The sequence below is a fragment of the Pristiophorus japonicus genome, chromosome 17, assembly GCF_044704955.1.
Source record: "Pristiophorus japonicus isolate sPriJap1 chromosome 17, sPriJap1.hap1, whole genome shotgun sequence".
Classification (NCBI taxonomy): domain Eukaryota; kingdom Metazoa; phylum Chordata; class Chondrichthyes; family Pristiophoridae; genus Pristiophorus; species Pristiophorus japonicus.
In genome coordinates this window covers 34,940,586-35,083,733 of record NC_091993.1, presented here as the reverse complement: position 1 = coordinate 35,083,733, position 143,148 = coordinate 34,940,586, and the positions used below count along the sequence as shown (strand labels likewise).

Sequence of the window (143,148 nt, the reverse complement as noted above, 5' to 3'; positions counted from 1 at the left end):
CCTTTGATCCACCCAAAAATCTATATCTCAGCCTTGAATATACTCCAAGACTCAGCATCCACAGCCCTCTGAATAAATTTCTCCTAAATTACCCCTTATTCTAAGACTGTGACCTTGAGTTCTAGACTCTCCAGCCAGGGGAACATCCTCCCATCTATCCTGTGAAGCCCCTAAGAATTTAATATGTTTCAATGAGATCACACCTCATTCTTCTCAACTCCAGAGATCACCGGCCCATTCTACACAATCTCTCCTCATAGGACAACCCTCTCATCCCAGGAATCAATCTAGTGAACCTTCGTTGCACCCCTTGTAAGGCATGAATGCCCTTCCTCAGATAAGGAGACCAAAACTGTGCACAGTACTCCAGGTGTGGTCTCACCAACTCCCTGTACAACTGCAGTAAGACTTCCTTACTCTTGTACTCCAACCCCCCTTGCAATAAAGACCAACATAGCATTTGTCTTCCTAATTGCTTGCTCTACCAGCATGCTAACTTTTAGAGAAACATGAAAGAATGAACTTGCATTTTACGTCCCAAAGTGGTTTATAACCAATGAATGACTTTTGAAATGTACTAACACTTGTCGGCAAATCTGGCAGCTAATTTTCATACAGCAAGATCCCACAAACACCAAATGAATGAATGACCAAGTATCTGTGTTTGGTGGTATTGGTGGAAGGGAGGAATGTTGGGCAGGACACCGGGAGAACTCCCTGTCTATCTTCAAATTGTAACTTGAATCTTTTACACCAACCCTAAGAGGCAGATGGAAATCCAGTTTAACATGTCATCTGAAAGCTCTCCCTCAGTACTGCCCCTCCGACAGTGCGCCGCTCTCTCAGTATTGCCCCTCCGACAGTGCGCCGCTCCCTCAGCACTGCCCCTCCGATGTGCAGCGCTCCCTCAGCACTGCCCCTCCGATGTGCAGCGCTCCCTCAGCACTGCCCCTCCGATGTGCAGCGCTCCCTCAGCACTGCCCCTCCGATGTGCAGCGTTCCCTCAGCACTGCCCCTCCGATGTGCAGCGCTCCCTCAGCACTGCCCCTCCGATGTGCAGCGCTCCCTCAGCACTGCCCCTCCGATGTGCAGCGCTCCCTCAGCACTGCCCCTCCGATGTGCAGCGCTCCCTCAGCACTGCCCCTCCGATGTGCAGCGCTCCCTCAGCACTGCCCCTCCGATGTGCAGCGCTCCCTCAGCACTGCCCCTCCGATGTGCAGCGCTCCCTCAGCACTGCCCCTCCGACAGTGCAGCGCTCCCTCAGCACTGCCCCTCCGACAGTGCAGCGCTCCCTCAGCACTGCCCCTCCGACAGTGCAGCGCTCCCTCAGCACTGCCCCTCCGACAGTGCAGCGCTCCCTCAGCACTGCCCCTCCGACAGTGCAGCGCTCCCTCAGCACTGCCCCTCCGACAGTGCGCCGCTCCCTCAGCACTGCCCCTCCGACAGTGCGCCGCTCCCTCAGCACTGCCCCTCCGACAGTGCGCCGCTCCCTCAGCACTGCCCCTCCGACAGTGCGGCGCTCCCTCAGCACTGCCCTTCCGACAGTGCGGCGCTCCCTCAGTACTCTGTGTTGACAGGGTCACTCCATTGTGAAACGCCCTGTGACCAACAGGGAAGTAAAGTCGCTGTCCAGCGGAATGAAGCACTTCAAGTTGCCAATGGATGTCGATGCCCATGGAACCGAAAGTCACCTTCAGGGATACTCCCTCTGGGCCCATTTAAAAAGCCCTTAAAGTAACCCCCACACTGAGGATAACGCAGACCTCGGACCCTGCCACGGCGGGTGGTGGAGTATAAAAATGAAAATTGAGCAGTACATTTTCAGAGTCCGGAGGTCAGGGTTGCCGGTTTGAAGTGTGTTTCGGAAAGAGGGGTTAAGGAATCAATTACACCGCTATTCGCAAGCATAAAATGTAATTCACTTTCTAAAAGCTCAGTCATTTTTGTTATTTATGTAAAAGCGGGGCTGGGTTTATTCGGCCTGTGGGCTTTATATTCAGTCCCAGGTCACACTGTTGTGGCTGTTTGTCCCGGGGCTGGGCTGCAATTTACAAACACTTTCCACCCTGCCTTCCATGTGGGGACCGTGACAGAAATGTTTGGCTGGGGGATGTTGACTGGGGTGTGGAGCCTGTTTTTGGGGGTATTTGTCGAACATTGTGACATCTCTTCACTGTTGGACTTTGATCATGACGGAGGCACCACTAGGGTGACGGTGAGATGCTTGACCTTCGGTGTGCTCTTGCAGTTGAGGCTGCAATTGTTTGGCCCATCCATTTCTCCCCTCGCCTCCTGAGTGTCGCTGAACTATTCCATCATGGGAGGCATCACTGAGTCCAGTTCTGTGACTCAATGTTGCTGAATACTGGTGAGAAACCCAGGGTACTGAGGCAAATTATCCTGCACCTACCGCAGCTCCCCCCCCCCCCCCCCCCCCCCCCATGAAATTGACTAATGTGGCTCAGGTCAGGGATCAACCCTGGGACCCTCCTGGTCTGTCGTTCAACCAGTCGCTGCCTGAACCACCCATCCATTGGGGCCACAATGGGTTAATCACCTGGCCCATTGCTGTTTGATCAAAGCAGATAATGGAGAGAGCAAAGGCAGAACTTCAGCTGCACAAATCATCAGAAAGCAAAATGGCAGCTTTGCAGGTAATGATGACTGGTGTGAGCCACGGCTCAGTGTGTCGCACTCTCACCTCTGAGTCAGAACGTTGTGGGTCCCGCTCCAGATCCCATGATCCGGGCTGACACTCCAATGAGGGAGCGCCGCACTGTCGGAGGGACAGTACTGAGGGAGCGCCGCACTGTCGGAGGGGCAGTAGTGAGGGAGGACCGCACTGTCGGAGGGACAGTACTGAGGGAGCGCCGCACTGTCGGAGGGTCAGTACTGAGGGAGCGCCGCACTGTCGGAGGGGCAGTAGTGAGGGAGGGCCGCACTGTCGGAGGGTCAGTACTGAGGGAGCGCCACACTGTCGGAGGGGCAGTAGTGAGGGAGCGCTGCACTGTCGGAAGTGCTGTCTTTTGGATGAGACCTTAAACCGAGGTCCGATCTACCCTCTCAGGTTAAAGATCCCGCGGTACTCTTTGGAAGAAGACCAGAGGAGTGCTCCTGGTGTCCTGGGGCCAATATTTATCCCTCGACCAACATCACAAACAGATAATCTGATCATTGTCACATTACTGTTTGGGAGCTTGATGTGCGTGTTTCCTACATTGCAACAGTGACTACACTTCAAATAGTACTCCATTAGCTGTAAACACTTTGGGAGGTCCTGAGGTTGTGAAAGTCTCTTTCTGTGGCTCTCTCTAACTGTTTCACTCTGGGTTCGTTTGCAGTACGATGGCTACACTTCCTGTCCACTGGTTACTGGCTACAACCGATGCGTGTTGGCCGAGTTTGATTACGATGCTGCGCCGCTGGAGACTTTCCCGTTTGACCAGGGCAAGGAGCGATTATCCATGTTCTACATGAAGGCTGATCTCATGCCCCCTCTGTACTGGTACGCTCTCCTCAAGTAAGTGTCGTTACGTTTGTTAATCCTTCCTACTTTCCCCCCCCCCCCCCCCTCGTAAAATAAACAGGATATAATGAATGCTGGCAAGACACATGGATACTCTGGGCCTGAACTTCACTGGTAGGTGGGGGGGATCAGAGAGCAATTCCTGTCAAAGACCAAAGTAGGTGGTGGTCGTGTGGGTCATTGGCCTCGGGATTAGGGAGCTCTAATCCTGACCCATGTGACCCTGTGCGGAGAATCACAACTCCCCTGGGGTCTGGGGTGCATTCCTGCCACGCCTGACTCCACAAGAACATATAACGTGTTCATATCAGGAAAGGATGAACAGACTCGGTGTCCTCTTGGAAAAACGGCGGCTATGGGGTGATCTAATAGAGAGAGGTCTTTAAAATTATGGGCTAGACATTCCTCTCTTCTGGCGGTTTTCTCGGCGGTACAGCTCTTCGGCGGAAAATCACCCAGCGAAAGTAAAGAGTTCCACGACATTTACCGCTTGGGAGAAAACCACCCATGTGCACCGCTGAGAAAACCACCACCGTCCCAAGTTTTGGCTCCGCGGTGACCCATGCGCAAGATCGAATAAACCGCCCTCAAAAAGCTGCCAGAACAGGGCGTTTTGCAAAGAAGGGTAAGTTAAAGGTTTTTTTATAACTATTTTAAAATTCTTTCACGACGATTAAGTTAAAAAGGGTCTTGAGAATGTTTGCTAACTTTTTTTTATTTTTTGTTTCTTGTAAAAATATTTTTTGAGTTTTCCCCCTCCCCAAGCCCAACTACAGCCTCGGTCTAAATTTTGAGTACTTACTGCCCATTTTGCCAAGTTCGCGTTTAACCGCCGAGAATCTATGTGTAAGATCTATTTTCTCACCAGGCGGTATTTTTTCCCTTTTTTTATGGAATTTTTCACCAGAGTTATTTGAAGAAACTTGGCGGTCTTTTTGGGCGGCAATTTGGTGGTGGGGGGCTTTAGGGAAAGTCTAGCCCTATGAAAAATAGCAGAAACTCTGAACAAATATTTTGTATCAGTCTTTACGGTAGAGGACACTAACAATATCCCAACAGTGGATAGTCAAAGGGGTATAGCGGGGGAGGAACTCATCACAATCACTAAGGAAGTGGTACTCAGTAAGATAATGGGCTCAAGTTTCGGACTCCCGCTAGAACGGCGCACATCGGAGAGTCCCGCCTAATTTGTAGAACAAGAATTGCACCAAATACTTACCTCGCGATTCTCCGATATCTGTTGGCCCGTTTCCAGGTCAGCGCGATGCAGCAGGAGCTGCTGGGGGCGGCCCTGCGCCAAAAACAATACCAGCAGCTGCGCACGCGCGCAGTAGCTCCCGGCCCTCCCAGCGCGTCCTGTCTCCGGGGCGATGACTCTATCCCAGGCCAAAGGGACGTCGCCCCTATACCGGGCCGAGTTGCCTGACACATCTTACCTCATCGGTGGGGCCCAGCCTCTCGCTGGGGACAGGCCCCGCCCAAAGTCCTCGGCGGGGCTCGTTCATCTTCCCCTTTCTCCACCCACCCCCCGCCCCCGCTGTTCATCATCTCCCTGCCCAGCTCCCCATTCATCTTCTGCCCCCCCCATTCATCTTCTGCCCCCCCCATTCATCTTCTGCCCCCCCATTCATCTTCTGCCCCCTCCCATTCATCATCTTCCCCCCCCCCATCTCCTCCCCCCCCTTCTCTTCTCCTCCCCCCCCTTCTCTTCTCCTCCCCCCCCTTCTCTTCTCCTCCCCCCCCCTTCTCTTCTCCTCCCCCCCTTCTCTTCTCCTCCCCCCCTTCTCTTCTCCTCCCCCCCTTCTCTTCTCCTCCCCCCCTTCTCTTCTCCTCCCCCCCTTCTCTTCTCCTCCCCCCCCCCCCCTTCTCTTCTCCTCCCCCCCCCCCTTCTCTTCTCCTCCCCCCCCCCCCTTCTCTTCTCCTCCCCCCCCCCCCTTCTCTTCTCCTCCCCCCCCCCCCCCCTTCTCTTCTCCTCCCCCCCCCCCCTTCTCTTCTCCTCCCCCCCCCCCCCCCCCTTCTCTTCTCCTCCCCCCCCCTTCTCTTCTCCTCCCCCCCCCTTCTCTTCTCCTCCCCGGTGCTGCAGTAGGTGAGTAGAAATAATTTTTTATTTATTGTGATATTTTAATTTTTTTTATTAGTTTTAATTGTTTTTGATTGATTTATTGATTTATTTATCATTTATTGTTGATGGCTCTTTATTTGTAAAAGTGAAGTGTTTAATGTTCGTAAACCCGCCCCCTTAATCTCTCATTCCCTACGCCTGATTTCTAAGTGTAGGCAAGGTTTTTCTGAGTGTACAAAAATCTACACTTACTCGGAGTAAGTTTTCGCTGCCTAAACTTGCAAAACAGGCTTTAAGTGGCTGGACATGCCCCCTTTTGGGAAAAAAAAATCTGTTCTAAAATGAAACTATTCTAACTCACTAGAACTGGAGCAAACTAAATGCCGAGAATTGCAATTTCTAAGATGCTCCATTCTAAACTAGTTGCTCCAAAAAAATAGGAGCAACTCAGGCCGAAACTCGAGCCCAATGGGACTAAAGGCGGATAAATCCCCTAGGGTCTTAAGAGAAGTAACGGCAGGGATAGTGGATGCATTGGTTGTAATTTATCAACATTTCCTGGATTCTGGGGAGGTCCCACAGATTGGAAAACTGCAAATGTAACACCCCTATTTAAAAAAGGAGGCAGACAAAAAGCAGGAAACTATAGACTAGTTAGCCTAACATCTGTGGTTGGGAAAATGTTGGAGTCCATTATTAAAGAAGCAGTAGCAGGACATTTGGAAAAGCATAATTCAGTCAGGCAGAGTTAGCATGGATTTATGAAGGGGAAGTCATGTTTGACACATCCTCAAAGAATTCCAGAAAATTTTACGAACAGGGTGGATAAAGGGGAACCCGTGGATGTGATGTGTTTGGACTTCCAGAAGGCATTTGACAAGGTGCCACATAAAAGGTTACTGCACAAGATAAAAGTTCACGGGGTTGGGGGGTAATATATTAGCATGGATAGAGGATTGGTTAACTAACAGAAAACAGAGAGTCGGGATAAATGAGCCATTCACAAGTTGGCAATCAGTAACTCGTGGGGTGCCGCAGGGATCAGTGCTGGGATCCCAACTATTTACAATCTATATTAACGATTTGGATGAAGGGACCGAGTGTAACGTAGCCAAGTTTTCTGACGATACAAAGATGGGAGGAAAAGCAATGTGTGAGGACACAAAAAACCAGCAAAAAGACATACAGGCTAAGTGAGTGGGTAAATATTTGGCAGATAGAGTATAATGTTGGAGTGTGAGGTCATGCACTTTGGCAGAAAAATTGCAAAGAGCTGCAGTACTGCGGGACCTGGAGGTCCTGGTGCATGAAACACAAAAGGATAGTATGCAAGTACAGCAAGTGATCAGGAAGGCCAATGGAATCTTGGCCTTTATTGCAAAAGGGATGGAGTATAAAAGCAGGGAAGTCTTGCTACAGTTATACAGGGTATTGGTGAGGCCACACCTAGAATATTGTGTACAGTTTTGGTTTCCATATTTAAGAAAGGATATACTTGCATTGGAGGCAGTTCAGAGAAGGTCCACTCGGTTGATTCCGGAGAGGAGGGGGTTGAGTTATGAGGAAAGGTTGAGTAGGTTGGGCCTCTACTCGTTGGAATTCAGAAGAATGAGAGGTGATCTTATTGAAATGTATAAGATTACAAGGGGGCTTGACAAGGTGGATGCAGAGAGGATGTTTCCACTGATGGGGGGGGGGATGGGGGGAGACTAGAACTAGGGGGCATGATCTTAGAATAAGGAGCCGCCCATTTAAAATTGAGATGAGGAGGAATTTCTTCTGAGGGTTGTAAATCTGTGGAATTCACTGCCTCAGAGAGCTGTGGAAGCTGGGTCATTGAATAATAATACTGATGGACAGTATCTTAACCGATAAGGGAATAAAAGATTATGGGGAGTGGGCGGGGAAGTGGACCAGAGTCCATGATCGGATCAGCCTTGATCGTATTAAATGGCGGAGCAGGCGCGAGGGGCTGTATGACCTACTCCTGCTCCTATTTCTTATATTCTTATGTTCTTATGAAAGGTTTTGATACAGCGAGAATGTTTCCACTTGTGGGGAAGAGCATAACTAGAGGCCATCAATATAAGATAGTCACCAAGAAATCCAGTCGGGAATTCAGGAGAAAAAATTTTACCCAGAGTGGTGAGAATGTGGAACTCGCTGCCACAGCGAGTGGTTGAAGCGAATAGTATCAATGCATTTAAGGGGAGGCTAGACAAGCATATGGAGGAGAAGGGAATAGAGGGTTATGCTGATAGATTTAGATGAGGAAAGACGGGAGGAGGCTCGAGTGGAGCATAAACACCAGCATGGACTGGTTGGGCCAAATGGTCTGTTGATTCTGTGTAATTCTATGTAATGTACCTTTGGCTGGTGACAATGGGGTTGCTGAGGATACCTTAGCGATTTGGGCATAAAACGGGCTCAGAGCAAAGCCATTTCTACACGTGCTTCTGTCCAGGCTGGTTCTCATCAAGCAGCAATCTTCCTCAACAGGGAAGTAAGTCACTATAGAGAGTTAGTTTGAGCATCTGGCTATCCAGATCGTACCGAGTGTGATGTTGATTTATGGATGAGTTAAGGTTAAGAGCAAGTTATAAATGGGAAAAGCAGCCATTACATCCATTCTACACTTAATCTGTTGTAACATAACTTTTAAATGCAGGGCCAAGTATGTATGGTGCTGGTGATCGGGGGGGGGGGTGGCGGCGAGTGTGTGTGGTGATCGGGAGGGGTGGCGGCGAGTGTGTGTGGTGATCGGGGGGGGCGGGTGCGAGGCGAGTGTGTGTGTGGTGATCGGTGGGGGGGGGGGGGGGCGCGCGTGTGTGAGAGATCCCAGGGGGGGGCCGCCCCCCAAGTGTTCTTTAAACTTAAGTTTTTTTTCCTTTTCCAGGGGATGGTGGGGAGGTCCCGCACCTCTGAGAAAGTTGATGCACCTCGGCATGAAGTAAAGAATACTCCACGATTGGACCCAATCCGGACCATCATCTAACGCCACTCTCACCCGACCTGGACCGATCACTGCGACACCTTGCATTTATCTCAATCACACACTTGAATTACTCGCTTATTATTTGAAATCCTAAATTGGTATAAAACACAATCATGGCTGGCCTCACGCAGCAAGCTCACACATGTCACGGTTTGTAATCTTAACTCTCATCAATCAAAATATTTACCAATTTTTTTGCAATGAAAAGGGATCGCATTTAATGTTTTAAACTGTAATTCATGATCACAACTCAGACTGAGATCAGTATTCACCAGTAATGACCGCTTGCAACAATATCATGTTCTGCTAAAATTTCTCCTAATTGCATTTCTTCATTAAAAACCGTCAGCACAAACCACACTGACTGCTGGTTCAGATCATAATGTAAACTCTTGATTCAAATAGAAGCTGCAAGGTTCGGGGGAAGGAGGAAAACGGCCACTGAACCGAGAGTTAATGGGCTTAATTATAATTAATAAAAAACTTTGTTTCCCACGCAGGGTGGGTTTACTTTCACAACACATACTTACTATACCACAAAAATAACTGCAGGAGTAGCAGTTATTCTGTGCTGTTCCTAACATACTTATTGAAACACATTTATGGGAGGAGAGAATCAATCTGACTCTGGGCGTGACATGATGTCGTAGCGAAGGATGTGGACTGCCAGTGTTCAATATTGACTAAGGTGTTAAACAGTATTGCAGTTCAGTACCATCCTTGTTTCTGCACCCTGCACCCTCCACTCTGTTTAAACAGCTCCAGAGTATGTGTGCGCGAGTTGGACACAAGATAAGCAACTCCTTGATGTGGAGGTTGGTTTCGGTCATGATTGGTGCTTGATGCTGGAGCCCTCCACCCTGAGCAGTGCTATTACCGTTTTGTCCCAGGTTATGGAAGAAACATTGCCCAGTATTGTTGTATTCCTTGTGATCGTCTCAGAAAACAGCCATTTCTTACGCTGCAATTCTCATATAGGTGATGACCAGTGATAATTGATCATTTCGTGCATTGTGAATGGTATTTAAAGCCTTTACCAGATGTTGGTGTGGGCCGACTTTGTTTGTTTAGGGTGTGTCTCTGGGGTTCCACCAAAGGGTCAATCCATTGCAAGGTAGTTAGCTGGGAACAACCTCCTTCCACTTTGACAATTCCCAGCTCCAACATCAACACTATTTGTTTACCAGATGTTTCCCCTAACCCACCCAGGATGTGTATCATCAACAGAAGGCCCCAGTACAAGGACCGGGGGATCTGTTGTCATGGAAAAACATGAAAATCACAATAAGTGATGGATTAAGGTGGAAAGCTTTAATTGTGGAAGGGCCTGGGGAGGATTCTGACCGCTCCATACAGAACAAGAGATAAGAGTCAAGGTTAGGACCAGACACTGTTTATTGATGCAGTTACAAATAACATCCGGAGCAGGAGATAGTTTATAGAGAGGGGAAAGGCACCAGCAAACTGCAAGTAAATCAGTAGGAGGGGTGAAGGTGATGTTAGTACCAGGATGTCCTATGTTGTATCGAGCCCCCAATGCTTCTGCACCTGAAATATATACACAAACAAACAATCAATCAGGTTCCTCAATACAATGCAGCCTTTTCACTGAGCGATAGTAAAGCATAACTAGATGATAAATCTCTTCAGTAAATGACCCTGTCCTTGGCCCATGAACACAACAAACCACCTCTGGTTAGTTTTTTTGCCAGGACCATTTCCCTCTGAAGTTAGACTAGAAATGTTGGGAAGCACTAGGATCCTTAGTAAGAGTCACCTGCCCCCCCCACCAAACCATGAGAAGCCCAACATTCCAGTGCTATAGTTCCTCAAACACATTAGCTGAGAATTAGCAGGACGCATGGTTGCATACCGCACCTTCAACCTGGACTGTTCATGGAGATTGTACAGAATGTGTTTCAGCCGTATTCAACTCAATTAGATTTTGGCAGCAAGGGAATGATCTGACGCTCAGGGTGCAGAATATATTGTTTTTTTTACATTCGATAAGGTACCACAGCAAAGGTTACTGCACAAGATAAAAGTTCACAGGGTTGGGGGTAATATGAGCATGGATAGAGGATTGGCTAACTAGCACAAAACAGGGAGTCGGGATAAATGGGTCATTTTGCAGTTGGCAAGCAGTAACTAATGGGGTGCCGCAGGGATTGGTGCTGGGTCCTCAACTATTTACAATCTATATTAATGACTTGGATGAAGGGACCGAGTGTATTGTAGCCAAGTTTGCTAATGACACAAAGCTGGGTGGGAAAGCAAATTGTGAGGAGGACACAAAAAATCTGCAAAGGGATATAGACAGGCTAAGTGAGTGGGCAAACAAACATTTGGCATATAATGTGGGAAAATGTGAGGTTATCCACTTTGACAGAAATAATAGAAAGGCAAATTATAATTTAAATGGAGAAAAATTGCAAAGTGCTGCAGTACAGAGAGACCGAGGGGTCCTTGTGCATGAAACACAAAAAGTTAGTATGCAGGTATAGCAAGTAATCAGGAAGGCAAATGAAATGTTGGCCTTTATTATAAGGGGGATGGAGTATAAAAGCAGAGAAGTCCTGCTACAACTGTGCAGGGTATTGGTGAGGCCACACCTGGAGTACTGCGTACAGTTTTGGTCTCTGTATTTAAAGGAAGGTTATACTTGCATTGGAGGCTGCTCAGAGAAGGTTCACTCCGGAGATGAGGGGGTTGAGTTATGAAGATAGGTTGAGCCTATACTCAATTGAGTTCAGAAGAATGAGAGGTGATCTTATCGAAACATATAAGATAATGAGAGGGCTCGACAAGGTAGATGCAGAGAGGATATTTCCACTCATAGGGGAAACTAAAACTAGGGGGCATAGTCTCAGAATAAGGGGCCGCCCATTTAAAACAGGAGGAATTTCTTCTGAGGGTTGTAAATCTGTGGAATTCTCTGCCCCAGAGAGCTGTGGAGGCTGGGTCATTGAATCTATTTAAGGTGGAGATACAGATTTTTGAGCAATAAGGGAATAAAGGGTTATGGGGAGCAGGCGGGGAAGTGGAGCTGAGTCCATGATCAGATTAGCCATGATCGTATTGAATGGCGGAGCAGGCTCAAGGGGCCAAATGGCCGACTCCTGCTCCTATTATGTTCTTTTAGTTATACAAGAGTTGAAAATTGTAGTGGGCTCCTCCTGCATAAGCTCTCACTAAACTTCTGTGCCGAAATATGCCACAGGTTCTCCTGATTTCCTGGTGTAACTGGTGGAAGATGAGATGAAACTTTGGGGTTCCACCAGATATGGCAGGAGATTCCTTGCAGAAATTCTACACCATGGAGCGTAAATCAGGTGGGGAGGTCAAAACTGATTGAAGAGGAACGAGCCTCCACAATTGGGCCGTATTTACAACAGAAGTGCAGCATTGGTGCAGTGAAAGTGCTTTGCACCAATGCTACAGTTACAGCACGAATGCTCCTGAACTGCAATTCTCCAGTACAAACCCATGTAATGGGACACACAGGTTCACCAAAACAGAGGAAGAAAGCAAGTGGCAACCAAGTGTTTAACTGAGATGAGGACAGGAACCTTTAACTGAAATACTAAGTAACTAATCTGGCTCCTCCCTGAAAATGTCAGACTCCTTTCCTGCATCACCAAACAGGAGTCGGTTCAAACCCATTCCTCGTACTTACCGTTCATGCCCGCACAAGTTGATCAATGTGGTTCTGGATGTCACTGTACACGATGTTATATAACTCCTCCATTGGTTTAGTTCCATCCAAGTCAACTGTATTTGAAAGTAGCATTAGAAAAAATGTCAAGGTAGTCAGAATACAGATTTTGCTTTAAACAAAGTCAGACCCCCATAGTCCAGGGACCAATACAGAATGTAAGTTAAACTCTGAATCCAACAGCCTCTCTCTCGAGATAAGCTAGGATTTATAAACTTCACTAACAGTAGTTATAATGGATTTAATGTGGATCCTGATTATCTTTCATTAATCTGTGTCATTAAAACACTCTCTGCAGTCAGACAGGAAACTAGTGTGGCTGACACTATGATAATATAATGTTGTAATATACTCTTAACTCTGAATTACGACGTACATTTTCAGTGCATAAGCAAGTTTGCATATTGCACACCACGCCAAACCTCTCCGATCATTTCTAGAAGAATCGGATCTATTCGACCTTTTAGAACATTTTTACAATCTCACGCTCTCCTTTCCTAGAGTATATATTTAAGATCGAGAGTTGCAAGAAGAGGCAAAATTGTTAAACTAAAGCAAATGGGTCATGATGCTGACTAATTGAAACTTTGTGGATCTGAAGGGCAGCTTTCTCACTGTACAATGCAGAGTAATAACTCAGGCACTCTCTGAATCTGAAGTCTACTCACACACATCAACAGCCATGTCAATCATTATCTGTTTGTGTTTCAGGTACATGGGCCATACGTGTTTCTCAAAGAGGCCGGGCGGGTCGGGCACTGTGTAATTCCTTCCACTGTCGAGAAGAGAGAGATGGTGTTAAAGAAAATGAAACACTTTAAAATTAGGCACCAAAACTGGAAGGGTCTCCTTTTAAAAAAAAAACTGACCTCCTCCTCCTTTTACATTCTTCATATGGAACAGACAGGAAGTAGAGAGAGTTGAACATGTTGATCAGTGGCCTGTAGACAAAGCATCCAGCACCTGATTACATGCAGCAGGAGTCAGCTAGTCCATGCTCAATCCACGGATTATTAAAGGATCCAATTGCAATTTTTCCAACACACATTTGGAAGCCGAATACTCTCTGCATTCGAAACGGGCAAACAAATTACCGTTGACCACAATGCATTGTTCGAGTCTCCTAACCAACTTTCACACACCAGTACTGATGCAGAGCTTCACCATCTACTAATGCTCTGCTATCAGACACTCCGATGTTACTCTCACCACCCAGTAAAACTCTCCCTCAAATGATCCAGGGAGAGAATCTCGTCAATAATAGACAGGGGGTTTATTACATGCATGACCTCCTGACATGGAGTGTCAGCCAATGAGAGTGGAGGTAGCCCTGCCTGAGCTACAGGCTCACCTGGTGAGACTATGATGTAGTGGCAATAACGAATCGTGAGGACTGGGCGCTTAATATTCACAGATACAAGGTGTTCAGAAAAGATAGGGAAGGAAAAAAGGGAGGTGGGGTAGCAGCAGGGAAGTAGTGTTGCAAAGAGAGGATGTCCTTGAGGGGGAAAGGACAGAATCCATTTGGTTAGAGTTGAGAAGCAAAAAGGGCATGATCACAATACTGGGAGAAGTGCCAGAGGATTGGAAAGTGGCAAATGTGACACCCTTGTTCAAGAAAGGATGCAAGGACAATCCTAGTAACTACAGGCCGGTCAGTTTAACATCAGTGGTGGGAAAGGTTTTAGAAACAATCAGGGAAAAAATGTAGATACACTTGGAGAGGTTTAAGTTAATTAAAGTGAGGCAGCACAGAATTGTAAAAGGCAGATCGTGTTTGACTAATTGAATTTTTTTGATGAAGTCACAGAGAAGGTCGATGAAGGGAATGCAGTGGATGTTGACTTATATGGATTTTATGAAAGCGTTTGACAAAGTACCACATAAAAGGCTGGTTAACAAAATTGAGGCACATAGAAAATAGGTGCAGTAGGCCATTCGGCCCTTCGAGCCTGCACCACCATTCAATAAGATCATGGCTGATCATTCCCTCAGTACCCCATTCTGCTTTCTCTCCATACCCCTTGATCCCTTTAGCCGTAAGGGCCATATCTAACTCTCTCTTGAATATATCCAATGAACTGGCATCAACAACTCTCTGCGGCAGGGAATTCCACAGGTTAACAACTCTGAAGAAGTTTCTCCTCATCTCAGTCCTAAATGGCTTACCCCTTATCCTTAGACTGTGTCCCCTGCTTCTGGACTTCCCCAACATCGGGAACATTCTTCCTGCACCTAACCTGTCCAGTCCCATCAGAATTTTATGTTTCTATGAGATCCCCTCTCATCCTTCTAAACTCCAGTGAATACAGGCCCAGTCGATCCAGTCTCCTCATATGTCAGTCCTGCCATCCCTGGAATCAGTCTGGTGAACCTTCGCTGCACTCCCTCAACAGCAAGAACGTCCTTCCTCAGATTAGGAGACCAAAACTGAACACAATATTCCAGGTGAGGCCTCATCAAGGCCCTGTACAACTGCAGTAAGACCTCCCTGTTCCTATACTCAAATCCCCTCGCTATGAAGGCCAACATACCATTTGCCTTCTTCACCGCCTGCTGGTACCTGCATGCCAACTTTCAATGACTGATGTACCAATGACACCCAGGTCTCATTGCACCTCCCTTTTTCCTAATCTGCCACCATTCAGATAATATTCTGCCTTAGTGTTTTTGCCCCAAAGTGGATAACCTCACATTTATCCACATTGTACTGCATCTGCCACACATTTGCCCACTCACCTAACCTGTCCAAGTCATCCTGCATCCTCTTAGCGTCCTCCTCACAGCTCACACCCGCCACCCAGCTTAGTGTCATCTGCAAACTTGGAGATATTACACTCAATTCCTTCATTTAAGTCATTAATGTATATTGTAAATAGCTGGAATCCCAGCACCAAGCCCTGCGGCACCCCACTAGTCACTGCCTGCCATTCTGAAAAGGACTCGTTTATCCCGACTCTCTGCTTCCTGTCTGCCAACCAGTTCTCTATCCATGTCAGTACATTACCCCCAATACCATGTGCTTTAATTTTGCACACCAATCTCTTGTGTGGGACCTTGTCAAAAGCCTTTTGAAAATCCAAATACACCACATCCACTGGTTTCCCCCTTGCCCACTCTACTAGTTACATCCTCAAAAAATTCCAGAAGATTTGTCAAGCATGATTTCCATTTCATAAATCCATGGTGACTTGGACCGATCCGGTCACTGTTTTCCAAATGCGCTGCTATTTCATCCTTAATAATTGATTCCAACATTTTCCCCACTACTGATGTCAGGCTAACCAGTCTATAATTACCCGTTTTCTCTCTCCCTCCTTTTTTAAAAAGTGGTGTTACATTAGCTATCCTCCAGTCCATAGGAACTGATCCAGAGTCGATAGTCTGTTGGAAAATGACTATCAATGCATCCACTATTTCTAGGGCCACTTCCTTAAGTACTCTGGGATGCAGACTATCAAGCCCTGGGGATTTATCGGCCTTCAATCCCATCAATTTCCTTAACACAATTTCCCGCCTAATAAGGATTTCCTTCAGTTCCTCCTGCTCACTAGACCTTCGGTCCCCTCGTATTTCCGGAAGGTTATTTGTGTCTTCCTTCGTGAAGGCAGAACCAAAGTATTTGTTCAACTGGTCTGCCATTTCTTTGTTTCCCCATTATAAATTCACCTGAATCTGACTGCAAGGGACCTACGTTTGTCTTCACTAGTCTTTTTCTCTTCACGTATCTATAGAAGCTTTTGCAGTCATGGAATAGGAGCGTCAGCTTGGATAGGAACTTGGCTTAAGGACAGGAAGCAGCGAGTCGTGGTAAATGGTTGTGTTTCAGACTGAAGGATGGTGGACAGTGATATTCCCCACAGGTCAGTGCTAGGACCATGGCTTTTTTTGATATATATATAAAAATGACTTGGATATTGAGAGAGTAAAATTTCAAAATTTGCCAATGGTACCAACCTTGGAGGTGTAGCAAACAGTGAGGATGGTGCCAATCCTGACCAAAATCAAACGGCAAAATGGTATCATTGGATTCTGTCACCGACATTTGTTCCATTTGTACCAACAAAGCACCGGATTAAACAGAACTTGTAACTGACATCCTCAGTGAAGAGGGAGACGCAGAATGCTGACTGAATACACAGCGTAAAGGCCGAGGAAAGCAGCAGCAAGGATCCAGCTCGTCAACTTATTGCCATTTTGAGGAAGAACATTCTGATGAGGCCGAGGGATGGTGGTGTCGCTGTGGATGTGATACTTGGGCACATTTTATAAAGTTAGGTTTGGCAGCCTAGCTGGTTGGAATGTGTGTGTCAGTGACGTAGCATTGGGGGAGTCCCTGCTTACACTGAACACTGCAGTCACAACCTGTTCTTCAAACAGATATAAAAGCAAATAGTCACATCTGAAGTCTAGTTCCTTACGCACGAGTGTAGAGGAGGAACCCCTCAACAATGAGGATGTGGATCTGGTCGTCCTGGTCTTCAGATTTAGGAGTTTCAAGAATGTTGTTGATACCATGTGAACGTTCGAACTTCACTGGGTTTTCAATCCATGCAGTGATGGTGCTCATCATAGCCTCCATATCCAATGCAGTGATAACTGGAAATGAACACATTGCACAATGCAGATACTGTTACTATTAAATGGTTGCCCAAATGGCTTAATTTTGAAGTTAATTTTGTTTCAATAAAGTATATGGAAACATTAAATTACAACGAACAAAAACACTGGGCAATAAAGAGGTACAGAGTTTAGGAGAGTTTACCAGACTTGTAACAAACCAGCTTTAGACCTTTCTTGTATTTCCACGTCACCTATATTAGCTATAGTAGTGTGGGACTGTGTGTATTTATCACAGGTCAGAGCCACAGTCTTACCATCGTACTGCTTAAAGCCATCTTCACCAACTTCAATCTGATCTTGGGGCTGAAACAATGATCACAGGGTACAATATACAATCACCAAAACACAACATTCAGACAACTCCCTGCTTAATTTAATTGTCACCAATCATCACTGAATGGGACCCATTAATGTTTCAGAAAAACTGAGCAGTAATCTATGGAATGCCCCAAGTTCACCATATAAACCATACTCACCAGCTAAACAGGAAATTTATCGAATCATTTCCAGTGCAAGGGAGAAGTAAAATAACGGACTAGACGACGGAATCTCACTAGCGTGTCCATGGAATGAGAATATAGGAATCCCCCCCTCCCCCCCAATAGCGATGCTGCTGGGAAAGGGTTGGGGAACTTGGAACTTTGACGCTCCTACTGGTAGAAAATGTCATAGGCGCCGTTAAAGTAAGCAAATCCTATCAAGGCCGCCTAGAACCTAGCGTGACCAATTTTAATATCCAGAGTACAATAAGTTGTGCAGTCAAATTTGACTGAAAAGTTTGGCTTAAGTCCAAAGCGTTGAGAACAGAACAAGTGTGACATCTCTCCATCTGCCGAGACACACACGCTGACTGCACCTGGAACCCTAACCCTAAATGCAAAGACTGATCAGATTAATGCCCGTTACTAATTAGTCGTACGATGGATGAGAGGAGAATTTGTTCTTTGAAAAACTAAACGTGATATCAATAGATTGGCTCACAGAATCGTGCCATGCTATCTCTCAGCTCGCTTGTAGACAGCTGGAATGAAGCAATTTGCTGATGATACCCACCCAGATCACTCCGTGAAAAACTAAACACAAGCTGAAAAAAGAATTGGAAGGACCTCTTTGTAAGTGAGGTGCTTTTTAGCTAAATAAATTTTTTAAAGAGCTTGCATTTATATAATGCCTCTCATGACCTCAGGAGTTTACAACCAATGAAGTAATCTAATGAGCAAAAATAAAGGCCATTAATATAAGATCGTCACCAAGAAATCAAATCGGGAATTCAGAAGAAACCTTTACCCAGAGAGTGGTGAGAATGTGGAACTCGCTACCACAGGGAGTGATTGAAGCGAATAGTATAGATACATTTAAGGGGAGACTAGACAAGCTTGGACTGTGGGCTAAAGTCAAACCCACAACCTTCTGACTCGGAGGCGAGCGAGAGATAATGAGCCACAGAATCTAATCTCATCGGCGGTCTAACGATAAATCTCCTTCACACCAGGTCCGAGGACCAGGGCTGCCCCAGGCTAGGGCCGGAGCACTGCGTTAACCCGAGCCCAGCCCCTGGGTAACGCGCTAACCCCATCCCCCAGGCACTGCGTTAACCCAGACCTGCCCCCCCCCGGGGAACCGCCCGAGCCCAACCCCTCAGGGGCACCGCCCGAGCCCCGGGGGCACCACCCAAGCCCAGCGCCCCAGGGGTACCGCCCGAGCCCAGCCCAGCCCCCGCCCCCGCCCCGGGAGCACCGCCCGAGCCTGTCCCCGTGGTTAAAGCAGCTTGGAGCCCTGGCCATTATTTCCATTTAAAAGGAGTAAAGTCTCACCTTGAAGAAGTTATCCTGATGGACCACGCAGCAGCTCGGCAGCGATTCAATGAGGCGCTGGGTCAGCGTGGTCTTCCCACTGTTGGTCACCCTGGGGAGGAGAGCAGTCAGAGGCTGGGGAACCAAATAACACAACCCCCAGCTCACCCCCGACTCACTTGTCCCAACCCCCTGAACCCTGTCTCACCCGCCTCGACCCCATTCCTGAGGCCCAGCTCGTCCCCTAATATTGGGGGAACCGTAGGACAGTGGTTGTCACTTGACTAATGATCCCGAGACAAGTTCAAATCCCATCACGGCAGCTGGGGAATTTAAATTCAATTAATTAAATAAATCTGGAATAACAAGCGAGTGTCAATCATGGTGCATGGTGACCGTGAAACTACCGGATTGTCGTAAAAACCCACCGGGGTCACTGATGTCCCTCAGGGAGGGGAATCTTCCGCCCGGCCCCACCGCACTGTGTCTCTAACCCGCGCCCCGACGGCCCCCGATCCGGGAATTAATCCCCCCCGCCAAACCCCCCACACACGCCCCCCCGGGCCCCGACAGGATCGCGGCGGTGGAATCCAAGCTGGAGCCCCGGGGGGCCTCACTCACCCTCCGATGCCGATGATGTATTTCATCCCCAGGCCGGGTCCGGATCGGGCTGTCTGCGGCCTCTCGGGCCCACGGCTCCGGCTGACGGAACCAGCGGCCGCTCGGGCTCCGGGAAAGGACCCGGCAGAAGGCCCGCCCATTGGAGGAGAGCTCGGAGCCCGCCCATTGGAGGAGAACTCGGGCTCCGCCCGTTGGAGGCGAGCTCGGGCTCCGCCCATTGGAGGCGAGCTCGGGCTCCACCCATTGGAGGAGAGCCAATGTGTAGCCCCGCCGCCAGCCGGCTGGGCGGGAGAGACTCGGCGGCCGGACGGCGGGTCACAGATCACGCTGTTTCCCACAGGGCAGTGTCGGAATGGCTCACTCCTCACCTCACGCCGGGGCAGACCCGAGAGCTGCATAGTGGGATTAGGCGATGGCCGAACCAGGTCGCTGTGTGCAGCGTGAGCAGGAACCTCGGCGGGGGAGCGGCGGATGGGGGCCTAGGGGGCAGCACGGGCAGCTTACACTGCGTTATGTGTGCGCCCTAGGTCAGTGCAGCAGAGCAGGTCTCCGGTTGTCCTGGTTAACCCTTGCCACTGGACCAAGGCCTAGCTCTGTCAAGCCCGTGTGGTGGCTGGTGTGCAACGGTCACCACACTTTAAAAAATCCACCCACAGGCATCTTCCACCCTTCAACTAGAGTTCAGGACTGGAACATCGGGTCCTTCATTGAAACATCTGTGAACTCATCCTTTTTGGTGTGGAAGCAAGTCATCCTCGATCGATGATGATGATGACCCAATAAACCTGTTAACAATCCACACACAATGGGGGAGGGGGAGGGATTTATTTGTACTGGGGTAAGGCACTTTGGCCGGCCTTTGCTATCTTCTGGGGAACTCTGTCCTCTGTCGCTTCAGGAAGTCAAAGTGGATCAAGTTGCAATTTGCAAAGTCAGGGAGACCTTGGGATGGGCGGTTCCAGTTACACATTCCTGTGAAACTTCAGTCTGTGGCTTATCCTCCACGGGCACTAATCAGAAACAAAGGGTGGAGCATGTTGCCCATTTTTGCAGTACAAATAAGCGCATCCTTATCTGATTCCCTCTCAAGTGGTTTCACCGTAACCCACTGCACCAAAAATCCCTCACCCCACCCAACCTTCACCCCATCCATCAATTGGGAAAAGTCACCGTTCAGCCACACGGCCCATCAAATATCTTCCATTGTCCATGCATAACTTGCTCAAAAGGGACTCCACCCCATATTCCAAGCATCGCATTGCGAGGTCTGTAAGAGCAACTCCCACTGGAAAGGGAAGGTCCTTGTAAGGAGCTTGATCACATTCAGGTCTGTAGCCACTGCATGAGAGGACAGCAATGGTCCATAGACCCTGGTATGTTTGTCATTTCACTGGTGTACATGGTTGATCCAGCAGCGGACACCCTACATGCACTTTTGTACTTCTCTAGAACGTGATCCCGAAATATATTGTAGGATCCCACTGAACAATTTAACCAACAACTCATTTTATTCTGTGTTTCCTAAATGAACATTACAAAAAAAATATTTCTTCAAATAGTAATTATCGTGCAAATGTTGGAGCAGTTCTTGAATTTAAAAACAAACTTGATGTGAGTCATTCGGGTGTGCCGGTTCGGAGCCAGAGGAGGAGCTGAACACTTGCTTTTCTGAGAGTATGTCTGGTTTCGAATGTTTAGAGACCCTTGTCTTGCCTCTGAGGCACAGCATCGTGATTCTACAGAATAGAATTTTCAGATGGATTTGTGTTTCTTATAATTGTAACTTCCACAGCTGCAGAGTCAAAAGGCAAAATTCTACATTTATAATGAACTTTGAAACAAAAAGCATTTAAAACTTTCATACGATGCCGCCTCTGCTATACTATACTACAGCAACAACAATTTGCATTTATATAGCGCCTTTAAGAACATAATAAATAGGAGCAGGAGTCGGCCATAAGGCCCCTCGAGCCTGATCTGATCATGGACTCAGCTCCACTTCCTTGCCCACTCCCCATAACCCTTTATTCTCTTATCGCTCAAAAATCTGTCTATCTCTGCCTTAAATATATTCAATGACCCAGCCTCCACAGCTCTCTGGGGCAGAGAATTCCACAGATTTACAACCCTCAGAGAGAAGAAATTTCTCCTCATCTCAGTTTTAAATGGGTGGCCCCTTATTCTAAGACTATGTCCCCTAGTTTTAGTTTCCCCTATGAGTGGAAATATCCTCTCTGCATCCACATTGTTGAGCCCCTTCATTATCTTATATGTTTCAATAAGATCATCTCTCATTCTTCTGAACTCCAACGTGTATAGGTCCAATCTACTCAACCTATCCTCATAAGTCAACCCCCTCATCTCCGGAATCAACCGAGTGAACCTTCTCTGAACAGCCTCCAATGCAAGTATATCCTTATTTAAATATGGAGACCAAAACTGTATGCAGTAGTCCAGGTGTGGCCTCACCAATACCCTGTACAGTTGTAGCAGGACTTCTCTGCTTTTATACTCTATCCCCCTTGCAATAAAGGCCAACATTCCATTTGCCTTCCTGATTACTCGCTGTACCTGCATACTAACTTTGTGTTTCATGCACAAGGACCCCCAGGTCTCTCTCTACTGCAGCACTTTGCAATTTTTCTCCATTTCAATTATAATTTGCTTTTCTATTATTTCTGCCAAAGTGGATAACCTCACATTTTCCCACATTATACTCCATCTGCCACATATTTGCCCACTTACTTAGCCTGTCTATATCCCTTTGCAGATTTTTGTGTCCTCACAATTTGCTTTCCCACCCATCTTTGTATCTTCAGCAAACTTGGCTACATTGCACTTGGTCCCTTCATCCAAGTCATTAATATAGATTGTAAATAGTTGAGGACCCAGCACCGATCCCTGCGGCACCCCACTTGTCACGGTTTGCCAACCGGAAAATGACCCGTTTATGCCGTGTCTCTGTTTTCTGTTAGTTAGCCAATTTTCTATCCATGCTAATATATTACCCCCAACCCTGTGAACTTTTATCTTGTGCAGTAATCTCTTACATGGCACCTTATCGAATGCCTTCTGGAAATCCAAATACACCACATCCACTGGTTCCCCCTTATTCGCCCTGCTTGTTACATTCTAAAAGAATTTTAGCAAATTTGTCAAACATGATTTCCCTTTCATAAAACCATGCTGACTCTGCTTGATTGAAGAATGCTTTTCCAAATGTCCCGCTACTGTTCCTTAATAATGGACTCCAGCATTTTCCCAATGACAGATGTTAGTCTAACTGGTCTATAGTTTCCTGATTTTTGTCTGCCTCCTTTTTTAAATAGGGGCATTACATTTGTGGTTTTCCAATCTGCTGGGACCGCCCCAAAATCCAGGGATTTTTGGTAGATTACAACCAATGCATCCACTATCACTGCAGCCACTTCTCTTAAGACCCTAGGATGCAGGCCATCGGGTCCAGGGGACTTGTCCGCCTTTAGTCCCATTATTTTACCTAGTACTAATTCATTAGTGATTGTATTAAGTTCCTCCCTACCTATAGCCCCTTGATTATCCACTATTGGGATGTTTTTAGTGTCTTATACCGTGAAGACCGATATAAAATATTTGTTTAGTGTCTCTGCCATTTCCCTGTCCTCCATTATTAATTCCCCAGTCTCATCCTCCAGGGGAACCAACATTTACTTTATCCACTCTTTTCCTTTTTATCTACCTGTAGAAACTTTTACTATTTGTTTTTATATTTCATGCTAGTTTACTTTCATAATTTACCTTTCCTTTGTTAATCATTTTTTTAGTCATTCTCTGCTGGCTTAAAAAAAATTCCCAATCCTCTGGCCTCCCACTAGTCTTGGCCACATTATATGCCCTTGTTTTCAATTTGATACCCTCCCATATTTCCTTAGTTAGCCACAGATGGTTATCCCTTCTCATTGGGATATATTTTTGTTGAGAGTTATGAAATATCTCCTTAAATGTCTGCCACTGCTCATCAACCGTCCCATTCTTTAGTCTATTTTCCCAGTCTACTTTAGCCAACTCTGTCCTCATACCTTTGTAGTCTCCTTTATTTAAGCTCAGTAAAATATTAATATAGTAAAATCGCTTCACCAAAGAGTAATCAAAAAATTGGACACTGAGGACATAAGGAGACATTAGGATGGGTTTAAGACAGGTGACCAAAAGCTTGGCCAAAGAGGTGGATTTTAAGGAGCGTCTTAAAGGAGGTGAGAGAGATGGAGAGGTTTAGGAAGAGAATTCCAGAATGTAGGGCCGAGATGACCGAATGCACGGCCACAAGTGGTGGTGTGAAAAAGTTTGTGCAAGAGGCCAGATTCAGAGGAACAGAGTTTTGGGATGGTGGGGGCTTGTTGGGAGGATCAAGGCCACACAACGCGGATGAGAATTTCAAATTTGAGACATTGCCGGACTGGGAGCCAATTTGAAACAGTGAGAACTTGGGTGACGGGTGAATTGAAAATCACACAGTGGAGGAAAGAAGATTAGCCAGGTGTCTGCACAAAGTGGCATTAAACGCAGTGCACTTAAACAGGGCTTTATTTGAGAATTTGGAAAGAATGGGTATTTGGAGAAGAGGGAGAAGGAGTTGCTTTGTGTTACAGATAGATATTTAATTTCATTATCCATTACACAATCTAGATCCATTAAGTAGCCAAGAAACTAAACTGTAAACTAAGTTACTTAAATACAATTTTAATTAAATAGAACAAGGTCATATCGGGATGACAGTGCAGATGGCGTGTCACAACTGCAGCATGTGAGAATTTGTGGGGAGCATTGAGATCCCGGACAACCACGTTTGCAGTAAGTGCCTGCAGCTCGAGGAACTTCAGCTCAGAGTTGTTGAGCTGGAGTCTGAGGTGCAGACATTGCAGGGCATCAGGGAGGGAGTTACCTGGGCACTTTGATCCAGGACGCAGTCACAACCCTTAGGTTAGGTAGTGGTATAGGTCTGGTTAGTGGTCAGGGTCAGGAGGGTGTGACTGCAACTCAGGCAGGTAAGAGGACCCCAGGTGCAGTGCTGGAGGAGCCTTGGCCTTTGCCCTTATCCAACAGGTATGAGGTTTTCGCTGTCTGTGTGGATGAAAGAAAAGCCTGCAGGATGAATGAACAGGCGGACCATGGCACCATGGTGGGGAGAGTGAAAGGGAATGTAGTTGTGGTAGGGGACAGGATAGTCAGAGGGACAGATACTGTTCTCTGCAGCCGTGACTGGGAGTCCCGAAGACTGTGTTGCCTGCCTGGTGCCAGGGTTAAAGACATCTCCTCAAGGCTGGAGAAGAACTTGGAGTGGGAAGGGGAGGATCCAGTTGCCGTGGTCCAGACAGGAACCAATGCCATAGGTAGGACTAGGAATGAGATTCTGCTGAGAGAGTTTGAGGAGTTGGGGTCCAAATTGAAAAGCAGAACCTCAAAGGTAATAATCTCTGGATTGTTGCCTAAGCCACGCATCAATTGGCATAGGGATAAGCAGATTAGAAGGTTAAATGTGTGGCTCAAAGAGGGGTGTGGGAGGCAGGGGTTTCGCTTCGCGGGGCACTGGCACCAGTTCTGGGCAAAGAGGGAGCTGTTCTGATGGGACGGACTCCACTTAAACTGGGCTGGAACCAGTATCCTGGCGAGCTAGGATAGTAGACAGGGCTTTAATCTAATGAAAAGGTGGTGGGAGGATTCAGGAAAGAGTAAATTTAAAAGCAGCAAGAGAAATGTCAAGGCTCTGGAGCAGAGCAACGTTTGGGGTAAAAGTAAACAAAGTGGGTCAGGAAGGGGCAGAGAGAGTAACAAAGGTCATAGGCCATCACTGATTAAGGTGACATCAGGAAAAAATAGAAAAAGGTCAAACCTAAAGGCACTGTGTCTGAATGCTTAAAGCATTCACAACAAAATCGAATTAATAGCGCCAATAAAAATGAATAGGTTTGATCTAATCGCCATTGCGGAGACATGGTTGCAAAGTGACCAAGGTTGGGAACTAAATATTCCAAGATACTTAACTTTTAGAAGAGATAGGCAAAATGGAAAAGAAGGAGGGGTAGCCCTGATAATAAAGGATGGAATAAAGACATGAGAGTGAAAGGGTCTTAGCTCAGAAAATCAAGAAGTAGAATCAGTTTGGGTGGAGCTAAGAAACAGCGAGGGGCAGGAAACATTGCTGGGAGTTGTTTTTAGGCCCCCAAGCAATAATTGTAATGTAGGGCACAGTATAAAGTGTGGAGGACGAATTCATGGAATGTATACAAGATAGTTTTCTAGATCAGTATGTTGAGGAACCAACGAGGGAACGGGCTATTTTAAACCTGATATTCCGCAATGAGAAAGGGTTAATTAATAACTTTATAGTAATGGGGCCCTTAGGGAAGAGTGACCATAATATGATAGAATTTTATATTAAGTTTGAAAGTGATTTAGTTAAATCCGAAACTAGGGTCTTAAATCTAATGAAAGCAAATTACGTAGCTATGAGGGGTGAGTTGGCTAAGGTAGATTGGGAAACTACATTAAAAGGTAAGCTGGTCAACAAACGATGGTGGGCATTTAAAGAATTAATACATAATTTACAACAAATATATATTCCTTTAAGGCACAAAAGAAAAAGTGGTCAAACTATGGCAAACAAGAGAAGTTCAAGATAGTATTAGATCAAAGGAAGAGGCTTATGTTGCCAAAAAGAGCAATAAGCCTGAGGATTTTAGAATTCAGCAAAGGAGGACCAAGAAATTGATTAAGGGAAAATAGAATATGAGAGTACACTAGCGAGAGACATAAAAATAGATTGTAAAAGCTTCTACAGGTGTGTAAGAAGGAAAAGATTAGCAAAAGTAAATGTGGGTCCCTTACAGGCTGAGACAGGAGAAATTATAATCGAGAATAAGGAGATTGCAGAGAAATTAAATTCATAGTTTGTGTCCATCTTCACGGAAATAGTGGAGAACCAAGGGTCTAATGAGGAATTGAAAGAAATTAACATTAGTTGAAAAAATTATACTGGAGTAATTAATGGGACTGAAAGCTGATAAATCCCCTGGACCTGATGGCCTACATTCTAGAGTTTGGATAGAGGTGGCTTTGGAGATAGTGGATACATTTGCTGTCATCTTCCAAAATTGCATAGATTTTAGAACGGTTTCCCGTGGATTGGAAGGTAGCAAATGTAACTCCACTATTTAAGAAAGGAGGGAGATCAGTTAGCCTGACATCAGTAGTAGGGAAAATGCTAGAATCTATTATTAAGGACGTGATAACAGGGCACCTAGAACAAAATAATAAAATTGGGCAGAGTCAACACAAATTTATGAAAGGGAAATCATGTTTGACGAATCTGGTTTTTGAAGTTGTAACTAGCAGAATAGATAAGGGGAACCCAGTGGATGTCGTATATTTCGATTTTCAGAAGGCATTCGATAAGGTGCCACACAAGAGGTTATTAAACAAAATTAGGGCTTATAGGATTGGATGTAATATACTTGTTATGTTCAGAATAACTCCACAAGACTGTATACTGTAAGCTCAAACTGTTATGACCTTGGTCTCTTTAATATAACCCCAGAGAGAGGAAGCAGCATGGTAGACTGCCTTTTATACCTGCTTGCCCGGGGTGTGCAGGTGATCCTTGGGTCTCCAACAGGTGAGCCCCCAGATGGCAAGTCTTACACACTAGTAAAGTTTACATACATAACATCACTCCCCCGACCCCCCAAACTCTTAGATACAAGTTATTTACAAGTTGAGGCGATCCGGGGCTCTGCGTTCCCGGGTTGATCGCCTGAGTTGAAGTCCTGGCATGGGTGAGTCGGTTGCATCATTGCTGCACTGCGGTGTGGCTGGTCTGATGGGCATGGTGGGTTCATCCTCGTGGTTGACCACGAGGTCGGTTGCTGGTTGGGTGTGTGTGGGTGGATCATTGATGGTAATGTCCTCTTCAAACTGTTCTTGGTTGTCAGTGAATCGCAGTTTGGTCTGATCCAAATGCTTTCTGCACGTTTGTCCATTCAAAAGTTTGACAACAAACACTCTATTCCCCTTCTTGGCTAACACAGTGCCAGCAACCCATTTGGGACCATGACAGTAATTAAGAACAAACACAGGGTCATTAACCGCAATGTCACGCGATACTGTCGCGCGATCATGGTACTCGTTATGCCGGTGACGCCGGGTTTCTAAATGATCATTGAGATCCGGGTGGACTAAGGATCGCCTGGTTTTGGGTGCTCTCTTCATTAACAATTCTGGAGGGGGAAGACCGGTAAGCAAATGGGGTCACGTGCGGTAGCTGAGCAGAACCTGAGATAACCGGGTCTGCAGGGAACCATCCGTCATGTGTTTCAAGCTCTGCTTGATAGTTTGGACTGCCCGTTCCGCTTGACCATTAGATGCGGGCTTAAACGGGGCAGACCTGACATGCTTGATGCCATTGTGGGTCATGAACTTGTTGAATTCCGAGCTGGTGAAACATAGTCCATTGTCAATAACAAGGACGTCGGGCAAACCATGGGTGGCGAACATGGGCCGGAGGCTTTCAATGTGGCAGTGGACGTACATGATGACATTATTATACATTCAATCCATTTAGAGTAAGCGTCCACTGTTGCAAGGAACACCGTTCCTGGAAAGGGGCCAGCGAAATCTATGTGGACCCTGGACCACGGTTTGGAGGGCTATGACCACAGACTCAGTGGGGCCTCCCTTGGTGCATTGTTCAACTGTGAGCAAGTGTTACATTGGTGTACACATGACTCCAATTCCGAGTCAATGCCGGGCTACCAAATGTGCGACCTGGCAATAGCCTTCATCATGACTATGCCTGGGTGGATACTATGAAGGTCACGTATAAATGTTTCGCTGCCTTTTTTTTGAAAAATCACATAATTCCCCCATAGGAGACAATCCGAATGGATGGACGTTTAATCCTTGCGTCGGTAAAATGGCTTAATTTCATCTTGCATTTCCCCGGGAACAGCCGACCAGCTCCCATTAAGGACGCAGCTTTTTACTCGTGAAAGCACAGGGTCCTGGCTTGTCCAGGTCCTGATCTGGCGAGCCATGACAGATGACCCCTCACTCTCAAAAGCATCCATTACAAGAAGCAAGTCTGCGGGTTGTGCCATTTCCACCCCGGTGGTGGGCAGTGGTAGCCGACTGAGGGCATCAGCACAGTTCTCAGTGCCAGGTCTCAGGCGGATTACATGATCATACGCAGATAATGTTAGTGCCCATCTTTGGATGCGGGATGAAGCATTGGTGTTAATACCTCTGCTTTCTGACAACAGCGAAATGAGAGGTTTGTGGTCGGTTTCGAGCTCGAACCGGAGTCCAAATAGGTATTGGTGCATTTTCTTAACCCCGTATACGCATGCTAATGCTTCTTTCTCAACCATACTGTAGGCTCTTTCAGCCTTAGATAAACTTCTGGACGCATATGCAACTGGTTGCAGTTTGCCTGACACATTGCATTGCTGTAACACACAACCGACCCCGTACGAAGATGCATCACAAGCCAGTACTAAACGTTTACACGGGTCATACAATACAAGTAACTTGTTAGAACATAGCAGGTTTCTGGCCTTATTAAAGGCTGTCTCTTGAGATTTCCCCCAACCCAGTCGTCACCCTTGCGTAGCAATAAATGCAAAGGTTCCAGCAAAATGCTCAACCCTGGTAGAAAGTTACCAAAATAGTTGAGTCCCAAGAACTAACGCAGCTCCGTCACATTCTGTGGTCTGGGTACATTCTTGATGGCCTCCATCTTGGAGTCTGTAGGTCTGATGCCGTCCGTCGCAATCTTTCCCCCCAAAAATTTGACCTCTGGCGTCAGGAAAACACATTTGGAGCGTTTCAGCCTGAGTCCCACTCTGTCCAGTCGCTTTAAAACCTATTCCAGGTGGTGCAAGCGTTCAGTGGTGTTGCGGCCAGTGATCAATTTGTCGTATTGGAACACCACGGGGCGCGGAACCGATTTTAGCAGACTCTCCGTGTTTCTCTGGAAGATGGCCGCAGCCAAGCAAATCCCAAAGGGGCATCTGTGGTATATGAACAGTCTGCTGTGCGTATTGATGCACATCAATTTTTTCAACGGTTCAGCCAGCTTCTGTGTCATGTAAGCAGAGGTTAGATCCAGCTTGGTGAACGACATCCCCCTGCTAGCGTTGCGAACAGGTCATCTGCTTTGGCTAGTGGGTACTGTTGTGTATCTGTAAAGCATGCACTCCCATGTTCCGCCACCACGGAATGCATCCCCTGAAGTTCTAAGGGATCCCAGTATCCCTTAGGAGTACTGTATATAAGCTGGCCCCTAAGGCCTGTTCCTCACTCTGGAGTATCTTAATAAAGACAGGTCACTGTTACTTTAACCTCCCTGTGTGCAGTCTCATCTGTGTTAGGAACACAATAACTGGCAACAAGTATACGAATCCAACGCAAAGATGCAGCAAACTGTGGGCATCCTGGAGAAGTTCTTGAAGGGTGAGGACTGGGAAGCCTATGTCGAACGGCTAGACCAGTACTTGGTAGCCAACGAGCTGGACGGAGAAGGAAGCGCTGCAAAAAGGAGAGCGGTCCTCCTCATGGTCTGCGGGGCACCGACCTACAGCCTCATGAAGAATCTTCTGGCTCTGGTGAAACCCACAGATAAGTCATATGAGGAACTGTGTACATCTTAACCCGAGGGAGAGTGTACTGATGGCGAGGTATTGGTTCTACATGTGCCAGCAATCTGAAGCTCAGGAAGTGGCGAGCTACGTCGCCGAGCTAAGGCGACTTGCAGGACAATGTGAGTTTGATGGCTACCTGGTGCAGATGCTCAGAGACCTTTTTGTACTGGGCATTGGCCATGAGACCATCCTATGAAAACTTTTGATTGTACAAACACCGACTCTCAGTAAGGCCATTGCGATAGCACAGGCGTTTATGTCCACCAGTGATAACACCAAACAAATCTCTCAGCACACAAGTGCTAGCAATGTTCATAAATTAACTGGAACTGTGTTTGCAAGCAGAAATGTACAGGGCAGAAACCACGAGTCTACAACTGCCGGCAGGCCTCGGGTGACTCACATGACTCAGAGTCCGCAACAAAGGATGAATGCAAGGCAATTCATACCTTGTTGGCGTTGTGAAGGCTTCCATTCAGCCTATTCATGCCGCTTCAAAGGGTATGTTTGCAAGAGCTATAGAACAATTGGGCACCTCCAACAAGCTTGCAGATGAGCTGCAAGCTCTGCAAAACCTGCTAACCACCACGTGGCAGAGGAAGATCGGTCCATGGTGGATCAAAGCAATTTCGAGCCTCAGAGGAGACAGATGCTGAAGTACATGGGGTGCACACATTTTCAACGAAATGTCCACCTATAATGCTAAATGTAAAATTGAATGGCTTACCCGTAACCATGGAACTGGACACTGGCGCTAACCAATCCATCATGAATAAAAAGATGTTTGAGAGACTGTGGTGCAACAAGGCACTCAGACCAGCCCTGAGCCCCATTCACACGAAACTGAGAATGTGCACCAAAGAGCTCATCACTGTCCTGGGCAGCGCCATGGTCAAGGTCACCTACGAGGGCATGGTGCTTGAACTGCCACTCTGGATTGTCCCGGGCGATGGCCCCACACTGCTTAAGGAGCAAGCTAGGCAAAATGCGCCGGAACTGGGATGACATCCGAGCACTATCACATGTCGATGAGGCCTCATGTACCCAGGTTCTTAACAAATTTCCTTCCCTTTTTGAGCCAGGCATTGGAAACTTTTCCAGGGCGAAGGTGCGGATCCACTTGGTCCCAGAGGCATGACCCATTCACCACAAGGCGCGAGTGGTACCTCACATGATGATTGAGAGAGTGGAAATCGAGCTGGACAGGCTGCAATGCGAGGACATCATCTCCCCAGTGGAATTCAGCGAGTGGGCCAGCCCGATTGTTCCAGTACTCAAAAGTGATGGCACGGTCAGGATTTGCGGCGATAATAATGTAACTATTAATCGTTTCTCGCTACAGGACCAATACCCGTTACCTAAGGCAGACGACCTATTTGCGATGCTGGCAGGAGGCAAGACGTTCACCGAACTCAACCTGACTTCGGCCTACATGACGCAGGAGCTGGAGGAATCTTCGAAGGGTCTCACCTGCATCAACACGCACAAGGGACTGTTCATCTACAACAGATGCCCGTTTGGAATTCGTTCGGCTGCAGCGATCTTCCAGAGAAACATGGAGAGCCTACTCAAATCGGTACCACGCACAGTGGTTTTTCAGGATGACATTTTGGTCACGGGTTGGGACACCGTCAAGCACCTACAAAACCTGGAGTAGGTCCTCCAGCGACTGGATCGCGTAGGACTGCGGCTGAAGAGGTCGAAATGCGTCTTCATGGCAACAGAAGTGGAGTTTTTCAGGAGAAAGATCGCGACGGACGGCATTCAGCCCACAGACGCCAAGACAGAGGCTATCAGGAACACGCCCAGGCCACAGAACGTCACAGAGCTGCGGTCGTTCCTGGGACTCCTCAACTATTTTGGTAACTTCTACCGGGGTTAAGCACCTGCTTAGAGCCCCGACACGTGTTATTGCATAAAGGTGAGAACTGGTTATGGGGAAAAAAACAAATAATTGCTTTTGAGAAAGCCAGAAACATTTTATGCTCCAACTAGCTGCTTGTATTGTATAACCCGTGTAAAAGACTTGTGCTAGCATGTGATGCATTGTCGTATGGAGTCGGGTGTGTATTACAACAAGCTAACGTTGCGGGGAAGTTGCAACCTGTCACCTATGACTCCAGGAGCTTGTCTAAGGCCGAGAGGGCCTACAGCATGATTGAGAAAGAGGCATTAGCATGCGTGTTCGGGGTAAAGAAAATGTATCAGTACCTGTTTGGCCTCAAATTTGAGCTGGAAACTGATCACAAGCCCCTCATATCCCTGTTCGCTGAAAACAAGAGGATAAATACTAATGCCTCAGCCCACATACAAAGGTGGGCACTCGCGCTATCAGCGTATAACTATACCATCCGCCACAGGCCAGGCACCGAGAACTGTGTGGATGCTCTCAGTCGGCTACCATTGCCCACCACGGGGGTGGAAATGGCGCAACCTGCAAACTTGTTGATGGTGGCGCAGCCCGCAGACTTGTTGATGGTCATGGAAGCATTTGAAAATGATAAATCACCTGTCAAGTCCCGCCAGATTAGGACTTGGACCAGCCGTTGTACTGCATGGGAGCTGGGCCAGCATCCCCGTTGAAATGCAAGAGCCAATCAAGCTGTTCCAGCAGCGAAAGGACGAGCTGTCCATTCAGGCAGACTGCCTGTTCTGGGGTAACCGCGTACTGCTACCAAAAAAGGGCAGGGAGACGTTCATCTCGGATCTCCACAGCACACACTGGATATAGTAATGATGAGAGCGATAGCCAGATCCCACGTGTGGTAGCCCGGTATCAACTCTGAATTCGAGTCCTGTGTTCGGCAATGCAGCGTATGTGCTTAGTTGAGCAACACGCCCAGAGAAGCACCACTAAGTTTGTGGTCCTTGCCCTCCAGACCATGGTCGAGGATCCATGTTGACTATGCGGGCCCGTTTCTCGGTAAAATGTTCCTGGTGGTGGTGGATGCTTTTTTCAAAATGGATTGAATGTGAAATAATGTCGGGAAGCGCCGCCACCGCCACCATTGAAAGCCTGAGGGCCATGTTTGCCACCCACGGCCTGCCTGATATACTGGTCAGTGATAACGGGCCATGTTTCACCAGTGCCGAATTTAAAGAATTCATAACCTGCAATGGGACCAAACATGTCACCTTGGCCCCGTTTAAACCAGCCTTCATTGGGCAGGCAGAGCGGGCAGTACAAACAATTAAACAGAGCCTTAAACGAGTCACAGAAGGCTCACTCCAAACCCGCCTGTCCCGAGTACTGCTCAGCTACCGCATGAGACCCCACTCACTCACAAGGTTGCCCCGAGCTGAGCTACTTATGAAAAGGACACACAAAACCAGACTCTCGCTGATTCACCCCAACCTGCACAATCAGGTAGAGAGCAGGCGGCAGCAACAAAATGTAAACGCTGATCACGCCACTGTGTCACGGAAAATTGATCTGAATGACCCTGTGTATGTGCTAAACTATGGGCATGGTCCCAAGTGGATTGCGGGCACGGTAATAGCTAAAGAAGGGAATCGAATGTTTGTAGTCAAATTAGACAATGGACAAATTTGCAGAAAGCACCTGGATCAAACGAGGCTGCGGTTCACAGACTGCCCTGAACAACCCACAGCAGGCACCATCTTTCTCGAGCCCACAACACACACCCAAAGGATCAACAACACCACCCCAGACCAGGAAATCGAACCCATCACGCCCAACAGCCCACCAAGGCCAGGCTCACCTAGCAGCCCTGCAGGGCCAACAACACGCCAACCAGCGAGAGCACAGCCAACACACCAGAACAGACATTTGTACCAAGGCAGTTCACCAGGGAAAGAAAGGCTCCGGACCGCCTCACTTTGTAAATAGTTTTCACTTTGACTTTGCGGGGAGTGATGTTGTGTATCTGTAAAGCATGCACTCCCATGTTCTGCCACCAGGGAGAGCATCACCTGAAGTCCCAAGGGATCCCAGCATCCCTTGGGAGCACTGGATATAAGCCAGCCCCTAAGGCCTGTTCCTCACTCTGGAGTGTCTTAATAAAGACTGAGGTCACTGTTACTTTAACCTCCCTGTGTGCAGTCTCACCTGTGTTAGGAACACAATAGGTACTGGTCCTGGAACGAGACTCGATTGATTGTTACCTTGTCGTCCCCGCAGATTCTGACTGTCACACGCTTTTCAACACCGGAACAACTGGAATGGCCCACTCGTTGAACTCGACTGGCGATATGATCCCCTCTCGTTGAAGTCTGTCCAGCTCGATCTCGACTTTCTCTCACATCATTTATGGAGCCACTTTAGCCTTGTGATCAACGGGCCGTACATCAGGGACTAGCTAGATCTGCACTTTGGCGCCTGTGAAGTTGCCGATGCCTGGCTAAAATAACGACGGGAATATGTTTAGCACTTGGGCGCACGAGGCGTCATCCACCGAAAACAGTGCTTTGATGTCGTCCCAATTCCTTCGGATCTTTCCTAGCCAGCTTCTGCTGAACAGCATTGGGCCATCGCCTGGTACAATCCATAGTGGTAAATCATGCACAGCTCCATCGTACCTTCACTACCGCACTGCCAATGACTGATATGAGCTCTTTGGTCTAAGTGCGCAGCTTTGTGTGAATCGGGCTTTGTTTTGGCCTTTGTGCCTTGTTGCCCCACAGTTTCTCAAAAGCCTCTGGCTCATAATTGACTGACTCGCCCCCGTGTCCAATTCCATGGAAACTGGAATGCCATTTAATTTGACTTTCAACATTATCGGAGGGATTTTGGTGGTGAAGATGTGTACCTAATACACTTCCTCTTCAGCCTCGGGTTGAGTTGCCTCTCTTACTCGTTCAGCGTGATCCACGCTGGATTGGTCATCTTCTGCCGACCCTGCCATGTGGTGATTCGCAGTACGTTTGCACATTCGCTGGAGGTGTTCCATGGTTCTGCAGCCTTTGCACACATAGTGCTTGAATCGACATTGATGGGCCCGATGATTACCCCCGTAGCGCCAACATGGTGTTAATGGATTCGCATTCATGCCCCACAGCGGACTCTGAGTCATCCTAGGTCTGGCGTGGCGTGTAGGCCTTTCCATGTACAGTTCTGCCTGCTGAAGGCGTTATTTTATGCACAGTACTTGCCGGTGAGCTTCGATGCTGCAAAGATATCTGTTTAGTGTTATCGTTCGTGGACATGAAAGCCTGGGTTATCGTAGTGGCCTTGCTCAGATCTCGGGATTCGGCAGACAGCAGTTGGCGAAGAATGATCTCGTGGCCGATTCTAAGCACGAAAAAGTCCCACAACATTTCCCCCAAAAATCCAACAAATACGCACGGGCCCACAAGGCGTCTTAGGTCAGCAACATAGCTTGCCACGTTCTGGCCCTCGGAGCGTTGGTGCATGTAAAAGCGATAGCTGGCCATTAAGATGTTCTCCTTCGGCTTGAGGTGTTCCCGAACCAGCGTACACAACTCTGCGTATGTCTTCTCCGTTGGTTTCGTCGGTGTTAGCAGATTTTTGCCGAGGCCATATATCGTGGACCCACATACGGTGAGGAGAATCGCTGCGCTTGACCGCAGTATCTTCCGTATCCAGTTTGTTGGCCACGAAGTACTGGTCAAGACGCTCAACGAAGGCTTCCCAATCATCACCCTCAACAAATCTCTCAAGAATACCAACGGCAGCCATAACCACGTGAAAGTTCGTGATCTGTTACTCATCGCCAATTGTTATGTTCAGAATAACTCCACAAGATTGTAATGCTGTAAGCTCAAACTGTTGTGACCTTGGTCTCTTTAATGTAACTCCAGAGTGAGGAAGCAACATGGTAAGAGTGCCTTTTATACCTGCTTGCCCGGGGTGTGCAGGTGACCCTTGGGTCTCCGACAGGCAAGTCTTACACATTGGTAAAGTTTACATACATAACAATACTAGCATGGATTGAGAATTGGTTAATGGACAGAAAACCGAGAGTAGGAATAAATAGGTCATTTTCGAGTTTGCAGGCTGTAACAAGTGTGAGTGCTTCAAAGATTGGTGCTTTGGCCTCAGCTATTCACAGTCTATATCAATGATTTGGATGAGGGGAGCAAATGTAATATATCCAAGTTTGCTGATAATACAAAGCTAGGTGGGAATGTAAGTTATGAGGAGGATGCAAAGAGTCTTCAAGGTGATATAGACAGGCTAAGTGAGTGGGCAAGAACATGGCAAATGGAATATGGTGTGGAGAAATGTGAAGTTATCTGCTTTGGTTGGAAAAATAAAAAAGCAGAGTATTTTTTAAACGGTGAGAGATTGGGAAATGTTGGTGTTCAGAGGGACCTGGGTGTCCTTGAACAAAATCACTGAAAGTTAACATGCAGGTACAGCAAGCAATTACGAAAGCAAATGGTATGTTGGTCTTTATTACAAGTGGATTTGAGTATAAGAGTAAAGATGTGTTACTGCAATTATATAGGGTCCTGGTGAGATCACACCTGGAGTATTGTGTACAGTTTTGGTCTCCTTACCTAAGGAAGGATATACTTTCCATTGAGGGAGTGCAATGAAGGTTCTGCAGACTGATTCCTGGGATGGGGGGATTGTCCTATGAGGAACGATTGAGTAGACTAGACCTATATTCTCTCGAGTTTAGAAGAATGAGAGGTGATCTCATTGAAACATACACAATTCTTACAGGGCTTGACAGGATAGATGCTGGGAGGATGTTTCCCCCGGGCTGGGGAGTCTGGAACCAGGGGTCACAGTCTCAGGATAAGGGGTCGGTCATTTAGGGCTGAGATGAGGAGAAATTTCTTCACTCAGAGGGTGGTGAATCTTTGGAATTCTCTACCCCAGAGGGCTGTGGGGGCTCAGTCGTTGAGTATATTCAAGACAGAGATCGATAGATTTTTGGATATTAAGGGTACAAGGAATATGGGGATAGTGCAGGAAAGTGGAGTTGAGGTAGAAGATCAGCCATGATCTTACTGAATGGTGGAGCAGATGCGAGGGGCTGATTGGCTTCCAATCCTTATGTTATTCTGAGAACATTGGAATAGTCGAGGCTGGAGGGGACAAGGGCATGGATGTGGATTTCAGCAGCAGATGGGTGATGCTCTCTATGTGATGGGGTCGGAAGCTCAGCTTGTGTTTGAATAGGACAGTGGAATTGTAAGTGGTCTGATTTAACCTGAGATAGTGGCCAGGCAGGGAATGGAACTCAGGGAGGGCAAGGATAAGGGATTTGTGGGAACCCCAAAGGTGATGGCTTCGGTCTTCCCAAGGTAGCTGGAGGACATTGCGGCTCATCCAAGACTGGATGTGGGCTGAGCAGTGAGACAACGCAGAGGCAGTGGAGGGGGATAGTGGGGATGTAGAGCTGGGTGTCCTCTGCGTATGTGTGGAGGCTGACTCCATGTCTGCAGATGATGGCACCAGAGGCTCGTAGGAGGGCCTCCAGACATCACGGTTCAGGGTGGAGGACAAGCCATTCCTGGATATGTGGAACTTTGTCCCCCAAAGGCTGTGGATGCTGGGGGTCAATTCAAATTTTGAAGACCTGTGTTGGCAACTCTCCCGGCTGGTGTGCTAGGAGTCGGGGGGATGGGGGGGTAATGAACTCGAGTGGGGGGTGGGGTGGGGGGGGGGGGTGGGAATGGTTTGGGGATTGCGACCTGAATTCCCCACAGAGCCGGGAACAGCAGCAGCAAGGTGGTGATTGGGAGCGGTGCAGAGAGTGAAAGCTGGGGACCTGATTGTGGTAAATAGCGAAGGGTGGTTTCCACTGGTGGGTGAATGGGACACAGGCTCAGATACTGAGGATTCTCACTGGGAGAGCCAAGGAGGACAGTTCTTGAACTGCGGGCTATTAGGCCGTGGGATGCTTCACTACAAGTGTCTATTGAGGCAGAGACGAGAGCATCATTTACAAGTGACTGGGATGAATATTTGGAAGGAAGGAGTGTGAAAGGATCTGAGGGGAGTGGGTTACAGGAGAGAGCTCCAGCCCTGGGGGAGAATGGCCTCCTGTGCTGTCATTTTGATCATTCTGTGGAAACTCTCCGATCTCGAGTCCCAGCTCTGAATGGTTCAGGAATGCTGAGCCGAGTTTCAGACCATGTGCCCTGTGAGAAGTGCCCCAAACCCTGAGCCCTCGCTGCCTCTCTGGGTGGGTTCAGGGTCTGTGCCGCGTGAAGTCCAGGTACAGAGCAGCCCTGAATGAGGCTCCTGGTTCACAGTCCTCACCTTGGCTGTAACACAGGTGTCCGAAGGCGAGCTCAGGGAGGACAGAAACCCCCCATGGATCAAGGAGATTGGGAGAGAGATGGGGCCTGTTAAACGTGGCATTGATTGGGCAGTCTGAGTGCTCCTTGTCCGGTGAGTTGGGCAGCCTGGCTATGGTTTCAGGGTGAATGTCAGCAGATTATTGGATTACAACTAGTTACTAGTTGGATATCGGGGTGTTACACCTATTACTACCAGTTACATATAGATTATCAGTGAGTTATTGTTTCGGTGATAAGGGGAATCTGAATGTTACCAGTATTATTGTTAATTATCAGTGTGATTTCAGTGAGTTGCCATTAGTTACTGGTGGAGTCAAAGTTCCTCCCACCTCTGGTTTCCCCGTTACTCGCTTTTATAAGCGGAATGCAATAACGTGTACAGATGTCAGGTGTGATGTGATCAAATCTCCAGGAATGCTTCCAACCAGAGTTGCCATCCAATTCCAGCCTGAGATTGATGGATTGATAGGCAAGGGTATTCGGAGAAATGGAGCCAAGGAATGGAGTTGAGGTATAGATCAGCCATCATCATCATAGGCAGTCCTGCAAAATCGAGGAAGCAAGACTTGCTTCCACTCTAAAAATGAGTTCTTAGGTGACCGAATTACAGGCTCTGTCACAGGTGGGTCAGACAGTCATTGAAGGAAAGGGTGGGTAGGAAGTCTGGTTTACTGCACGCTCCTTCCGCCGCCTGCGCTTGGTTTCTGCGTGCTCTCGGCGACAAGATTCGAGGTGCTCAGCGCCTTCCTGGATGCTCTTCCTTCATTTAAGGCGGTCTTTGGCCAGGGACTCCTAGGTGTCAGTGGGACCCTTGACAAAGTGGACCACTTTCCATACCTCAGGAGCCTATTATCAGCAAGGACAGACATCGACAACGAGGTCCAACACCACCTCCAGTGCGCCAGCGCAGCCTTCGGTCGCCTGAGGAAGAGAGTGTTCGAAGATTAGGCCCTCAAATCTGGCACCAATCTCATGGTCTACAGGGCTGTAGTGATACCCACCCTCCTGTATGGCTCAGAGATATACAGCAGACACCTCAAATCGCTGGAGAAATGCCACCAACATTGTCTCCGCAAGATCCTGCAAATCCCCTGGGAGGACAGACACACCAACGTTAACATCCTTGATCAGGCCAACATCCCCAGCATCGAAGCACTGACCAGCTCCGTTGCGCGGGCCACATTGTTCGCATGCCTGACACAAGACTCCCAAAGCAAGCGCTCTACTCGGAACTCCTATACGACAAGCGAGCCCCAGGTGGGCAGAGGAAATGTTTCAAGGACAACCTCAAAGCCACCTTGATAAAATGCATAGATCAGCCATGATCTAATTCAATGGTAGAACTGGATCGAGGGGCTGAATGACCTCCTCCTGTTCTTATGAAGTTTACAGAAGTTTAAACTTAAAATGAAAGTATTACTGTCATATAGAATATCTCCTGTTACAATCTCCTGTATATCTCCTGGCTGCAATTCAATTGCAATTAATTATGCGATTTGTGGTGATGATTAAATAATAACGGCTGCGGACAGCCCAGTGTGTGCGACAAACGCCGGTTACTGGAGGTTTTGTGGCTGAATTGATCGTTTTCATCCTAAAGCACCATCTGAATGTAAGGCTTGCCATGACAATATTTACATACTTTGATTGAAGTCCCTCTCTCCTCCACGTCCCAATTCCCTGATGTTTAGTCCAGGAGAAATCCAGAACTGTATGAAGTGTTAATATGAGTGTATTTTGGGTTGGGAATATTGAATGTTGGTGTCAGTGGCTGTGATGTGCACACTCCTGCTCACCTTGCTGGATTATAAGTGACGGCTCCTCTGGACAGTGTGCCAGTATCTTCCAGCAACATGCACAGGAGTGAGTGCAGTCAGCGGGGGCAGGGAGGTATCCCTCCAATCAGCAGGTTTAGAGGGGAATCTGTACCATCAGATCGTTTTGCTTCAGACAACGCCTGGCAATGTACAGCCATAAACCCCGCCCACACACTGAATATTATCTGCCACTCGGCCTGAGATCTGGTTGCTTCCTCTTCACAGGCTTTCATGTCACCGTGATGTGGGGAACGTGACAGAGGTATTTGTGGAGTAACGTTTTATTCTCCTTCTTCCTGTTGCTTCGAAACATTCAAGGTGCTACAGAACCTTGCCCTGAGACACTGCATCTCGGCCGGTCTCTGTGAGTATCACTCAGGGGCTGCAGTGTGTGTGAAACTTATTTTTGCTGCATGATTCCTGACATAATTACCCAATAATTGTTGCTTCCTCTTTCTCTCTGTTTGTACGTAGCCCTGCTGGTGTGTTGGGTTGGGCTGGCTAGAGCTGGGCTGCACTGGACTGGACTGGGCTGTGTTGGGCTGGGCACTGCTGGGCTGGGCTGAGCAAGGCAGTGCTGGACTGGGCTGGATTAGACTGGACTGGGCTGGGTAGGGCTGGAGTGGATTGGACTGGCCTGGGCTGTGTTGGGTTGGGCTGGGCAGGGCTGGATTAGACTGGACTAGGCTGGAGAGGATTGGACTGGGCTGTGTTGAACTGGGCTGGACTGGGGGCTGGAGAGGATTGGACTGGGCTGGAGAGGATTGGACTGGGCCGTGTTGGACTGGGCTGGGCTGGGCAGGGCTGGAGTGGATTGGACTGGGCTGGGCTGTGTTGGGTTGGGCTGGGCAGGGCTGGATTAGACTGGACTAGGCTGGAGAGGATTGGACTGGGCTGTGTTGAACTGGGCTGGACTGGGGGCTGGAGAGGATTGGACTGGGCTGGAGAGGATTGGACTGGGCCGTGTTGGACTGGGCTGGGCTGGGCAGGGCTGGAGTGGATTGGACTGGGCTGGGCTGTGTTGGGTTGGGCTGGGCAGGGCTGGATTAGACTGGACTGGGCTGGAGAGGATTGGACTGGGCTGTGTTGGACTGGGCTGGACTGGGGGCTGGAGAGGATTGGACTGGGCTGTGTTGGACTGGGCTGTGTTGGGCTGGGCAGGGCTGGAGTGGATTGGACTGGGCAGCACTGGACTGGGCTGAGCTGGAATATTTTCTTCAGCTATTTTTCACATTTGCTTTTAACTTTACATTCCACTGGTGGCCTGACTTTCAGAGTTTCCGCCTCTGTTGTGGGGAATGTAACTGTCTGTTGGGTGTAGTATTCGACCACATCCTCCAACTTCAGTGCGAGGATGACCCACCTATCCTTTTTTAATCTGATCTCATTTTGAATTCTCTAAGACATTTTTTTTGAAAGATTGTTCTTGATATCTCTAACTCTATTTCAAAATGTCGAGATAGATTTGAACTTGGTGGAAGGTATAAATTAAATGAAGAATTGTCATTTCCCCTCGCCCATTTTCTCCTAATATTTATAATGTTTCTGCTTTTAACAACTTATTCTTTGCTTCTCTGATCTGAACAGTTCCACCCTGGATTATTCAAGTCTCTTACTCTACATTAAATATTTCATTTCATAGAACACTTTGACTTGATGTAATGTTTCTGGTATTTGTGAGTGTGATACTGGGGCACATTCTGTACAAGGCTGTGCTGATACAGTAGAGCTCACACTAACGTTCTCCATCACAGTCACTTCCATTTTCTCTCGTTGAGGAATAAAATGTTAAAGCCGACCTTATTTAGACTGGCTGTGAGTGGAGTGTTTCGTAGGCTGAGCCGGTGATATATGTTTCATTCATTCCTGGGATGTGGATGTCGCTGGCAGGGCCAGCATTTATTGCCCATCCCTAACTGCCCTTGAGAAGGTGGTGGTGAGCCGTCTTCTTGAGCCGCTGCAGTCCGTGTGGTGAAGGTGCTCCCACAGTGCTGTTAGGGAGGGAGTTCCAGGATTTTGACACAGCGACGATGAAGGAACGGCCGATATATTTTCCAGTCAGGATGGTGTGTGACTTGGAGGTGGTGGTGTTTCCATGCACCTGTTGCCCTTGTTCTTCTTGGTGGTAGAGGTCACGGGTTTGGGAGGTGCTGCCGAAGAAGCCTTGGCGAGTTGTTGCAGTGCATCTTGTAGATGGTACACAATGTAGCCACGGTGCGCCGGTGGTGGAGGGAGTGAATGTTGAAGGTGGTGGATGGGATGCCAATTAAGTGGGCTGCTTTGTCCTGGATGGTGTTGAGCTTTTTGAGTGTTGTTGGAGCTGCACTCATCCAGGCAAGTGGAGAGTATTCCATCACACTCCTGACTTGTGCCTTGGAGATGGTGGAAAGGCTTTGGGGAGTCAGGAGGTGAGACACTTGTCGCAGAATACCCAGCCTCTGACCTGCTCTTGTAGCCACAGTATTTATGTGGCTGACCCAGTTAAGTTTCTGGTCAATGGTGACCCCCAGGATGTTGATGGTGGGGGATTCGGCAATGGTAATGCCGTTGAATGTCAAAGGGAGGTGGTCATTGCCTGGCACTTGTGTAGTGCGAATGTTACTTGGCACTTATCAGGTCAAGCCTGAATGTCCTCCAGGTCTTGCTGCATGCAGGCATGGACTGCTTCATGCAGGAGTTGTGAACGGAACTGAACACTGCAATCATCAGCGCGCATCCCCACTTTTGACCAAACACGTTTTTAATAATGAACCATCTCCAGTTTCATCACGTTGTTTCCTGCAAAACTGAACTTTTTTGAGTGGGGGGGATGAGCGAGAATCAGCGGCTGATTCTCTGTCCATAGGCTTCACCCAAGTAATGTGCTTGACTCGAACAGCAAAGAGCCCACGTTAGCTGGTCAACCCAACACCAGCCGTCAGACAGCTTCGGAGTAATATTAAACGGGATCGAGTGAGGAGACCCGCCCCTCAGTGCAGGCTGGACTGAAACCCAGGCCACAGAGGCCCCCACTGCTCTGACCCTCCCCTACGCCAGTGTCATTCAGAAGGTGCAGATACATTGACCAGAGAAGGACACATTAGGCAGCCTATCTGTCTACTCAAATCTGCTGCAGGCCAATCCCGAGCACAAATCTATTTCTGTCAATGTCTTGATTTTATTCAAACTGTGAAGGAACGGCGGCTGTGAGTGATCGTGTTCATGGGTCTTGTTGTTCATTTATAGGTATGGGGTCTGTTTCACATCCTGTTTTATAGTTGGGGTGTTTTATATTTTATGTAATTCCTTGCACATGTTTATTTTATGCTTTATAATTCCTGAAACATTCGTGTGTTCTTTTTAAGCAGGTTAATAAGAGTTTGTTGACGACAGACTCTGCAGATTTAAGAATAGCGTGAGGAGGGTGAGGTGTCTGAGAACTCTGACCACACGGCCTTGTCGCGGGTTGGTGAACTGAAGCCTCCCCATGAACTTGTGGTCTGATTCGGAGCCTGTGCTCAAACATCATCTCCAAACCCAACAGCAAGCAAACCGAGACTGCTTTCCTCTGTGAGGAAGTGTGAGTGTTATCACAAACTGCAGCCGCCGAGATGAGTGACTCTTGGGCCTGTTTCAGCTGCTGTGCTGAGGACGAGCCAGAGCCTGTAAGTAATGTCGCAGCACGAACTTCCGCCTGATGGCATCCCCTGCCTTTAGCTGCCGAACTGTATCAAGATTTGTGGTTCCTGCCTTCCCCTGCTTTCTCACACGCATTTGTTAAATATTTGGTTGTGTTCTGTGTTCCTGCTTCTTTGCTCCAGAGTTGTTTGGATTGACGCCTTTCTAGAATGATTTGTGGCAGAACTTCTACAAGAAGGTCACTCGCTGCCATTGCAACCCCTCTCTGCCACAATCTGAACTTTTGCAATTATCTTCTGCTGCCTTCCATCATTCGCAGTTTCCAGTCGTTAGTTTGGGATCTGGTTAGTGGAGGTGCCGGCTGATGGTGTTGGACTGAGCGAAGGCCCTCTCCTTTCCCAGGTGTGGATTCACTGACCCCAGCTCGGGTACGAGAGTGGGCGGGGGGGGGGGGAGATGGGGAATATTCAGGGAGGGAGTTCCTGCTTCTGGGGGCAGGGGCAGAATACGGCTCGGCCTCTGGTTGAATAGCTGCTTGCAATCACCGTTAAAATTAAATATTCCAGGATACTTGACTTAGGTTTGAGATAGGCGGATTGGAAAAGAAGGAGAGGTAGACTTGATAATAAAGGATAAAGACAGTGGAGAGAAAGGATCTTAGCTCAGAAAAACAAGAAGTAGAATCAGTTTGGGTGGAGTTAAGAAACAGCAAGGGGCAGAAAACATTGGTGGGATTGTTAATAGGCCCCCATACAGTCGTGGTAATGTAGGGCAGAGTATAAATCAGGAAATTAGAGGCACATATAACAAGGGTAATGCGGTAATCATGGGGGATTTTAATCTACATATAGACTGGGCAAACCAAATTTGCAGTAATAAAAGAAAGACTTGCATTTATATAGCACCTTTCACAACCACCGGACATCTTAAAGCACTTTACAGCCAATGAAGTACTTTTGGAGTGTAGTCACTGTTGTAATGTTGTAATAGTGCGGAGGATGAGTTCACGGAAAGCATTCAAGATAGTTTTCTAGATCAGTATGTCAAGGAACCAACTGGGAACAGGCGATTTTAGATCTAGTATTGTGCAATGAGAAAAGGTTAATTAATAAGCTTGTGGTAACGGAGCCTCTGGGGAGCAATGATCATAATATGATAGAATTTTATATTGAGTTTGAGAGTGATTTAGTTAAATCTGAAACTAGGGTCTTAAATCTGAACAAAGCAAACTACGTAGGTATGAGGGGTGAGTTGGCTAAGGTCGGTTGGAAACTAGATTAAATGGTATGGCAGTAGACAAACAATGGCAAAGATTTCAAGAAATAATTTACGACAAATATACATTCCCTAAAGGAATAAAACCCCACGGGAAAAGTGGTGCAACCGTGGCTAACAAGAGAAGTTAAAGATAGTATTAGATCAAAGGAAGAGGCTTATAATGTTGCCGAAAAGAGCAGTAAGCCTGAGGATTGGGAGGATTTTAGAATTCAGCAAAGGAGGACCAAGAAATGGATAAAGAAAGGGAAAATAGAATATGAGAGTACACTAGCGAGAGACATTAAAACAAATTGTAAAAGCTTCTACAGGTATGTAAAAAGGAAAAGATTGGTGAAATGAAATATGGGTCCCCTACAGGCTGAGACAGGAGAAATTATAATGGGGAATAAGGAAATGGCAGAGAAATTAAACAAATACTTTGTGTTTGTCTTCACAGAAGAAGATGCAAAAAACCTCCCAGAAATAGTGGAGAACCAAGGGTCTAGTGAGAATGAGGAACTGAAAGAAATTAGTATCAGTAAAAAAAAGTACTGGAGAATGGGACTGAAAGCCGATAAATCCCCTGAACCTGATGGCCTACATCCTAGGGTTTTAAAAGAGGTGGTTATAGAGATCGTGGATGCATCGGTTGTCATCTTCCAAAATTCCATAGATTCTGGAATGGTTCCAGCGGATTGGAAGGTAGAAAATGTAACCCCACTATTTAAGAAAGGAGGGAGAAAAAACGTGGAACTACAGACCAGTGAGCCTGACATCAGTAGTAGGGATAATGCTAGAATCTATTATTAAGGACGTGGTAACAGCACTTAGGGGCTGAAATTGGTGAAGGGCCCGCCCGCCCAAGTGTCGCCCAAAAGACCGCCGATGGCCGCCGAGATACCTGACAGTACTCTGGACAGGGTTTTCGGCAAAAAGGTCCTTGAAAGGGTGGCAGCGGGCGGGAGCTCTCATTCTTGGCGGCAAATGCGCTTGCTGCCCAAGTGCTGCCGAGGATGGAGTCAGGCCCACGGAGGGTCGAAGAGCTGCAAATAAAAAGCACTAAAAAATAACATTGGAAGACCTTCAGGGGACCCCATCCAGGTAAGTCGCTGTAAAGAAAAAAATTTAAAATTGTTTTCTAACCTTTTTTTTCAGCTCTTCATACTCACCGTCGGGGATAGACCAGCCTCCTCGCAGTGATCCACCCCCGTTCTCCCGCCGACTCCTGCCCGCACCAATCTGGCATCTCAGCGGGCGGGAGCTCAGTTACACCACTCGGCCGCCCGCTGATGTCAGCGGGCAGTTCCCGGTGGTTCTCCCCTCCCGCCCGCTCCAGGCCAAATTAAAACTGGCACTGGCCACAACTCGAGGAGGAAAGTGGACGGCAGTGGGTGGTAAGGCCATCAAGTTCGGCCCCTTAGAAAATCATAATAAGATTGGGCAGAGTCAGCACTGATCTAGGAAAGGGAAATTGTGTTTGACAAATGTAACAAAGAATTTTGTGGTTGTAACTAGCAGTGTCGCTAAGGGGAAACCGTTGGATGCAGTGTGTCAGAAGGCATTCGATAAGGTGCCACACAAGAGGTTATTACACAAAATTAGGGCTCATGGGGTTGGGGTAATATACTAGCATGGATTGAGGATTGGTTAACGGACAAAAAAGAGAGAGGAGGAATAAACAGGTCATTTTGGGGTTGACAGGCTGTAACTAGTGGGGTACCACAAGGATCGGTGCTTGGGCCCCAGCTATTCACAATCTATATCAATGATTTGGATGAGGGGACGAAATGTCATATATCAAAGTTTGCTGATGTTACAAAGCTAGGTGGGAATGTAAGTTATGAGGAGGATGCAAAGAGGCTTCAAGGGGATATAGACAGGCTCAGTGAGTGGGCAAGAACGTGGCAAATGGAATATGATGTGGAGAAATGTAAAGTTATCCATTTTGATAGGAAAAATAGAAAAGCAGAGTATTTTTTAAATGGTGATTGGGAAATGTTGGGATTCAAAGGGTGTCCTTGTACACCAACCACTGAAGGTTAACGTGCAGATACAGCAAATAGGAAAGCAAATGGTATGTTGGCCTTTATTACAAAAGGATTAGAGTATAAAAGTAAAGTTTTACTGCAATTATATAGGACCCTGGTGAGACCACACCTGGAGTATTGTGTACAGTTTTGGTCTCCTTACCTAAGGAAGGATATACTTGCCATAGAGGGAGTGCAACAAAGGTTCACCAGACTGATTCCTGGGATGGGGGGATTGTCCTATGAGGAGAGATTGAGGAGACTAGGCCTATATTCCCTAGACTTTAAAAGAATGCGAGGTGATCTCATTGAAATATATAAAATTGTTACAGGGCTGGACAGGGTAGATGCAGGGAGGATGTTTCCCCCGGGCTGGGGAGTCTAGAACCAGGGGTCACAGTCTCAGAATAAGGGGTCGGCCATTTAGGACTGAGATAAGGAGAAATTTCTTCACTCAGAGGGTGGTGAATCTTTGGAATTCTCTACCCTAGAGGCCTGTGGACGCTCAGTCGTTGAGTATATTCAAGACAGAGATCGATAGATTTTTGGACTCTAAGGAAAGAAATGGATATGGGGATCGGGTGAGAAAGTGGAGTTGAGGTCGAAGATCAGCCATGATCTCATTGAATGGCAGAGCAGGCCATACGGCTGACTCCTGCTCCTAATTCTAATGTTCTTATTGAGGCTCAGGCATAAAGCGTGCCCAGTTGGTGTAAGTACCAGAGGCGGCTAACACTCACAGGGACTCACATGGACATGAGTTAGCGCCCTAAGCATAACGGGAAGGAGACAGGCCTGAAAGTTTTGGACCGAGAGTTATTTTTTCCCATAAACCTCTCCGTGTGGCCACACAAAGTGCAGTGAGATTCTGTCATTCTGCAGCAGCCTTGTCTTGGCCATACTGTCAGCTGGAGCTTTCTGCTAAACTCTAGGGGCTCCTGCTCATTTTCATCAAGTTCAGGACGTTTTGTTTTGGTGACAGCCACCTATTTTGTGTAATATTGCTTCACACTATTGGGTGAATGTAGCAACAATCTGTAATCAGCTTTCCTTCCTTGTTCAAAACCTCAAAGGTCACAAATGCTGTGACAGATCGCTCACTTCCCCTTTGGAGTGCTGCTAAAGGCTCCCATTATAGCCAGTTCGCTCACTTAGTTTGTCTTTTCTGTTTGTTCTCTTTCTCCAGTGTCCCAGGATCAGCAACCTCCCCCCTGCCCCTTCCTCCCTGCCCCCTCCTCCCTCCTCCCTCCCCTCTGCCCCCTCCTCCCTGCCCCTTCCTCCCTGCCTTCTGCCCCCTCTACCCTGCCCCCTCCCCTCTGCCCTCTGCCCCTTCTACCCTGCCCTCTGCCCCCTCCCCCTTCCACCCTGCCCCCTTACCCCCCTGCCCCGCCCCTTCCCGCCTGTCCTCTGCCCCCTCCCCCTGCCCTCTGCCCCCTGCCCTCTCCCCCGTGTCCCCTCGCCCGCCCTCTTCCACTCCACCATTCCCCCTCCCCCTGTCCTCTTCCCCTCCCCCCTGCCCCCTCACCCCTGCCCTCTGCCCCCTCCTCCCACACCCTGACAATGTTGCCTGTAATCAGCCAGCAGGATGGGGAATGAGAGCGACTGCCAACTAAAATCACACACCTTCTGCCATTTTGGGGTTGATGTAAACACGTTTAATCCCTGGGATTGGCCAGAATAATGACAGCTCCTCACTCCACTCCTTACTCCTGTCGATGGAAATTTTTGCAACAGTTTTGTAAGATCAGGAATTCCCACCACAGCTGTTCTGCCCCTTCCCCCGAGCCCCGGGTCTAGGGAGGAGGACTAGGCGGTCAGGCGTGAAGGCACAGCAGGGGCGTGCAGCATGACCTACACAGGATATACGGTTCAGAAACAGGCCATTCAGCCCAATATGCCGGCGTTTATGCTCCACTCGAGCCTCCTCCCGTTTCCTCATCTAACTCTATCAGCATAACCCTCTATTCCCTTCTCCCTCATATGGTTGTCCAGCCTCCCCTTAAATGCATCGATACTATTTGTTTCATCCACTCTCTGGGTAAAGAATTTTCTTCTGAATTCCCGATTGGATTTCTTGGTGAATATCTTATATTGATGGCCTCTAGTTATGCTCTTCCCCACAAGTGGAAACTGTTATGTATGCAATAAAGGCACAAACTGCGTACTGTTTAACTAAGCAAGGTACAACCTTGTTCCTGCTTTATTACAGCCCAAAGTGCCTGACTCACAAAATGGCTGGCCTTTTATACCAGAGCAGCACCATGTGCGTGCTGCTCAGTGACCTCCAACAATGACACCATTTTGTGGCTACAAACAGCATGTACATACATGACAATACCCTCCTCTGAGATCTTAACACAGTCTTTCACAGGTTGAGACGGTCCGGTGCTTTACGCTCCCGGGTTGACCGTCTCAGTTCGATTCTGGCCTTGGGTGAGTGTGCAGTGTCTGTTGTGGCTGGTGGCTGAATGGCTGACTTGTTGGGGGTGGCAGTGGCCATGTCAGGAATTGCAAGTCCACTTTTATTGAACAAGTCCGTGATGGAAATTCCAGGTTCACTGATGACCCTCGAGTCCTCTGAAAGCTGCTGGTAGGTTGGTTGGTTGTCGACGGTTTCTTTGTCTGACTGTTCTGGCTCGTCTGTGTGCCTGAGCTTTGTCTGATTCATGTGTTTCCTGCAAGTTTGCCCATTCTTGAGCTTAATAACAAATACTCTGTTGCCCTCCTTGGCCATGACCGTACCAGTGATCCATTTGGGACCCTGACTATAATTCAACACATATACAGGATCATTAACAGAAATCTCGTGTGACACAGTTGTGTGATCGTGGTATGCTTGTTGACTCTGTCTTCTGTATTCAACATGATTACTTAAATCTGGGTTACAAGAGATAACTTGGTCTTAAGACCTCTTTTCATCATGAGTTCAGCAGGCGAGACCCCTGTGAGTGTGTGGGGTCTTGTACTGTAACTCAGCAGTATGCAAGATAAGCGGGTCTGCAGTGACCCTTGGGTTACCCTCCTCATGCTTTGCTTGATAATTTGTACTGCACATTCTGCTTGCCCATTGGACGCAGGCTTGAACGGTGCTGACCTTACATGTTTTATGCTGTTAAGTTTTACAAACTCCTGAAACTCCTGACTGGTGAAGCACAACCCATTGTCGCTCACCACTATGTCAGGGCACTATGTGTCGCGAACATGACATTGAGATTCTCTATGGTTGCCGTGGACGTACTGGATGACATGATTATGCATTCTATCCACTTCGAATAAGCGTCCACCACCACTAAGTGACCTGCAAAATCTACATGGATCCTGGGCCAAGATTTGGATGGCCATGACCACAGACTCAGCGGCGATTCCGCTCGTGCTTTGCTGAGTTGCATGCAGGTGTTGCACTGATGCACGCATGCTTCCAGCTCAGAATCAATTCCTGGCCACCATACGTGGGACCTGGCGATGGCCTTCATCATCACTATACCAGGATGTGTGCTGTGTAACTCACGCACAAACTTCTCTCTCCCTTTTGTAGGCATTACAACTAATTTGCCCCACAATATGCAATCTGCTTGAATCGACAGGTCGTCCCTGCGACGAATGTGCGGTTTGGCCTCCTCGCATATTTGCTTAGGTATTGCAGACCAATCCCCTTTGAGGATGCAACCCTTTACCACTGATAATATCGGGTCCTGGCTGGTCCAGGTCTTAACTTGTTGAGCCGTGACAGGGGTACCTTTACTCTCAAAAGCATACATGATTAACATTAAATGTGCCGATTGTGGCATTTCCACCTCCAGTGTGGGCAACGGCAACTGGCTCAAAGCATTGGCACAATTCTCTGTGCCAGGTCTGTGGTGAATGACAATCATAGGCAGATAATGTCAGCGCCCATCTTTGGATGCGGGATGAAGCGTTGGTATTGATACCTTTGCTCTCGGAAAACAACTAAATGAGCGACTTGTGATTGGTTTCTAACTCAAACCTCAGACCGAACAGGTATTGATGCATCTTTTTAACACTGTACACACACGCTAAAGTTTCTTTTTCTACCATACTGTAGGCTCTTTCTGCTTTAGACAAACCTTTGGATGCATACGCGACGGTTGAAGTTTCCCCGATTCATTGGCTTGTTGTAACACGCAACCAATTCCATATGACGATGCGTCGTAGGCCAAAACTAAACGTTTACATGGGTCATAATGTACCAGCAGCTTGCTCAAGCAAAGCAGATTGGTGGCTTTCTCGAAAGCTCTGTCTTGCAATGCTCACCACACCCAGTTGTTGCCTTTTCTCAATAGCATGTGCAGTGTTTCAAGTAAGGTGCTCAATTTATGTAGGAAGTTACCAAAGTAGTTGAATAGACCCAGGAACGAATGCAGCTCCGTCATGTTCTGTGGTTTGGATGCATTCTTGATGGCTTTGGTTTTCACGTCAGTAGTCTGATGCCATCAGCAGCGATTTTCCTCCCGAGGAATTCGACCTCCGGTGCCATGAAGACGCACTTCGAGCGTTTAAGTCTGAGTCCCACTCTGTCCAAACGCAGTAGAACCTCTTCCAGGTTGTTCAGATGTTCCTTGGAGTCACAACCGATGATCAGGATGTCATCTTGGAACACGACGGTTCTGGGAACAGACTTCAGTAGACTTTCCATATTCCTCTGGAATATTGCTGCAGCCGAGCGAATTCCAAACGTGCATCTGTGGTAAATAAACAGTCCTTTGTGCGTGTTAATGCATGTAGGTCTCTTTGACGTCTCGACAAATTCCTGCGTCATATAGGCCGATGTCAAGTCCAGTTTTGTGAATGACTTCCCTCCGGCTAGCGTTGCAAACAAGTCATTAGCCTTCGGTAACGGGTACTGATCTTGTTTCGAAACCCTGTTGATCGTAGCCTTGTAGTCTCCACAGATTCTGACTGTGCCATCACTTTTCAGCACAGGAACATAGGGCTGGTCCATTCATTAAAATTAACCAGTGATATGATCCCTTCATGCTGGAGTCTGTCCAGTTCAATTTCGACCTTCTCCCTCATCATATACGGCACTGCCCGAGCTTTATGATGGACGGGTCTTGCATCTGAGTCACGTGGGTCTGCACCTTGGCTCCTGTGAAGTTGCTGATACCTGGTTCGAACAGTGAGGGGAACTTGCTCAATACATGGACACATGTATCTTCCTCCGACGACAACGCCTTTATGTCATTCTAGTCGCATTTGATTTTCTCCAACCAGCTCCTGCCGAGCAGCATTGGGCCATTGCCTGGAACAATCCACAGCGGTAACTCGTGAACCGCACTGTTATACGGCACATTAATTTGTGCACTGCCAATCACCTTTATCAGTTCTTTGGTGTACATGCGCTGCTTGGCGTTAACAGGGCTCAGCCTGGGCCTCACAGTCTTAATATCCCACAGCTTATTAAATGCCCACTCATTCATGATCGATTGACTCGCCACTGTGTCCAGTTCCATCGATACCGGTATCCCGTTAAACCTCACATTAATCAAAATTGGTTTACTCTTGGTTATGAAAGAGTACAGTCCATACACTTCCTCCTCTGGCATCTCTGATTGCATATCTGGATCTGCGCTAGTCTGACTCTCATCCTCCATGTGGTATTACGCAGCACGCGTGCTCACCTGCGGACACTTGCGCTGGAGATGCCCCATTCTGAGACAGCCTTTGCAACTATGTTGCTTAAATCAGCACTGCTGGTGCCGATGATTTCCCCACAATGCCAACACGGAGAAGTCGGATGCATTCCCGCTGGCGGACTTTGGGCAGCCACAGGTTTCGCGAACGCAGCCAGATAGGCCCTGCCATGTGCCGCTCTGCCGAACGCTGACTCAATCGCATTTACAATACTTGCCGAGGTTCAGTTCTTCACCGATATTTGCTTTAGACTCCTGTCCGTCGTCATACATGATTGAGCGATCTGGATGGCCTTTTTTAAATCCAACTCCTCCACTGCCAGAAGTTTGGGCAGGATCACCTCATGGTTGATACCGATAACAAAGATGTCCCGCAACATGTCTGCCAACATCGTCCCGAACTTGCTGACGTCTCAGGTCGGCAAAGAATTCCGCCGCGTTCTGGCCCTCCGATTGAACGTGTGTATAAAACCTGTATCTCGAGATGATGCCGTCGTCTGGCTTGAGGTGCTCCCATACCAATGTACACAACTCCTCGTACGTTTTCTCTGTTGGATCACTAGGCATGAGTAGATTCTTTATTAGACCGTAGATCTTTGAACTGCACACAGTGAGGAACACGGCCCGGCGCCGATCTGCATCGTCAACCCCCTTCATTTTGTTGGCCACGAAGTACTGGTTCAAACGGCTCACAAAATCTGCCCAATCTTCTCCCTCCACGAATCGCCCTAAAAATCCAATTGTGCTCATTTTGCAAACAAAGGTTCTTGTATTCTTGTCGCCAAATGTTGTGTATGCAATAAAGGTACAAACTGAGTACTGTTTAACTGAACAAAGTACAACCTTGTTCCTGCTTTATTACGGCCCATAGTGTCTGACGTCTGACTCACAAAATGGCTGGCCTTTTATACCAGAGCAGCACCATGTGCGTGCTGCTGAGTGGCCTCCAACAATGACACCATCTGGTGGCTACAAACAGCATGTACATACATGACAGAAACATTCTCTCTGTATTCACTCTATCAAAACCTTTCATAATTTTAAAGACCACCATTACCTCAGCCTTTTTTAAAGAGAAAAGAGACCCAGTCTGTTCATCCTTTCCTGATATGTATACCCTCGCATTTCTGGTATCATCCTTGTAAATCTTCTCTGCACCCTCTCCAGCGCCTCTATATCCTTTTTATAATACAGCAACCAGAACTGTACGCAGTACTCCGTGTGGTCTAACCAAGATTCGATACAGGTTTAGCATAACTTCCCTACTTTTTAATTCTATCCCTCTAGAAATAAACCCTAGTGCTTGGTTTGCTTTTTATGACCTTGCTAATCTGTGGTGCAACGTTTAGGGATTTGTGTATTTGTATCCGAGATCCCTTTGTTCCTCTACCCCACCCAGACTCGCAACCTCCAAGTAATAAGTGACCTCCCTATTCTTCCTATCAAAATGTAATACCTCACATTTTTCTGTGTTGAACTTCATTTGCCAATTATATGCCCATTCTGCAAGTTTATTAATGTCCCCCTGTAATTTATTGCAGTCCTCCTCAGTATTGACTATCCCCACAATTTGGTAGTGTACACAAATTTAGAAATTGTGTTTCTGATTCCAAAGTCTAAATCGTTAATATAAATTGTGACCAACAGAGGTCCCAGCACTGATCCTTGTGGAACACCACTACCCATCTTCTGCCACTGTGAATAGCTGCCCTTTACCCCACTCTCTGCTTTCTGTCTTGAAGCCAGCTAGCGATCCATTCTGCTACTTGTCCCCTGACTCCACATTCTCTGACCTTGTTCATCAGTCTATTATGGAGTATCTTATCGAAGGCCTTTTGAAAATCTAGATAAATTACATCTACTGTATTACCCTTGTTTACTCTCACTGTTACCTCTTCAAAAAATTCAATGAGGTTTGTCAAGCAAAACTTTCCCTTTTGAAATCCATGCTAACTATTCATTATTATATTTTTGGTTTCTGGATGTTATTCTATTTTCTCCTTTAGTAGGGATTCCATTATTTCTCCTACCACCGTTGTTAAGCTGACTGGTCTATAATTCCCTGGACATGTTCCCTCCCCCTTCTTAAATACAGGTATTACGTTAGTCCTCTGGCTCAACACCTTTTTCTAACAAATTATTAAATATGTGTTGTAATGCCTCTGCTATCTCTTCCCTGGATTGTTTTAAAAAGTGTGGATGCAGTCCATGCAGACCAGGGGTTTTATCCTCTTTGAGTTTGATTAGAACTGGGGGGGGAAATGTGTGTGTAGGAAATTGCAAAGTGAAAAAAGCCTTATGGCATAACTTGCTGCCTGGACTGCTAAAATTTAGATCTACAAGGGCATCTAAACGTATGCTGGTCGTTGAATAGTTCATGAACACAATCATAGTCCATGTACAAGATTCAGCTCCAGCTCCTCCCCGCCATCTGCAGTGCGGGAGAGGGTAACACGGGCGTTTACAGACACAACGAGGTGTAATTCCTGCCTCGGAGACTCTAAGCTGAGGAAAGCAGTAAGGAGCATGTTTGAAAGGGTCGGTTTCCCGACTCGCTCCGACCCAGTAACCCCAGGAGGCTCTGACTCTGACCTTCTGTCCCCCCCTCCAGAAGCGGCGAGTGCGCATTGACCGCAGCATGATCGGAGAGCCGATGAACTTTGTACACACGGCTCACGTGGGCTCAGGGGACATGAGCAGTACGCAATACTCAGCGGTAAGTAAAACACGTCGGCAAACTGTAAACTTGTAATATTCATGATAGAAGCTCTTGGCAATACTTTAAACTCATTAAAAGGGGATATGCTTGCTTTTGTGCTAAACAAAATTGTGCTTCATGAGTCCCTGAGTCCCTCTCATCACCCCGGAGCTGGCAGCATGCCCGCATCGTACCCACATGTACCCGGATCATACCCACACGTACCCGTATCGTACCTACATCGTAGCCACATCGTACCTGCACCGTACCCACACATACCCGGATTGTACCTACACGTACCCGGATCATACCCACACGTACCCGCATCGTACCCACACATACCCGCATCGTACCTACACGTATCCGGATCATACCCACACATATCCGCACCGTACCCACATCGTACCTGCACCGTACCCACACATACCCGCATCGTACCTACACGTACCCGGATCGTACCCACAGGTACCCGCACCATACCCGGATCATACTTCGTACCCACACGTACTCGCACCGTACCCACACGTACCTGCATCGTACACACACCGTACCCACACGTACCCGCATCGAACTCGCACCGTACCCACACGTACCCGCACCGTACCCACACATACCTGTACCCGCACCGTACCTTCATGGTACCCACATCATACCCGCATCGTTCCCGAGCCCGCGTCACACCAGAGTCCCTCTCTTACAGTTGCATCTTTGTCACCCTCTCCCCCTCCCCACCACGTCTCTCCGGTGTGAGGCTCTGGTACGATGAGGGTATGATGCAAGCTTGGGTACGTGTGGGTATGGTGCTGGTACGATGTGGGTACGTGTGGGTATGCTGCGGGTACGTGTGGGTACACTGCGGGTACGTGTGGGTATGGTGTGGGTATGATGTGAGCAGTCCATTCTCTCTTTTGCCACCCACAAAATGTTGGAGCTTTGGCACAAAGGAAGCTGCTGACCCCGCGGGGCTCAATTTGTAAAATTCTACACAGCACATATTGTGAAATTCACAATTCATTTGATTTTATTTCTCCTCTTGCCCCATTTCCCCGGGTTAGACACTGTCTGACCAGCTGCAGCCCTTCCCTCAGCTTCCCACCAGAATGTGAGCCAGAGAAATCTGCAGGCCCTTCTAATTGTTGTGTTCCAATGCTATGTGGGCTGGGTTGGCCTCTTCGCTGTTATAGCGATAGTTCTGTCTCTGAAGTGCTTCGGGGAGAGGGGGAGAGAAGCAAAAGAGAAAGGAGAAAGTGATAGAAGTGAGGAAAGGGAATGAGAAATAGAAAGAGAATATTTGATTGGGAGAGAGAGAAATAGAGAAATAGAGAAAGAGAAAAGGGGGAAAAAAACTAGAAAGAGAAATAGAGATCCCGAGATTCACAGAGAGAAAACGGAAGTCTCAATCCAGGGGCTCAGACTAGAAACGTTGCCCCAGCTCAGCATTCCGCCCGGTAACAACGGGAATCTGTTCAGCCTCCGCCACCTCCAGGCTAGATCCAAGACCGTCCCATCCTCCATCATCGAACTACAGTACGTGGATGATGCATGCGTCTGCGCACACTCGGAGGCCAAACTTCAAGCTATCAACACCTTCACCGAAGCATACGAGAGCATAGGCCTTACACTAAACATCCGTAAGGCAAAGGTCCTCTACCAACCTACCCCCGCCACACAGCACTGCTCCCCGGTTATCAAAATCCACGGTGAGACCTTGGACAACGTGGACCATTTTCTATACCTCGGGAGCTTACTGTCAACTAGGGCAGACATCGATGACAAGGTCCAACACCGCCTCCAGTGCACCAGCGCAGCCTTCGGTCGCCTGCGGAAGTGAGTGTTTGAAGACCAGGACCTCAAATCTGGCACCAAGCTTATGGCCTACAGAGCAGTAGTGATACTTGCCTTCCTATATGGCTCAGAGACATGGACTATATACAGCAGGCACCTCAAAGTGCTGGAGAAATACTACCAATGATGCCTCCGCAAGATCCTGCAAATCCCCTGGGAGGACAGACGCACCAACGTCAGTGTTCTCACCCAGGCTAACATCTCCAGCATCGAAGCACTGACCACACTCGACCAGCTCTGTTGGGCGGACCACATCGTCCGCATGCCTGACACGAGACTCCCAATGCAAACGCTCTACTTTGAACTCCTACAGGGCAAGTGAGCCCCAGGTGTGCAGAGGAAACGTTTCAAGGACACCCTCAAAGCCTCCTTGACAAAGTGCAACATCCCCATCGGCACCTGGGAGTCCCTGGCCAAAGACCGCCCTAAGTGGAGGAAGAGCATCCGGGAGGGCACTTAGCACCTTGAGTCTCATCGCCGAGAGCATGCAGAAAACAAGCTCAGGTAGCGGAAGGAGCATGCGGCAAACCAGACTCCCCACTCACCCTTTCCCTCAACCACTGTCTGTCCCACCTGCGACAGAGACTGTAATTCCTGTATTGGACTGTTCAGTCACCTGAGAACTCACTTTTAGAGTGGAAGCAAGTCTTCCTCGACTACAAGGGGCTGCCTATGATTATGATGAAGATGCTCACCTCACATTATACAGCAGCCCAGCACCAAAATATAGGGCCAGACTTTCGGCCTCATTGTCGGTGATTTTCTCGGTGTTACAGCTGGTTTTTTGCCCGCCGAGAGTTTGCACGCAAGTTTTTTCCTTGGTATCGCCCACATCAGAAGTCGCCCGCCGGGACCAAACCGCCCAGGTTCAACGGTGAGAATCACCGCCAGGGCGTAAGTTTGGGCTCATCCGTCGGCACCCAGATTGCCGAGAGACCCGCCCGGTAAACGCTGCTTAACCAGGGCGGTAAGGGGGTCCCCGCAAAGAAAGGTCAGTTAAAGGTTATTTAATTATTTATTTAAAATGTTACCGTGGCGATTCGGGTTAAAACTGTCTTGGGAATGCGCTGTATGCGGGTTTTTTTTTTAAATGATAATTTTTTCTTTCGGTTTTCCCGCCTCCGTCGGCCCAGCCGCAGCCTCGGCCTAACTTTTTGCACTTATCGTCCATTCCGGTAATGAGCGCCCGTTTGCCTAACTTTTCACTTACCTGCCGAGAGACCACCGAGAATGAGTGTGTAACGCCAACGTTTTTCGCCGGGCGATCAGTTCCACACACCTTTACCTCAAAATGGGAATTCTCGCCCATTTCTTTCGCTGAGCGTTAGCAATCTTTCTCAGCGGGCAATCGGGCGTTGAGGGCCTTTATGGAAAACCTGGCCCATAAAGATTTAATACACAAACAATATAGCTACAAACTACCAGAACAATAAACAGTGCAGAAAAATAACAGATAAGCATAATTTACCACTGTTATGTATGCAACACCTTGTAACCAGCATTCTACCACCACCAGAGGGCGCATCTGTTGGACTCCCAAGTGATCCCAGCATCCTTTGGGAGCACTGCATATAAGCAGGCCTCCCATGCTGTGCCAGCACTCTGGAGTCAGAATAAAGAGACTAAGGTCACACTTACTCTAGTCTACAGTATTCAGTCACATTGCTTTATTTGAGACTTAACAACCATCCTTGTGCATTTCCTTATAACCTCTATTACTCATGCTTAACCTGCAACTTCACCTCAGTGTCTCCCCTGGGTCTGGGAAGGCTGCTGTGTTCCCTGTGTGGAAGCAGCAGATGTCCTTCTAGGATGCCCTCAAGCAACTTTGGGTCAGGAAGGGTCGGCTGGAGATTGGTCGGCACCCTCCTGGGAGGGTTCAGTCTGACTTGGCTCGGGCGATGCCATGTGTGGAGGCACTGGCGGAGTGACAGGTCTGGGGCCAGGAATGCAGCAAGCCGGAGGGAGTGCACCATCCGTATCCTGGCCCGAGGAGCCGGAATCACTCACCGGGGGCGGCACAATACCATCATCGATCTGAGGGAGCTCAGGTCTGGTGCTGTGGTGCCACACCGGAAGGTCCCCCATGGCCCGTGGGGTCTCGGGGGGCATCCAGCTGAGACTGCATGTGAACAGCTACAGTCTGAACGCCACCAGATATGACAGCACGTAGACGTTCCATCGACTCTTGCAGAGCTGCGGCCATCCTCTCCAAAGCAGCACCCATACGCTCGTTCCCTCGCACCTGTGCTGCAATGGCAGCTGCCACCACCCTAAGGGAGAATTTCCCGTGGGAATAACGCCCCAATTAAGACTTCAAATTTCAGCTTTGCAGGGCTAATAAGACTGGAGCACTTTTTTGGGTCAAAATTCAGATCCAATGGCCGCCGTGGTGCTAATCGGGGGAAAAAGCCTTAACACCACCAGCTTTCTGGCTACACTGAATTTCGGCCCATGATGTCCCTGGCCAGGGATTGCAGTCCAGATCAAAATCTCATCTGATGAACTGCTAACAGGAGTCAGGAGTTTGAGTTCCAATCTTGGGCTGATTCTAACTCCAAAATTGTGCTGATCTCCTAAATGCGCCTTTCCTCTTCCTGGACTGACCACGCGTGAGTGGTCAGTTTGTTTGTTAATGCAGACTGAGTGTTACTCTGTTGGAAACACCCACGTTTCTACCGTTCTCCCAATGTGTTGGCAGGTGATGGAATGTGAGAGGAGCGCAGTAAGGCCATGTGGCCACTGGTTCCGTGGGCGTGGTATCAGTGTGAGCACTCCAGTGAACTGTAACCATCAACTACCACAAGGAGCCAATTGCTTCATGTGCATTTCCCTGGACTGAGTGTTCATTGTGTGGGAGGCACTTTGAGAAACGGATCAAGTGTTTCATAAATGCAAGTACACGAATGACAAAATGTAGGTGTTGGTTGTTTTGGGGAAGGGTTTGGAGGGGGGGGTGAGGATCTCCTGCTCCCTCCAACGGGAGGGTGATAGCTATGGAATGTTCTAGAATGTTCCATCACCACTGGTTAATGTTCCCATCACAAATGAGCATTTGAAGCTCTCCCCTTCCTACAGTGATTGGATTGGAAGTCTGCAAGTGTGAAGTGTGGTTCGATCAGTAGAGAGATGATTCTAGGCACTAACACTGGATAAACATCTTATTAAACCCTTTCACTAGCACATGGTGCCAATGCGGGGGGGGGGGGGGGGGTCAGTGAGCGATTAGGTGTAACCTTTGAAATTCTGTTCACAGATGGGTTCAGTGCAAGAACAAATGAAATCTAAAGGTGGCTACACAAAATGTACAAATGCAACGGATTGATACAGAGGCAGGGTGCACCCTAGTCCTGGGTGCCGGTAGGTGTTTCTGCCCTTCAATACCTTGATTTTAGTGTCATTACAAACTCCTGCCTAATATTTTCTGCTTCTTGCTGAGAATTCCACTCCCTGATGTGTTTGTAATAGATGGCCAGCTGTGGCCTCGAACCATACACACCAGAAACATCTGTGTTCAGCTATCCACTTTCAGCTGGGGTGGTTGTGACATCTGTGCTCCTGGGTTAATGTTAGGAAGGGGAAACAGTCCTGATTAACACTCATGATCATTATCAACGTATTACATAGTATTACAGCACAGAAACAGACCATTCAGCCCCATGGTCCGTGCCGGGGTTTATGGTCCACACCAGCCCCCTCCCACCCCTCTCCATCTCACCCCATCACCATATCCTTCTTTACTTTCTCCATCATGTGTTTATCTAGCTTTCCCTTGAATGGGTCTCTGCTATTTGCCTCAACCACTCCCTGTGGGAGCGAGTTCCACATTCTCGCCCCTCTCTGAAGTTTCTCCTGAAATCCCCATTGGATTTATTAGTGACTATCTTGTATTTATGGTTCTGGTCTCACCTGCAATTGGAAATATCTTCTCCATGTCTACTCTATCAAACCATTTCATAATCTTAAAGACCTCTATCAGGTCACCCCCACAGCCTTCTCCTTTCTATAGAAAAGAGCTCCAGCCAGTTCAGTCTTTCCTGATGGGTGTAACCATTGTTAGACCCACTCTGGAGGTCTCGTGCAGCCAGCTCACTGGCTTTTCAATGGAAACCTCTCAGTTCTGGTAACATTCTAGTGAATCTTTTTTGCACCTTCTCCAGTGCTCCATATCCTTTTTTGTAATATGGCGACCAGTGTTCACAGTGCTCCGTGAGGTCGAACCAAGGTTCTATACAAGATTAACCACTTCTCTGCTTTTCAATTCTATCCCTGTAGAGATGAACCCCAATACTTGGTTTGCTTTTTTATGGCCTTATTAACCTGCGTTGCTACTTTTAGCAACCTGTGTATCTGTACCCCGGATCCCTCTGTTTCGCGAACCCATCTAGGCACTTACTGTCCTCCTTATTCTTTCTACCAAATGTACCACCTCGCACTTATCAATATTGAGGTTCATTTGTCAATCACACGCCCATTCTGCAAGTTTATTAATGTCTTCCTATATTTTGTGGCAGTCCCCCTCTGTATTAACTGCACCTCCTAATTTGGTGTCCTCCGCGATTTTTGAAATTGTTCTTCAGATTCCCGAATCCAAATCATTGGTGAACAACAGTGGTCCCATCACCGATCCTTGTAGAACACCAGTTCCCACCTTTTGCCAATCTGAGTAATTACCTTTAACCCCCTACTCTCTGTTTTCTGTTTTCTGGGCAGCTTGCTAACCTGTCCCCTGAATCCACACATGGATCTACTATTCAGTGCCTTATCAAAGTCCTTTTCAAAATCCAAATATATTATGTCTACTACATTACCCTTATCTACCTTTTCTGTTACTTCTTCAAAGAATTCAATAAGGTTGGTCAGGCAAGATCTTCCCTTTTGGAATCCGTGCTGACGTCTCTTTATTATATGTGATTGCAAAGGACCGTTTGTTGTTCTGCCTCTCCCTACCCTTCCTCCAAAGGCACGAATTCCCCAACAAACAGGGAGAGGGAGGGGGAGAGGGAAGTAGGAAGGGGGAGGTGGGAGAGGGGGAGGGTGGTAGAGGAGGGGGAGGGAGGTAGAGGAGGGGGAGGGAGGTGGGGGATGTGGGGAGAGGGGAATATGGGAAGAGGGGGAAGGGGAGTTGGGAGAGGGGAGAGGGAGGTGGGAGAGGGTGGTAGGGGAGGGGGATGTGAGGAGAGGGGGAGGGAGGTGGGGAGGGGGAGGTGGGAGAGGAGGAGGGTGGTAGAGGAGGGAGAGGGAGGTGGGGTGGGGGAGGTGGGGAGAGGGTGAGGTGGGGGTGGTAGGGGAGGGGGAAGGGAGGTGGGGTAGGGAGATTTGGGGAGAGGGGGATGTGGGGAGAGGGGGAGGGAGGTGGGGAGGGGGAGGTGGGAGAGGAGGAAGGTGTAGAGGAGAGAGAGGGAGGTGGGGTAGGGGGATGTGGGAGAGGGTGAGTTGGGAGAGGGGAGGGGGAGGTGGGCGAGGGGGAGGGGGATGTGGGGAGAGGGGGAGGGAGGTGGGGTAGGGAGATTTGGGGAGAGGGGGATGTGGGGAGGGGGGGGAAGTGGAGTAGGGAGATGTGGGGAAAGGGGGAGGGAGGTGGGGTAGGGAGATTTGGGGAGAGGGAGGTGGGATAGTAGAGGTGAAACTTACCATTCATTGTGTGGGTTTGGGCTGTGAGGGGCGTCTCGCGGGTATTTCGGGGGAGGATACTTTGCACGAGAGCTTCCTCCTCAGATCTGTCGTATTAACAGGGAACCTTTTTCTTTATTGAATATTTAGAAGCCGTAGGACCAGGCTATGCAGCGACTGCCTTGAATCATTTGTACAAAGTGAAAGGCTGTGGAACTGAAGCGCAGGATGGAATCGACCAGTGGAACAAGACAGAACTGTTTCTGTTCCAGCTCAGCTTTTACTGTAAATTTTACTTGAAAAAGTCCTTTTAAAAAAAAAGTATCCGGTACCTCACGGTTCTTTCTGCAGCAGGTATTAACACAACTGCTCGCAAAATTGATTATTTTCTTTATACCCAGGATTAACTGGAGTGTTTGAGAGAGCGTGAGAGCTCTGTGTGTTTTGTGCCTGAGGTCAGTGTGTGAGTGAGAATGTGAGAGAGTGGGAGTGTGTGTTAGTGAGAGTGTGGGAGTGGGTATGAGAGAGTGGGAGTGAGTGGGAGTGTGTGGGTGAGAGAGTGTGTGAGAGTGTGTTAGTGAGAGGGTATGAGAGAGTGGGTGTGAGAGAGTGGGAGTGAGTGGGTGTGAGAGTGTGTGGGTGTGAGAGAGTGTTAATGAGAGTGTGAGGGTGTGAGACTGGGTGAGTGTGTGGGTGTGAGAGAGTGGGAGTGAGAGTGGGAGTGAGAGTGGGTGTGTGAGTGGGTGTGTGAGAGGGTGCGAGCGAGTGGGAGTGTGTGGGTGTTAGTGAGAGTGTGTGAGGGTGTGAGAGTGGGTGAGTGTGTGGGTGTGAGAGAGTGGGAGTGAGAGTGGGTGTGTGAGAGGGTGCGAGCGAGTGGGAGTGTGTGGGTGTGAGAGAGTGTGTGTGTGAGTGAGAGTGTGTGGGTGTGAGAGTTAGTGAGAGTATGTAAGGGTGTGAGAGTGTGTGAGAGTGGGAGTGTGTGGGAGCTCTGTGTATTTTGTGTGTTTTGTGTCTGAGGTCAGTTTGAGACAATCCTGGAATTCCGATTTGAAGCTCGATGGTTTTCTGTCACCTGGAGGTCAAGCGACCACTCCCATTGGTCACTGGTTTTCAGGTCACAGTTGTGTGCTGGCAGAGTTACAAATGTCCTTTGTGCTTTGCACTTGTACACATGCGCCTTTCAAAATAGTTCTTTCTGTTTTTATAATCTGTCTCTGCCGCTTCTTAGCAGCACTTCCACCTGGGCAGGGGCCATCCAGCTCTACCCTGGGGCCAGACTTGGGGAGGGGCAGGGGCCATCCAGCTCCACTCTGGGGGGAGGGGCAGGGGCCATCCAGCTCTACCCTGGGGCCAGACTGGGGGAGGGGCAGGGGCCATCCAGCTCCACTCTGGGACCAGACTGGGGGGACGGGCAGGGACCATCCAGCTCCACTCTGGGGGGAGGGGCAGGGGCCATCCAGCTCCACTCTGGGACCAGACTGGGGGAAGGGCAGGGGCCATCCAGCTCCACTCTGGGACCAGACTGGGGGAGGGGCAGGGGCCATCCAACTCCACTCTGGGGCCAGACTGGGGGAAGGGCAGGGGCCATCCAGCTCCACTCTGGGACCAGACTTGGGGAGGGGCAGGGGCCATCCAGCTCCACTCTGGGGGGAGGGGCAGGGGCCATCCAGCTCTACCCTGGGGCCAGACTGGGGGAGGGGCAGGGGCCATCCAGCTCCACTCTGGGACCAGACTGGGGGGACGGGCAGGGACCATCCAGCTCCACTCTTGGGGGAGGGGCAGGGGCCATCCAGCTCCACTCTGGGACCAGACTGGGGGAAGGGCAGGGGCCATCCAGCTCCACTCTGGGACCAGACTGGGGGAGGGGCAGGGGCCATCCAACTCCACTCTGGGGCCAGACTGGAGGAGGGGCAGGGGCCATCCAGCTCCACCCTGGAGCCAGACTGGGGGAGGTTTAAATGCTGCCTGTTTTTGTGATCATCTTGAGCTAAATGCAAAAAGTGTTTTTTAAAATTATACTTTGTTCACTTGGAGCAGTCACTGGTAACTGCGTGTGATCTTTTAGCTGTGTGTTCACTTTGTAATATGCTTTTAAAGAAAAAAGACATGATGTTAGTTCCTGGATTGTGAAGTCTGTCAGACACTATGGGCGGGTACCGCCCTGTACAATGCACATGGCCCTCAGTGGGATTGGCACGGAGTGATATTCACATACATTCACAGCCCTCTCGTCTCCCCAGAGCCACTTCAGCCTGCAGACTAGCGGGGTTCTGATTTATTTTCTACATAGAAACATAGAAAATAGGTGCAGGAGTAGGCCATTCGGCCCTTCGAGTCTGCACCACCATTCAATATGATCATGGCTGATCAGTTTTGCAACTTTAGTACCCCATTCCTACTTTCTCTCCATACCCCTTGATCCCTTTAACCGTAAGGGCCACATCTAACATCTTTTGAATATATCTAACGAACTGGCTTCAACAACTTTCTGTGGTAGAGAATTCCACAGGTTCACAATTCTCTGAATGAAGAAGTTTCTCCTCATCTCGGTCCTAAATAGCTTACCCCTTATCCTTAGACTGTGAACCCTGGTTCTGGACTTCCCCAACATCGGGAACATTCTTCCTGCATCTAACCTGTCCAATCTGTCAGAATTTTATATGTTTCTATGAGATCCCCTCTCATTCTTCTAAATTTCAGTGAATATAAGCCTAGTCGATCCAGTCTTTCTTCATATGTCAGTCCTGCCATCCCGAGAATCAGTTTGGTGAACCTTCGCTGCACTCCCTGTCATGTATATATGCTTGGGGTTACTAGCCACCTGGTGACGCCAATCTCGGAGGTCATTGGGCTGTGCGTACGTGTGTGCGGCCCAGGTATAAAAGGCAAGCCATCTTGTAATGTAATCACTTTGGGACCTAATAAAGCAGAGCCAGGTTTGTACCTGTGTTAGTTTACAGTATTCAGTCTATCGAGTTATTACATACATAACATTTGGCGATGAGGTAACTTAAGAACCTTCGTATGCAAAAATCAGCACAATTAGAATTCTGGAGAGGTTCGTGGAGGGAGAGGACTGGGCAGATTTTGTAGCTCGCCTGAACCAGTACTTCGTGGCCAACAAAATGGAGGAACGCAGTTAGGCGCAGGGCGGTCTTCCTCACGGTTTGCGGTCCGAAAATCTATGGACTCGTAAAGAATCTTCTCTTACCTGCAAGTCCAACGGACAAGGACTATGAGGAATTATGTGCTCTGGTACGTGACCATCTCAAACAAGAAGAAGGCATCATCATCTCACGATATTACAAGCACGTTCGTTCTGAGGGCCAGGATGTGTCAGAATTCATTGCCGACCTAAGACGTCTAGCTGGACCGTGTAAGTTCGAAAATGCATTGGGAGACATGCTGCGGGACTTCTTTGTAATCAGCATCAACCACGAAGTGATCCTGAGTAAGCTACTGGTGGCGGAGACGCTGGATTTGAGCAAGGCCATCACGATTGCCGAGGCATGCATGACGCTAGACAAAAGTTAAAGCAGATATCATCGGAAAATCGGAACTCGGCAAGGACTGTAAACAAGATTGTATCGTCGTTTGGCAGAGCTGCAGATGGCAGGGCCTATTCGACTGCGTATGCGAAATCTGTGGCTGCCCAAAGTTCACCAACGGGAATGAATCCGATTTCACCATGTTGGCGTTGTGGGGGCAATCATCGGCCTCATCAGTGTCGGTTTAAACAGTAAATTTGTAAAGGCTGATCGAGAGTGGGGCATCTCCAGCGAATGTGTCTGCAACTGAACAAGCGTGCTGCGACACACCACGTGGAGAATGATGACCAGTATAGCGCGGATCCAGATATGCAATCCGAGATACCAGAGGAGGAAGTGTATGGACTGTATTCATTCCTAACAAAGAGCCAACCGATAATGATTGTGAAACTTAACAGTGTGCCGGTACCGATGGAATTGGACACGGGTGCGAGTCAATCAATAATGAGCCAGAGGACATTCGACAAGCTGTGGGACACTAAGGCTGTGAGGCCTAAGCTGAGTCCAGTCAATGCCAAGTTGTGTATGTACACTAAAAAACTCTAACGGCAGTGCAGTAGTCAAGATGTCGCATGATGGTTCGGTTCACGATTTACTGTTATGGAGTGTTCCAGGCAATGGTCCAACGCTGTTCGGCAGGAATTGGCTAGAAAAAATCAAATGGAATTGGAACGATATCAAAGCGTTGTCGTCGTCGGAGGATACTCCATGCGCTCAAGGGCTGAGCAAGTTCCCCTCGCTGATTGAACCAGGCATCGGCAATTTCATGGGAGCCAAGGTGCAGATCCACGTGGACTCAGATGCAAGACCCGTCCATCATAAAGCTCGGGCGATTCCATACATGATGAGGGGGAAGGTCGAAATCAAACTGGACAGACTCCAGCATGAAGGAATCATATCACCGATCGAATTTAACGAATGGGCCAGCCCATTGTTCCCGTGTTGAAGAATGATGACACTGTCAGGATTTGTAGAGACTACAAGGTTACGATCAACCGAGTTTCGAAACAGGATCAATACCCGTTACCAAAAGCTGATGACCTGTTTGCAACGCTAGCCGGGGGAAGTCGTTCACTAAGCTGGATCTGACATCGGCCTACATGACACAGGAGCTGGTCGAGACGTCGAAGAAACTTACGTGCATCAACACTCATAAAGGACTGTTTATCTACAACAGATGCCCTTTTGGAATTTGTTCGGCTGCAGCCATATTTCAGAGGAACGTGGAGAGTCTACTGAAGTCCGTCCCCAGAACCGTCGTGTTCCAAGATGACATCCTGGTCAAAGGTCGTGACACCGCCGAACATCTGAACAACCTGGAAGAGGTTCTACATCGTCTGGACAAAGTGGGACTCAGATTGAAACGCTCGAAGTGCGTCTTCATGACACCGGAAGTCGAATTCCTGGGGAGGAAAATTGCTGCTGACGGTATCAGGCCTATGGACTCGAAAACCAAGGCCATCAAAAATGCACCCAAGTCTCAGAATGTGACGGAGCTGCATTTGTCTCTTGGTCTACTCAATTACTTCAGTAATTTCTTACCTAGATTGAGCACCTTATTAGAGCCACTGCACTCGCTGCTAAGAAAGGCGACAACTAGGTTTGGGTTGCATTTCAAGACAGAGCTTTTGAGAAAGCTACTAATCTGCTTTGCTCTAACAAGCTGCTGGTACATTATAATCCGTGTAAGCGTCTAGTATTGGCCTGTGATGCTTCGTCATATGGAGTTGGTTGCGTGCTCCAACAAGCTAATGAGTTGGGTAAACTACAACCTGTTGCGTCTGCTTCTAAAAGTTTGTCAAAGGCGGAAAGAGCCTACAGCATGGTAGAGAAAGAAGCACTAGCCTGTGTGTATGGGGTTAAAAAGATGCATCAGTACCTGTTTGGTCTTCGGTTTGAACTGGAAACAGATCACAAGCCACTCATTTCATTGTTTTCAGAAAACAAAGGTATCAATACCATTGCATCGTCCCAGATCCAGAGGTGGGCGCTGACATTATCTGCCTATGATTATGTCATTCGCCATAGACCTGGCACCGAGAATTGTGCCAATGCAATGAGCTGTCTGCCATTGCTCACACCGGAGGTGGAGACACCACAACCTGCAGACCTACTGTTAGTTATGGATGGTTTGAAAGTGAAGGAACCCCTGTCACGGCTCAATAAGTTAAGACCTGGACCAGCCAGGACCCGATATTATCGGTTGTGAAACGTTGTGTCCTTAGTGGTGATTGGTCTGCCATACCCAAGCAAATGGGTGATGAGACCAAATCTTACAACCGTCGCAAAGACGAACTATCCATTCAGTCAGATTGTTTACTGTATGGTAATCGTGTTGTTATGCCTAAGAAAGGCAGAGAGAAATTTGTACATGACCTACATAGCACTCATTCCGGTATTGTCATGATGAAAGCCATTGCCAGGTCTCATGTATGGTGGCCTGGAATTGACTCTGATCTGGAATCAAGTGTGCATCAGTGCAACACTTGCATACAGCTTAGTAAAGCACCAGCGGAATCGCCGCTGAGTCTGTGGTCGTGGCCATCTAAACCGTGGTCCAGGATCCACATCGACTTTGCAGGTCCCTTCCTGGGAAAGATGTTTTTAGTTATGGTGGATGCATATTCCAAGTGGATAGAGTGTATAATCATGTCATCCAGTACATCCACAGCTACCATTGAGAGTCTTTGTGTTATGTTTGTCACTCATGGTCTGCCCGACATCGTTGTAAGCGACAACGGACCTTGCTTCACTAATCAGGAATTTCAAGAGTTCATGAAACTCAATGGTATCAAACATGTGAGGTCAGCACTATTCAAACCCGCATCCAATGGACAAGCAGAGCGTGCTGTCCAAACCATCAAGCAGTGTATGAAATGTGTAACTCAAGGTTCACTGCAGACTCGCTTGTCATGCATATTGCTTAGTTACAGGACAAGACCCCACACGCTTACCGGGGTCCCCCCTGCTGAACTATTGATGAAGAGAGCTCTCAAGACCAAGCTCTCTCTTGTCCACCCTGAGTTGAACGATCATGTTGAACGTCAAAGTCAGCAGTGGTATCATGATCGCGCTGCTGTGTCACGCGACATTTCTGTTGACCATAATTTAGTATATACACAGAATCGTTAAGGTCCCAAGTGGATCACCGGTACTGTTATGGCCAAGGAGGGTAACAGAGTGTTTATCGTTTAGCTCAAGAATGGGCAGACATGCAGGAAATATATCGATCAGATAAAGCTGCAGCACACGGATGAACTGGAACAGTCTGAGGAAGACACAATCAGTGACCAACCAACCTACCCTCAGTCATCAGAGGACTCTGCTGTCATCAATGAATCTGGACTTTCAATCCCTGACATGGTCATTGCTACTTCTATCAGATCGACTACCCAGCCCCCAGTCATAACAGACTCAGAACGCTCGCCCAAGGCTGGAGTTGAACTGAGACGATCAACTCGGGAGCGGAAAGCCCCGGAGCGTCTCAATTTGTAAAAAGACTGTTACTAATATCTTAAAGGGGGATATTGTCATGTATGTATGCTTGGAGTTACTAGCCACCAGGTGGCACTACTGTTGGAGGTCATTGGGCTGTACACACGTGTACATGGCCCAGGTATAAAAGGCCAGCCATCATGTAATGTGATCACTTTGGGCCCGAATAAAGCAGAGCTAGGTTCGTAGAGCTGTGTTAGTTTAAGTATTCAGTCTATCGTGTTATTACATACATAACAGAGCCTGCACGCTCTCGTTAACAGGCTGTTACTTGCTGCGCTGTGTGGTGTTTTGAGGGATCTTGGACATTCCACATGTGCCTCACTATCTCCACCAGAAATCCCAATCTGCGTTGGACCTGTGAATGTTGCCGATAGCAGGGGCCAGCGCTTTAGAAACATAGAAAATAGGCCATTCGGCCCTTCGAGCCGCCATTCAATAAGATCATGGTTGATCATTCCCTCAGTACCCCTTTCCTGCTTTCTCTCCATACCCCTTGATCCCTTTAGAAACATAGAAGTGCTGTTTACAGTAACGGTCTCTCTGGATTAATGGTCCCTCATTTATTGCACTGGGCTGTAGGTTGTGACATGTGACAGCAAGTCCAGCGTAAACAATCGGAAGTAAAATGACACTTGAGGACCTGGCTTGGTAACTGGCCACGTGTTGGACACTATTCAATCCTGTAAATATTTTGGAAACAGTTATATCTTCTAGTAAAGTAAACGCACTTTAAAAAAAAACATTGTCTTAGAGCCATTAATCTTTTCATGCCCTTTTTGGAGAGCGTCTGTTAACAGACAATACTTTAACTGCCGGGAGAAATGGAGCAGTTTGCATCTGAAAGCTTGACAATAAAACTCTGGTACCATACTGACCCAGAAACAGGTGAAAAGTCACCCTGCTTATACTGGGGTAGATCGATGTCAGGCAACTCTTCACACAGAGAATGGTCAACATCTGGAACAGATGCTCAGGCAGAGTATTGGCAATGAAAACTTTGGAATTATTTAAGAAACAATTGGATGCTGAAATACATAGAATATATCGACATTACAACATGGAAACAGACCATTCAGCCCATCCAGTCCATGTTGGCCTTTATCCAAGCGAACAAATAATCTAATCACATTTACCCGCCCTGTTCCCATATCGATCCCTCTTCTTTCATCCACCTCTCCAATCTAATCTTGAATTTTTACAGTTTCTGCCTCAACCACGAACCCTGGGAGTGAATCCCACAGCAGCAGAACGCTGTCTGTGTGAAGCGCTTTATTCTAAATTTCACATTTAATCTGCTATCTCTGGCCCCTCAAGCACCGCAGACATTCTGCTTCTACCTACCCTGTCCCATCCTGTCACCATTTTATTATACCTGTAACCAGTGTTGTTCTTATGAAAAAAGACTCTCGTTTTCAAAAAATAATTTTTCTTTCCTGAAACCAGACAACCCCCAGTGAATCTACTGTGCCCTCTCCAAAACTTCAATATCCTTCCTATAGTGTGGAGCACAATACTGCACAGTCCTCCAACCGAGGTCTTACTAAGGCTTTTTATAGGCTTATTATTAGCTCGACTTTTATATTCTATACTTTGAGATAAAACCTAGAATTCTATTAGATTTTTTATAGTCTAATTAGGTGATCCCTTTAATGTGGCTCCATCCTGATATGGTCACACTTCTGTTCCCCATCGCCAGGTGGCGCTGTCTCCACCCGGTGACATTGCATGATTTTTGCAGCGTAACAGCTGCAGGAAAAATGCAGGGAGCAGCGCCAGCCCTTATACGTGGCCTTCTTCGACCTTGCAAAGGCCTTTGACACTGTCGACCGCGAGGGTCTATGGAGCATCCTCCTCCGTTTCAGATGCCCCCAAAAGTTTGTTGCCATCCTCCTCCTGCTCCACGACGACATGCAGGCCCTGATCCTTACCAACGGATCCATCACAGACCCAATCCATGTCTGGACCGGGGTCAAACAGGGCTGCTTCACCTCACAGTCAACAAGCTCCCCGCTGGAGTGGAACTAAACCAGTGGGAACCTGTTCAACCTTCGCCGTCTCCAGGCCAGGTCCAAGACACTCCAACCTCTGTCGTCGAACTACAGTATGCGGACGATGCCTGCGTCCACGCACATACAGAGGCTGAACTCCAGGACATAGTCGACGTATTTACTGAGGCGTATGAAAGCATAGGCGTTATGCTAAACATCAGTAAGACAAAGGTCCTTCACCAGCCTGTCCTCGCCGCACAGCACTGCCCCCCCAGTCATCAAGATCGACGGCGCAGCCCTAGACAACTTCCCACATCTCGGCAGTCTCCTATCAACAAGAGCAGGCATCAACGATGAGATTCAACACCACCTCCAGTGCGCCAGTGCAGCCTTCGACTGCCTGAGGAACAGAGTGTTCGAAGACCAGGCCCTCAAATCTGACACCAAGCTCATGGTCTACAGGGCTGTAGTAATACCCGCCCTCCTGTATGGCTCAGAGACGTGGACCATGTACAGTAGACACCTCAAGTCGCTGGAGAAATACCATCAATGATGTCTCCGCAAGATCCTGCAAATCCCCTGGGAGGACCGACGCACCAATGTTAACATCCTCGACCAGGCCAACACCCCCAGCATCGAAGCACTGACCACACTTGATCAGCTCCGCTGGGCCGGCCACATTGTCCACTAGACACGAGACTTCCAAAGCAAGTGCTCTACTTGGAACTCCTTCACGGCAAACGAGCCAAAGGTGGGCAGCGGAAACATTACAGGGACACTCTCGAAGCCGCCCTGATAAAATGCGACATTCTCACCGACACCTGGGAGTCCCTGGCCAAAGACCGCCCTAAGTGGAGGAAGTGAATCCGGGAGGGCGCTGAGCACCTCGAGTCTCATCGCCGAGAGCGTGCAGATACCAAGCGCAGGCAGCGGAAGGAGCGTGCGGCAAACCAGTCCCACCCTCCCTTTCCCTCAGTCACTGTCTGTCCCACCTGTGACAGGGACTGTAATTCCCGTATTGGGCTGCTCAGCCACCGGAGAACTTACTTCAGGAATGGAAGCAAGTCTTCCTCGATCCCGAGGGACTGCCTCTGGTCATGATGACATTGCACCTCCCCACCGCCGGGCGGCGCTGTCAGATTGATGACGACACAAATAAGCAGAACCGGAAGTGCCGGTACAAAACGCCAGCAGTGCGCCTGCGTAGCGTCTGTGAGGAGCAGCCGGAGAGCCAAGGCTCAGCGATGGCCCTGGGGTCGGGCTGGCGGAGCGCCGCGCTCGCCCTGCTACTGCTACTGCTCGGCGTGTTGCAGGTCCGGGGAGCGGCGGGCCGGGCCGAGGTTTGACCGAGAGGCGGCGGCCCTGAGGGGCCAGGGCTGAGAGAGAGTCCCGGGGCCCGGCTCCTGCTGATCCGGGCGGGACTTCACCCCCCCGCCCCCCCGGCACAGGGTGTTCCCCGCGCCCGGGCGGGTCACTGTCTGCGGCATGTCCCGGGCCGGCGGAGGGGCGGGTCCTGGGGGTGGTTTCCCGGGTGGGGGGAACCGAGACCGGATCCCTGGGGGCTTAGAAGGCCCTAGGGGCCTGGGGTCGGACCCCAAGGTCCTGGGGGGCGCGGTCAGGTTTCCGAGAGGCGGGATCCCAGGGTGTTGAGGGGGGGGGTTCACCACCCTCTGGATCCAAGGAGGATTGGAAGATTACGGCCAGTACCTCTGCAATTTCCACCTTCACTTCCCTCAGTGTCTGAGGATGCCTCCCTTCCGGTCCTGGTGACTTACCTACTTTAAGTACAGCCAACCTTTCTAGTATCTCGTCTTTATCAATTCTTATCCCATCCAATATCTCTAACTCCTCCTTCACTATGTCTATGGCAGCAGCATCTTCCTTTGTGAAAGCGGATGCAACGTACTCATTTAGTACCTTAGCCATACCTTCTGCCTCCATGTGTCGGTCTCCTTTTTGGTTCCTAATCTGCTACACTCCTCCTCCTACTACTCGTTTACTATTTATATACCTGTCGAAGACTTGGATTCCTTTTTATGTTAGCTGCCAGTCTATTCTCATACTCAATATTTGTGTTTTTTAGGCAGGGGCACAGGAGGGAATCCTTGCTGCTTTCAGCAATGGCACTGCTTCGACTATTAAGGAATTCTGCATCGTCTACAATTCGCAATGGATGCCGTTTCCCAAATCCCTGCGCAATGCTGTGAGTCACCAACAGACCTGTACTACAACTTTTATTCCCCTCTCCCCATGCCCCCCCCCCCCCCCCCCCAACCCCGGGCATTGCATCTCAAGAACAATAACAAGAGTCAATCACCCATCAGTACCATAACCAGCTAACTATTCCTTGTGATCCTTGAAGGTGTAGCCTGCCTACACCATCAGGGAATGCATCACAGCCAAGCCTATTCCTGCCCTTGTCAGACATTTGTGTGTCCACTCTTTCATTCCTCCCCACCTCTGGTGCTGAGGCTAACTAATGTCTCTACTGCCAGTCTCTGATCAGCTGATGCCCAGCCCTGTACATAGCAATATGATCTTAGGAACTGCTGTGTTTTAAACTCCTGCCTTGTGTTCATTTCTCTGGGGATCTGTGAAGTTGTCCCTCTAGCTGCACTAAAACTGCTTCCTGCATGTGTAAAATTGAACTGATGGAGCCTTGTGCCCCATGATCAAATAAAAGAAAAACTGAAATCCAGACCAAAAGGATTCTGCTTTTTGGTGATTTGAGGATATCTTTAGTGCCACTGCGATACAAGCAAATTTATAACCGGGTCCTGTTGAGTTGTGGTTTGTTGTGGAGGGACTGCCTAAGATGATGTTGTGGAGGTGATGCAGGCACGGCCAGTTCTGCAGAGACTTTGACACTCAGCACCTTGGTTATGCAGACCAGAATCTCCCCATCTGTGATCTTTCATTGTTCCCTCAACCCTACAGCTGCATCACAACAAACCCCTCAATGCTCTGGGATTTGAGGGTTCCTTGTGACGATTGGAATACAAGGACTCATCCAGTGTTGGTGTGTTTATATTTCTGTCTGTCTGTAGACCTTGTACCAGTTACAGGACCTGACCAACACCACGCTCTGCAACTCGACAGATGTGCCTCCAGAGGGTATAAAGGACAATCTTGTTGTGGTGATGAGGGGGAACTGCACGTTCATAAGGAAGGCCCAGATTGCACAGATGAATCTTGCCAAAGCACTGGTAGTGGCCAGTGTGGACAGTATAGTAAGATTACAAATCCTATCCTTTTGTTTTTAAAATGAAATTTTAAAGAACTTCATAATTAGTAGCCTGTGGTTTAACTACCTAAAATCCACTCGTTCCACACATGGCTAATGAACTGTTTTGCTCAGGTGTCTATGTTGAGCTGGTCATTGCCCCTCACCCCACCGCTACAGGAATATCCTCTTAAAAAAAAAAAAATAAAGATGATTATTGTGATTGGATTGGGCTTGGCTTCTGTCAATCCTCGATGAACCTTTCTGTTAACAAACTGGTTGTAGGTCCCTTTTTTATAATACAGCAGCAGGCCATTCAGCCCCTTGAGCCTGTTCTGCCATTTAATATATCATGGCTGACCTGTACACCCACTCCATTTACCTGTTGTTGCTCCATATCCTTGTACAGCCCAAGAATGACCATCTCCAACAAGAGAGAGTCTCTCCACCTCCCCATGATATTCAGTTGCATTACTATTGCCGAATCCCCCACCATCAACATCTGGGGTCACCGTTGACCAGAAACTTCACTGGACCAGCCACACACACACTGAGGTTACAAGAGCAGGTCAGAGGCTGGGTATTCTGCAGCGAGTGTCTCTCCTCCTGACTCCCCAAAGCCTTTCCACCATCTACAAGTCAGGAGTGTGATGGAATACTTTCCAATTGCCTGGATGAGTGCAGCTCCAACACCATCCAAGACAAAGTAGCCCACTTGATTGGCACCCCATCCACCACCTTAAACATTCACTCCCTCCATCCTCGACACACCGTGGCTGCAGTGTGTACCATGTACAAGATGCACTGCAGCAACTCGCTAAGGCTTCTTCAGCAGCACCTCCCAAACCCACAACCTTTAGAAAGACAAGGGTACCAGGTGCATGGGAACACCACTGCTCCCAAGTTCCCTTCCAAGTCGTACACCATCCTGACTTGGAAATATATCACTGTTCCAGGATTTTGACTCTGTGACAATGAAGGAACTCCCTCCCTAACAGCACTGTGGGAGTACCTTCACCACACGGACTGCAGCAGTTCAAGAAGGCGGCTCACCACCACCTTCTCAAGGGCAATTAGGGATGGGCAATAAATGCCGGCCTAGCCAATGCCTGCCTAACAAAACAATCAATCTGTCTGGAAATGTTCAATTGATCCACAGCCTGTTGGAGTGAGTTCCACATTTCCACTACCCTTTGTGGGGAAAAATGCTTCCTGCTTAAAGAAGTAGAAGGGAAGGAACGGGCCGATACCATTTGTGTCTGCGCCAATGGACGTGTCTCTGGGTGGTTTTGCCTCTAGTTTCAGCTGTGGAAACAAAGGCCTTTTTTGGAAGGAAAATCTAAAATGTCAGTGTTTGCATGTATCCATAATTGACAATAATTTTACTTTTAGTAATGCCTCTGGTTTGTGCCCAGTTTAAAGTTGTGCTATGTGCTACACTCTCAGATGATCTGTTTTCAGTTTCCTCCTTCAGGTAATCAGTCCGATTATGAGGAGTTAAAGATTCCAGTGGCTATAATCAGCCACATAGATGTTCTGTCTATGGAAAAGGTAATTTCTTTCCCTCACTTTGCTTCTAATTGTTTCACATATAACAGTGTTGTAGCCATTCTGCCTTGTTACAAAGCACTCGGAATTCTACTTGCTTACAAATGGGTTCGGTTCTTCCTCCAGCCTGTCTTGCCATGCCAAGGAACGGCAAGTCTTGGGTTCTCTCTCATTTCTGTGGGTGCTTCTGAGCTGAGACCAAGCAACAGCCTCCAGCACAGCAGGAAGAGTTGCCCTGGTCGACACTGACACAACTCTCAGTGCTGGCTTCAGAAGAGCAGAAATGCCACTTTCCCAGCTAAAGGTGGAACATGGTATGGAAAGCAGTAGGCCTTGAGGAAGGGCGAAGAATCATAAGTTTACAGCACCGACGGATGCTCCATCTTGGTTGGATCTTGGTTGGATCTTTGTTGGAGCAATCCAAAATGATCCTGTTGCCCTGTCATTTTCCAATTTCTACCACTCTGGAAAAACATTTCATGCTGCAACAATCCTCTGCATAAAGCTTCTCCCAACGCCCCTCATCCTTGGAAACAATTTGAAATTAACCTCTTATTACTGATTTCCCCGTCTAGAGGAAATTGTCTTTCTCTATTCACTTTATAAAAAAAAAAATGATTTTAAAAAACCTTAATTTTTTTTCATAGTAGCCTTCTATTCCAGTGTAAGTAATCCTGTATCTCAAGTTCTCCTCTCAACTAGTTTCCCATCCTGGCGGACGTGCTCTGTCCACTCTCCATGGCTTTAATGTCCTTACTGTAACGGAGCGCCCAATCCTGTGCAGTCTCTAACTGTGTAACCAGTGCTTTAGCCAAGCTTCTCATTACTACTTTACTCTTGTGCTGGCTGACTGTCTCCATACAACCCAAGCTGCTGTTGGCTTTCTCATGCCTTTTATCTACCACCATTTGCTCTTTCAAGGGATTCATTGAAATCCTGAGTCTCTTTGTTCATTCAGACGCTTTAGTATCTTTCCATTCCTTGTTTTTCCTCCTAAAATGTATTGCTTCTCGCATTCCACATTAAATTGCATCAGCAACTTGTGCCCATTCCATTAACCTGTCTGTCTTGCTGTTTACCACATCTCTATTTGTGTCATCAGAAAATTCTGATTATGCTCCCAATGCCCAAATCCAAATTTGTCAATTAGAATCATAGAATGGTCACAGCTCAGAAGGCAACCATTCGGCCCGTCGAGCCCTTGCTGGCTCTCTGCAGGAGCACTTCAGCCAGTCCCATCCCCCCCCGCCCTTTCCTCGGAGCCCTGTGATTTGTTTTCCTTCCATTTGAAAGCCACGATTGAATCTTCAGTGAATTCCAGATTCTAACCATTCTCAGCATTAAAAAGTTTTCCTCATGTCGCCTTTGGTTCTTTTGCCAATCACCTTAAATCTATGTCCTCTGGTTCTTGACCCTTCCACCAATGGGATCAGTTTCTCTCTCTCCATTCTGTCTTGATCCCTCATGATTTTGAACACCTTGATCAAATCTCCTCTCAACCTTCTCTGCTCCAAGGAGAACAATCCCAACTTCTCCAGTCTATCCACGTAACTGAAGTCCCTCATCGCTGGAATCATTCTGGTAAAGCTTTTATGCAGCCTCTCTAAGGCCTTCACATCCTTCCTAAAGTGCGGTGCCCAGAATTGGGGACAATACTCCAGTTGAGGCCAAACCAGTGTTTTATACAGGTTCATCATAACTTCCTTGCTTTTGTACTCTGTGCCTCTATTTATGAAGTCCAAGATCCCGTCAGCTTTTTTAACCAGTTTCTCAACATGTCCTGTCAGCATCATCAATTTGTGCACACATACCCCCAGGTCTCTCTTCCTGCTCCCCCTTTAGAATTGTACCCTTTATTGCCTCCCCTCACACTTCCTACTAAAAGTTCAGGAGGGGAAAATAAAACTTTTCCTCCGCCGCAGTATCTCCAGTTTGAGATACCGGATTCTCTGAACAAATGAGAAACGGAAGTTGTCCTTCACAAAACGACTCTGAACATGTCTAAATATCCAGGATACAAGAACCTGAACTGGGTGGGTTTGGTGTTTTTCACATTTTGGACCGTATGGATCAATATCCGATCCCAGGGCAGCGCTGACAATTTGCTCTGTGCTGGGTCTGTGTTGGTGATCTGCTGCTTCCCCACATTAAGTGTAATTTCTGCTTCTAGATGCTCGGGAAACAAATTTCAGCTGCACTCTATTCCCCTCCTGTGCCCCCTCTGGACTACAGCATCCTGATCATCTTCATTATTGCTGTTGTGACTGTGGCTCTCGGGAGTTACTGGAGTGGGATTGAAGACCCGAGCAGGTATGGAACCAGCCGCTGGAGATCTGGCCTGAGAGATGTGGCAATGAGTTAAAGCTTGGCACTTGCCTTGTGGTACATGCTGGTCGCATGTTCTGTATTCTATTGCTAATGCTGCGATTGTTACTGAGGAACCTGGTATACTTGTATTTGTGCTGATCGAGTGCTAAATCCTCCCCTTTTGACTTCTAGTCTCTGATGAATAACCACAATCTACAAAATGGAGCAGCAATGGCTTGGGACTGGCTTTTAGTTTAAGGGTGGTGAGCTCCCCTGACTCCCCCACAATGAGCGATTGTCGTGTATGGGGTGATGTATTTAATCCTCAGTTGTGGATTCTTTCCCCTCAAATTGACATAGTTACTGACTTAACTATCGGAGCATTGATTGAACATTCCCAGCCAATCAGCTGAAATCCCAGAGTCAGGCGATTCATTTATTTTTTGAATTTTTTTTTTGTTCTCCCTGTCGGACCTGGGAAAAAGATGTCCGTCTCCTCCCCCCCCCCCCCCACCAAGCCCAGCCCAGCCACCAGTCCTGACCCTGTGTGTCGTGCCACAAGCTATTCCCCTCTGGGGTAGTTGCTTGTTTCAGGTCCATTTCTCAGCTCTCAGCAGCCGGTAGTTAACAGGTGAAAGGGAAGTGAATGTTCTTGAATTCGTTCTGCACTCTTTTTTTAAATAAATAAATAAATAAATATGAAGCTGTCCGGGCTGTCACACTTTTGTCCCAGTGTCTTACTGAGGGAGTCCTGTGACACACTTCCTCGTGTTGTCTGTAGGCGATTAGTAAAAGATCGAGTACAGGTATAACGAAGGGCATTTTTAAATGATCAGTGAGGGATCTGATTTTAAGAAGTTAATGTTTAAAATTTACAATCTTTTTTTCCTTTTGGGGCGAAGTGGAAATTCAGCAACATCTGACTACAGAGCACCGACCAGTGGAGGAGACAAGAGTGAGGCACTTTCAGCAACACTGACTCCAGTTACTGTTGTGGTGTTTGTTATCGTCTGTTCTGTGATGATTGTACTCTTGTACTTCTTCTACAAGTGGCTAGGTGAGCACCTTGTGCACGGCAACATTTCCATTTAGAAAATTAATCTCGTCATGGTCCGTTAATTTCTCTTCACTGTGAACCATGTAGCATGCTGTGTAAAGGTTTAAATGGTTTTTTTTAACGTGTAAGTGTTTGAAATATTGATGGATTGCAGTGACACCGATCATTGGGTTGGGGAGGCTGGGTTGCAGTGAGTCCATACACTTTCATTTCATGGGAGCTGGGTTGAAAATCCACCCTAGAGTAATGTGGACACAGTTCATTGATGGATTCCATTCAGTTCCTGCAGGACCCACTGCAGTGTGGCTTCAGATCACAAATGGCCATAATTTGGTACAAATTGGTCCTAAATTATCATTCTGGCTATAACTGCGAATAGAAGAATTGCTATTCTGTAATTGCAAATGGCCCTAAATGGATTTTTTAGATGAAGGCCAAACTGCTGAATAAGGTTGCAAATCACTTGAATCAAACAAGATATTGAAGTACTATCTGTAATCTGGACTAAGGCAGTTGATGCAAAAATGATCTTTATAAATCTTATACCATCATGGAGATCAAGGGATTGGAGGTAATGTATTAGCCTGGATAGAGGATTGGTTAACTGACAGAAAACAGAGATTAGGGATAAACGGGTATTTTTCAGATTGGCAGGCAACAAGCAAATGGCATGTTGGCCTTCATAGCGAGGGGATTTGAGTACAGGGGCAGGGAGGTGTTGCTACAGTTGTACAGGGCCTTGGTGAGGCCACACCTGGAGTATTGTGTACAGTTTTGGTCTCCTAACTTGAGGAAGGACATTCTTGCTATTGAGGGAGTGCAGCGAAGATTCACCAGACTGATTCCCGGAATGGTGGGACTGACCTATCAAGAAAGACTGGATCAACTGGGCTTGTATTCACTGGAGTTCAGAAGAATGAGAGGGGACCTCATAGAGACGTTTAAAATTCTGATGGGTTTAGATAGGTTAGATGCAGGAAGAATGTTCCCAATGTTGGGGAAGTCCAGAACCAGGGGTCACAGTCTAAGGATAAGGGGTAAGCCATTTAGGACCGAGATGAGGAGAAACTTCTTCACCCAGAGAGTGGTGAACCTGTGGAATTCTCTACCACAGAAAGTAGTTGAGGCCAATTCACTAAATATATTCAAAAGGGAGTTAGATGAAGTCCTTACTACTCGGGGTATCAAGGGGTATGGCGAGAAAGCAGGAAAGGGGTACTGAAGTTTCATGTTCAGCCATGAACTCATTGAATGGCGGTGCAGGCTAGAAGGGCTGAATGGCCTGCTCCTGCACCTATTTTCTATGTTTCTATGTAACTAGTGGGGTGCTGCAAGGTTCGGTGCTGGGGCCTCAGCTGTTTACAATCTATATTAATGACCTAGATGAAGGGAGCGAGTGTAATGTATCCAAGTTTGCTGACTATACAATGCTAGGTGGGACGACAAGATGTGAGGAGGACACAGTCTGCAAAGGGATATAGATAGACTACGTGAGTGAGCAGTAAGGTGGCAGATGGAGTATAATGTGGGGAAATGAGGTTATTCACTTTGGTAGGGAGAATAGAAAAACAGAATATTTTTAAATGGTGAGAAACTTTTAAATGTTGGTGTTCAGAGAGATTTGGGGGTCCCTTGTGCAAGAAACACAGAAAGCGAGTGTGCAGGTACAGCAAGCAATAAGGAAGACAAATGGCATGTTGTCCTTTATTGCAAGGGGGCTGGAATATAGAGTAAGCAAGTCTTGCTACAATTGTACAGGGCCCTGGTGAGACCACACCTGGAGTACTGTCACAGTGTTGGTCTCCTTATCTAAGGAAGGGATAGACTTGCCTTGGAGCCAGTACAACAGAGGTTCACTGGATTGATTCCTGGGGTAAGAGGGCTGTCTTATGATGAGAGATTGTGTAGAATGGGCCTGTACTCTCGAGTTTAGAAGAATGAGAGGTGATCTCATTGAAACATACAAGATTCTGAAGCGGATTGACAGGGTAGATGTAGGGAGGATGTTTCCCCCGGGCTGGGGTGTCTAGAACCAGGGGTCACAGTCTCAGGATAAGGGGTCGGCCATTCAGGACAGAGATGAAGAGGAATTTCTTCACTCAGAGGGTGGTGAATCTTTGGAATTCTCTGCCCCAGAGGGCTGTAGATGCTGAGTCTCTGAATATATTCAAGGTTGAGATCGATAGATTTGTGGAGTCTAGGGGAATCGGGGGATATGGAGATCGGGCGGGAAAGTGAAGTTATGATCAGTTATGATATTGAATGGGAGCAGGCTCGAGGGGCCGCATGGCCTACTCCTGCCAATTCTTATGTTCTTGTACATGTTCTTATAAGCTGGTTCCCAGACCATTGAAATAAAAGGTGTCTTTGTCTGCTGCCTGTAAGGCCTGTATTCAGAGTTGGGTAATCCCAATCCAGGACTAGGTATCAGCACTAAAGCACATGCCCCAAACTCTGTCACAGGATGACTGGTGTTGGAGATATCAGCTTAGTGCTGTGTGGTGGGGGTGTTAGTGCTGTGTATGTGGGTGGGGGTTACACTGACACTTCAGATGCACAGCACGAACATCCCTTGCCATTTCTTGCTGATGCCTGTTGAAGCAGATGGCTATCCGTGGCTTGAATCCCTTCACTAACACCAGCCTGAGGTGCAGCACCGCGTCTATCCGCCGGCCCAGTGCTGTTTCAGGCCTCTCTGTACCAACCAGATTGCTGGAAAGGTAGACATAGTCTTTCTCTGTTCCACCACCGCAGTTGCCTTGAGCACAAAATTCAATTGCCGTTGAAAAATGCCAACACAATACCGAATGTGTACGTGGAACTTACTGTCGCGTCTCTTTTTCCCTCCCCCCCCCCCCAGTGTTCGTGATAATCAGCATCTTCAGTTTGGCCGCAGCAATTAGTCTCTATAATTGTTTGGCTGCATTGGTGAAAAGAATCCCATACTGCAAGTGCAAGTAAGCTCTGATTATCCTTTCAATGTTGCTTCATTGTCCTATACTTTGCGTTCTCTCTAATGCACATTGGTGGCAGCATTGTTTACGTTGCAAGTTGTGGTACAACAACTGTCGTGTTCACAGCCGACAGTCTGTTGGGACACGTGTACAAACACGAGATCGCTGGTGTATCAGGCAAACATTGTGCCAGCTGTGTGCATTCTGCTCCACATTATATTAACTTATTCTGGGGGATGATGTAAGTTTGGAGTGAGTGGACCTGGTTGCTGCCAGTGGTGGGTTACACTGGCATTGGCAGATGTTACCTGTTGCCCAATTTAGGCAGTCCGCAGTGATTGGCCTGAAAACATCAAGAAAAATAAATAGAAAGAGGAACAAGTCTTTATTTGTGTACCATATTTTAAACAGAATGGCCTCTTGCCCATTGCTTACAGTCAGTAAATGGTGTGCCATCTGTTACACACACCTCAAAATGTTACTTTGTATGAAACAACACAACTGGAGTGAAGTTTGTAAATGCCTCGATTCTGTGCAGACATCCACAAATGTTGACCATTTTCACCTTATTTCAGGTTCCCATTTCATAACAGAAGAATTGAAATTCGCTTGGTGCTTCTGGGTGTATTGTGTGTGGCGGTGTCTGCAGTGTGGGTAGTGTTTCGGAATGAGGACAGGTGAGTATGGAGTCTGCAATCTTGACATTAACTCTGTGTAATGCTGAGCACCGAATGAATGCCAAAGTACAGTATAGAATGTGGAATATTTGCTTTGGGAGGGAAGCGCAAGGCCATGTTCCGGGTGATCAAGGGTGGCAGTCCCCAAATGGAGTTGAATTCTGCTTGTAGATCATGCAGAGACAAGGTTCCAATGCAGCTGCAAAAACGGCATTTAGATTTCCCAGCGGTTTGCCTGGTGGCAGGTAGTAATCCTGAGTTCTCGTTCCCTCTAACCATACTGTCCGTTTGAGCAGCACACTGGGGAATAAAACTGTTGATGAGACAACCGCTTCTGTGGTGCTGTGACTGCAGCATAGAAATTGCTTCTCCGGCATCCAGAATCACTAATTTAATAGCACCGATGTGTAACAAAGTGCAAGTAGAGCTTAACTGGGAGTTTGCTCTCAGCATTGCTGCTGACTGGCACTTCGCTTAGATGAGCAATGTGCTCAACTGCTGCCCCACATGACATTGTGGGTTGTCGCCCTTAGATTTATTGATCAATCTGGGGGCCTGTCAACCTGATCAACTGGATTCCAGTCTTTCATTAATTACTTGTTGAAGTTTAAGAATGAGACTTTTCTTAAAGATGCCTAAGGGTGGTGATGTCATGTTTTTCCTTCTCCCCACTGGTTATTCAGGGGAGGTGAGAAGAACTACTTTATACCCCTTTACCCAAAGCACTTGGGCTCATTTAGAGAGGGTTAGAGGGTCAAGAGCTGAGCAGTTATGTTGAACCCGTATAGAACTTGGTTAGACCGCACTTGGAGCAGTGAACAGTTCTGGTCTCCATATTATAAAAAGGATATACTTGGAATGGAGAAGTTGCAAAAAAAGATTGACTAGAATGATACCAGAGCAGAGAGGTTCTACCCATTGGGAAAACTGGCCAGACCAGGGCTCTTTTCTCTAGAAAGAAGACTGAGTGGTGACCTAATAAAGGTCGTTATGGTTATGAGAGGATTTTGATAAATGTAGAGAAGATGCTTGCACTTCCAGGTGAGACCAGAACCAGGGGCCATAAATATAAGAGAGTCACTAATAAATCCAATTGGGAATTCAAGAGGAGAATCTTTACCCAGAGTGGTGCGAATGTGGAACTTGCTACCACTGGGAGAAGGTTCACTCAGTTGATTCCTGAGATGAAGGGGTTGTCTTGTGAAGAAAGATTGAGCAGGTTGGGCCTCTACTCATTGGAGTTTAGAAGAATGAGAGGTGATCTTATTGAAACATAAGATTTTGAGGGGGCTCAACAGGGTAGATGCAGAGAGGATGTTTTGCCTCGTGGGGGAATCTAGAACTAGGGGGCATAGTCTCAGAATGAGGGGGGGGCACATTTAAAACGGTAATAAGGAGGAATTTCTTTGAGGGTTGTGAATCTTTGGAATTCTCTGCCCCAGAGAGCTGAGGAGGCTGGGACATTGAATATATTTACAGTGGCGATAGAGATTGTTGAAGGTTATGGGGAGTGGGCAGGGAAGTGGAGCTGAGTCCATGATCTTATTGAATGGCGGAGCAGGCTCGAGGGGCCGTATTGCCTACTCCTGCTCCTAATTCTTATGTTGAGGTGAATAGCTCGATAAACACATGGGGAAAGAAAAGAATAGAAGTATATGTTGATGGGGTGGGAAGAAGCTGTTGTGGTGTGTAAACATGGCATGGACCTGTTGTGCCGAATGGACTGCTTCAGTGCTGTAAAGTTTATACAATTATTCATCTGAAAACATTAATTGTCACTTACTGTTTCCTTGGAAAAGCAGCAGTGTAAACTTGTAGTGCTTGAACGGGGCCATTTATTGCCATGTCGCTAATGTATGGCACAGGAGCTCCTCTGATTATTTCTTTAACTTTCAGCAGGCTGCCATGTGGGCGTGCCCTTGTGTTGAACATTGAACTATTACTAAATTCACTGACTTGTATTTTAGATGGGTTTGGATTCTACATGACTGTCTGGGAATTGCCTTTTGCCTTAACTTCATGAAGACCCTGAAAATGCCTCATTTTAAGGTACATTGTGTTGTCATGGAATGAATCTTATGCCTTGCATATTAGCACAGTTGTGTGACATTTGGAATAAATGTTCTCTGTAAAACATGCCCAGTGTGATGGGACCATTTGGATGTACATTCATGCACAGCAAACAGTAGCTTCAGTCTTCAGTTCCCACAATTTCCAAAAACATTAAGTGAACAGTGGGAAACCAGTGATGCTACCAAATATTTAGATGAAGAAAATAATTAGAAGCCGCCACTAATTCTGGAATGGAAGATTGTGCTCAACAAACTTTGTAAGAGTTCTTGAAGGAGAAGGAGGAGACCAATGTGGTGGATGGGGTAAATGCAGTGGATGTGGAGTACATGGACTTTCAGGAAGCCTTTGATAAGATACCACACAGGAGTCTATTGGTTATGGGAAATTAGTGGGAAGGTAGAAAATTGGATTTAAAAACTGGTTAGAAGGGAGGAAAGTGGAGTTATGGTCAAAAACCAGCCATGACCTTATTGAATGGTGGCGCAGGCTCGAGGGGCCAAATGGCCGACTCCTAATTCTTGTGTTTTTAATGGAGTTCGGAGTTGAGGGCAGTTTCTCGAGTGGTTATAAGTTGTATTATCCCACGGGGTTCTGTTCTGGGACTGCTTTTGTATGCTGCAGAACTAGGCTCCAAGTCAAGAGGGAATTATCACGGGGCAGGGGAGGAGATTCGGTGGGGAAGCACTCAATACCCCTGTTTGAAGGGTTTCGAGTACATTGCCAATCTTAAGGTGTAGACATTTAAGAACAACTTTTCAGTGGGGTATTCTCAAACTTTGGACTGTCTTTGATTCTGGACACAAAATGGAAGCTTGAAGTACTTGCCTGCTAAACCTCTCCCCTTGTTTTACAGTCCTGTGTCATTCTGCTGATCCTGCTCCTCATCTATGATGTGTTTTTTGTTTTCATAACACCTTTTATAACGCGGGTGAGTTTGCTTTGCTAGCTTTCTGCAGTGAAATCCCACATCTCATTGCTGTTTCTGTTGTGTGTGCGAAACCATTTGTTGATCACAATGTTTAAATGTGTGAAAACCTTTTTAATGAATTTTTGCCTGGCTTCTGATGTTAGGACCTAGGAGTTCAGCAAGTATTCCACTTCCTTTTTTAAAGGAGACTTTTTCAGAGAATGATGAAGCACAGGAAGAGGCCATTAGGGCCACCGTGTTTGTACCGGCCTTCTGGTAGAGCTATCTAATTAGTCCCATTCCCCTGCTCTTTCCCCATAGCCCTATATATTATTTGTTGTTCCTGGGATGTGGGTGTTGCTGGCCAGGCCAGCATTTATTGCCCATCCCTAATTGCCCTTGAAATGGTGGTGGTGGTGGTGGTGGTGGTGGTGGTGGTGGTGGTGGTAAGCCACTATCCTAAACCACTGCAGTCTGTGTGGCTCCCACAGTGCTGTTACTGAGGGAGTTCCAGGATTTTGATCCAGTGATGATGAAGGAACGACCGATATATTTCCAAATCAGGATGGTGAATAACTTGTAGGGGAATTTGGAGGTGATGGTGCTCCACGTGCACCTGCTACCCTTGTGCTTCTCGGTGGTAGAGGTCACGGGTTTGGGAGATTCCCCCCCATAGCCCTGCAAATTTCTTTCCCCATCAAGTATTTATCCAATTTATTTATGAATGCTGCTGTTGAATCTGCTTCCGCTACCCTTTCGTCTAGCGCATTCCAGATCACCATAACTCACTCTGTAAAAATATTTTTCCTTGTGTTGCTTCTGGTTCTTTTGCCAATCGCCTCTGGTTACTGACCCTTCTCCCACTGGGAACACTTTCTCCTTGCTATCAAAACCATTCATGATTTAAACACCTAGCAAATCGCTTTTTGATCTTCTCTGCTCTAAGGAGCATAATCCAGTGTCTCCACATAACTGAAGCCCCATGTCCTTGGAACCATTCTAGCAAATCTGTTGTCCATCCTCCGAGGCCTTGGCATCCTTAAAGTGCGCTGCCCAAAATTGGACACCATTCTCCAGCTCGAGCCTAAACAGTGTTTTATAAAGGTTCAGCAGAACTGCCTTGCTTTTTTTACTCTCTGCCTCTATTAATAAAACCAACGACCTTCTCAACTTGTCCTGCCTCCTTCAAATATTTGTACATACAGCCCCAGGCCCCTCTGTCCCTGCACCCCTTTAAAATTGTACCATTTAGTTTATATTGTCTCTGCTCATTCTTCCTACCAAACGCATTACTTCACACTTCAGTCATAACTAAGATTGCAAATCGCAGTACCATTAAAGAATCTCTGCGCTTGAATAATTAACTTTTAATTTCTCTAGATTTATTGGTATTTTATTTGATCGCTCACATTGAGCTGAAGATTGTGCTTGGCCAATAGCACAAAGGAAGAATCGGAAGCCAATTATTGTGGGGTAGTTTCTGTGCTCCTGCTAATGCCTGCACCTCAGCAGGTTATTGCATTGCCTATTCTGCTAAATGTATATGATCCAATTGTAAATTTAAGAATGCTATTTCCTGATAATTCATACCGGTGTGTAGAAATGTAGCTGCAAGCAGCCTTGTGACTTGGCACCAGCGCAGGGAACCTGAGGACCTCACAGATTGGGCACCAGGTGGTCTTGGATGGGGAAGACCAGCACCATGCAAATTCCAATTGCTGTGTGTGCAGGGTGATGGGATGTTTCTACAGGTCGGTTAGTGATGTCCGGGCTGGCAATAGGTTGCCTGCCTGTGTGCTCTCGGGATAGCAATGGTAAATAAATGCAAACATTGCTTGATGCCATTTAAATGAAATTGCTTGTTTCCTTTCAGAACCACGAGAGCATTATGGTTGAGGTAGCTGCGGGATCTGGATCTGGTTCTGGTGAAAAGGTGAAATAGAAACTAATACTCTAGCCGTGGCTTACTAACAAACTGCAGAAATGCTGGGTTTTCAGATTCCCTTGAGTACTAAATATTGGGTTTGATTCTAGAATACTGGAAACAACCTAATGGAACTTGCTGTTCAACCACTGGCTCACAATGAAAAAGTAAGAACTGTATTTGTATCCATCCAAGTTTGAGTAGCTGTGTTGGGGCCAATTGCTTGCATTTCTTGTCTGTCGTCCTTTGCAGTTCATACCTCCTAATTATTGTGTGACGTGCAGCCTGTAAACAGGAGATGCACCTTTGTGTAATATCTTGAGTCTCTGTTTCAGAGGATGGGGAAGAGAAATAAATAATTTTGATCCATTGTTGTACTCTGGGGATCTTTTTTTAAAAGTCCAGTTCCTGTTTAACAGCTACACCTAGCGGTGCTGTGTGTCCCTGAGCAATGGCACAGATCAGATGGGTGAGTATGGGACTGTAACAGTCAGTGGAGGAATGGGCATTACCGAGAGGGGCGGAGGGAGACCAATTGTTCCTGCTGCAGAGAATGAATGGCGGGTAACTGGGGATGGGCCTGTGAGCTGGATTATCCCAGCGAGTCTGAGTTTCTCCTTGTACCAGCGGTCTCTGCCCTTGGGTACTTGTTTCTGGGGCGAGTGCTTTTAAACACCATGTTTTCACTAAGTTCTGGTAACTGCTACAGTGGTGATGATTATCCTCTCACTTCGGACACCCATCTTGGGGCTGAAGGGTAAGTATTGGGGATTTTTGTGTGTAAAGGTGTTTGATCTGAAATGCATCATCCGATTCAGCAACAGCTTGTGATGCCATTTTATAAAATGGGGACGAAAGAACACTCTGAACATGGGAGAGTTGAGGTCACGTTTGGATCTGGGTACGGGCAACTCCGTGTAACGTCCTATACCCACCGACCAGTTAAATATACTTCGCTTACACTTTACAAAGTTAATAAAATGAATATGGTCCTGTAGTAGCTGCTCGTTACACGAAGTTGCTCTCCAGGAATCCAGCTTGTATTTGTGATGCTAAATGGGACAGGTTTTTGGATCTATAAAATTATCAGTCTTTTCAACCAAAATATAGGTAGCCCAGAATTAATGATCTATCCATATAATCTCACAGCAAGATTGCTCCATGAAGAAACTTTGTAGAAGTTGCTTGCTGCTTGCCAACTTCCATTTCTACAGTGTTTTAACAGTGTGGCACTGTGTAAATGTTGCTGGACTTTCTGCATTACACTGTATCCATGTGATCAGCTGCAGTCCTCTGATCTGATAACCTGCTCTATTCTAGCAGCCTTGCTTTTCTCAGCATTTAACGGATCCCCCTTTCTCCAAACAGGACGGTTAAGGTTTTTAAACCTCCCAACTATTGCTGCAACAGCCTGTTCTAGTGATGAGGTGACCAGTGAGAGTGGTATTGTCGTATGATCAGTCATGTGTCCTGGCTAAGCTGATGTGGCAATTGGGTCAGCTCTGTACTTGGCTGAACTGAACGCCTGTATTAATTATACAAACCCTTGGGGGGGGGGGGGGGGGGGGGGTGCATGTGTGAGGGCACCCAGCGTCCCAGCAGCAAATTCCCTAGCTCTGTGTGCACAGGTTGTGCATAATGTCGCAGTATAACTAATGGTTATGTTTTAAGTCTTAAGCAAAAAGTAAAGGATTATTTGAGGAAGTTAACACCTTGCCTGCAGTAAATGAGCCCACTGACCACGGACCACGGTTGTGTTTCCTGTAGCTGCCCGTGGTTATCAGAGTGCCGAGGTTGGTGCCATCGGTCGCCACCTTGTGTGGAATACCGTTTTCTCTGCTGGGATTTGGAGATATTATTGTGCCAGGTGAGTAAATATATTTCTACATCTCTGCATCCTTTGAAAGATTTAGTGACAACTGGGGATATTGCAAACCTGTGACCTACCATTGCTTGTTATCCAGACATTGTTGGTGCATCTATGGAAACGGTTGGGTGGCAATATTTACATTTTTATTTCATTTCTATCTATTGCTGCACTGGGTTGAAGGTGACTATTGCAAAGCTGTTCAGGGGTCAGTTATGTGGGAGAAACGGACCCATTAACTACAGGAAAACCCAAACAGACTTTTTAAAAAAAAAAAAAAAATCCATAAGTGCATGTTTTTCTCCAACCGTAGCTAGCATTACACAAGAATAATGTGCTGGTTGGACAGACTGGCTTTTGGATTTCGGCCAGAGGCACACTTCATCTGTCCACCGTTTGGACCAGCCCAGTGTGATATTTCTCCTCTAACCATCGTTGCCCCACCCACCTCCGTGTCACTGGTTCCTGCTCCCCTCTGCGCTGCCCTGTATATTGAGGTCTATTAATCACATTTCAGCCAGTATCAATAATTGAACTACAGAACATAGAAGAATGCCCATTTTTGTAAATTGAATTCCCAGTATCGTGAAACTAAATGTTTCAGTTGTGATTAACTTTAACATTTAACCCTCAAGTTTTGCAACAAGGTTCATTTCATATAGTGCCTGCAATGGAGAAACAACACCTGTGCTTTAAATGGCAGGAGGGGAAAATATGGAAATTGAGCAGGAATGGGGGAAACTGAAAAACTGATCTTAGGCAGCTCTTGGAGTCGCAGAGAGTGAGCAAGATGCAGGGATTGGAATTGGCTCCGGTCAGGAAGCAACTGGCTGACAGAGCAGCCATCAAATGGGAAATGATCATTAACAAAGCTACAGGCATTGGAGTGTACAGAGGATCCATACTGTGCTGTGAGTGTACAGAGGATCCATACTGTGCTGTGAGTGTACAGAGGATCCATACTGTGCTGTGAGTGAACAGAGGATCCATACTGTGCTGTGAGTGTACAGATCGGGCGTGCTGTAAAGTTGTGAATGGGTGTCATCATCATAGGCAGTCCCTGGAAGCGAGGGTGACTTGCTTCCACGCCAAAAAGGGATGAGTTCACAGGTGTTTCAATGAAGGATCTAATATTCCAGATCCTGAGCTACATTGTGAAGGGTGGAAGATGCCTGTGCGTGGATTTTTTTAACGTGTGGTGACAGTTGCACACCAGCCACCGCACGGGCTTGACAGAGCTAGGTCTTGGTCCAGTGGCAAGGATTACCCAAGACTAACTGGAGAACAGCTCTGCTGCACAGACTGAGCGCGCACACATATCGCAGTGTGGGCTGGCCCGTGCTGTCCCTGGGCCCTCTCCTCTTCTGGGCCCCAGATTCACACCTCTCCTGGGCCCTGGTCACTTCCCTCTACGGACTCTTGCCGCTCCTGCTGTGTCTGCCCGCACTGCAATCAGCGACCTAGCTTCGCAGCCGTCTCCCTCCTGCAGCAGCACGTGCTGCTCCCTGCAGTGGTATGCCGCCTCACGCTGCTCCCTCCAGTGGTCCCGGCCTGCTGATGGTCTTGCAGGCAGGGACCGTGCCGATTTCCGGGCCGGGCCACTGCACGTTGCTCCCTCCAATAACCCCGGTGTAGGTTGCAGGTGATTGGGAGATTGTGATGTAGGCGGAGTTTCACGGTCAGGGGTGTCTAACGTGGGTTAGATTGAAATGTTTCAGATACTGCCGATTGCGAGGTCGATACTGTGCTGACTTCATCGACCAAAGTGTAAAAGGGGAAATTATGGGATTTTAACTACAAAAATGTTACTTTGAGCCATAAATTTTGTATTGTGGATTATTATACATTTTAACTTTTACACCAGTTCTGATCTATTCTCTCGCAGGGCTGTTGGTTGCTTACTGTCGAAGATTTGATGTTCGGACAAATGCCTCCAGCATCTATTTTATTTTGTGCACCATAGGTAAAGTATTTGCGAAACAAATTGAGGGTGAATGAGGAAATGTTTTTGATTAAATACATGGTTATTGGGCAAACTACCCCCCTAGTCATAATAAGAGTCAGTAAATGGCAGTGAAGTAACATTCTAAAATCTTGTCTGAAATGTGTATGGTCAGATGTCCCTCATCCGTTAAGATATTACGGTAATCTATACCGTTTTTTAGAATCATAGAAAAATTATGACACAGAAGGAGGCCATTCAACCCACCTTCCAGCACTAGGTCTGTAGCCTTGTAAGTTACGGCTCTTTAAGTGTGCATCCAAGTACCTTTTAAATGCGGTGAAGGTTTCTGCCTCTACTACCCTTTCAGGCAGTGAGTTCCAAACCCCCACCACCCTCTGGGTGAAGCAATGTTTCCTCATCTCCCCTCTAATCCTTCTACCAATTACTTTAAATCTATGCCACCTGGTTGTTGACCTCTCTCCTAAAGGAAATGGGTGCTTCCTATCCACTCTATCTAGACCCCTCAGAATTTTCTACGTCTCCATTAGATCTCCCCTCAGCCTCTTCTGTTCCAAGGAAAACAACCCCAGCCTTTCCAATCTGTCCTCATAGCTAAAGTTTTCCAGTCCTGGCAGCATCCTCGCAAATCTCCTCTGCCCCCTTTCTTGTGCAAATCACATCCTTCCTGTAATGTGCTGACCAGAACTGCACGCAGTACTCCAGTTCAAGCATAGCCCACCCCCCCCCCCCCCCCCCCACCCCCCCACCCCCGGCCCTTGTATTCTGTGCCTTGGCTAATAAAGGAAAGCATTCTGTATGCCTTTTTAACTACCTTGTCAACCTGTCCTGCCTTTAAGGATCTGTGGACATATACTGTAAGGTCCCTCTGTTCCTCCACACCTCTCAGTATCCTCCCATTTATTGAGTATTCCCTTGCCTTGTCATCCCTCCCCAAATTCATTACCCCTGACTTTTCCAGGTTGAATTCCATTTGCCACTTTTCTGCAGTCTGATATCTTCCTGCAGTCGAGAGCGTTCTTCCTCAGTCAACCACAAGGCCAATCTTTATCATCTGCAAATTTCTTTATCATGCCCTCTACATTTAAGTCTAAATCATTAATGTAAACTACAAAAAGTAAGAGTACCCTGCGGAACCCCACTGGGTCTCTCAATCTCCCCTCAACCATTTCCCTTTGCTTCCTGCCACTGAGCCAATTTTGGATCCAATTTGCCACTCTCCCTTGGATTCCATGAACTTTTAATTTTTTGATTAGCCTGCCATGTGGGACCTTGTCAAAAGCCTTGCTAAAATACATCAAATGCACTACCCTCATCAATCCTCCTTGTTGTCTCCTCCAAGAACTCAATCAAGTTAGTCAGATGCAACCTTCCCTTAACAAATCTATGCTGGCTATCCTTGATTAATCTGTGCCTTTCTAAATTAAGGTTTATACTGTCCCTCAGAATTGATTCCAGTAATTTTCCCACCACCGAGGTTAAGCTAATTGGCCTGTAATTGCTCGGATTATCCCTTCCTCCCTTTTTAAACAATGGTACAACGTTGGCAGTTCTCCTGTCCTCTGGCACCAGGAAGGATTGAAAAATGGTCAGAGCCTCTGCAATTTCCTCCCTTGCTTCTTTTAGTAGCCTTGGATATATTTCATCCAGTCATGGCGATTTATCTACTTTCAAGGATGGTAAACCCCTTAAAACTTTCTCTCAATGTTTAGCCCGTCCAATATTTCACTATCTTCCTCCTGAACTTTAACATCGCCATCGTCCCCACTTTTGTGAAGACGGCAGCAAAGTATTCATTTAGTACCTTGCCCACATCCTCCGCCTCCACACACACCACCATTTTGGTCCATAATAGGCCCTACTCTATGGGCCTAAATTAATCTGGATCTAGGCTAGTTGGATCCAAGAGCGAGAGAGATGCAATCTTGGCTTCAAATGCAATGAAGTAACTGGATTCTTGCCGTGTGCAATGGCTGTTGCCTAATATCGCTGCATTTCAAACTGCAGTGTGAAGAATGATGAGCTGCTCTGCCTTGGAGAAAGGTAAAGTGGGATGTTGTGCAGTGGAATCTTTATCTGCAGAATCGGCTTCTGTCGAACCTCTTGTCCAATGGCTGGAACCGCCAACTCCTTCAGTGCTGCAGTTGTCCTGGGCTTGAGTCCTAACCAACTCTCTCTCGGGCACCCTATGCTACCAATTGACTTACGTGCTATTGATACTTCCAAGATAATCAAGGCCATCTTTGGGGGGTGGAAATAGGAAGGCAAATGTCGATCTGGAATATTTTTCCTGCACAATGTGTTCATTCTTGGCATACAGATTTCAACAATTTAGAAAGAGGAAAAATTTCCATCTTTGAATAATTGTTTGATGAAAGGAGTGGGATTTCGGAATTGTTGTCCTTGGGCTGAGCCGAGCCCATGTCTGGGTGATGTTGTTAAGGGGTAGTATGTTGGTGAGGAAGAGGTCAAAGATCGATCCCAGGGTAATGGTGCAGGGGCAAAATATTACTTTGTTTAAATGGCTTTATTCTTCATGTGCAGTTAATTACTTTTTGAAAATGCAATGTCTTGTCTACATAAATGTAGCCAACAGCTTTGCACACAGCAAGATCCCACAAGGCATCATGAGGTTGCTGACCAGTGGTGTTGGTGGAGGGAGGGAGGATGAGCATCAGCAGCTGGGTTATTTACCATCCACCAACCATAGCTGGCCATTGTTTATCTGGCACAGTACTCGACGAGGCAGTCTGTGCTGAGGTGCCTACTGAGATTGTGTGCTTGGGGCCTGTGGGTGGATCTCACTTGCAAACAGTCTGATTTTTATTTTAATGGTTATGTACATGGCTCTAAAATTCACTTAAAGGAAAGAAAGATTTGCATTTATATAGCACCTTTCACGACCACCAGATGTCCCAAATGCTTTACAGCCAAGGCAGTACTTTTGAAGATTAGTCACTGTTGTAATACAGGAAATGCAGCAGCCAATTTGTGCACAGCAAGCTCCCATAAACAGCAATGTAATAATGACCAGGTCATCTGTTTTTAGGCATTGGTTGAGGAATAAATATTGGCCAAGGCACTGGGGGGAATTCCTCTGCTCTTTGGGATCTTTTACATCTACCTGAGAGCAGGCGGAGCCTCAGTGTAACGTCTCATCCAAATGACGGCCCCTCCGACAGTGCGGCGCTCCCTCATGTACTGCCCCTCCGACAGTGCGGCGCTCCCTCATGTACTGCCCCTCCGACAGTGCGGCGCTCCCTCATGTACTGCCCCGACGTGTCGGCCTAGATTTTTGTGCTTGCGACTCGAGTGGGACTTGAACTCACGACCTTCTGATTCAGAGGTGCTGCTAACTGAGCGCAGATGGCGAGCTATTTATTTATTTTTGAATATTTTAATGGTAAAGTACTGAAATGGAAAGCAATGTTTAATTTTGGTGTTTCATTTTCTAGCGTATGCAGTTGGCATGGTTTTGACGTTTGTTGTTCTGATCCTGACGAAGATGGCACAGCCGGCCTTACTCTACCTGGTGCCTTGTACTCTCATCACCAGTGCTGTGACTGCCTGGAGCCGCAAGGAAATGAAGATGTTTTGGGCAGGAAGTGGTTATGAGGTTAGCGGATCTCTTTAGCTCCTCTTCTATACATTTTTTGTATAGAATATAATTAAACTTTTATAATAACAGCAACTGCCTGACTCTGTGCTAACCTCAGTCCTCCCCCAGTGTTTTACTTTCCAAATTATGACAAACACACCATGCACTTTAGGACTGATTACCAAGTAGCTTATAAGGGACAATGTGCATTCATTAATGGTTGGCAGCACATATTAATAAGAACATAAGAAATAGAAGCAGGATTCGGCCCCTCGAGCCTGCTCCGCCATTCAATAAGATCATGGCTGATCTGATCATGGACTCAGCTCCACTTCCCTGCCCGCTCCCCATAACCCTTCACTCCCTTACCGCTCAAAAATCTGTCTAGCTCCACCTTTAAATATATTCAATGGCCCAGCCACCACAGCTCTTTGCGGCAGAGAATTCCATAGATTTATGACCTTCTGAGAAGAAATTCTTTTGTTTATTCTGAAACTCTGCCCCTTAGTTCTAGATTATCCCAACTAACCAATAAATGGCCTTTTAATGTTTGTATTGCATATATTATAGGGTGTTGCGCCTGCATATTGGTGCTATACATTTCATGTAGTATTGCTCAATGCAAAGTCCTGTTTCCAGTCAACACTAAATTAGATGGACTAACTGCACTGCTCTGGCACATTTAAGGAGCTGAACATGTGGCCACCATCATGGTCAGAAATAGTGCATGGGAGAACTGTGGGCGGAGCGTTTACCGTCTAGAAATAATTTCATGTAACTAATCTCTCTAGGTCTTGGATGTCACCAGAGAACATTTATTACAAGGTGGGACACTGGTAAAGTTGACAGTAAATTAATTTTCTGCTTTTGCAATGTGCGGGGGGTTGCTACTGATCCTCGAAGCTTTCTGCTGAGGGTCTTAATTCTGCTATTTCTTCCTCCTTTTCTCTGATGGGGCACTATCCCAGGTTCCATTGTGAGTGCTGTTACTCATGGTGGACAATGGGTGCAATAGCTTTACATTTTGGGGGATGAAAACTACTAAAACTTCACTGAAATTGAACATTTAGGATGTGTGCTTGGGCTAGTGAAATTGGATTCCATTCCATTTGCGCTGAATGTGAGAGAGTTAGCACTGGTTCTTGGCCGTGAAGGGATGCTTCAGAAAAGTCTAGTTTTGGAGCTGGAGAAATTGATGCCATATCATACAGGATCATGGTAATCAAATCTAACTTTCAAAGGAACTGATTGTGAAAACTTTGGATCCCATAATGAATCCAATGTGCTGCATGAAGCTGTAAACATGGTGATGCTTTCAGCGAGAAAATGTGGCAGTGGATTTCTTTAAACATATAAGCCGCAGCTTCTGGATGGCCTGCAAAACTTCAGGAGGATGAATAGTTAGCAGTCTGGGATTGTATTCAAGTTGGGTGTCTTTTCAGGAAGAGGTGAATAACCACAGGTAAAACCTTCAGGTTTGTAATCCTACATGACATCACAATCGGTAACGTTCCTGCACGTGATTCCAGCAGGATTGGGACAATAGCAAAGTGGTTCCTTATTGGCTAAACAGATTGAGGGTGAGGAAGTAGTGTCTCAAACGAACGTACTATGCTTAAACAAAGGGGACTACAGCGGGATGAGGGCAGAGTTGGCTAAAGTAGACTGGAAACACACATTAAACGGTGGCACAATTGAGGAACAGTGGAGGACTGTTGAGGAGCTCTTTCATAGTGCTCAACAAAAATATATTCCAGTGAAAAAGAAGGGTGGTAAGAGAAGAGATAACCAAGGAAATAAAGGAGAGTATCAAATTAAAAACCAATGTGTATAAGGTGGCCAAGGTTAGTGGGAAACTAAAGATTGGGAAAATTTTAAACAACAGCAAAGAATGACTAAAAAAGCAATAAAGAAAGGAAAGATAGATTACGTAAGTAAACTTGCGCAAAACATAAAAACAGATAGTAAAAGCTTTTACCGATTTTATATAAAACGAAAGAGAGTGACTAAAGTAAATGTTGGTCCCTTAGAAGATGAGAAGGGGGATTTAATAATGGGAAATGTGTAAATGGCTGAGACCGTAAACAATTATTTTGCTTCGGTCTTCACAGTGGAAGACACAAAAACCATGCCAAAAATTGCTGGTCATGGGAATGTGGGAAGGGAGGACCTTGAGATAATCACTATCACTAGGGGGGTAGTGCTGGACAGGCTAATGGGACTCAAGGTAGACTAGTCGCCTGGTCCGGATGAAATGCATCCCAGGGTATTAAGAGATGGTGGAAGTTATAGCAGATGCATTCGTTCTAATCTACCAAAATTTTCTGGACTCTGGGGTGGTACCATCGGATTGGAAAGCAGCTAATGTAACGTCTCTGTTTATTAAAAAAAAAAGGGGGCAGACAAAAGGCAGGTAACTATAGGCCGGTTAGTTTAACATCTGTAGTGGGGAAAATGCTTGAAGCTATCATTCAGGAAGAAATAGCGGGACATCTAGATAGGAATATTGCAATCTAGCAGATGCAACAGGGATTCATGAAGGGGAAATCACATTTAACTAATTTACTGAAATTCTTTGAGGATATAACGAGCATGGTGGATTGAGGTGTACCGATGGATGTGGTGTATTTAGATTTCCAAAAGGCATTCGATAAGGTGCCACACAAAAGGTTACTGCAGAAGATAATGGTACGCGGAGTCAGAGGAAATGTATTAGCATGGATAGAGAATTGGCTGGCTAACAGAAAGCAGAGAGTCGGAATAAATGGGTCCTTTTCGGGTTGGAAATCGGTGGTTAGTGGTGTGCCACAGGGATCGGTGCTGGGACCACCACTGTTTACAATATACATAGATGACCTGGAAGAGGGGACAGAATGTAGTGTAACAAAATTTGCAGATGACACAAAGATTAGTGGGAAAGCAGGTTGTGTAGAGGACACAGAGGCTGCAAAGAGATTTAGATAGGTTAAGCGAATGGGCGAAGGTTTGCCAGTTGGAATACAATGTCGGAAAGTGTGAGGTCATCCACCTTGGGGGGGGGGGGGGGGGGGGGAAAGAGAAACAGTAAAAGGGAATATTATTTGAATGGGGAAAAATTACAACATGCTGAGGTGCAGAGGGACCTGGGGGTCCTTGTGCATGAATCCCAAAAAGTTAGTTTGCAGGTGCAGCAGGTAATCAGGAAGGCGAATGGAATGTTGGCCTTCATTGCGAGAGGGATGGAATACAAAAGCAGGGAGGTCCTGCTGCAACTGTACAGGGTATTGGTGAGGCCTGGAGTAGTGCGTGCAGTTTTGGTCACCTTACTTAAGGAAGGCTATACTAGCTTTGGAGGGGGTACAGAGACAATTCACTAGGCTGATTCTGGAGATAAGGGGGTTACCTTATGATGATAGATTGAGTAGACTGGGTCTTTACTCGCTGGAGTTCAGAAGGATGAGGGGTGATCTTATAGAAACATTTAAAATAATGAAAGGGATAGACAAGATCGAGGCAGAGAGGTTATTTCCACTGGTCGGGGAGACTAGAACTAGGGGGCACAGCCTCAAAATATGGGGGAGCCAATTTAAAACAGAGTTGAGAAGGAATTTCTTCTCCCAGAGGGTTGTGAATCTGTGGAATTCTCTGCCCAAGGAAGCAGTTGAGGCTAGCTCATTGAATTTATTCAAATCACAGATAGATTTTTAACCAATAAGGGAATTGAGGGTTATGGGGAGTGGGCGGGTAAGTGGAGCTGAGTCCACGGCCAGATCAGCCATGATCTTGTTGAATGGCGGAGCGGGCTAGATGGCCTACTCCTGTTCCTAATTCTTATGTTCTTATGTTCTAAACATGCTGCTTAACCTGCTGAGTTTTGCTGACTATAATCTGCTGATGTTTTAGGCCATGAAACAAGTTAAATCGAGGGAATGTGAATTTTGTTCCACGTACACACCATTTTCAATCACTGCTTTCAAAGGGGAGTTGGATAACTGGAAGGGAAAAAATTGCAGGGCTGTGAGGAAAGGTCGGAGGAGTGGGACTAGCAGAAGTGCTTTGTGCAGAGCCGGCATGGGCTGAATGGCCTCCTTCTGTGCTGTAACCATTCTATGATTCAAATAATTAATATATGTACTGGAGTCTGGCATTTTGGTTTAGCACCAAGTTCCTGTGGCATCCCCTGGAGCGAGGGTCCCAGAATGGCTGTGTAGGAAACAAGACGCCCGAGTCCCCACTCTGGGACCTTGCTGGAGAGGCTTTTTCTCTCTCCTTACAAATTGGTGTATGTCGCAACCCCTGTAGTTCCCAACAAATCCAGCTCTTGTCATTGCAAAGGCTGGGGGAGACCACAATTTTAATTAAATATGCTAGAAATGTCCCCCTTTTTCCCAGTTAAAAGGGGAGTACTTGGGGCCAAAGCTATCCTCACAGTCCCATCACTTTTAAATAACTTGGGGAATGTGGGTCACATGGGCAGCATTGGATTTATTATCCTGCCCTGATTGCCCCACAGGTCACCAGATTCCACCTACATGCCTGGGACTGGACTGGACTGGAGTGGTGTGTGGGCCCGGTACAGGGGCCCAGTACAGGGGCAAGTTCCTGCCCTCCCTGAAGGATATCTAAAGCTGTTGGGTTTTCACAACAATCTGCAACTTGCGTGGTTACTCTTTCTGGTGCTAGCCCAGATTTATTGAATTCAATTTCATAATTTTGTGGTGAGATTGGAACTCACTGTCAATAATCACTCGGCTACGGCACCCTACACACAGCATTCTTAAAAACCTGTCCTACTTCAATCCAGTCTTAAATTATTACATTGTGAATTTCCCATGGCATCAAGCCATGTTTATACATTGCATCATACTCAGCATTAGTACTTGCGCAACTAATCTAGTACTATTTCATCAGATTTTGTGCAACAAAACTTGTTGGTAACTCAATGTACAGATTCTATGAAAATAGCTTTTAAACCTTGGAGCTGAGTTTTGACCCCATCATTGGGAGTGCCTCTGGTCGTTGTTGGATTTGGCCAATTGACTGATGCTGTGGCATTTATCTTGCCAAAGTTGGACAAGCTTGAGTTGCTGCTTATCCTACCCCCTTATTTCAAGAGGAAACTCTGGAACCTGGCAACAGTTTGGTCTCCACAGTGTTCACACAAATACCACAGCCCTTCATTGAGAAAAGGAGAGTCTGAATTATTTCTACAACAAAGAAGTCACCAGTTTCCATTTTTTTTTGTTACAAATTTACCATGAATTGAGTGTTTTGAATGTTTTAATTTTGTGAAGTTGTTTTTGCAGAGTTTCTGAAAGGTAATCTATTTTTTGAAAACTTTGAGCTGGAGGAGTAAGTAAATGTAAATGTTATTCCCTGAGTCATTGTGCATTTTTCTCCTCCCTCAGATGATTAACCCAGTTGGTACGAGTGAGGAGGCGGTTGAGGCTCACTGAGCCAGTGCCTGAATATCCCTGAAAGATGGTTGCTTTACTGCTTTCTAGTTTTCTATACATATTTTGTAATCAAACAATTAGAAAAATCTGCCAAATCAGAATCTGTGATAGCTGACAAACTAATAATGTCTCCTGGTAATTGCTCTGATAAGCACAACAGTTTCGACGCACTTTTTTGTAATGACTAAATAATGATTTACCAAAGGTTTCCTGAATTTGTGAATCCATTTTGCACTTTTACTGCTTTAATAACTTTACTGGATATAATACTTTATAATGTCCAAACATTTGTTGATCAATAAAATGTCTGGTCAAACCTTTCTGGTTGTTTAGGGGTAAGCAAGTCCCGAGGAAAAGCCAGAATATCTTGGGTACCACCCTTTGAACAAAATCAAGAGGTCATCCAGGGACTGAAAGCCGAGTGGTTGTTTAACACTGCGTGTTCTTTGCCAGTATACTGTGGGTTTATTTTCATTGTTTATTTCAACCCCTTGCTTGAAATAGTTCCTCCATACTCTGCAAGTTTGCACTGACGCAAATGGTTCAATTTCTGCCCCATCCACTAGACAGGTTTGTGTGTGTGTGTGTGTGTGTGTTGTGCAATATGTCATTGGTAGCTGGTTGATGATTGAAATACATTCTGTGGAACAGGGTGTGCTAAAGCTTGTAAGGGAATTCCAATCCTCGCGTTGGCAATGACTCATGATCTGAATAGAAAAATGTAACTTTGCAGAAAATTATTTTTTATTAAATACATTTGGAAACAGCTCTGGTTTAATGCGTTTGTCCTAATTGAAACTTTTGTTGAGTTCTTGTCATTGATCTGCTTGTTCTATATAGGATGGCTGGGTACCAGAGTTACCTTTGCTCAAACCGGTGATTGGATGCCTTTTAAAAGGGTAAGAGGTTGTTGATTGGGTCGGGATGGGAGAAATTGCAGTGGTATTTTCAAATGGGTAATGGGGTCAGCTACACTCTCCAAGATTACCTGGATAACGCCTCGCGTGGCCTCTGCCACTGAGAAGGAGGATTGACAAATTACAGACTCTCTCCAGATCATATTCTCAGACATGAGGGACAGTATTTTCAGGTCAGCCAGATATTTGTATCATGACTCCGTATGGAGTGCATAGTGTGTTTTCTGCAGCTATTTTAATTCAACCTTTAGCATTGTGTAGTTCTACTTAAGATGGGATGAATCTCAACTGTTGGAGAATTTCCTTTTTGTGAAAACTGTTTACAACTACAACAATTTGTATTTATATAGCGCCTTTAATGTAGAAACATCCCAAGGTGTTTCACTGGAGTATTATGAGACACAAAATTTGACACCAAGCCACATAAGGAGAAATTAGCACAGGTGACTAAAAGCTTGGCCAAAGAGGTAGGTTTGTAAGAAGCAACTTGAAGGAGAGAGGCGTGGAGAGGTTTAGGCAGGAAGTTCCAGACCTGGAGGCCTAGACAACAGAAGACACGGCCACCAATAGTTGAGCGATTTTATAATCGGGGATACTCGAGGGCAGGATTAGAGGAGCGTAAATATCTTAATCACTGGTGCACAAGTAGAGTCAGATATTCTTGCTGCAGACTGATGTAATAATCCTGAAAATGAGAGGTTAGAATTGTGAGGAAAGACTGGGGTCATCGGCCTTTAAATGAAATGATTGAGATGGAACCTAATGGAGATCTACAAATGGGCCAGGTAAGATGAATCTGGAACACTGCCCAGATAGGAGGACAAGGATTAAAACTACTAAGTCAATTTAAGGATAGCAGAAGGGTGGAGAACCAGAGGACACAGATTTTAAGGTGATTGGCAAAAGAACCAAAGGCTACACAAGAAAAAGCTTTTCACACAGCGAACGGTTAGGATCTGGAATGCGCTGCCTGAGAGGGTGGTGGAGGCAGACTCGATCGTGGCTTTCAAAAGGGAGTTGGATAAGTAGCTGAAAGAAAAAGATTTGCAGGGTTAGTAGTGGTGGGATTAGCTGAGGTGCTCCTGCAGAGAGCTGGCATTGGCCAAATGGCCTTCGGCGTTGTAACCATTCTATGGCTATGTGGATAGGGTTCGGTAAGAAAACCTTTTTGTTTCATCTGTTTTCCCCATTGGCTGAATAAGCTAAGATGGGTTTAATGGCTTCCCTCTAGTCGGAATATATGAAGGCTCCCATTAACCTGACATAACCTTGCTTGGAAGTCAAAGTAAAGACTGAGTCATAATACTTGGGAGTTGGTCACCCACTCTGGTATGATTATGACTGGGAAGAATATAATCTTTAGTTATCTGGAAATGGACCTAAAGGTCCTGGCCTATGTTCGTATGGAAAGTACTATACTGTTTAAGCGAAGGAAACAATTTATGTTTTGGGGAAAATGGGTTGTGTATTTAAAACCTTTGTCCAGCAGAGGTCTCCAGGAGCCTTTCAATCCAAAAGTGTCTGTATATACAGGTGCAGTACCTTTTCTGTGACTACCAGAGGTGTGAGCAAGATACTAAGGTTTCAATATACTAAGGTTCTCATCAAACTCAAAATACAGCTTGTAAAGAGAAACCGAGGAAAATTACTCCAGATGGATGCGAGTCACTTGTGAAGGTGAGAATTTTAGTGGACAGAAGCTTTGCCATGTTGACTCATCTTATGTGAGTCATGGCTTTTTGAGGGTGTGCCAGAATTTCAGGAATTGGGTGATCAAGTATATATGGCAAAACCAACCAGGCATATCAATGCACAGACCAATTTCTCACTAATCCTTACTCCAGATTATCAATTAAATAAAGGAGAACTTTTGAGACCCCACTGCCTGACCTTGACTGGATTATTGAAATCATTCATCAGTTCCTCCTCCCAGAGGGAAATGCAAATGTGTTTTTGTGGCGGGGGAACAGAGTTTTAGTAACACTGATTACATGTGTTGGGTAAGGTTTCTATCTGAGCGAGAATATCCCTAGTCAACTTCAGTAAAGAGTTAATCTTTTGTACACAAACTGAGGCCCAGTATTCTTCCTTGAACATTGCTCGATGGCGCAACAACTTGTCGGTACCTGAGCTAGGCAGAACAAGACAGCCCTGCTCTCACCCACTATAGAAATCAGTCATTTCAGCCACAGCAATACTCGGAATGCAATTGGCTGTGGCCTCCCTGGATGAGGGTGGGTTCTTGCGCCTGTTGGTGGTGATTTTTGGAAGTGCAGGTTTGTGAATAGCAGACAACGACAGGATCAGACTCCGACCGTTCTTGCCAGTGGGAGCTCTAAACTCTGAAAGTGGGTTAAAGTCCGAGCTACGAAACTGTAACTTGCTATTACTTTACTGAATTAGTAACTTAAACTAGATAAACCAATTAATTAATTAAACAAAAATAATTGATTAGTTAAATAAGATTAGATAGACATGGCAGGGCAGGTGGGTGCTGTAACTGCAGCGTGTGGGAGTTTGTGGAGACCAGTGAGGTCCTGGGCAACCACATCTGCGGTAAGTGTCTGTAGGTCGACGAACTTCAGCTCAGAGTTGTTGAGCTGGAATCTGAGGTGCAGCTGTGGGGCATCAGGAAGGGGAGAGTTACCTGGATACTTCGCTTACATTAGTATTTTCGAATTCGTCAATGGACAGGAACAGGAGGATGTGACTGTGAGTCAGGAAGGTATGGGGGTCCAGGCTGTGTAGGTAAATGATGTTTGCTTTGCACTGTTCTGGTAGTTTGTAGCTATATTGATTGTGTATTAAATATTTTTCGCACCTATATCTGGGCTGCTGTACAATGCGAGGTCATCATAGGCAGTCCCTCTAAGTCGAGGAAGACTTGCTTCCACTCTAAAAGTGAGTTCTCAGATGACGGAACAATCCAATGCAGGAATTAGTCTCTGTCACAGGTGGGACAGACAGTGGTTGAAGGAAAGGGTGGGTGGGTCTGGTTTGCCGCACGCTCCTTCCGCTGTCTACTCTTGGTTTCTGCATGCTCTCGGCGATGAGACGGGAGGTGCTCAGCACCCTCCCGGATGCTCTTCCTCCACTTATGGAGGTCTTGAGCCAGGGATTCTCCGGTATCGGTGGGGTGTTGCATTTTATCAGGGAAGTTCTGAGGGTGTCCTTGAAACGTTTCCTCTGCCCACCTGGGGAACGCTTGCTGTGTCAAGGCTCTGAGTAGAGCGCTTGCTTTGGGAGTCTCGATTCGGGCATGCGGACAATCTGGCCCGCCCAACGGAGCTGGTTGAGTCTTGTCAGTGCTTAGATGCTGGGGATGTTGACCTGGGCAAGAACACTGACGTTGGCGCATCTATCCTCCCAATGGATTTGTAGGATCTTGCGGAGGCAGCGTTGGTGGTACTTCTCCAATGCTTTGAGGTGTATACTGTATATAGTCCATGTCTCTGAGCCATATAGGATGGCAGGTATCACTACTGCCCTGTAGACCATAAGCTTGGTGCCAGATTTGAGGTCCTAGTCTTCAAACACACACTTCCTCAGGCGGCTGAAGGCGGTGTTGGACCTAGTCATCGATGTCTGCGCTTGTTGCCAGTAGGCTCCTGAAGTATGGAAAATGGTCCACGTTGTCCAAGGCCTCACCGTGGATTTTGAAAACTGGGAGGGAGGGGGAGGGCAGTGCTGTGTGGCGGGGGTAGGTTGGTGGAGGACCTTTGTCTTACGGATGTTTAGTGGAAGGCCTATACTTTCGTACGCCTCGGTGAAGGTGTTGATGGCTTGAAGTTCAGCCTCCAAGTGTGTGCAGACGCAGGCGTCGTCCAAGTACTGTAGTTCGATGACACAGGATGGGGCGGTCTTGGATCTAGCCTGGAGTTGGTGGAGGTTGAACAGATTCCCATTTGTTACCGGGCAGAATGCTGAGCTGGGACAACGTTTCCAGTCTGAGCCCCGGATGAGATTTCTGGTTTCTCGCTGCGCTCTTTTTTTTTCCCCCCTTTTTCTCTCCCAATCAAATTTTCTCTCTCTCTCATTCCCTTTCCTCACTACTCTACTCTCTCTTTGTTCACGCCTCTCTTTCCCTCTCTTCGTCCTCTCCCTTCTTTCTTCCCACCCCTCCCCGAGTGCGGATTCTGTGCTGAACTCCTCCGGAGCAATGTGGAGCTGGCTCTGGGATCTCGCCCTGTCTGGAGCTCGCTGATCTCTTCCCCAGAAGATCTTAGTGGACTTCCCTGCTGCTGATTCAGCTGCTGTCATGGAGCTAAACTGGCTCCGAAATCTCTGCCATCCTGCAGCGGCCCTAAAAGCTGGCAGGGGCACTGTCTGCTAAAGGGCTGGCTTCTTCACGGTGAAAATGGGTCCGGAGCAGCAGTGGTGCGCACTTTTAGCGCCTCACTACTGCCGCAAGCCCCACGCTACCAAGAGTTGGCGGTGGCCCACACCGCTGCAAAACCTCCCGGGCCGAGTTTATGTCTGGGCAACCAGTTGAGCCCAAAGTGGCGGCCGTTCAATTTTGACGAAAGGCTGCCACAAACGGGCCATAACGGTCCTTCCTGGGACTGGGAATTTCGGGGATAGTGGCTGCCTTGGTTGTCATCTTCCCAAATTCTATAGATTCTAGAACAGTTCCTGTGGATTGGTAGGCAGTTAATGTAACCACGCTATTTAAGAAAGGAGTGAGAGAAAACCGGGAACCACAGACCAGTGAGCCTGACATCAGTCGTGGGGAAAATGCTGGAATCTATATTTAAGGACATGGTAACAGCACTTAGAAAATAATAATAGGATTGGGCAGAGTCAACACTGATTTATGAAACGGGAATCACGTTTAACAAATCTGTTGGAGTTCTTTTGAGGTTGTAACTAGCAGAATAGATAAGGGGGAACCAGTGGATGTGGTTTATTTGGATTTTCAGAAGGCATTCGATAAGGTGCCACACAGGAGGTTATTAAACAAAATTAGTGCTTGGGGGATTGGGTGTAATATACTAGCATGCATTGAGGATTGGTTAATGGACAGAAAACGGAGAGTAGGAATAAACGGGTCATTTTGGGGTTGACAGCCTGTAACTAGTGGGGTACTGCAAGGATCGGTGCTTGGGCCCCAGCTATTCACAATCTGTATCAATGATTTGGATGAGGGGACCAAATGTAATATATACAAGTTTGTTGATGTTACAAAGCTAGGTGGGAATGTAAGTTGTGAGGAGGATGCAGAGAGGCTTCAAGGGGATATAAGACAGGCTCAGTGAGTGGGCAAGAACATGGCAAATGGAATATAATGTGGAGAAATGTGAAGTTATCTGCTTTGGTTGGAAAAATAGAAAAGCAGAGTATTTTTTAAATGGTGAGAGATTGAGAAATGTTTCAGGGGAAGCTGGGTGTCCTTGTACACGAATCACTGAAAGTTAACATGCAGGTACAGAAAGCAAATGGTATGTTGGCCTTTATTACAAGAGGATTTGAATACAAGAGTAAAGATGTGTTACTATAATTATATAGGGCCCTGGTGAGACCACACTATTGTGTAGGTAGGCACTCTTAATGAGTCCATGAGGCAGGGGTATGGCACTTGAACTGTACAGACTGTAGTCCTTGCAGCTCCTAGAGTGAGAACACCCTTTTATACTGGGTTACCTGCAGTGTACAGGTGACCCTTGGGTCTCCAGCAGCAGCACCCTCTGGTGTACAGGTAAGGTGTGTACATGGTGAAGGTACATTCAGGTCTAGTGTTACAGTACATCATTGACATGCATACATAACACACACCTGGAGTATTGTGTACAGTTTTGGTCTCCTTACCTAACATTGAAGGAGTACAACAAAGGTTCACCAGCCTGATTCCAGGGATGGGGGAATTGTCCTATGAGGAGAGATTGAGTAGACTAGACTAGGCCTATATTTGCTAGAGTTTATAAGAATGGGAAGTGATCTCATTGAAACATACAAAATGTTTACAGGGCTTGACAGGGTAGATGCAGGGAGGATGTTTCCCCCGGGCTGGGGAGTCTAGAACCAGGGGTCACAGTCTCAGAATAAGGGGTCGGCCATTTAGTAGGACTAAGATGAGAAATTTCTTCACTGAGGGTGGTGAATCTTTGGAATTCTCTGTCCAGAGGGCTGTGGATGCTCAGTCGTTCTGTATATTCAAGACAGAGATCAATAGATTTTTGGATATTCAGGGAATCAAGGAATATGGGGATCGGGTGGGAAAGTGAAGTTGAGGTCGAAGATCAGCTATGATATTGAATGGCGGAGCAGGCTCGAGGGGCCGAATGGCCGGCTCCTGCTCCTACTTATGTTATTATCCTGCTGACACTCTGTTCAGACTCTGATACAAAGAATAACAAGGTCCCAGACAACAATAGGTACCAGCGGGCCGCTACCCCACTGGGGAGGGGCAGTGGGACAAGTGCAATTTTAAAATTCTAAAATATTCTACTTTGGCATGTTGTTCACGTAGCAGTGAGTGGCCCACCTCCTGAATAACAGAAGTGAGCGTGAGGATAGCTGTATATTTTGGAAAAGAGGAGCTGACTGGCCAACACAGCGCGGTGCCTGGCTGGGCTACAGAATATAGAAGTACAGTATCGGGGCTGGCAGCAGGCCATGTTGTTTATACAAACAAAGTGCAGAGAAATTTCCTGATCCACCTACAGAATGCCCCAAGTGTAAACGCCCGCGCATCAAGGACATGCAGTGCCCTTGCAGTTAGTCTGCCACTGACGGCAGCCACAAAACATGCCTGATTTAAGCACCTCTCTTCTCCCACCTCCAGATGGGATTAAAACGATGTATTATGTGGCTCCCCCAATGGCACATTTGGTAAGTGCACCCCAAGACTATAAACTAATTCTGATGGTTTACATAGAGCTTAACATCGGCGCGAGAGTATGGCTGCAATCTCACTCCGGTCTGGTGGCTTGTACATAGCATAACATCTAGGAGTGTGTTAAAAGGCTGTAATCTAATTAAGTGGTTCTGATGTGAGCAAATGACAAGACTATTCAATGTGTTCAGATGATGTCGTAATCTGTCAGTTTAGTGGTTGAAAGGAGATCGAATATTTCTCTGGTTAATATTCATCTAAACCTCAGTGAGATTACTGCTTTGAAATCTTTCTCTTTATTTAAAGCTCAGCACTATGGAATCATTGATTCCCTTTTTGTTTATTTTCTTCCTGTTGACAGATGCTTTGATGGACACTGACCTGTTTGATCTCGGTACAGCAAATCATCCCAAAGTATAAAGTCACCTTTAGTGGAATATTTGGTATTTAAGAATAGTCGGGTGTGAGCGATGGTGCAATGTCAGCTTTTTAAAGATTATTTGTTCTGAGATGTGGGCGTCGCTGGCAAGGCCGGCATTTATTGCCCATCCCCAATTGCCCCATGAGAAGGTGGTGGTGAGCCGCCGCCTTGAACCGCTGCAGTCAGTATGCCGAAGGTTTTCCCACAGTGCTGTTAGGGAACCAGTTAGAGGATTTTGAACCAGTGATGATGAAGGAACGGCCGATATATTTCCAAGTCAGAATGGTGTGTAACTTAGAAGGGAACTTGCAGGTGATGGTGTTCCCATGTGTCTGCTGCCCTTGTCCCTATAGGTGGTAGAGGTCGTGGGTTTGGGAGATGCTGTGAAGAAGCTTTGGTGAGTTGCTGCAGTGCATCTTGTAGATGGTACACACCGCAGCCACGGTGTGCCGGTGGTGGAGGGAGTGAAATTGCAAAGTGCTGCAGTACAGCGGGACCTAGGGGTCCTGGTGCATGAAACACGAGGTTAGTATGCAGGTAAAGCAAGTGATCAGGAAGGCCAATGGAATCTTGGCCTTTTTTGTAAAGGGGATGGAGTATAAAAGCGGGGAAGTCTTGCTACAGTTATACAGTATACCTGGAATACTGCATACAGTTTTGGTTTCCATATTTCCGAAAGGATATACTTGCTTTGGAGGCAGTTCAGAGAAGGTTCACTAGGTTGATTCTGGAGATGAGGGAGTTGACTTATGAGGAAAGGTTGAGTAGATTGGGCATCTACTCATTGGAATTCAGAAGAATGAGAGGTGATCTTATCAAAACATGTAAGATTATGCGGGGCTTGACAAGGTAGATGCAGAGAGAATGTTTCCACTGATGGGGGAGACTCGAACTAGAGGGCATAATCTTGGAATAAGGGGCCACCCATTTAAAACTGAGATGAGGAGGCATTTCCTCTTGAGGGTTGTAAATCTGTGGAATTCACTGCCTCAGAGCTGTGGAAACTGGGTCATTGAATAAATTTAAGACAGAGATCGACAGTTTCTTAACCGATAAGGGAATAAGGAGTTATGGGGAGCAGGCAGGGAAGTGGACCTGAGTCCATGATCGGATCAGCCATGATTGTATTAAATGGTGGAGCCGGCTTGAGGGGCAGTATGGCCTACTCCTGCTCCTATTTCTTATGTTCTTATTATGAATGTTTGAGGTGATGGATGGAGTGCCGATCAAGCAGACTACTTTGTCCTGGATGTTGTTGAGCTTCGTGAGTGTTGTTGGAGCTGCACTCATCCAGGCCAGTGGAGAGTATTCCATCACACTCCTGACTTGTGCCTTGTAGGTGGTGGAAACATTTTGGGGAGTTGGGAGGTGAGACACTTGCTGCAGAATACCCAGCCTCTGACCTCACAGTATTTATGTGACGGTTCCAGTTAAGTTTCTGGTCAATGGTGACCCCCAGAATGTTGATGGTGGGGAGATTCGGCGATGGCTATGCCATTGACTATCAAGGGTAGGTGTTTAGACTCTCGCTTGTTGGAGATGGTTATTGCCTGGCACTTGTCATGAATGTTACTTGCCACTTATCAGCCCAAACTTGAATGTCATCCAGGTCTTGCTGCATGCGGGCATGGACTGCTTTTTCTGAGGAGTTGCAAATGGAACTGAGCACTGCAATCATGAATGAATATCCCCACTTCGGACTTTATGATGGAGGGAAGGTCATTGATGAAGCAGACGAAGATGTTTGGGCCTAGGACACTGCCCTGAGGAACTCCTGCAGCGATGTCCTGGGGCCGTGATGATTGACCTCCAACCACCACAACCATCTTCCTTTGTGCTGGGTATGACTCCAGCCAGTGGAGAATTTCCCCCTGATTCCCATTGACCAGTTTTACTGGGGCTCCTTGATGCCACATTTGGTCAAATGCTGTCTTGATGTTGACAGTCGCTCTCTTCATCTCTGCAATTCAGCTCTTTTGTCCATGTTTGTGTTATGTATGCAACCCTAGGTAACCTGTATCATACTGCCACCAGAGGGCATACCTGTTGGGAGTTCCAAGGAATCCCACCATCCCTTGGGAGTACTGTATATAAGTAGGCCTCCCATGCTGAACCAACACTCGAGTTTGAATAAAGGAGCTAAGGTCACACTTACTCATGTCTACAGTACTCAGTTACATTACTCTATTATGAACGTAACAACTGGCAACGAGATAATGAACAATCACGCGAAATTCTCAAGGGGACGATTGGGAGGCCTTCGTGGATCGACTCGACCAATACTTCGTGGCCAACGAGCTGGAAGGGGACAAGAATGCTGCCAAACTAAGGGCGATCCTTCTCACCATCTGTGGGGCAACAACCTATGACCTCATGAAGAATCTTCTAGCTCCGGTGAAACCAACAACCAAATTGAATGAAGAACTGTGTATGCTGGTCTGAGAGCACCTAAATCCGAAGGAAAGCGTTCTGATGGCAAGGTATCGATTTTACACGTCAACGATCTGAAGGCCAGGAAGTGTCAAGCTAAGTCGCCGAACTAAGGCGCCTTGCAGGACATTGTGAATTCGATGGATTCCTTGAACAAATGCTCAGAGACTTCTTTGTGCTTGGCATTGGCCACGAGGTTATCCTCCGCAAATTATTGACTGTTGAAACACCGAACCTCAGCAAAGCCATAACGATAGCCCAGGCATTTATATCCACCAGCGATAACACCAAACAAATTTCACAGCATAGAGGTTTTGGCAAGTACTGTACACAAAGTAATGTCGTTTTCAGGCAGGAATGCATATGGCAGAACGTACACTCCTCAGATGACCCAAGGTCTGCCACCAAACATTAATGTGAGGCAGTTAACACCTTGGTGCTACGGAGGTGATCATCAAGCCCATCTATGCCACTTTGAACACTGCAAAGGCTGTGGAACAATAGGACACCTCCAGCGAATGTGCAGACGAGCTGCAAACCCTGCACACCACCACGTTGCAGAGGAGGATCAATTCATGGCGGATCAGGCTGAACTAGAGACTCAAACCGAGGAGGCAGAAGTGTACGGGGTACACATCTTCACCACGATCATGCTAAAAGTCGAACTGGACGGAATTCCAGTATCCATGGAACTGGATACGGGTGCGAGTCAGTCTATCATGAGCAAAAAGGCCTTCGACAGGCTGTGGTGCAACAAGGGACACAGGACCAAGCTTAGCCCCATTCATACCAAGCTAAGAACTTACACTAAAGAGCTGATCCCTGTAATTGGCAGCGCAGCAGTAAAAGTCTCCTATGATGGAGCAGTGCAGAACTCCCACTATGGATTGTACCAGGAGATGGCCCCACACTGTTCGGCAGAAGCTGGCTGCAAAAAATCCGCTGGAACTGGGATGACAGAGCGCTTTGGTCCGTTGACAACGCCTCATGTGCCCAGGTTCTGAGCAAGTTCCCGTCGTTGTTTGAACCAGGCATCGGAAGTTTCTCGGGGGCGAAGGTGCAGATCCGCTTGGTTCCCGATACATGACCCATCCACCACAAGGCACGGGCGGTGCCATATATGATGAGAGAAAGTGGAAATTAAGCTGGACAGACTGCAGCGAGAAGGCATCATCGCGGCGGTGGAGTTCCGATTATTCCGGTTCTCAAAGGCGATGGCAGAGTCAGAATTTGTGGGGATTACAAAGTAACGATGAACTGTTTTTCGCTACAGGACCAGTACACGCTACCCAAGGCAGACGACCTATTTGCGATGCTGGTAGGAGGGAAGACATTCAAGTTGGACCTGACCTCGGAGTACATGACGCAGGAGCTGACGGAATCTTCGAAAGGCCTCACCTGCATCAACGCGCACAAAGGTCTGTTCATCTACAATAGATGCCCGTTTGGGATTCAATCGACCGCGGCAATCTTTCAAAGAAACATTGAGAGCCTGCTAAAGTCTGTTCTGTGCACCGTGGTTTTCCAGGATGACATAATGGTCACTTGTCAGGACACCATCGAACACTTGAAGAACCTGGAAGAGGGTCTAAGTCGGCTAGATTGCGTGGGACTCAGGTTGAAATGCTCAGTGTGTTTTCCTGGCGCCAGAGGTCGAGTTCTTGGGGCAAAGAATCACGGCAAACAGCATCAGACCCACTGAAGCCAAGACGCAGGCCATCAAGAATGCACAGATCACAGAATGTGACGGAGCTGCGGTCGTTCCTGGGACTCCAACTATTTTGGTAATTTCCTACTCTGATTAAGCACCTTGCTAGAACCCCTACATGTGCTGCTACGCAAGGGAGATGACTGGGTATGGGGTAATCACGAGGCTGCTTTTGAGAGAGCCAGAAATCTGTTATGTTTCAACAAATTGCTTGTTCTGTACAACCCATGTAAACGTTTAGTGCTAGCTTGTGATGCGTCTTCGGATGGGTCGGGTGTGTGTTACAACAAGCAAACGAATCTGGAATATTACAACCGGTCGCCTATGCATCCAGGAGTTTGTCCAAGGTCAAAAGGGCTACAGCATGATTGAAAAAGAAGCTCTGGCATATGTTTACGGGATGAAAAAAATGCACCGGTATCTGGTCTCAAGTTTGAGTTAGAAACTGACCATAAGCCGCTCATATCACTATTTTCGGAGAGCAAAGGGATTAATACCAATGCCTCTGCCCGCATCCAAAGATGGGCGCTTATGCTGTCTGCATATAACTATGTAATCCGCCACAGACCAGGCACAGAGAACTGTGCTTATGCTCTTAGTCAGCTACCAGGGTGGAAATGGCACAGCCTGCAGACTTGCTCTTGGTGATGGATGCATTTGAAAACGAAAAGTCACCCGTTACGCCCTGCCAGATCAGGACCTGGACCAGCCAGGATTCTTTACTGTCCCTTGTTTTAAAAAAAAAAAAAAAAAAAGTTTTTAAAATCTGTGTCCAGCATCCCAGCGGAGATGCATGAAGAGATCAAGCCGTTCCAGCGGCGCAAAGACGAAATGTCCATACAGGTGGACTGTCTGCCCCAAAAAAAAATCACGTAGTTTTGCCTAAGAAAGGTAGGGAAATGTTCATACGTGACCTACGCAGTATCCACCCAGCCATAGTAATGATGAAAACTATAACCAGGTCCCATGTGTGGTGGCCTGATATCGACTCAGATTTGGAGTCATGCGTGCGTCAATGCAACACTTGCTCTCAACTGAGCAATGCACCCAGGGAGGCACTGCTAAGTTTGTGATCATGGCCCTCCAAACCGTGGTCTAGGATCCACATTAACTTTGCGGGCCCGTTTCTAGGCAAAATGTTTTTGGTTGTTGTGGATGCTTATTCAAAATGGATCGAGTATGTAATAATGTCTAAGCACGTCCACTGCCACCGTCAAAAGCCTACGAGCCATGTTCGCCACGCACGGCCTGCCTGATGTCCTTGTCAGCGACAATGGGCAGTGCTTCGCCAGTGCTGAATTCAAGGAATTCATGATCCGCAATGGGTTCAAGCACATTCAAGCCCACATCCAACGGCCAGGCAGTCCAAACCATCAAGCAAAGCTTGAAACGTGTGTCCCGAATCCTGCTCAGCTACCGCACCAGACCCCACACGCTCACCGGGGTTCCCCCAGCCGAGCTACTCATGAAAAGGGCGCTCCAAACAAGGCTCTCGCTTGTCCACCCTGATCTCCATGATCACATCGAGGGCAGGCGGCATCAACAACGCATGTACCATGATCGTGCAAACTTGTCACGTGACATTGAAGTCAATGACCCTGTATTTGTACTCGACTATGGACAGCCATTATGGTCCTAAATGGCTTGCTGGCACTATCATAGCCAAAGAAGAGAGTAGGGTATTTCAGGTCAAACTTGCTAATGGACTAACTTGCAGAAAGCATTTGGACCAAACTAAACTGCGATTCACAGACAGCCACGAGCAACTTGCAGAGGACACCACCAACTTTGACTCTCCAATACACACACAAGTGGCAACCGACATCATGGTCGACCATGAAGCTGAACTCACCATCCCCAGCAGCCCAGCGAAGAACCAACCAACTCGCCCACACCTGCATTTATACCGCGACGATCGACAAGGGAGCGAAAAGCCCCAGATTGTCTCACCCTGTGAATAAGTGTACTGTTGACTTTGGGAGGGAGTGATGTTATGTATGCAACCGTAGGTAACCAGTATCATACCGCCACCAGAGGGCATACCTGTTGGAGTCCCAAGGGATCCCAGCATCCCTTGGGAGCATTGTATATAAGCAGGCCTCCCATACTGAACCAACACTTGAGTTTGAATAAAGGAGCTAAGATCATACTTACTCACTGTCTACAGTACTCAGTCACATTGCTTTATTATGACCGCAACAGTTTGGACCAAGGCTGTAATGAAGTCTGAAGCCGAGTGATCCTGGTGGAACCCAAACTGGACATTAGTGAGCAGGTTATTGGTAAGTGCTGCTTGATAACACTGTCGACGACATCTTCCATCATGTTGCTGATGATTGAGAGTAGACTGATGGGGTGGTATTGACTGGATTGGATTTGTCCTGCTTTTTGTGGACAGGGCATACCTGGGCAGTTTTTCACATTGTTGGGTAGATGTCAGTATTGTAGCTGTACTGGAACGGCTTGGCTGGCTAGTTTTGGAGCACAAGTCTTCAGCACGACAGCCAGGATGCAGTCGGGGCCCATTGTCTTTGTGTCCAGTGCACTCAGCTGCTTCCTGATATCACGTGGAGTGAATCGAATTGGCTGAAGACTGGCTTAAGTGATGGTGGGGACAGGCCATACCCAGATGTTAGTGAGGAGGATTTTGCAGGGGCGACTGGGCTGGGTGTGACGTAGGTCTGGAATCACATATCGGCCAGACCCGGTAAGATTTTATTTTTTAAATTTAACTGAATTTAAATTCCTCAGCTGCTGAGGTAGGATTGGAACTCGCGTCTCTGGATTACTCGTCCCGCAACTGATGGTGCAGTGTGGCAAGGTGGAAATTCATGTTATGAACATATTGTTGTCAATACACAGCAAATCTCTGGGGAGGAGGGTGGAACTGCTTCCCTTCATCAGTTGTCTTGCTGTAATCTACAGGATTTAAAACTCCTCCTCCATTCAACTATGACTTGATCATTTGTGTTTTTTCTCTTGTTAACCTTTTATTTTGGCCTGGATTCCAGACCTTGGCCCTTCACCTATATTTCTCAATATAAAAAAGAATGGTGGGTTTTTGATTGAGAAATACAATTGTCTTCACAAATTAGCAGTACTTAGCTTGGAATAAAAACTGGAAAGGCACAGACCCGTTAGCATCGGAAGGTGAAATAGTTCCGTCGGACCATTCTTCAAAAGGTTGTATGCATATTACTACTTGAAATATTAAACTTTCATATGCTTGCTAATCCGCTGTTTCCCGCAATTTACACTTCCATCTCCAATTTCCAGCATTTATTTTGTCTTTATTGCTATGTAGCAAGAGAATATTGTGTAAAGCAGAGATCTGGTGGGGGGTGGGTTAACAAGGAAAAACAAATGGTTTTAATGACATATAGAAGGAACGATAACGGGTGTGGTGTATTGAAGCACTGCTGTGTGCAGGGCAGAGTCCCTTCACTTAGTTTAATTGCTGTTTGGGAATTGTTGCAGACAAACTGTGCTCACTCCATCACCTCTCAACAGACTGCCCACTGACTGAAGACAGACTCCTGCGCCACAGTTAATGCATCGGCCAGAGAGACCAAGGGGCAGAAAATGTATGATGGCCTGGATTCTGGCAGGACCAAGTGCAAAAATGGTGTGCTTGTTTCAAAATCAGTACACTTGGGAGTTTCTCTTGTTTTCCAGAAGCCTCCTTTTTTTTGTTCTGCCAGGTGCGTCACTTGCTTGAAATGGGGATGTTCAGAGGGCACGTGTCTTGTATTTTAAAGAGGTCCAGCATTAATTTAGAAACCTCTGTTCCAAAAAAAAACAAACCCAGCCTATCCAATCTTTTGTCATAGCTAAAATTCCCCAGTCCAGACAACATCTGTGTAAATCTCCTCTGTGCCCTCTTTAGTGCAATCACATCTTTCCTGTAATGGGGTGACCAGCACTGCACGCAGTACTGTAGCTGGGCCCTGCCTAGTGTTTTATCTTTTTTCTTAGGTAGTCCCTCGGAGTCGAGGATGACTTGCTTCCACACTATAAGTTCTCTCTGTCACAGGTAGGGTAGACGGTGGTTGGAGGACGGGTGGATGGGTTGTTGCGCGTTCCTTCCGCTGTCGACACTTGGCTTCAGCTTGCTCTCGGAGAAGAGACGCAAGGTGTTCGGCACCATCCCGGATGTTTTTCCTCCACTTTGAGCTGTCTTTGGCCGGGGATTCCCAGATGTCGGTGGTGATGTTGCACTTTATCAAGGAGGCTTTGAGGATGTCCTTGAAGTGTTTCCTCTGCCCACCTGGGGTTCACTTGCCGTGTCGCAGCTCCAACTAGAGCGTATGTTTTGGGAGGCTCATGTCGGGCATGCGGACGATGTGAGTGTTTTATACAGTTCAAGCATAACCTCCCTGCTCTTTTAGACGTCTTCAAATCGAATATCAAGTTTTCTCTTTTTTCCTGATGGAGCTCCAGCCTGCTCAATCTTTGTTATAATGGGTGCAGGTATATAAAGCTTGCGAGAGCTGCCTGTTTCCATGGCAAGAGGACCATGGATTGCAGCCGTGGCTGACGGGTGGAGATGTCGCGGGGTGGTGTGGGGGCTGTGCCGGGGGAAGAGTGCCTGGTGCCAAATCGGGGGGCGGTTCCCGGGGGCGGTGGGGAATGTGGAAGCTGTGCCGGGGGGGGATTCGCCTGTGGGGGTGGGGAATATGAGGCCGGGTGGGGGGGGGGAGGCTGCCCTGGCTGCCAGTGTGCCTGACTGGGCGGCCATTGATAATCTCCACCATCTTGGCCAACATTCCGCCCTCCAGCTGCCTCACGGTGCAGGCGCCAACACGTGACAGGCAGCTCCGCCAATGGCGCCGCGCTCTTGCATCACGTGCGCGCAGGGACTCGCCGCCCTGCCCCCTGAGAGCCTCGCGGCTGACCACGCCCCTTTTTTCGCTGACCCTTTGACCCGCCGCTGGGGGAGGGTGTATTAATATTCTAAAACCCGCCCATCCTCCCGCCGTGGCGCCAATGGAGACGCCCCGCCCCCTCCGCCGGCCCCCACGCGGTCATGTGACGGCGGCTGTCCGCCGAGCTCGAGCACCAGTCCGAGCCGCCCAATTATGAGCGAGGCCGCGGCTCTGGCTCTTTGCTCCCGGGGCTCTCGCTCCCACTCCCGCCCATGGCCCAACGCCACGCCGAGCCTCGCCCGTGAAGAGAATGGTAGGTGGCCGAGGGTTCGCGGCTCGCCGACCGGCCTGAGGGCCGCGCACACGGCTCGGCTCCCGGTTCCGGGTCGGCCCGGCCGGGCCCGGGAGGCAGCGGCTCCCCGCGCACTGTGTGCCGAACGAGTGTGTGCCTTGTCCGGCCTGGCCGGCTGGCGCGGGGTGACTGTGCGAGTATGACGAGGCTGCGGGCCTGCCCCGGGCCAGCGCGGTGACAGCCGGGGGTCGCCGACTGCCGGCGTTTCCGATCCCTCAGTAACCATGGCGACTCGTTCATCAAATCGCTTATCACCGTTAGTGACAATAATCTTCAGTGTCCAGTGAGAGTATCACTGCCATTTTAACACCCGGTAATAATGGTCATCGTGGGCCCCGACACCCCGAGTAATAATGGTCATCGTGGGCCCCAACACCCCGAGTAATAATGGTCATCGTGGGCCCCAACACCCCGAGTAATAATGGTTATCGTGGGCTCCAACACCCCGAGTAATAATGGTCATCGTGGGCTCCAACACCCCGAGTAATAATGGTCATCGTGGGCTCCAACACCCCGAGTAATAATGGTCATCGTGGGCCCCGACACCCCGAGTAATAATGATCATCGTGGGCCACGACACCCCGAGTAATAATGGTCATCGTGGGCCCAACACCCCGAGTAATAATGGTCATCGTGGGCCCCAACACCCAGAGTAATAATGGTCATCGTGGGCCCCAACACCCCGAGCAATAATGGTCATCGTGGGCCCCAACACCCAGAGTAATAATGGTCATCGTGGGCCCCAACACCCCGAGTAATAATGGTCATCGTGGGCCCCAACACCCCGAGTAATAATGGTCATCGTGGTCATGATACGAATTGTGTCTCAATGTTTGCCACTCTTCTGTAATCTGAATTAACGGGTGGTTTTTGGCTGTCACCCTCGAGCCAAGTCTATTACTTGCCCTTCTCTCCTGCCTTTTATCCAGCCATGCCACCTTTCCTTTATATCCTCTCTGGTATTATGCCCTCGTCCCCCTGCCTTCCCCCCCCCCATCTCCAATCCCTGCACCAAACCTCCACTACCCAACTCGTTTGCCACTCCCAGACGAACCCCGAGGATAAGCACGTGGCTACCCATGGCATTTTCTGAAAGGCCCCTGTCATTGCCTCTTTACAAGATACCACCCCATCTGCCTCAAAGGGTTGCTCAAACTTGGCTTGTATTCCCTTAAGTTTGAAAGATTGAGGGGTGATTTTAAATGCTAATGGATTGAATCGGGTAGATAAAGAGAAACTTTGCTCTGATGTTGGAATTCAGGATAAGATGGCATAATCTTAAAATTAGAACCAGACCATTTGAAGTAAAATCTGGAATCTTGACCCAAAAAAGGCTGTGAATGTTGGGTCAAATGAAATTTTCCAGACTGAGAGCTTTTGTTTAGGTAATAGTATCAAGGGGTATGGAAGAAATGCAGGTAAATGGAGTTGAGGTACAGATCAGCCATGATCGAATTGAATGCTGCAATGGGCTTGAAGGGCTGAATGGTGTATATTATCTTCCTCTCTCACTGACCTTGCACCTTCCCACCTGGCCCTACTTTCCACATGTCCCACCTAAACCACTACAGTGGTGACATGGCTTGTATCACCAAATCACACTTTGGTTTCTTCCCCCTACTCCTCGGGTACTTTCTCCTTTGAGCACCTCGCCTTGTTCCACCCTTCTTGCCTCGAGAGTTCTCGTTCTCTTCCGCCCCCACCCAAGCTACATCCAGAGTTTCTCTGCGATATCCTTCACCTGCTAATGCACTGACAGACTACTCATCCTCTGTGATTTCAATCTACTATCTCAACTCGCCTTGCACTCTCTCCTCAAATTTCACTGTCCTCCTTAAACATATATCTCCATACAAACTCTCCTACCCACATTAGGACATCCCCTCAACAATGTCATCTTGTGTGGCCTCTGCTCCTATGGTCTCAATCCCAGACAAGGCTATCTTGACCATTTTCATATATCCTTCATCACCCACATCCCCCAGCCTATCCAACCACACTTCTTTCTGTGTCCGCCGCAGGAATAAACTCTTCCTCCAGTCACTTGCTCTCCCGAAAGGTACTAAAGGCCTAACTTTTGGCCTTCATTTGCCACAGTACATCTGCTCAACCGTTCCACTGGTATGGTCCCCACCGTGGCTCTATCAAGCCCAAGGGGCGCAGATGCACAACACACCATCTACCGCCAGATCTGGCTGGATGATTTCAAGTGCTATTGCTGTGCAAAACCATCCAGTACTCCAAGATCATCCTGGAGACTAAAGATAACCCAATGACTTTTCAGCACTACCAACCATCTTCTTAAACCCCTCTCCCCAGTCCCCTCCACCCTTGCCTTCCAATAGCAAGTGGGAAACCTCATAATTTTTTTTCGTTATGAAGATGGAGACTATCTGTTCAGCTGCCTCTGTTGCCCTCTCCCTCTTTGCACACCAATCTAAATCTCAGTCTAGACTCCTCCATGCCCTAGCCATGATTGTGTCTTTCTCTAGTTTCTCCCCACACTGAGCTCACCTTGGCCTTGAGACCCACTTACAGCTCTCTTCACCACATTTCTCATTAAACTGCTGCCTTCCCTTCCTGGCCCTCATGTTATCTGACATTATAAATCCTACTCCTTGGGAGATGTCCGTCTCTTTTAAAACCACTGTCATTTCTCCCCTCTCAAAGAAACATTACTGTCCCTTCTCCAACCTCCCGTTCCTCTCGAGTCCTCGATCATGTTGTGACTTCCTGAATCCATACCCATCTTTCCTGAATCTCCACATTTGAATCTCCAATCTTGGCACAGCACTGAAGTGGGCCTGATCAAAGTCACAAATGGCATCGACGCAACAGTGATTGTGGTACACTATTCCTCCTTGTCCTCTGCAATCTCTCTACAGCCTTGACATGGTTGATCACACTATCCTCCTCTAAAGCCCGTCTGTTGTCCATCTCAATGGGACTGCCCTCATTTAGGTCCACAATTGCCTATCCAATTGTAGCCTTACTATCTCCAGCAGTTTCTTTTCTTCCCACACCCCCGCAGTTACCTCCGTAGTCTGCCAACAGTCCAACCTTGACACCATCCTCTTCCTCATCTACATACTGCCCCATGGCAACATCATCCTAATATATGGGGTCAGCTTCCACATGCCTGCTGACAACACCCAGATTTACCTCTCCATCTCTCTCGACCCATCCACTATCTATATTGTCACACTAGTTGTCTGACGTCCAGTTTTGGATGAGCCATGATTTCCTCCAGCCAAATGTTGGGAAGACCATAACAGTCGTTTTCAGTCTTGCTGCAAACTTTGTACCCTTGCCACCGATTTCATCCCCCTCCCCAGCTATTGTCTCTAGTTGAACCAGATTGTTTGCAGTCTTGATTTCCTATTCGACTCTGAACTGCGCTTGTACCCCGTATCCTCTCTGTTAGCAAGACAGCCAAATTTCGCCTCTAATATCACCTGTTCTGCCCCTACTTGTCCTGTCTACCGCTGAAACCCTTATCCATGCCTTTGTCATCTCCATACTCAACTAGTCCAATGCTCTTGTGGCGGGCCTTCCATCCACCACCCTCCATAACTTTCAGCTCATCCAAAACTCTGCTGGACAGAGCATGACTTGCACCTTTGTCCCCCCAGTAGGAGCTGTACCTTTAGCCACAGGGGCCCTACACTCTGGATTCCCTGTCTGAGCCTCCACTTCATCCTTCTCCTTTAAGACCCACATCTTTGATCAAGCTTTTGATTACCTCTCTGAATATATTCTTCTGCTCAGTGTCTGTGTAATTTTTTGGATTATGTCTCTATGTATTGCCAAGGAACATTTCCTACATTAAATGCACTATCTTAATTTATGTTGTTATAGTAACAGTCATGTCACTGAGCAACAGTGGTCGACATGGAGCTAAATACAGTATCACGGAGTAGTTATAGTCATACTGATTAATATTACTGATCATACCTAATGCAGTGGAATACTAATCATGGTAGATTTAATGCCAGAGTAATGGCCATTCTGAAGCTGAGCCCAGGGGTTATAGTACTGGCCTAGTAACCCAGGGGTTGAGAGTTCACATGGTAAGTTGTGAAATTGAGTCCAGTAAATCTGGTCATTTATGATGACCTGAAAATGATTATGAAAGCGGTTGGATTGTCGTGTAAAGCTCAACAGAAACTGCCACCTCGACCTGGTCTGGTCTGGCCTTCAGTGACTACGAGGTTGACTACTTAATGATCCTTGGGTAATAATTGCCCACACCTCAAGAACAAACAGCTTAATACACTAATAATGCTCATCCTGGAGCTTAGTTCAATATTCATGAAATTAATGTAACATCCCTGAATCATAATGGTCATTATAGAGATTAATAAAGTATTGCTCTGTAGTAACGACATGGAGTAATTATGGCGTTTAATAATATGGATTAGTTAACATAGAGTTTGATACAGTATCACTGAGTGCAAATTATTGTAATACTCCATAACCTTGAGTAATGCTCATCAGAGGATAGATAATACCATGCCGTGCAGCCACAGTCACTGCAGAAGATGAAGGCGATAGTTTTCCTGCCCACAGTTTTTTTTTTTGGCATTGTTTATATTGCTCTTTCCCATCCCAGCTTTGAATCCTTTAATATATTTCCCCAATTTTTTCCACAAGATTGGCTCTCTGCCACTGAGTAGTAATGAGACAAATTTAATCTTTCCATCGTCCTCCTCCTAAGTATTAGGCATAGCCTCAAACTTGAAATAGGGAGGATGGAAAGACTATTGGATTGAACCACTTTACGCACAGGATGCGGAATCTGGAGTGGGCAGCCAGGGGAGGCAGTGGTGCTGAGTGTATCAGCAAAGTGAGAAAGCATTGGCTAAGGACCTGGTAAATTTTGATAGCGGTGTTTTGTGAGATAAAATTTCCTACACATTGGGATTGGCCAGATGGACTGTAATGGTCTTTGCTGATCTTATACATTTATTTGTTCCTAATCTGAATAATTTTAATATTATTGAGTAATTGTGTATAAGAATTAGAACATAAGAATTAGGAACAGGAGTAGGCCATCTCGTCCCTCGGGCCTGCTCCGCCATATCACAGTATTTTGGAATAATCATTGCAGTACTCAGTTTCACCAAATAACTTTGCAATGCATAATATCAGTGAGTGAGGTCATCAGCCTGATTTCAGTGTTTAATATCAATGAGTAATCATGGTTTTTACTATTTTGAAAGAGTAATGGTACACACTGAAATGTTTTCCCATCACGGTGATAATTGGTATTTAATACTGAGGTGGTGCCCCTCACAGCTTGATCTGACTGTTTAATATTGCGGAGTGATTTTACAGCCCAGTCAGACAGTGTTTATTATTGCCAAGTGTTCTTGGAGTTTACTAAGTTGACAGAGCTAATGCTCAGTCTTTACATTAGAAACAGTAATTGGAGTTTTTAGTTTTGTAGGGAATAAATTATTCAGTGTTTAATATCCTGACCTAATATTGTCACCACTATATGTTGTTTAATATCAAGTGGTAGTAATGTTCATTAGTGTTTAATATCACTTAAAATAACCACAGTAATGTCATCAGTTCACAATGTTAACTTAATCTGTGAGGAGAAAAAGGAAAACCAGGAATACTGGAAATTAAAAAAAGATGAAATGTTGGAAATTCACAGTAGATCCCTCATTATCAGAGAAAAATAGGATTATATCTACAACAGCTTGCATTTCTAGTGCCTTTATTGGAGAAAAATATCCCAAGGTGCTTCAGAACAGATATCAAGGCAAAGAAAGAGCGATTTAGGAGAGGTGAACAGAAGCTTGATTAAAGAGTTGGATTTTAAAGAGGGTCTTAAATGAAGTGGGGGTGGATGGGAGGAAATTGCAGAGTGGGGACGGTGTGGCTGAAGCCAATGCAACCAACGATGGAGTGAAGGGAGTAGAAGAATGGAGAATTGGGAAGGTGTTGTGGAGCTAGAGGTGGTGAGGCCATGGTGAGATTTAAATGCAATGATGAAATGTTTTAATTTGTAGCATTGGGGGCCTTGCTGCCAGTGTAAGTTAGTGAGGACACGTGGTAAGCGATCGTGACTTGGTATGGGATAGCATATGAGCACAGAGATTTGGAATGATTTACAGGATGGGAGGCTGGCCAAGAGCGCACTGGAATAGAGTCTGGAGGCGACACAGGCCTGGTTGAGGGTTTCACTGGCAGACAGGCAATGTTAGAGATAGAAGTAGGCAGTCTTTGTGATGGAAAGGATAATATAACCTTTTGATATTTGATGGATCTCCATCCAAAATGTTAATGTATCTTTTTATTTCTGTTATTGATTGATCTGATGTGAATTTCTTGTGCCTTCTCTGTTCTTTTTAATTACAACTTAATCTGTGTTTAGTATCTCTGAATAATCAGTGATCATCAATATCCTTCTGAGTGATGGTACCTGTATAAGCTTAATATATTGAGGACAGAAGAATAATTGCACATGCTTAATCTGACGGTCTGAAATATCACTAACCATCATCATTGCTTAATCTGACTTTTAATATCCTTCTGATTAATACATGAAGCAGAGTAGTGCAATACTGAGCAAGTGAGAAGTACTTAGTGTCTGACTTGAGAGATGGGGCTGAGGAGGTAGGAACATTAGTTTATAATACTGAGGAAAAAGTAGAGAAATGCTGATTTGAGTGTTTTAACTTTGCACCTGTACAGTTAACACCCTGTGGTGTATTGGAATGCCTGTATTTAGAGCTGTCTATTTTGCCACCTGAGGTAATGTGATGCTCATTCCTGTGTTAAATTTGATTCTTGGGAGGAGAGAGCAATATTTATTTGTGTTTAGAATAAGAATAAATCTCGAAGCACACTTTAAACTTGTAATGGAGAGATGACTGTAGTGGATGGGAAAGAAATCCTTGCCCTTTCCCCCCCCCCCCCCCCCAACAACAAAGTGCATATATACAGCGCCTTTAATGTAGAAAAATGTCCTGAGGTGCTTCACAGAAGCATAATCAGATAAAAATGGATCCTGAGCCAGAAGTGGCAATATTAGAGTTTTGAAAAGCTTTGTCTGAGGTGGGTTTTTAGAAGGGAGGTGGGTTTTTAGGAGGGAGGTGGAAAGGTAGAGGGATTTAGGCAGGAAATTCCATAGCTTTTGTGGCTGCCAATGATGTGTTAAAGGAAGGGATGGATGCACAAGACAGCAGAGTCACAGGAATGGGAAGTTCTGGTAGGGTTGCGGGGCTAGAGGAGGTTAGAGATGAGAAGAGATGCATGCAATCTTCTAACCTGTTAGTCGTAATTGTGCATTATACCAGTAGTAACTGTGCATTATATCGACTGAAAATGCAACTAATACTATAAAAGATCCAAATGAGTTGGTAAATGGAGAGGTGGCTTCAGTCTCAGCAGTTTGGAAGGATGTGAAGTTTTGTCACTGTACAAGCAGGAGTCCACTGAAATTCTCTGATCATTTTCTATGACACTGACTCAACTTCTCCTTTCATCCTGCAGTATGAATGTGTTGGTTATACCAAATAGCAGCTAACAAATTTGAATAATGAATTTAAAATATTGGATCCTAGCATGAGTTGCAGTTACTGTATTCTTTAAAAAAAAAATGAACACTGCAAAGAATTGTGATTTTAAATTCAATATATTTTTCTTGTCCCTTTGTGATGTGGCAGAATAGGATGTGGGTTCATGGCTGCAATGTTCCTTGCATAACGAGACGCTGAGTGGGTGGCACATGCAGATATTAAACTGAGAATTGCTGCTGTGTACCTCCTAGTGGGTGGTGGAAAAGATATGGGCACATTGCCTTATCTATTTCCTTTCTTCCTTGGTTATGGAATGTTGTTTGGTAATTGTAACCTAGATTTGAAGGGTAGAAACTAAATACTTAAAAAAAAAGTGAAACCAGATATCCAGGAATTGAGCAGACCGTGGGAGGAAGCAAAATTAACCTCAGCAGAGTGAGTCAGTGATCCAGACTGTTTGAATGACTCTTAAATTAATTCAGTATTCTCAATACCTCATCTGAACCAGTATCTCTCGTGTCTTGTATAAAAGTGCAGCAATAAACAGGATTGGGGGGTGGGGTGGGGGTTGAGGAAGTGAGTCATAAATTTTGAACTTTTATTAAATAGAAAATTATGGTTAGTTTTTCTCTTCAGTTTTCCTATAAACAAGGCAGTGAGTTGGAGAGGAGGCAAAAGTAATCCTCCTTGTTTATCTTCTCTATTTGTCTCTGCCTCTATAGTGCTTGTCTTGCTCTTGCAAGGGTGCCTAGTTGAGTAATAGAGGGAGCAATGGATATCTTACTTTTGCTATTTCTTTCGCTCTTCATAAAGTCTGCTTCCTGGTGATGGATGCAGGACTTGCCCTGTATCCAGCCATTGGTGAGCACAAAGGGCTTGTGACTCACTGTCCGGCAACAACCACACACATTCAACACAAAAACAACCCAGAAACTCCTCCTGTCATCTGGTTTATTGTCTCGCCAAGGTCTGCTTTATAATTAGTCTCCATATTTTGGTACCAAACTTGGGGCTTGTAAAGCTGCCGATCAATATAGGTGTGTTACTGGGTGTTTGTGAGAGATTACATTGAAATACTTTGACGTGGCTTTCTTGCTATTTATTGCATAAGTTGAGACAACTTTCTCTCGTGTCTGTACAGTATACTCCTAATTTATTTTGTCCTTTAACAAAAACTATTGCTGATAGATTATAATATAAAAGCAATGGCCCTTTATGTAATTTCAGCTCACTAGTTCTGGTTTGAATAAAAGTGTAACATTTGAGAACACTAAATGCATAAGTCTACGCGAAAGGAGTTTACAGACTCAGCATCCCCTTTTTCCAAGTTTGTGTTAAAATAGTTTGGTTGCGTAAATCTACTAACTTGCTGATGATAGGTTTTTCCCCCTTTAAATTACTGTTTATAAAGTCTATCTGTGGGGCAGGGTTGACAATTTTGTTATTTTGATTTGTAATTGCAGAGCAGTTCGACATGATTGTGGCACATTAAGAATGATTATAATTTTCTCAGCCCAGTGACTCATTTTTGGAGGCAGTCTTGCGTATTTGCTTTTATTTAGAGACTATTAAGAATTTATATAGCACCGAAAGTTGTTTCAAGATAGACAGTAAGTGAGTGACTTCAGAAGAGCTGTTAGATCATCCTTTCTGCTTTTATATTAAATAGTCCATGTTGATCGGATAAATGCAGATCTGCATAAATGAAGTTAGTTTAAAAAAAAACATGTTTGATAATTCAGTTTTAATGAGCACTGGTGATTTACCTGGAGGAACAAATCAATGAAGACCCTGAATTGGAGTAATTTAAACGGAGTTTATTGCAGTGATCAGATGGCCATGATTGTAAGTGAATGTACCAACTAACGTAATCCTATTTTTAGTTATGTTTTTTCAGATGCTCAGAACTCCAATTTATATTGTAATTCTTATGTATTGGATTCAGTTCTTAATGCACATTGTTCTTAAAGTTTACCTGGTTTAAGTACTGAGGCATTGCCTAACAGTGTTGTGATTCACTTGGGTATTTTGCATTCAATTTGTCAGAGTCTATAGTAGGTGGTAAGAGTATTGTGACTACTTGAAGTTACCATTAAAAAATGTTTTTGGAGTACTTTAAATTTTAAAGTTCAAAACTGTTCCATCCACTTGTAAACTAAAGGTGATAGATACTTGATACTTAATTGTAACATTTTTAAAAATAAAACATTATATATTAATCTGACTAATCTTGCTGTTCTCAACTGTTTGTGCCTTATTTTTTTATCCCATTTACACTTATTTATTTTTTCCCCATCTGCAGTTCCAGTTCCCTTTGCAGACTGAGCTGGAAGAGGTATGGTCACACTGACATTATACAATACGAATAGAAGCCGATTCCTCAATGTCCTGATGTGTGCATATTTTTAAGTAGTCCCAGTTTTCTCTCTACATTCAGTTCTGGGATAGCCAGTCTTGTTACAGACACTGAGCAATGGTACAGCAGCTCTGGTTATATACAACTTTAGTGGTTGTCTCAACCTGCTGCATAGAAAAAATTTCACTGGCTTCTGAAGCAAGTTTGTCATGTTATACTGAAATATCTGTAATCAACAAATCGAATGACCATTTCTAGGTGGTGGGTGGGATAGGGCCTCCTTCACTAACATTGTGACAACTTTAGGTGAATTCTTCTGTGCTAAAAGTTCTATTTTGTTTTGAATCATTTTGCTTTATTATGGTTTGCAAAAATTAGATCACTTTGGTTGTATGTCTCCTTGTGCAATAGTGACAGCCTTATTTAGAGCCAGAGATTTGAGATTTCAGTACAACATTGTACATTTTTATTACAATTTATCAACTTCGTTTGTTTCATATGTACCTTTCCACATCAAGATGAACGTACTGTTATCTCTAAAGCTGATTTTTTGGGGAAAAATTGTAATAATGAAGGTCATTAAGTAAGCACTCATGAGCTTCAAATTGATGGCTTTCCCTTGTGTGGCAAAATGTGTGCAGCATAAATGAACAGCCTGTCATTTACCTTGTATGCTCTGTGTTTTGATTCTAATTAGCAGTTGGTGTTATCCGAAGTGCTTCGGTATAGTTGTGAACTCATTAAGATGGAGTAAAAGGAAGACTTCATCTGTAAATTGAAGCAGAGTTGGCCAGTTGCTATTCTGCAGCACATTATTAGCTGCTATTCACAGAAATGTATGCTCATGTGTTCCTCTACCAAACCCAAGGCAAGGTAGTTAATGCTGCTGCTTCAGACAGTCAGTGGATGCTGATTTGTAGGCATTGTGGGATTCATCTCAAGATGTGATGGCTATGATGTATGTATCTCAAAATCCATTATTGTAAATGAAACCCATTACTGAGATAAAAGGCTTCGCACAATTGTACTAAGTAGGTCATTTATTTTAACTTTGATACTTATAATTCAAATCCAGTTGCAAGTGTGAGGATGAGGTCTTTAGGTCACTGCTAATCAGTGTGTTTGAGTTTTGACTAGTTTCTGGTGGATTAAATCAAATGAGAATTTTAGTCCACCCTTTTAGAATTTATTAGATTATTTGACGTGAGTACTGCCTTCCGGGGAAGGGGGGTGAAATTGGAGAAAGAGATTTGTAAAATCACGAGTACACTGTTTAGTGACCTTCCCTATTGGATGCTTGCTGTGGGATTATGAATTTGCCCATTAAGTTGCCTCAGTGGAATGTTGAGATAAATGTACTCGGCTCTGATTTGTTTGGGAAATTAACTTGGTTTTAAGATCTTTCCGTAGTAATTTGACTCCTGGCCATTTAAGATTTTACCTTTTAGTAACTTGACTCCAGCATGCAGTAATTAGTGTAAAAAGTTATGTTAATTTCTTTTCAAAGTTTTCTTTAAAGCTGTAGCTTGACAACATTAAATTCTGTAGGAGGCTAGTTATTAATTGGGGCAAATTATAAGAATGCTTATAATTTGCCCGCTCCCCATAACCCCTTATCCCCTCATTGTTTAAGAAACTGTCTATTTCTGTCTTAAATTTATTCAATGTCCCAGCTTCCATAGGTCTCTGAGGCAGCAAATTCCACAGATTTACAACCCTCTGAGAGAAGAAATTTCTCCTCATCTCAGTTTTAAATGGGCGGCCCCTTATTCTAAGATCATGCCCTCTAGTTCTAGTCTCCCCCACCAGTGGAAACATCCTCTCTGCATCCACCTTGTCAAGCCCCCTCACAATCTTATACGTTTCGATAAGATCGCCTCTCATTCTTCTGAATTCCAATGAGTAGAGGCCCAACCTTCTCAACATTTCCTCGTAAGTCAACCCCTTCATCCCGGGAATCAACCTAGTGAACCTTCTCTGAACTGCCTCCAAAGCAAGCATATCCTTTCGTAAATATGGAAACCAAAACTGCACGCAGTATTCCAGGTGTGGCCTCACTAATATCTTGTATAGCTGTAGTAAGACTTCCTTGCTTTTATACTTCATTCCCTTTGCAATAAAGGCCAAGATACCATTGGCCTTCCTGATCACTTGCTGTATCTGCATATTATCCTTTTGTGTTTCATGCACAAATACCCCCAGGTCCCGTTGTACTGCGGCACTTTGCAATATTTCTCCATTTAAATAATAACTTGCTCTTTTATTTTTTCTGCCAAGGTGCATGACCTCACATTTTCCAACATTATGGGCCCAAGTTTCCACATGATTTGCGCCTGATTTTTAGGAGCAACTGGTGGAGAACGGACTATCTTAGAAATCGCAATTCTCCACATTTTTTTTTCTGCAGTTCTAGTGAGGTAGAACAGTTCTACTTTGGAACAGAATTTTTTCTTCAAAAGGGGGCATGTCCGGCCACTGACGCCTGATTTCAAAGTTTCCACAGTGAAAACGTACTCCAAACTAAAGTAGAATGGAGCAAGTGAAGATTTTTGTAGAACTGAAAAAACCTGTTCTACACATTAAAAAATCAGGCGTAGGTTACAAATTAGGCGTCCAGAACGAGGTGATGGGGGGGGGGGAGAAGGGAAGTCATAAAATTCTACAATCAATCCTTATTTATACTTCTACAAATATTATACAAATAAATCCAACCTGAATAAACATTTATAAGCAAAGAAAAGATTAAATAAACCATCTTCCTACCTGTGTGAAAGTGCTTCAGCCATCGTTCGTTCCCGCGGGGGTGGGGAAGGAGACAGCGGTTTGTTGCCGCCGCGGAGGGGAGGGAGGGGAAGGAGACAGCGGTTTGTTGCCGTGGAGGGGAGGGAGGGGAAGGAGACAGCGGTTTGTTGCTGTGGAGGGGAGGGAGGGGAAGGAAACCGCCGTTTGTTGCCGTGGAGGGGAGGAAGGGGAAGGAGACAGCATTTTGTTGCCGTGGAGGGGAGGGAGGGGGAGGAAATCGCCGTTTGTTGCCGTGGAGGGGAGGGAGGGGAAGGAGACAGTGAGAAGGGTAGCCTTAGTGCTGATGGCAATGTGCTTTTATTAAAAAATGTTCAAAAATTAAACAGCTACAAAGAACTACAAAAATGGCCGAGTGCCAATGTTTTTTTCACACTGAGCATGCGCGAACGCGCCAACGCGCACGCGCAGCGTTGCCAGCAGGAAAAAAACTAATTTAAATAGTACCCGCCCCCTCCCACTTACAAAATTGGTGCGAGTGTAGGCTCCGCCCCCCTGGGCGCCGCGCCAAACAGACAAGGAGCTGCAAAGCGCTCGAGAATAGTGCGTTTTTTTTCTGGCGCCGTTTTAGGCGCGAAAAACGGGCGCCCAGCTCAGAGGGGCGCCCGTTTTTTATCCTTTGGAAACTTGGGCCCTATACTCCATCTGACAAATTTTTTGCCCACTCACTTAGCCTGTCTATGTTCTTTTGCAGATTTTTTGTGTCCTCCTCATGTATTGCTTTTCCTCCCATCTTTGTATCGTCAGCAAACTTGGCTATGTTGCACTCAGTTCCTTCTTCCAAGTTGTTAATATAGATTGTAAATAGTTGGGGTCCCAGCACCGATCCCTGCGGCACCCCATTAGTTACTGGTTGCCAACCAGGGAATGAACCATTTATCCCGACTCTGTTCTCTGTTAGTTAGCCAATCCTCTATCCATGCTAATATATTACCTCCAACCCTGTGAACTTTTTTCTTGTGCAGTAACCTTTTATGTAGCACCTTGTCAAATGCCTTCTGGAAGTTCAAATACACCACTTTATCCACCCTGTTTGTTACATCCTCAAAGAACTCCAGCAAATTTGTCAAACATGACTTCTTGTTACGTATACGTTTGTGCCCAATACAGATTTCTTTCAATGAGCCTATCTTTTTTGTCTACACTGTTGTCCTAGTATGATTTGCCATTTACTTGTTATCACGAGGCATCAATTTGGCATATTAATGCCACAAAATTCTAGATAAAATTGCACTCAACCCAATATATTTTCATGTTGATATGCCTCTGTGCAGTATTCCTAATTCATTAAATCAAAATGCTTCTACCATTACCATCAGCGATAGCTCTCTAACCACCAATACTTCACCCTCGTGTTATATAGCTTAAAATGATCTCTCTAGACACAACCCAAGTTGAGAAGTGCAAAGCCGATAATTGGACTGCTGAGTGTTTTTTCACAGTTCAAATGAACATGCATAAAAATTTCATATGCCTCCCATTATACTTTCCTGAGACTGTAGAAATATAGAAATTTACAGCACAGAAGGAGGCCATTTCGGCCCATTGTGTCCGCGCCGGCCGACAAAGAGCCGCACGGCCCTCGGTCAGTGGCCCGAAAGGTTACATATAAACCTATGAACAATGATGGAAACGCAAAGAGCACCAACCCAAACCAGTCTGCCTCACACAACTGTGACACCCCTTATACTGAAACATTCTACACTTCACCCCAACCGGAGCCATGTGATCTCCTGGGAGAGGCAAAAGCCAGATTAAAAACCCAGGCCAATTTAGGGAGAAAAAATCTCAGAAAATTCCTCTCCGACCCATCCAGGCGATCGAACCACAGTGAAACATTTGTGTTGCAATTGATAAATATATGTAGAGCAATGTTTATCAATAGTAGTGATGATTCCTCTTGAAGGATTGATCTGAATTCCAAATGTATGGCAGTAGAATAGCTTCAGTTGTTCCAGCAGTTGAATTAGCTTCTACCTGGATGGCCCAGGATGGAAACTTAGTATTAGTATCATTTGGGTATCTTTGATCAGGCTGTTTGAAGATGAATTTTGCTTTGTAGCTGTGGAGTAAAGAGAACAAGCTTGCATTTATGTATTACCTCATCACATCCTCAGGACACCTCAAAAAGATTTGCATCCAATTGATTCATTTTGAAGAGGACTCAAAGTAGGCTTTTGACAAGGTCCCACACAAGAGATTAGTGTGCAAAATTAAAGCACATGGTATTGGGGATAATGTATCGACGTGGATAGAGAACTGGTTGGCAGACAGGAAGCAAAGAGTAGGAATAAAAGGGTCCTTTTCAGAATGGCAGGCAGTGACTAGTGGGGTATCGCAAGATTCAGTGCTGGGACCCCAGCTATTTACAATATACATTAATGATTTAGACAAAGGAATTGAAGGTAATATCTCCAAGTTTGTAGGTGACACTAAGCTGGGTGGCAGTGTGAGCTGTGAGGAGGATGCTAAGAGGCTGCAAGGTGACTTGGACAGGTTAGGTGAGTGGGCAAACGCATGGCAGATGCAGTATAATGTAGATAAATGTGAGGTTATCCATTTTGGTGGCAAAAACAGGAAGGCTGAATGGTGACAGATGAGGAAAAGGGGAGGTGCAATGAGATCTGGGTGTCATGGTACATCAGTCATTGAAAGTTGGCATGCAGGTACAGCAGGCGGTGAAGAAGGCAAATGGCATATTAGCCTTCATAGCGAGAGGATTTGAGTATAGGAGCATGGAGGTCTTATTGCAGTTGTACAGGGCCTTGGTGAGACCACACCTTGAATATTGTGTGCAGTTTTGGTCTCCTAATCTGAGGATGGACATTCTTGCTATTGAGGGAGTGCAGCGAAGGTTCACCAGACTGATTCCCAGGATGGCAGGACTGACATATGAAGAAAGACTGGATCGACTAGGCTTATATTCACTGGAATTTAGAAGAATGAGGGGGGATCTCGTAGAAACATATAAAATTCTGACGGGGTTGGACAGGTTTGATGCAGGAAGAATGTTCCCGATGTTGGGGAAGTCCAGAACCAGGGGTCGCAGTCTAAGGATAAGGGGTAAGCCATTTAGGATCGAGATGAGGAGAAACTTCTTCATTCAGAATTGTGAACCTGTGGAATTTGCCCACAGAAAGTTGTTGAGGCCAGTTTGTTAGATAGTCAAAAGGGAGTTAATGTGTCCCTTATGGCTAAAGGGATCAAGGGGTATGGAGAGAAAGCAGGAATGGGTTACTGAAGTTGCATGATCAGCCATGATATTGAATGGTTGTGCAGGCTCGAAGGGCCGAATGGCCTACTCCTGCACCTATTTTCTATGTTTCTAGGCAAATGTACTCCATTTTCTTTGATGGGAGACAGGAGGGGAAGACAGATGACTCATAGGACAATTTGTGAAATGGAGAAACGCCCTTGATAGTTAATCCTCGAGTCCCATTGATGGTAGTTGGGTATAATTCTTCACACCTACAGGCAGCCAACCCTCTACTTCAAGGATGAAGTGAAGTGGGAAATTAAGCAGAATGAGATAAAATACCGTTAAACTCTCTGGTAATGAACAGTTAAAGTGAAAACTCCCTTTGTAATGAGAGGTTTCCAGAGTCCCAGTGCAGTTAGTCATTCAGATGGCTCCTGTTACAGTGAACCTCATCTCGTTATGAAACCGAATGCTTAATTATGAAGAGATTCTCCTGTATGTCTAACATATTTTATACGATTGTAGTTTGCGTGCTTAACAGGTATTTAAAGAGGAGTCTTCCTGTTTTGATGGAGTCATGTGCGAGAAGTATAATTTAACAAGTTCTAGGACTGAATCATTTTCTTTTTATAATCTATTACAATGTACCATTCCCTCACGTTGGCATTACCTACTCGCTCCCATTTGGGAAAGCTAGCACTTGTGGGTTTTAAGTTTGAGGAAGATCTGTATGCAAATCCAGTTACTTGCAAAAGAGTTGCATCTGATTAGCATTGCATTCATCATCATCATGGGCAGTCACTCGAAATCGAGGAAGACTTGCTTCCACTCCAAAAGTGAGTTCTCAGATGACTGAACAGTCCAATACAGGAATTACAGTCTCTTGTCGCAGGTGGGATAAACAGTCATTGGCGGAAAGGGTGGGTGGGGAGTCTGGTTTGTCGCACGCTCCTTCTGCTGCCTGCGCTTGCATTCTGCATGCCCTCGGTGACGAGGCGCGAGGTGCTCAGCGCCCTCCTGGGTGCTCTTTCTCCACTTAGGGCGGTCTTTGGCCAGGAACTCCCAGGTGTCGGGAATGTTGCACTTTATCAAGGAGGCTTTGAGGGTGTCCTTGAAACGTTTCCTCTGTCCACCTGGGGCTCGCTTGCCATGTAGGAGTTCCGAGAAGAGCGCTTGCTTTGGGAGTCTTGTGTCCGGCATGCGGACAATGTGGTCCGCTCAACGGAGCTGGTTGAGTGTGCTCAGTGCTTCAATGCTGGTGATGTTGGCCTGATCGAGGACACTGACATTGGTGCGTCTGTCCTCCCAGGGGATTTGCAGGATCTTGCGGAGACATCATTGGTGGTATTTCTCCAGCACTTTGAGGTGTCTAATGTATATGGTCCATGTCTCTGAGCCATACAGGAGGGTGGGTATCACTACATCCTTGTCGACCATAAGCTTGGTGCCAGATTTGAGGGCCTGATCTTTGAACACTCTCTTTGTCAGGTGGCCGAAGGCTGCGCTGGCGCACTGGAAGCAGTGTTGAACCTCGTCGTCGATGTCTGCCCTTGTTGATAATAGGTTCCGAGATATGGAAAGTGGTCCACGTTGTCCAGGGCTGTGACGTGGATCTTGATGACTGGGGGCAGTGCTGTGTGGTGGGGTCAGGTTGGTGGAGGACCTTTGTCTTACGGATGTTTAGTATGAGGCCCATGCTTTCTTACGCCTCAGTGAAGATGTTGACAATGACTTGGAGTTCAGCCTCTGAATGTGCGCAGACGCAAGCGGTGTCCGCGTACTGTAGTTCGACAGCAGAGCATGGGACGGTCTTGGAATTGGTCTGGAGGCGACGAATGTTGAATAGGTTCCCACTGGTTCTATAGTTTAGTTCCACTCCAGTGGGGAGCTTGTTGAGTGTGAGGTGGAGCATTGCAGCAAGGAAGATCTAGAAACACAAAAACATAGAAAATTGGTGCAGGAGCAGGCCATTCGGCCCTTCGAGCCTGCACCACCATTCAATAAGATCATGGCTGATCATTCCCTCGGTACCCCTTTCTTGCTTTCTCTCCATACACTTGATCCCTTTAGCCGTAAGGGCCATATCTAACTCCCTCTTGAATATATCCAATGACCTGGCATCAACAACTTCCTGTGGTAGAGAATTCCACAGGTTCACCACTCTCTGGGTGAAGAAGTTTCTCCTCATCTCAGTCCTAAATGGCTTACCCCTTATCCTTAGACTGTGTCCCCTGGTTCTGGACTTCCCCAACATCGGGAATATTCTTCCTGCATCTAACCTGTCCAGTCCCGTCAGAATTTTATATGTTTCTATGAGATCCCTTCTCACCCTTCTAAACTCCAGTGAATATAGGCCCAATTGATCCAGTCTCTCCTCATATGTCAGTCCTGCCATCCCAGGAATCAGTCTGTTGAACCTTCACTGCACTCCCTCAATAGCAAGAAAGTCCTTCCTCAGATTAGGAGACCAAAACTGAACACACTATTCCAGATGAGGCCTCACTAAGGCCCTGTACAACTGCAGCAAGACCTCCCTGCTCCTATACTCAAATCCCCTAGCTATGAAGGCCAACATACCATTTGTCTTCTTCACCGCCCGCTGTACCTGCATGCCAACTTTCAATGACTGATGTACCATGACACCCATGTCTCGTTGCACCTCCCCTTTTCCTAATCTGCCGCCATTCAGATAATCTGCCTTCGTGTTTTTGCCACCAAAGTTTCGAACCTCACATTTATCCACATTATACTGCATCTGCCATGCATTTTCCCACTCACCTAACCTGTCCAAGTCACCCTGCAGCCTCTTAGCATCCTCCTCACAGCTCACAATACCACCCAGCTTAGTGTCATTTGCAAACTTGGAGATATTGCACTCAATTCCTTCATCTAAATCATTAATGTATATTGTAAATCGCTAGAGTCCCAGCACTGAGCCCTTGCGGCACCCCACCAGTCACAACCTGCCATTCTGAAAAGGACCCGTTTATCCCGACTCTCTGCTTCCTGTCTGCCAAACAGTTCTCTATCCACGCCAGTACATTACCCCCAATACCATGTGCTTTAATTTTGCGCACCAATCTCTTGTGTGGGACCTTGTCAAAAGCCTTTTGAAAGTTTAAATACACCACATCCACTGGTTCTCCCTTGTCTACTCTACCAGTTACATCCTCAAAAAATTCCAGATGATTTGTCAAGCATGATTTCCCTTTCATAAATCCATGCTGACTTGGACCGATCCCGTCACTGCTTTCCAAATGCGCAGATATTTCATCTTTAATAATTGATTCCAACATTTTCCCCACTACTGATGTCAGGCTAACGAGTCTATAATTACCTGTTTTCTCTCTCCCTCCTTTCTTAAAACGTGGTGTTACATTAGCTACCCTCCAATCCATAGGAACTGATCAAGAGTCGATAGACTGTTGGAAAATGATCACCAATGCATCTACTATTTCTAGGGCCACTTCCTTAGTCTGCATCGCAGCGCACTTATCAGGCCCCGGGGATTTATCGGCCTTCAATCCCATCAATTTCCCTAACAGAATTTCCTGCCTAATAAAGATTTCCTTCAGTTCCTCCTTCTCACTAGACCCTCGGTCCCCTAGTATTTCCGGAATGTTATTTGTGTCTTCCTTCGTGAAGACAGAACCAAAGTATTTGTTTAACTGGTCCGCCATTTCTTTGTTCCCCATTATAAATTCACCTGAATCTGACTGCAAGGGACCTACGTTTGTCTTCACTAATCTTTTTCTCTTCACGTATCTATAGAAGCTTTTGTAGTCAGTTTTTATGTTCCCAGCAAGCTCCCTCTCATACTCTATTTTCCCCCTCCTAATTAAACCCGTTGTCGTCTTCTGCTGAATTATAAAATTCTCCCAGTCTTCAGGTTTGCTGCTTTTTCTGGCCAATTTATATGCCTCTTCCTTGGATCTAACACTATCCTTAATTTCCCTTGTTAGCCACGGTTGAGCCAGATTCCCCGTTTTATTTTTACTCCAGACAGGGATGTACAATTGTTGAAGTTCATCCATGTGATCTTTAAATGTTTGCCATTGCCTATCCGCCATTAACCCTTTAAGTATCACTCGCCAGTCTATTCTAGCCAATTCATGTCTCATACCATCGAAGTTATCGTTCCTTAAGTTCAGGACCCTAGTCTCTGAATTAACTGTGTCACTCTCCATCTTAATAAAGAATTCTACCATATTATGGTCACTCTTTCCCAAGGGGCCTCGCACGACCAGATTGCTAATCAGTCCTTTCTCATTACACATCACCCAGTCTAGGATGGCCAGCCCTCTAGTTGGTTCCACGACATATTGGTCTAGAAAACCATCCCTAATATACTCCATGAAATCCTCCTCCACCGCATTGCTGCCAGTTTGGTTAACCCAATCAATATGGAGATTAAAGTCGCCCATGATAACTGCTGTACCTTTATTGCACGCATCCCTGATTTCTTGTTTGATGCTGTCCCCAACCTCTCTACTACTGTTTGGTGGTCTGTACACAACGCCCACTAGCGTATTCCGTAGTTCCACCCATACCGATTCCACATCATCCAAGCTAATGTCCTTCCTTACTATTGCATTAATTTCCTCTTTAACCAGTAACGCCACACCACCTCCTTTTCCTTTCTGTCTATCCTTCATGAATGTTGAATACCCCTTGGTGTTGAGTTGCCAGCCTTGGTCACCCTGGAGCCATGTCTCCGTGATGCCAATTACATCATATCCGTTAATTGCTATCTGCGCAGTTAATTCGTCCACCTAATTACAAATACTCCTCGCATTGAGGCACAGAGCCTTCAGGCTTGTCTTTTTAACATACTTTGCCCCTTTAGAATTTTGCTGTAAAGTGGCCCTTTTTCCTTTTTGCCTTGGGTTTCTCTACCCTCCACTTTTACTTTTGTTGACGCGATGACGCAACCCTACTTGACCCCAGTTCGCACGTTGATTGGGTGTGAGGTGGATCTGTTGGTCAGGATCATGGCTTGTATGCTATCATGGAGCAGGTGGAGGATGGCGACAAACTTGGGGACAGCCGAAACAGAGGAGGACGCTGCACAGTCCCTCGCGGTTAACCAGAGGAAAAACACCGCCTCCACGGAGTCGGTTTCGCCATCAAGAACGAGCTGGTTGACCGCCTCAGACTCTCCCTGTGGGATTAGCAAACGTCTCGTGACTCTCCGATTCACCCTATTCCCAGAACCAGTGCGCCAAAGTCCTCAGCGGGTACGCCCCAACACTCGACGCAACAGATGAGGCCAAAGAGGGATTTTACTCCAGCCTTGAACAATCCCTGTCCCTCGTCCCTACGGATAACAAACAAATTAGCATTGCATTAATGTTATCCTAGCAGCCAAATTGCTAAAAGTGGTAGGTAGAGGTAGGACTTATTTTAAAAAGCCTATTTTTTTTTAAGTAGTACTTTGTTGCAAAGAAAGTTACTTGATTGCTTTTCAGTTGTTTTTGTTGTTGCTTTGTTAATTATAAATGGTGCCCAGACTTGGAATATGTATGATTTTATTTCACTCGTCTCTGGTGGTTTCCATTGTCCCCTGTAAGATAATCTGGGCTATACCCCCTTCTCCGTATCCCTTGTTTTCTTGCAATGCCAGGGCAAACCGTCTTTGAATTGTAGATAGTTACTTTCCTGTACATGCATCAGGTTATTAAAAATATTCAAAATTGTTTTGTAAATGCATTTGGAGATTATTACAGATACAGGCCAAATATGTTGCTCATGAACATTTTCAATATCTGTATCAAACATGTTCATGGTATTCAAATACTGCAGCATAATTTCCCTTGCAATATATAGCCAGTCACAAATCAGATTTGAACCTATTGTGAAAGGTTAGATGTCAATTCATCTCTTGTCCTTCACAGCAGAAACTGTCCTTTTAATGGTGACTCTCTACTGTATTCTGAATCAGTTGGGCAATAATTGCACTTTCAAATAGGTGTTGTGCAATAGTATACTATAATTGAAGCAATTGTGTGCAGTGGATCTGTTGTAAGCGATAAAGCACTAAATGCAAGGTGTCCACAAACATTTAATTATAGAACCACATTGGGTGTAATTTCATCAGGAAAAAAGATTTGAGAGTTTTCAGAGAGCTCATGCGTTTTTGCAGTATTTGGAAAAACAATCCTATTTTTCTAAACTTGAGAAGAAATGGTATATGACACTCCAAACTACATTGTGGGAAGTTATATGTTGCAGCACTGTAGAAGACTGAAAAACAAGCTCAACGATACAGAATGTATATACTCAGTCTCTAAAGATGTTATCTAATAAATACAAGATAAGGTGGTTAAGAAGGCATACGGAATGCTTGCCTTTATTGGCCGAGGCATAGAATATAAGAGCAGGGAGGTTATGCTTAAATTGTGTAATACTTTGCTTAGGCCACAGCTGAAGTATTGCATGCAGTTCTGGTCGCCGTATTATAGGAAGGATGTGATTGCACTGGAGAGAGTGCAGAGGAGATTTACTACGATGCTGCCTGGAATGAAGAATCTTAGTTAAGAGGACAGATTGGATAGGCTGGGTTTGTTCTCATTGGAACAGAAGAGATTGAGAGGAGATCTCATTGAGGTGCACAAAATATTGAGGGGCCTGGATATAGTAGATAGTAATATTTCCATTGGTGGAGGGGTCTTCTATGAGGGGGCATAGTTTTAAGGTGATTGGTGGAAGGTTTAGAGGGGATTTGAGGGGGAGCTTCTTTACTCAGAGGGTTGTGGGGACCTGGAACTCGCTGCCCGGAAGAGTAGTGAATGTAGAAACCCTCACCACTTTTAAGAGATGGTTGAATGGGCACTTAAAGTGCAGCAGCCTGCAGGGTTACGGACTGGTAATTGGGATTAGACTGGATGACCTTTTGTTGGCTTGCGCAGATATAATGGTAAGTACAGCTGGGAATAGAATACGGCCAGGGTGATCTCCGGGACTAGTTTCAATCGCCTGGATGGGTCGGAGAGGAATTTTCCCAGATTTTTTCTCCCTAAATTGGCCTGGGTTTTTATCTGGTTTTTGCCTCTCCCAGGAGATCACATGGCTCTGGTTGGGGAGGAGTGTAGAATGTTTTAGTATCAGGGGTGTTGCAGTTGTGGTAAGGCGGATTGGTTGGCCTGGGTGCTCTTTGCCTTTCCATCATTGTTCATAAGTTTATATGTAACCTTTAGGGCTGCTGACCAAGGGCCGTGTGGCTCTTTGTTGGCTGACACGGACACGATGGGCCGGAATGGCCACCTGCGCTGTAAGTTTCTATGTTTCTATATTTGAGTATTTGTATGAAAATAAATAAATTGGAAAATGCTGGAAGCGCACAGTAGATCAGTCAGATGGGTTCAGACAGGTTAGATGGTTGCATTTTCTTTAGCTTTGGCCAGGTTATTTGTGATGTGGGTTTACTATTTTTTAAGTCTTGGGTGATTGCCAGATACTTTCTTTTTACCTATCATCCCCTTCCCCTCTCACTCATAACTAATCTCAAACTTTACTCCATTTCCCTCTTGGTTTTTCTATCCTGCTTCTGTCACCCCCTACCCCCACCCCAGCTTGAGTTTGGGGATGGGGGGGTGGGCTGCTCTTACTGAGGCAACACATGTCAAATGACCTGTGCGGTATGACCATCTGATAGGGGCCTGAACCCACTGCTAATACTTTGGGAACTTGTCCCATTATCAGCTGGTAACCCCAGCAGAGCTACATTGAGTGGCCCTCTATTCTATGCATCTGTCTGAGAAATACTACTGGGCCATGTAACACACTTCTTGTGTTAGTGAACAATATGTAGTTAACTATTTGGGTTTAAGCTGTGGATGTGGATGGTACTAATTTTGTTTACCCCAATTAAAATATTGGGATCATGATTAAAAATCATTATCTAATAATCTACACTTTTACTTTCTGACTTTATTTTCTAATTTTACTTTCCTTGCCTTACTTTCACTCTTCCAAAGACAGTGACTTGTGTTGGGGTGTCAGCCCATCAGTGCTGGTGGTCTTCTGGACTATCTGAATCTAGATCTGGATCTATAGAGCAGCACTGGATGTGAGCTCAACTCCAGGACAAATGCCACAAGTGCCCAGGGCACCATTAGTCAAACGATGCCCCAATTAAGAGTGCCTGTGAGTACCTTGCCTAAATTGGTGGTTGTTCATGTGTGTGAGCTGAACAGTGAATGAATGTCAGCAGGCTTTTTAACCATGGAGAGACATCATAGTTGAGCCATTAATGGTCTTCACCTGGTGTCTACCTCATTTTATGTGAGGATCTCTTGTAAATATTGACACACTGCAGAAGCTACTGTCCTCATTTCCAAAAGACAATGCCAGGAGAACACCATGCAATTGTTGCAGGAAGTATTAGTGTACA

At 46.6% G+C, this 143,148-nt stretch overlaps 5 protein-coding genes across 17 annotated transcripts in view; 4 read left to right on the top strand and 1 right to left on the bottom strand.

Moving 5' to 3' along the window:
• Positions 1-8,938, top strand: part of sqor (sulfide quinone oxidoreductase) — a 30,679-nt gene extending 21,741 nt beyond the window's left edge. The window contains exons 9-10 of the mRNA XM_070859127.1: positions 3,342-3,520; positions 8,485-8,938. Coding sequence (XP_070715228.1) covers positions 3,342-3,520; positions 8,485-8,542 — 237 coding nt within the window. The 3' untranslated portion in view covers positions 8,543-8,938. The remainder of the gene's footprint in view (positions 1-3,341; positions 3,521-8,484) is intronic.
• A 1,022-nt stretch (positions 8,939-9,960) lies between these two features.
• On the bottom strand, positions 9,961-19,456 carry mibp2 (muscle-specific beta 1 integrin binding protein 2). 4 transcript variants are annotated; one of them, XM_070858652.1, is made up of 8 exons: positions 19,336-19,456; positions 18,736-18,814; positions 17,176-17,224; positions 16,720-16,897; positions 13,168-13,239; positions 12,967-13,073; positions 12,260-12,354; positions 9,961-10,131 (listed from the first exon to the last, which is right to left on the bottom strand). In XM_070858652.1, the coding sequence occupies exons 1-7, from the start codon at positions 19,359-19,361 to the stop codon at positions 12,263-12,265; spliced, it is 603 nt and encodes a 200-aa protein (XP_070714753.1). In that variant the 5' UTR covers positions 19,362-19,456; the 3' UTR covers positions 9,961-10,131; positions 12,260-12,262. The 4 variants fall into 4 exon arrangements, with proteins under 4 accessions (XP_070714753.1, XP_070714751.1, XP_070714754.1 ...); XM_070858650.1 differs by having other exon boundaries at positions 18,736-18,826; positions 19,336-19,455; XM_070858653.1 differs by lacking the exon at positions 13,168-13,239 and having other exon boundaries at positions 18,736-18,826.
• Positions 19,457-40,266: 20,810 nt separating this feature from the next.
• Positions 40,267-64,053, top strand: LOC139228160 (CDC42 small effector protein 2-C-like). Of its 4 annotated transcripts, none has more exons than XM_070859347.1 (5): positions 40,267-40,328; positions 43,414-43,710; positions 55,231-55,335; positions 60,419-60,522; positions 62,926-64,053. In XM_070859347.1, exons 2-4 carry the CDS (start codon positions 43,657-43,659, stop codon positions 60,485-60,487), a joined length of 228 nt encoding a protein of 75 aa, XP_070715448.1. In that variant the 5' UTR covers positions 40,267-40,328; positions 43,414-43,656; the 3' UTR covers positions 60,488-60,522; positions 62,926-64,053. The 4 variants fall into 4 exon arrangements, with proteins under 4 accessions (XP_070715448.1, XP_070715446.1, XP_070715447.1 ...); XM_070859345.1 differs by having other exon boundaries at positions 40,271-40,430; XM_070859346.1 differs by having other exon boundaries at positions 40,299-40,328; positions 43,411-43,710.
• Positions 64,054-72,995: 8,942 nt separating this feature from the next.
• On the top strand, positions 72,996-102,111 carry LOC139227689 (signal peptide peptidase-like 2A). Of its 6 annotated transcripts, XM_070858645.1 has the most exons (17): positions 72,996-73,122; positions 73,893-74,012; positions 74,857-75,039; positions 76,494-76,583; positions 78,751-78,890; positions 79,790-79,944; positions 82,805-82,901; positions 83,474-83,575; positions 85,543-85,624; positions 86,502-86,576; positions 88,429-88,488; positions 88,590-88,646; positions 90,247-90,346; positions 92,232-92,309; positions 95,765-95,925; positions 96,699-96,732; positions 101,295-102,111. In XM_070858645.1, exons 1-17 carry the CDS (start codon positions 73,054-73,056, stop codon positions 101,300-101,302), a joined length of 1,611 nt encoding a protein of 536 aa, XP_070714746.1. In that variant the 5' UTR covers positions 72,996-73,053; the 3' UTR covers positions 101,303-102,111. The 6 variants fall into 6 exon arrangements, with proteins under 6 accessions (XP_070714746.1, XP_070714748.1, XP_070714745.1 ...); XM_070858647.1 differs by lacking the exon at positions 88,590-88,646; XM_070858644.1 differs by lacking the exon at positions 96,699-96,732.
• A 16,561-nt stretch (positions 102,112-118,672) lies between these two features.
• Positions 118,673-143,148, top strand: part of trpm7 (transient receptor potential cation channel, subfamily M, member 7) — a 147,584-nt gene continuing 123,108 nt past the window's right edge. Inside the window, exons 1-2 of one of the 2 annotated variants that reach the window (XM_070858628.1) lie at positions 118,673-118,828; positions 128,705-128,737. In XM_070858628.1, coding sequence (XP_070714729.1) covers positions 118,826-118,828; positions 128,705-128,737 — 36 coding nt within the window. In that variant the 5' untranslated portion in view covers positions 118,673-118,825. The remainder of the gene's footprint in view (positions 118,829-128,704; positions 128,738-143,148) is intronic. The other variant, XM_070858629.1, reaches the window with a different exon arrangement.

What these genes read in the sequence shown, in the direction of transcription:
- mibp2 (XM_070858650.1), bottom strand. Translation starts at nt 19,361, where the DNA reads ATGAAATACATCATCGGCATCGGAGG. An exon ending in TACATCATCGGCATCGGAGG is followed by an intron (nt 18,827 to 19,335) that starts GTGAGTGAGGCC and finishes TCTCCTCCCCAG; the next exon opens with GGTGACCAACAGTGGGAAGA. An exon ending in TGACATGGCTGTTGATGTGT is followed by an intron (nt 12,355 to 12,966) that starts GTGAGTAGACTT and finishes TTTCAAATACAG; the next exon opens with TTGACTTGGATGGAACTAAA.
- LOC139228160 (XM_070859347.1), top strand. Translation starts at nt 43,657, where the DNA reads ATGAGTGACTCTTGGGCCTGTTTCAGCTGCTGTGCTGAGGACGAGCCA. An exon ending in CTGAGGACGAGCCAGAGCCT is followed by an intron (nt 43,711 to 55,230) that starts GTAAGTAATGTC and finishes CCCCCCCTCCAG; the next exon opens with AAGCGGCGAGTGCGCATTGA. An exon ending in GCAGTACGCAATACTCAGCG is followed by an intron (nt 55,336 to 60,418) that starts GTAAGTAAAACA and finishes TTCTGTTCACAG; the next exon opens with ATGGGTTCAGTGCAAGAACA.
- LOC139227689 (XM_070858644.1), top strand. Translation starts at nt 73,054, where the DNA reads ATGGCCCTGGGGTCGGGCTGGCGGAGCGCCGCGCTCGCCCTGCTACTG. An exon ending in TGAAAATGCCTCATTTTAAG is followed by an intron (nt 85,625 to 86,501) that starts GTACATTGTGTT and finishes CTTGTTTTACAG; the next exon opens with TCCTGTGTCATTCTGCTGAT. An exon ending in TGGAGATATTATTGTGCCAG is followed by an intron (nt 90,347 to 92,231) that starts GTGAGTAAATAT and finishes ATTCTCTCGCAG; the next exon opens with GGCTGTTGGTTGCTTACTGT.